At 37.9% G+C, this 144,179-nt stretch overlaps 10 protein-coding genes across 12 annotated transcripts in view; 5 read left to right on the top strand and 5 right to left on the bottom strand.

Moving 5' to 3' along the window:
• Positions 1-4,497, top strand: part of LOC105054748 (uncharacterized) — a 15,469-nt gene extending 10,972 nt beyond the window's left edge. Inside the window, exons 17-20 of the mRNA XM_010936338.4 lie at positions 1-28; positions 2,876-2,967; positions 3,090-3,156; positions 4,083-4,497. The exon at positions 1-28 is cut by the window's left edge and continues 109 nt beyond it. Of these exons, the coding sequence (XP_010934640.1) occupies positions 1-28; positions 2,876-2,967; positions 3,090-3,156; positions 4,083-4,247 (352 nt within the window). The 3' untranslated portion in view covers positions 4,248-4,497. The remainder of the gene's footprint in view (positions 29-2,875; positions 2,968-3,089; positions 3,157-4,082) is intronic.
• A 5,542-nt stretch (positions 4,498-10,039) lies between these two features.
• LOC105054764 (ethylene-responsive transcription factor ERN1) lies at positions 10,040-11,096 on the top strand. The gene has a single exon (XM_010936357.4). It carries the CDS (start codon positions 10,076-10,078, stop codon positions 10,886-10,888), a length of 813 nt encoding a protein of 270 aa, XP_010934659.1. The 5' UTR covers positions 10,040-10,075; the 3' UTR covers positions 10,889-11,096.
• A 7,593-nt stretch (positions 11,097-18,689) lies between these two features.
• Positions 18,690-22,294, bottom strand: LOC105054774 (tubulin alpha-3 chain). The gene is made up of 5 exons (XM_010936368.4): positions 22,018-22,294; positions 21,092-21,306; positions 20,785-20,984; positions 19,301-19,809; positions 18,690-19,201 (listed from the first exon to the last, which is right to left on the bottom strand). Exons 1-5 carry the CDS (start codon positions 22,128-22,130, stop codon positions 18,886-18,888), a joined length of 1,353 nt encoding a protein of 450 aa, XP_010934670.1. The 5' UTR covers positions 22,131-22,294; the 3' UTR covers positions 18,690-18,885.
• A 22,114-nt stretch (positions 22,295-44,408) lies between these two features.
• Positions 44,409-45,584, bottom strand: LOC105054785 (uncharacterized). The gene has a single exon (XM_010936379.4). The coding sequence runs from the start codon at positions 45,338-45,340 to the stop codon at positions 44,597-44,599; it is 744 nt and encodes a 247-aa protein (XP_010934681.1). The 5' UTR covers positions 45,341-45,584; the 3' UTR covers positions 44,409-44,596.
• A 1,850-nt stretch (positions 45,585-47,434) lies between these two features.
• On the bottom strand, positions 47,435-73,629 carry LOC105054792 (uncharacterized). 2 transcript variants are annotated; one of them, XM_073252076.1, is made up of 11 exons: positions 73,295-73,629; positions 72,539-72,569; positions 72,421-72,434; positions 72,258-72,308; positions 70,895-70,964; positions 68,011-68,077; positions 67,824-67,891; positions 64,733-64,856; positions 62,459-62,498; positions 54,041-54,108; positions 47,435-48,056 (listed from the first exon to the last, which is right to left on the bottom strand). In XM_073252076.1, exons 1-11 carry the CDS (start codon positions 73,493-73,495, stop codon positions 47,936-47,938), a joined length of 855 nt encoding a protein of 284 aa, XP_073108177.1. In that variant the 5' UTR covers positions 73,496-73,629; the 3' UTR covers positions 47,435-47,935. The 2 variants fall into 2 exon arrangements, with proteins under 2 accessions (XP_073108177.1, XP_010934691.1); XM_010936389.4 differs by lacking the exon at positions 47,435-48,056 and adding an exon at positions 48,639-48,971 and having other exon boundaries at positions 73,295-73,626.
• Positions 73,630-77,450: 3,821 nt separating this feature from the next.
• LOC105054810 (5'-adenylylsulfate reductase-like 5) lies at positions 77,451-95,900 on the top strand. The gene is made up of 4 exons (XM_010936405.3): positions 77,451-77,832; positions 93,304-93,485; positions 93,594-93,718; positions 95,184-95,900. Exons 1-4 carry the CDS (start codon positions 77,659-77,661, stop codon positions 95,609-95,611), a joined length of 909 nt encoding a protein of 302 aa, XP_010934707.1. The 5' UTR covers positions 77,451-77,658; the 3' UTR covers positions 95,612-95,900.
• A 7,911-nt stretch (positions 95,901-103,811) lies between these two features.
• On the top strand, positions 103,812-105,116 carry LOC105054819 (uncharacterized). The gene is made up of 2 exons (XM_073252075.1): positions 103,812-104,655; positions 104,788-105,116. The coding sequence occupies exons 1-2, from the start codon at positions 103,939-103,941 to the stop codon at positions 104,914-104,916; spliced, it is 846 nt and encodes a 281-aa protein (XP_073108176.1). The 5' UTR covers positions 103,812-103,938; the 3' UTR covers positions 104,917-105,116.
• A 7,138-nt stretch (positions 105,117-112,254) lies between these two features.
• LOC105055411 (probable leucine-rich repeat receptor-like protein kinase At1g68400) lies at positions 112,255-114,636 on the bottom strand. The gene is made up of 2 exons (XM_010937215.4): positions 113,335-114,636; positions 112,255-113,127 (listed from the first exon to the last, which is right to left on the bottom strand). Exons 1-2 carry the CDS (start codon positions 114,530-114,532, stop codon positions 112,622-112,624), a joined length of 1,704 nt encoding a protein of 567 aa, XP_010935517.1. The 5' UTR covers positions 114,533-114,636; the 3' UTR covers positions 112,255-112,621.
• A 6,019-nt stretch (positions 114,637-120,655) lies between these two features.
• LOC105054831 (arabinogalactan protein 13) lies at positions 120,656-121,221 on the bottom strand. Its single transcript, XM_010936439.4, has one exon. The coding sequence runs from the start codon at positions 121,122-121,124 to the stop codon at positions 120,933-120,935; it is 192 nt and encodes a 63-aa protein (XP_010934741.1). The 5' UTR covers positions 121,125-121,221; the 3' UTR covers positions 120,656-120,932.
• A 19,468-nt stretch (positions 121,222-140,689) lies between these two features.
• The window catches only part of LOC140855687 (uncharacterized), a 4,377-nt gene continuing 887 nt past the window's right edge, over positions 140,690-144,179 (top strand). Inside the window, exons 1-6 of one of the 2 annotated variants that reach the window (XM_073252073.1) lie at positions 140,699-140,948; positions 141,062-141,131; positions 141,247-141,482; positions 141,583-141,856; positions 141,996-142,073; positions 142,319-142,479. In XM_073252073.1, coding sequence (XP_073108174.1) covers positions 141,247-141,482; positions 141,583-141,856; positions 141,996-142,073; positions 142,319-142,366 — 636 coding nt within the window. In that variant the 5' untranslated portion in view covers positions 140,699-140,948; positions 141,062-141,131 and the 3' untranslated portion in view covers positions 142,367-142,479. Of the gene's footprint in view, positions 140,949-141,061; positions 141,132-141,246; positions 141,483-141,582; positions 141,857-141,995; positions 142,074-142,318; positions 142,480-144,179 lie in introns of those variants that run through there. The other variant, XM_073252074.1, reaches the window with a different exon arrangement.

Here is a 144,179-nt window from a genome sequence, read left to right as displayed (position 1 = left end):
CCACAGGGATAGTATTGATGCAGCTCAGGTATTTAATATTCAGTTAGTCTCCCTTCCCTTTCTTTCTCTATAATTGAAAAGCTCATTGTCTCAAAGGATGTAGCCATTGATCAGAATGAATGACAATGAGTGATATAAATAAGACCATCTTGCATGTTTGGATAAGGCCTGGTATTTGTCGCTTAAACAAGCCAGTGAGATTTTATTTTATTTTTTTAATCAAAATCAATAATGCCGTGATAGTAATGGCTAAATAAGATCTGACTCTTTAGCATCTTCTCTCTAAAATTTTCTTTTCAAGGCTCCTGGCCATCTGTTGTTTGTCTTAGATATTTAGACTTGTTCTGTCTTAATTCTTTCTATGAAATAAATTTTCTTTTAGAGTTTTAGAGATGGATCCTTTTCACAAGGCTTTGATGTTTTGATCAGTAATAGATGTTTTGATCTGTATTGCTATTACTGCCGCCGCCACTGCTGCTGCTGCTTAAGATTTAAAACATTGTTGGTTTGTAAAATTGTTTGTAAAATTTTATCAAAGATGTAGAAGTGTTGGCATTGTTGCTTGATATGTTGAAATTTGTTATGGATGTGATAATTTTATTGAATGTTGCTATCAGTAAATTGACTAAGAGTCAATTTAAGACTACATGTAAAGTTCGGTAGCTAGCCTGTAAAGTAAATTGACCAAGACTATATGTAAAGTTAAGCACATAGCCTAGAAAAAAACAGTCTAATTAGGTCTTTGTCTAAGTGATTTCAGAGTTGTATAAGCATCATTTCTATGAGGTACCATGTTTGTGGTATGGCTATCACACCCAGATGCTAGAAAACTGATATATAATCCATTGTCATAATACTTGCCTTCATATTGTGCAACTTCTCAACTTCTGAATGTTCTGTGCATGTGCCTTGATAATCTTTATTTCCCTGCATGTATAAGAGGATAGTTGTGATCTCTATAGCTGCAATGTGTTTCTCATTCCACAATCTCTGGTTTTGGCTGCACATGGATAAGGTCAGGTCAGCTCAGTTTCAGGCCTGAGTTACTCCAGACCTGTTTTGAACTGTCTGCCACTCTGCTTGCCCACAATTTAGACCCAAATAAAAACCAGTCACTAGTTTCGTTGTGTCAAGTCCAGTTTCAGGTGAAGTCCGAGTCACATGTGACTTGATGGACTAGAGTTTTTCTTTTTTATTTTGCCATTCTAGTCCTGTTAGCTAGGTTAATTCTGCATGATCCAAATCTAATATAAAAGAGGTTGTATATATCTTCTTTAGGACCGCACTCAATGCAAAGGTCTGAAATTTGTTCGTGATCAGGGCCTGGATCAGTGTACGTCCAGGCTAGCTGACCCATTTTCAAACAGTAGGCATCTTTCTTGGGTTCTCTTTTACTTTTGTTATGAGTAGTCCCATACTCCTCTATCCATGCCTTCATTTTCCTTTCAAACTGTGCTCTTTTTTTCTCCAGCTAATTCTCACTTTTTCCAGCATACTGGGACACTGGCTTACACTGTGTTATCATGCTATATATTGTCACTGTCATTTACTCTTGAACTTTCTTCACTAAAGTTTATCTATTCCAGATACCTCTGATATCTTTGAATGCTGATGAGGAAATCTTAGATTTCAAACTGTTTTATGTTTCCTTTATCCCATCAAGCTCCTTTTTCTTTTTCCCTTGGTCCAACCTGAAGAAAGTATATAATAAGGTACCTGGAAGGGGGGCATCAAGGGAGAACAGTGGCACAAACTAGTACATTAAAATTATTGGAGGTATGTATGCTTGGGCAATGACAAGTGTTGTGAGAAGTGATGGAGAGGTGAATTTCTAGTTGTAAGAGGTTTACGCTAAGATTCATATCAAAAAGAGATGTGTATATTCTTTTTTAATGTGTTGAGTAGTAAAAGGGGTCCAAAAGAACTAGATGGGTTTGGTAGAAATAAGAATGTTGAGATAGCTGTGGTGTAAAGTTAGGATGGATAGATGAGGACCAAGTAAATTAGAGGAGTTAAAGCGCCACCACGCCAGTTGAGGATGAAGTGGTGGAGGACTGGTTGAGATGGTAAAAACATCTACAATGAAGATTTGATAAAACTGTGTTTAGGAAAGGAGCTTGAATGTGTTTAAGGGCCTAGGAGGATGACCTGAGATGCATGGACAGGAGCTCTGAGGATATTGGTAAATAGTTATTCATAGAGTCGACACCAGATAGTTAAGAAATGGCTTGATGTCAGTGGCTGAGCTTGTAGTCTTGTTTGTAAATGTAAGAAAATGCATGCTTAGTTGTGCTTCAATTTTCTTGATAGCAAGGTTCGCTGAAATATGAAGTTGATCAGACCATTACTCCTACTTTACAACCATATAGATCAAGATTTACTATACCGATCGGTGCCATATCATACCATACCATACCATACCGGGTATATATCCATACCGTACTATTACCGAATCGGTACGCAGTCTTATATGATAACGACACTTTGTATGCCTCGCTATCTCATACCGTACCACATAAAGACATTGTAATAGGATGGTATTGGTACAAAGTTCGATACCGACGAACCTTTGTAAACAATAACATGTGCAAATAGTTCTGCTTGTTTGCACACATTTTGTGGCCAAGATTGAGTGTTCTTAAGGGCAAAATTGACTAGTGTGGTTGTTTGCAGGGTAGGATTCTCAGCCTCCAATCAATATTTCACTCACATTATTCTGGTGTCAGTATTTCCTTTTATCAGAACCTTTTATCCATGGGATGGTTCACTAGTTTTTCCCAACAATTGTTTGTTGGAATACAAAGTAGACAATACCATTGTAGTTGTTGTTATCATCATCATCATTATCATCAATGTTAACCTTCATGCTTGCCAGGTTGTTCCAGCTTGGCTCAGTTGCTTGCCGATAAAAGGTGATTTGATTGAGGCCAAAGTTGTACATGATCAGCTTTGTTCAATGGTTGAAAGGTCCGTGCAGGTCTTTGCTTTATTCATTTGTCACATAATTAGGGTTTTATATAATAGATTTATCTGTCATTTATTTTCTTGTGATGGGCTCTATTGATTGATTGGCCATGTCTTGTTCACAGGTCGGATAGGGAACTTTTGGGTCCTAACAATCAGTATCTTCCCAAAATCATTTCCGTGTTTGCTGAGGTAATCTCCTTCCTTTGTTCCGGTGTAAATCCTTGTGTTTCTCTGCTATTGTTTATGAAGTTGATTAAATCCATGGTATATCCTTTGTTAACTTTGCTGATGGCCTGATTTTGTTCACAGCTCATTTTTTATTAGTATCAATTACATTGCACATGCAAATGCGTGTGGCTGTCAAAGATTTTTAGATCTAGGATTATTATCAAAATCTAAATTTTAGAAAGATCTGTAAATAATTAACTCATAATCAACTCTTTTTTAATGTTTTCTAAGGCATTTTATTTCATTTTTGCCTCTTGGTTCAGAAATATCTGTCCTCCCTCGGCAGTTCTTAAAGTCCAAATATACCAAGATGTCTCTTTGTCACGTTTTTGGAGTTGTGGGTAAACCTTGGCACAATAGTAAGGTTGCTTCATTGTGATATAGGTGTCATGGGTATGAAACACGGAACAACCTCTCTGTATGCAGGGGCAAGGCTGCATATATTACTACATTTGGCCCTCACTAGATGCCACAATGGTGGGACCCTCATGCATTGAGCTGTCCCTTTACTTTTGGAGTTCCCTTTGCTATAGAAATCTAGCAGGTTTTAAGCCTTTAGAATCCAATCAGGTTTATTCTTGGAATCAAACATTTGGAAATTAAATTGTTTCTATTCAGTTTTAAGGGTTTACATATGCAATAAAGGATGAAACACTAATTAGTTTTTGGTCTACAACAACCACTGGTAAAGGTAGTAAATAATTCGCTGAAGAGTGAGGCTTTTTTTTAATCATCCCAACAAACACATGAATGCATGCACACACAAAAAGAAAAAAAAATTTCTTAGATGCAATGGAAAATATTATGTGGGTGGGTATACATACATTTTGTCCTTTGCTTCGTCAGCAATGTTCCCTCACCCTGAATTTGGCTGTTCTGCTGTGTAGGTCTTATGTGCAGGCAAGGATCTTGCCACAGAACAAACTGCTGGCAGGATGATTAATCTTCTGAGGCAGCTCCAACAAACGCTGCCACCATCTGTCCTTGCCTCAACCTGGTCTTCCTTACAGCCTCAGCAGCAGCTTGCACTGCAGTCAGTCTTGTCATCATAGTTTTTCCTTTTGAGTCAGTTTTGTCTGGTTGTATCTTTTACTATTACTACCCATTCTTTGTATGTCCTTAAGTTTGTTATGTCACCCATGAGGTGTTGTCTGGTTGCGGTGGATATATTATTGTTTGGTGAGAGATTGTGATTTTGGTGGAGGGTGTATATTATTGACGGTCAAATGCATGTTTATAATCTGTGCTACAGTGGTAAAAGTGAAAGGCTATAAAATTTTGCTGGTGGAAGATGGTTTGACACATTTTTGTGTTTGATCTGTTATTTCTCTTTAAAAATGAGAATAATCTGTATGTAATTGTAAGTTGTTCCACAAACTTTCTGATATTTGTGGGATTTGTATGTAAAGTCTTGGAAGCGTACATTCTCTGTAAAGGAGGAATCGGTTGGTCATACAGAACACTGCATTACACAATGTTTTGCATTCAGGTGCACATAGCCTGATATTGGATTTGGTATGGATGCTAAAGCATCCGAAAGGATGATTGGTGTTCATAACGGATATGATAGATGGAAAATGGGCTTATATTTGACATGGAGAGTTCAAATGATGCCTCTTATCATGCTTAGTTCACTCTGGTTTATATGAACAATGTTGCGCAAGCCTCATCATCTATCTCAAGGTAAAAAGCAGATGTTTGCTTTTTGCTTTCCGATTTTATATTTGTTTAAACTGTCTTCTACTTTCCAAAGCTTTTATCGTTGCAGGGAGTGGAAACAGATGCTGAAGATTGATGGCTTTGAACTGCAACAGGAGATTAATTTCAGACTACCGTGAATGGCATCTATGTAATTAGAACATGGAAGGTGCCAACTTGGATCGTTATGGATCTACAAGATATCTGGATCTGATTCGTGATTTCATCAGACTTGGGTTTATGCAAAGAAGTGGGGCAGGGCTGAGGGTAAGGGTTATTTCGGAAGGCAGCATCTCCGTCTTCTATGGTTCTACAAAATGAGGGTAATCAGAAAATTGTTGTCCTCGACTTACCAGGAAAAAACAGAATGATTTGCAAAATTTTGAAGTTGCATCTCTAAATGCTCAATTTGCTAAACTTCGAAGCACTTGCAAGTCGTCAGGCCACTTGTGGACTTCACATTTGTTACTAGGCTCCCAGAATTAATGAAGATTTTATTCTAGAATGCTGGTCGTGCATGAATGTAAGCAACTGCTGCTCAACAAGCGAGACCCAGCCTTGTGCTTGCTTCTAGTTTTGGAGTATATTAGAACTAACAAGCAGATAATCTGCCGAAACATGGGGACTAGTGCGAGTACCGCAAGGGAGGATTTAAGGTCATCAAGGACGTTATCTTGCTGACTTGTTAGCATTTTCGAAACGTTGAAGTTATTGAGCATGCTTGATGAACTTGGTGGCCCCCGAGTAGCTCACAATCGTATGGTTGGTAAATGGTGCAGATGACCAGAACAAATTAATCACTATTTTTTTGAAAAAAAAAATTTGAGATTGGAGCCTTGAATGCTTAAACCATTGTGGCATTCCTCAACTATGACAAGTATTCATTATGATTATTTATTGGATGATGCTATTCTATTTTTTTATGGTGAAAGATGCTATTCTAGTTATAGGCCAGGTATAATTCTTGTTAATAACGTGAATTGTCTTCAGTTGGTTGCTTCCTGAAGTTCTAAAATCAATCACCAATTTGTCATGTAATAAAGCAACATGGGTGAGTAGAATGTAAAAAAGAAAAAACAATTATTTTAGATGTCATGTATCTTGATTTATGTGGATCTTTTAGTGCCGTTGGGAGATTGTGTTTACCGTGGTTGTCTCAGTTTACCCTGGAAAAATGGTGCTATGTTCAGAACATTAACTAATAAGGCAACTATAAAATTAGAAATTTAGAGTTGACAACAAATCCTCCTACATTTATGTATAAGCATTTTCAATTATTGATTCATCATCATAAATGGCCCATCACTAATAGTTTATTATCTAATGGATCTTTCCTTCCTAATCCTCTATCTAGAGGTATCATTGTTTATGAAATTTCTTCTTATCCAATGGAATGCTATTTGATTAAATAACAAAACTATTGTTGAAAAAGAGATGAACTTTTTTTTTGGATGAAATGAAAGATTTGATTCATGTAACAGGAGAGAGATTTTTTTCATTCCTTAGCCATAAAGATATGCAGCCATAAAAAAGAACTAGCCGAGTGGTAAGAGCCGTAGAAATATTTATTTATTCCATATTTTAGATCTTAGCTCTATGAAAAAGTATGCCATTATTGAAATATGGAAGAATCGAAACCTTAGAGTGTAATTTAAGGGATTAGTTTCCAAACATGAGGGTTGGTTTGATTCAAAGCTGCCAAATCGGCAATGTGGACCTGACAAATTTTTGATGTGAACATATGGGTATTTTACCAAATAAATAATAAGTGTTGATAGAACCTATAATTCAATCCATGGCGCCGTTAAAGACAATACATTTATGGGGTCCACTAGGACAAAATTGGAAAAAACATAGTAATGAGAAATGGTCTCCAGCCTGCTAATCAAGAGGAATCTCTTTTGTTCTATTCACGTGAGTCTACAAATAGAGTAAGAATATCAATGCGTGGTGAAAGGGAAACATACGGCGGTATCCTTCTCTTAGTCCATGCCTTACCAGTTACCAAGACCAAGTGGAAAGCACCTCACCCTAAACATCATTACAATTAGATTAAACTATACCTAAGTATGATTATTATAATATAACAAAGCTAATAGGCAATTAGAAAATGGCCCCACATGATGAAGGGAGAGGGGGGCAGGTTCTAACAAATGACGTGGGCACGATGGATTTTGCAACAACAGCCGCGAGTTGCATGACAGTGACGTCCCACCGCCCCATTGGGCGTCACCGTATCATGCGTTGGGGTGTGCATAGAAATGTATCAGAAATTAAGCTGATTTAAGTTAATTTTTTAATATTAAAATTGAAACCTAATCGATCATTTGCAAAATCACTTTAGACAATCCAAGAAATTTGGTTCGATCTAGATTAGTTTATCAGATTGATGTTCAATAGATTGGATTAAATGAGTAGGATTAAATTTAAATATAAAAATTTTATTTTAAATATAAAAAATTTGAAAACTTAAAAAAAAAACACATATCTACATATGGGGTGGGATGGGTCTAAGTTCGGTCAGATCTGAATAGTTTGAATTATTTTTTTTAAAAATTTAAATTAAAATTAAATTTAATTTTTGATTCAATTTTTTTTTTAAATCAGCATCAATAAATTTTTTTAAACAAAATATAAAAACCAAACCACGAACACCAGTTTGGATTGGGTTTAGATTCAGCTGATTTTTTGTACACATCTAGCTATGAGTAATATCTATTATGATATATGGGATCAAGTTCTGATTTCTCCCATTTATATTTTCAAAAGATTAGTTTTTGAAGTTGTGACCAATATTATACCTTTTTTTGAATCATCAAAATTTTTTTTGATTATTGCCAATTTTATACTAAGCAAAAGCTTCTATAAATTTATCTTGAAAAAAATAAATTACCAACAACAATCTTATATTTTATCGTTAAGAAAATAACTATATGCAAAATATAAAACCTTATCTTTATGTTTTTTTTTTTTTTTTTTTTTTTTCTTATTTTATGATGCAAAAGCTAAAGCCTACGCATACTAAGTTACTTCTTTGGAAATATCAACAATTATCGGACACAAAACTATCTCTTTTATATATGCACACATGTTTATGTGTGTGTGTATATATATATATATATGTATGTATGTATGTATATATATATATATGTATTTCTGTTATTGCACATATTATGGGTGGTACTCTCACCTGTAACCAACCATACTCATGTTATATATTTTATCTTGAGCATGCTCTACCCATTATCATAAAGAAAAAGGGGGAGGAATTTCTAACCCCCCTTTTTTTTTTCTCTTCTTTCGATATGAATGAGTGCCATTGAACAGTACATAAATTTTTTTTTATTAAATATATGAAAGAATAACCTCCCAGGATTGGACTGTTGAGTACCAATCGTCCTTATCAAAGAACATAATACTATTTTGATGAAAAGTAAATCAATATTATTCTTCCATATTATAATTTATAATATTAATGAAAAAATATATAAAAAAAATAGTTATATCTTATAATTTTATTTGAAATTGTTCATTTTTTATACAAAATTTTCAATATGCTGACCATACCTAGCGGCAACGCAGGGCTATTGGTGCGAGTTATTCTAAAAGGCAATGGCTGTTGTTATCTTACCTACTCGAATCGAAGATGATCATGGACAAAAATCTTTGTCCCTTTCTTCTTATAGAATTAATGTAGACCCCCCCATCTTGTCCCAAACATCCCTTGGGTGCATCCATTCGTCGGGTAGCGTGGAGGAGCTCTACATGTCGCCAAATGGCAATTAGTCGTGCCTCCATGACTTGGCTCGCGTTAGGGTTGACCAGTCAAAGCACTGGGAGAAGCAAGACCAGGTCCTACAAAACCAACGGGACCTGCCCAGTCTCAAATGCCTTTGTCTCTTCTCCAAATTGTTCTTGTGTTCTTTCCAAATGTCAAGCATGTCCTTTTAAAGCATTTTTTTTTTTTGGTTTTAATCAAGAGGAAAAGATGCGAAAATCAAATTCATTGAGATACTTTTTAAACAACATCTTTGCTGAGGCCAAGAGCCATAATACTATTTTCTTTGCTTATGTTCATGTAAAACAAAGGCAAGAGGGAAAAAGATTTTGTTTAATTTGCATTATAGATCACATATTTGATTAGATATCGAATGATTGTAGGTTTTGAAGTTATCTGTGGAGTGTAGATTTTTCTTAAGATCAAGTACCATAGTCAACAAGCTCTTTACCATCAAGTGCCATAGTTAACAAGCTCTTTACTTGCTTTTTATCTAGATTTTCCACCTTCATTTTGGTTAGAAATTTAGAAAATACAAAACATCAGTAGCTATAATATAGGTTATGGCGAAGGTTATATATAACTTCATTCAATTGAAACTGATCATCAATTACTAGCAAGCATAATAGCTTGATGTAATTTTGGTGCATTAATTTTTAATATTTGATTTTAGCTCAACCACTTATTCTTATTTCAAGTAATAAAAGAAAGCATACATGGAAAAGTGATTTGAGAAATTTAGAGAGGGAAAAACTATCATGGGAAAAGAGTTAGATCATCCAAAAAAATATTGAAATGCTGATGGAGAAGCTATTAAGTGGGACTACAACGTGCGCCATCTTATAAAACAAATTACTCCAACAATTATACAAATCATTCTCACATGGACCATCAAAAATATGATTTACTTGACTTGCCATGCTCCTACTTAGATCTTTGAGCTTTCTTGTTTATGAGGCAATAGAGCATCAAAAATGCAATGTGCATTGCTTGTTTTGTTTCTGCAAAGGTGCTTTGTATTGCATGTGATAACACTAATTAGACCTTAAAATTTTTCATATCTACTAAGATTTTTTAAAAAACTTGCTTGGTTGGGTTAGGGGCCAAGCTGACCAAGGGCAATTTGGTCATTCTACCTGCAGTCAAGGACTAGGGACATGTTTATCACAGCTGACAAACATTGAAAGAAACTCCTCCAAATGACTAAATGCATCATATCCTCATTGGAAACCCAGTCATTCGAGAGCTCCACAACTTCCAAATTGCTACCAGACAACAAGGTCAGGACAATCTCTCCACCATCCCTCCTTTCCTCTCCTCCCCTTAAATCCTTCCCCTCCCCTCCCTCCCACCCCCACCCCCACCCCCACCCACAGCCAATCTCTTCTACCAACCACTCCACTCATGGAGCTCCAATTCCAGCAACAAAGGCACCAGCAGCACCGAGTCCCAATCTCCAAGCCTACCAAGTTCAAAGGGAGGACCAAGAGCAGCAGCACCAAATTTGTTGGTGTGAGGCAAAGGCCATCAGGTAGATGGGTAGCAGAGATCAAGGATACCACACAAAAGATTAGGATGTGGCTTGGTACCTTCGAGACCGCCGAGGAGGCAGCCCGAGCGTACGATGAGGCCGCCTGTCTCCTCCGAGGATCCAACACCCGCACCAACTTCATCACCCATGTCTCCACGGACTCCCCGATAGCATCGAGGATTCGCAAACTCCTCGATCACAAGAAGCTCAGCAAAATTGGATCTCAACCTCAACATACAACCAGCAATTCTCAAAGCTATTGCGCCTCTACTCCTGCCACTAGTCTTAGTACTAGCACTAGTTCAAGCACTATCACAACTGAAAGCAGCGGTAGTACTAGTACTGCTGCTCTTGTTCATGATAAGAAACAAGACATACCAATAACTAATGAAGTCTACAGACCATGTTTCAGCAATGGTGCAGAAGAACTCGAATGGAGGTCTTCACCATCAGATAATAATTCATGGTTATTTGAATCTGGATTCGACCGTTGGTTTGATGGATTTGAATTGCCTGATGCAAGTTCAGAGCTGTCAGAGTTTGATAGAATGAAGGTGGAAAGGCAGATATCGGCGTCGCTCTATGCGATGAATGGAGTTCAGGAGTACTTGGAGACAGTGCGTGATCCCTCTGATTCTTTATGGGACCTTCCCTCTATATGTCACTTGTCCTGCAGGACTTGGTAGTTTGGTCTTCTACTCCTCTTCTTCTTCTCTCTCTACTTTTTTCTTTCTTTCTTCCCTGAAAACACTTTGTGGTTCACTTGTGTGGAGATATCTTGATGAGTAGGGGTTGTAATTCAGAGAAGAGTAGTTTTTAAAGTAGTGGAATGTATGAATTCATTTTCATCTGTCAATGAAGAAAGAATATCCAATTTCATTTTTTGGTGTTGCATTTCTGTTGTGCACGGATCTTCTTTTTACTTACATCTCATGGATTTAGTGAGGAATTTAGGTATTAGTGTGAGTCAGCAAATTAGTTCTTTCTATCTCTTTATTCATTTGTTTATTGGTGATTGTTGCGGTTGATGTCAGGTTGAGAGCTGATAAAATGTCATTTTAGAACTTAGATCATACTTGTGAAGCTGACAATATGGATTGTAGGTAACTGGTTTTTCAAAATTCAAATGATTGAGATCAAATTAATTCTGGCTAATGGTGTCTATTAACTTGGCTGTGACTTTGGTGCAGCCAGGCTAAGATTTTGTTCAATAAGATCCAGTTCAGTTTATAAGCTGAATGTGCTCCGCTTTTGGTCCTTGTTACATAGTGTCAACCCACATATGAACTTCAGCTGGGATAAGATGGATCCCAAAGAGCTTCTATTTGATGTAGTAGTTGAGGCATGCCACAAAAAGACCTGGATGATCTGTTCTAAATTGTCTTAAGGTGTAGTTGCTGATAAAAATGCTGAAGCATGCACTTGAAATCCTACTCACGGTCAACAAGGGGACTATAGAGCTACATCATTCTGATTGCTAACCAAAGATGATGCGTTTATGTGGGAAAGGAGGAAATAATTGTCAACCTAAGGATTCTCTCAAGACATGATCAAACCAAGAATGTGTCTTTGTCCATTGTTTTAGATAAAAGCTTAATCAGGAGGAATTCTCCAAATTACTTCAAAGCACAAATTAACAGTGAGCAGTACTCAAATTTCTAGGTTTTTCTTTCCCCCACTCTTCAAAGCAAAAGTTTTTGAACATCAAGCAGTCCAATAGTCCTCAACTTCAAGTATGAAATATCAAATTGTAGCTTGATATTTGAAGCAGTCATCATTTACCTCAAGGAAACGATTTTCCTTGACTTGACGCAAGAATACGTGTTCTTTCTTTGTAAAATTCTTTGAAAAAAAAAAATCTTTGAATGACGTGCAAATTAGGCATCCATTTGCAGCTCTCATCATAATTCCAGAACCAATCGAAATACAAGCAATCTGATAAATAAAAAAGCCCTAGTATCCACAATACAAGAAGTGTCAATTTACTCAAGCTCCTTTTAAAAAATATTTGGTATAAAATAATGTGAAAATGTTCTGTGATAAACTATGGATAAGGAAAAAAAAAGGTTCTGTCATCCAATAAATTAATCTGATTAGAGTCCTCTGAATACTTGGCATGTAAGCCTCCCCCAAAAGGCTGGTCCTCCTTTTGGCTCTCTTTATATGAGTGCAAGACAAGAAAATCATGAAACAATGTTCCATTGCCCTTTAACTAAATTGGATTGGCACCAAGATACACTACCATGTAATGCTTGCCTACCATGCGGCATCCAATATAACGTGCTGGATTCCCCTGCTCTTCCATTTAAACTGCCTATGTTGTTTGAGTCTTCAATAGCCATCTGCTGATTTATGTCCTTCCACTTCTAAGTAAATAAAATAAGCCTTAGGGGCCCCGAACTGGATTCCAGAAGCCCGTGAGCTACAAAGGGTACCTCCATGAGCTCACTTTTATAATAAGTGTCCTTTATCTATTTATTTATTTTGATTAGTGGGCCTTTATCATTGTGGTCCAATCGGTCATCCCCTCCGTCGGACTTCTCTAAGCTTCGAGCCTCTTTGCTGCCAATTTTTTCTCCACGATATTTCATTAGCAACTTATGACTATAGAAATAAATCATGCAGTGATATTTTTTTTTTTTTGATACAGATGGATGATCACGTGACTCCGAGTATATTCTAACATATCAAAATATAAAATATCCTACAGACTTGTGGGTAGTTCTGACTATATCACCAAATCAAATCTTTGGAATGCTCAACGACAAAAGAAGCAAACTAGTTTGTCATACTGTTTGGCTCTCGAAGGACATGACAAATTGATATCTCGATAAACTTTCAGACGGATGTCCAGATGTCACGGAGTAATGGATAGACCTCCAATTGTCTCGTGTCATCCCAAATTCAACTGATGACGGTCGTCGAATCGCCCTCAATACAAATTTTCTCCACTCTCAGCTCGTGTCTGGCGCACAGTCCAAAACTCCACACCTGAGAAAGAGGGCTCAAACAGATATGAATGCCCCACTGTCAACAATCTGGTATTTGAACTCCAAATAATGAAGCTAGCGCCACCCCTGCCATCCTTGACACTGCCATTAAAATTGATCTTGACAAACCCCGAGGGTGGAGGCTCTTAGGAAATGAAGATAATCCTCTGGCTCGTTGCAAGAGCAGCATGAGGGTCCCAGGACTCGAAAATGTCACAGGATAACATAGCAGCATCGAAACAGCAACACTCCTCGACCAGACCCATAGCTCTCTCTAACACCCAATGTATAGGCACCACCTCAGCATCGAAAAATAAATTATTCCTGAAAAGTCATATCTGATAGACAACATATGCCATAATCCCCCCAGGTCTCGATCTGCCTTCCGATCGTATTCTGATGAATCAAATCCAAGAAGAGGCCCATCCAAGAGCCACCAGTCGCCTCCTAAGGGTGATCTCGCACCTTCCTCCAGATCAGTCTCACTCTCGGGCAGCTCAGGATAGCATGTTCTGTCGACTCTTCCAGATCGCAAATTGGGCAGGCAGCCGAAAGATCCATACCCCTGTCTCTAAGCAGTATGTGGGTCGGAAGCCGGTTCCAAGCAACCTTCTAAATGAATAGCCTCATTTTGGGATGAGCAGTCACTCTCCAAATCCAAGCAGCCTCGATCCTCCTATATGGCATAGTCCCACTAATTATGAAAATATCCCTCACAGGGGCCTTGGAAAAGCATGAACTATCCCACACCCTCAGATCTTATGTCTGATGGACAGACACTGGGATGGCAAGAATCTGATCAGCAAGTAGGCCACCAAAGAGACGGATGATGTCTTGAACTCTCCAAGTCCTACTATCGATGATGAGTTACTCGTAGACCCGTAGATGGTCCTTCACCTTCATGTTGATATATGTCGGCCATCTGAAAAGAGGGAAGCTAGAGATCCAGGCATCCTGGCTCACCTCAACTGATGCTCCATCCCCAATCAGCCATCTGACCTGGGCAAGCACAGTAAGGACACGGGTGCAGATCTTCCTCCATATGAAAGAGCATTCACGAACAGTTCGGATCTGGGACCTCTGACTTTACACCCCATACTTAGCCCTCATCGTCCTACTCCACAGACAATCAGGCTGAAGAAGAAATCTAGCAACATGTCTGGCAATCATAGCCTCTCTCCTATCTAGTAGCAATTGAATTCTGAGTCCCACATCTCACATGGGCTGACAGACCGCCTCCCAAGACACTAGATGAACTCTCCGACTATCATGCCTAAAGCTCCACAAAAAGTTGCAAAAAAGCTGCTCCAACCTCCTAAGACAAGAAACAGGAACTACTATATTCATCAGAAGATAGATTGGAATGGAGTTCAAGACAAATCTGATGAGGGTCGCCTGCCCATCATAAAGAGGGCATTGTCTTGCCAACTGTCCAGGCGATTCTGGATCCGCTGCTCCATATGCCTGCAGTCAACCCTCTAAAGATGCCGTCCCATGATAGGAACCCCAAGATAAACTAGGATTCCAATCTGCTCTTGGATCCCCAGCCTATCTCGGATAGTCTGCTTCATCTAGACCTTCGTCTTAGGATTGAAGATGATCGTGGACTTTTGCAAGTTCACAAGTTAGCCTGATGCATGGCAATAGGCCTCAATGATGGAAACAAAACACCTCGCATTCTGGATGGAGGCCTAGCCAATCAAAAGATAGTCATCAGCAAAAAGAAGGTATGAGAGTGACTCAGTCTCAAGGGCAAGTCTATAAAACTCCAGCTTCGACCCCTGGGTTGCCGCTCTCAATGCCCGAGACAAAGTATTAGCACATAAGATAAATAAATAGGAGGAGAGAGGGCAACATTGGCAAAGTCCGACTGTCGAGTGAAAAAAATCTGTCGGTGCGTCATGGATCAGAATTACAAAGCTCAGAATCTCCATGCAATCCATGATCCAATTGGTCCACCTGTCCTAAAAGTCAAGCTCTTGCATCGTCCGTCGCAAAAAGTGCCAGCTCATCCAATCATAAGCATGCTCCATGTCTAGCTTGATCACCATCAGGCTACGGTAGACAGATGCCCACCGCAGATCATGCATGAACTCCTGAGCAAAGAGGATGTTGTCGGTGATGCTGTGGTCACTGATAAAGGCATCCTACTTAGGACTGATCAATCGAGGTACAATTGGCTTCAGTCATCCGATCAGGATCTTGGCACACACCTTGTAGAGGATGGTACAGAGGTTGATTGATCTGAAGTGCTCCGGGATAGATGCATCAAGCCGCTTTGGGATGAGGATAACCAACATCTTCTTCCACTCCTTCGATATGCCTCTAGAGTCGAAGACCCTTTGCACTGCCTCCACCATCTTACCTCCAACTATGGGCCAGTAACGACGGAAGAAAAAAGCGAAAATCCATCTGACCCTGAGGTCTTGTCCTCCCCTAGGATCAGAGAGAACTACACACCTCCTCAACGAATACCAGACGAGTCAAGGCCTCATTCTCCTGATCGGAGACACAAATCACAGGCTGGGCCCCCAGAAGTGGAGAATCCTTGTCAAGTGTCGTCATCCAGTGCGATCTGAAGAACTAGGTGATCAACCCTCTGACATCCCCGTTGTCCACCACCACGCCATCACTTCCCCTCAGCTGCCTGATCTAGTTGGCAGATCTCTGGATCATCATCGATTGGTGGAAAAATCTAGTATTGCGGTCATCCTCTTTGATCCATTGGATCTTGAATTTCTGCCTCCACATCATCTCCTACTGTCTCAGCAAAGAATGGTGCATTGAGAGCTTGCGATGAAGCTCCCTCAAACCAGACTCCTGAAGCCCCCCTCTTGATCCTCTCTCATCTGTAGGGCCGCAATGTCAGCCACCACCCCCTAGATCCCGTAGTAAGATCACCAATCTGGAGACAGTTGCACCGGACGAGCCTATGTCTCGCCAACTCCAGCCTTCGAGTCACCCAATATCTCATGTCTCCATGAATCGACATCCTCCACACCTCACTGATCAGCTCTTATGACCTAGGGTAGAAGGTTCAGAACCTTTCGAATCTGAAAGGAGCCTTTGGCATACGTGGGCCATCAATGGTGACCAAAAGTGGACAATGGTCGGAGGCAATCCTTAGCAAATGCTGAACCTAGTGCCCAAGAAAATGCTGGAGCCAGTTGGCAGTGGCAAGGGCACGATCAATCCTCTTTCAAACTTTGGCTGCCCTCTAACAGTTGTTGCATCAGATAAATCTGGGTCCAAAGTAATCCAGATCAATCAGGCCCTCATCACGAATAAACTATCTAAATTTTCTGGAATCAATGCTGTCCACATGCTGTCTGCCATCCATCTTCTCATAAGGTCCCATAATGTAATTGAAGTCTCCAGTGATAAGGGACGGCAAGCCCTGCAACATCATCCTAAAAATCTCAGACTAGAGCACCCTCTGCTTCCTATACTTGGTGCTCGCACATATGCCAGATAGTAGCCACGGGCCTTTGGTCTGCTCCAAGATAACTAAGGCCACCTACCGTTGATCCGAACGTAAGTCGGAGGGGTAATCGCCACCGTGCAATCTTCGCTGGCTTGATCCAGCCGTTGGTTCCATCCAACGAGTTGACACGATCCGAGTCCAACTAAGTAGGCGCCTTCCCGCATTGACCCGGCTCAGGACCTGTCTCAGTGTGCCAAGTCGACTCAGCCTTCTTCTTCCCCCGCTAGGCCAATATCTCCGGCCCAGGTAGCTGCTGGTGAAAGGCCACCAACCAGGGCCCCAGTCCCGGCCCACCATTCACAGCTACCGCCTCCTCCCCTCCTTCCCGGGTCACATTCTCCGGGCCCAACTCGCCGCCTTTCCCCTCTGCCGAACAAGATGTCGCGGGATCATGGAAACACCTACAACAAAGGCACATCTCGCTGAGATTCTTGAAAATGAATCTCTGCCAGAAAGGCCCCTCCAGCCCCTCGATCAACACCCTCGATCATAGCGGCTGGGAGAGATCGATTCTGATGCTGGCCCATGCAAAGCCTAGTCGTTGCCACTCCACCATCCACTCGTCCACTGCCACCAACTCCCTTGCAAGGCTGAAGATCTCTTGGTGTGCCTCCACCCCCCAGAACTTCATTGGGAGCCACGACAGCTTGACCCACACCAGGGCTGACCAGACGGCCCCCTCTATCAAAAAAAGTCAAGCTGCCAGGGCTCCATGGCCAACGCCTGATCGGCCATAACCCACAGTCGGCCAAGAACCAGCTCTTTCTCCCCAGCCACCTTAAACCAGAGAAGTAAATGGTCCAACTCCAGACCGTAGGCTATAACATCCCCTTTCACCCCCACCCAAGATCAGAAATCACGAGCCACCATCTTCGATGCCACCCTTCGACCCAGGGTTCTCACCACAACTGCTGAAGCCGTCCAAGCTTTCGATTCTTCCCTTACGACCTCCTTGCAGAGCTTGATCACCTCTGAAAATCGTCTAACAAGCTCCACCTCCACCGACGATGGATCTGGTGAAACCTAGACAGTGCATCTTTGCATCGCCTGCTTCCGACTGCTTTCCAGCTAAACTACTGCCGATGAGGTCTCAGGATGATTCCCCGGGTTGCTCGCCATCCGCACCAGCACCGACACCCACTGATCAGAGGCTGGCTGCTGGCGATCAAAAAGGAAGGGGAATGGGCACAAATCTCAATGCACAGATGGAATGGGTTCGCAATGGCCACTATTCAAACTCATGCAGTGATATTTCAATAACCAGACTGCATGGGCTATGGGACCAAACTCACCTGGTTTTCCAGTTATCTCGCTTCAAGTAGAAATTAACCAGAGAGCTGTTTGAACTGAGTTGTCTGCTCACCGTTTTTTCTAAACCATATATCCGTTACAGACCTGATATCCCATGGTTCGCATCCGTCTGGTCGTGATCAAAATCAAGCTCTCAAACTACAAATACTTGAACTAAAGTTGTTTACCAACCAGTCCTCCATCAAAATCAAGGTGTCAAAACATAACTGCTTGAATTAAGAGTGGTTTCTCAATGTTTTTCTTAACCATATATCGGATTTAGACTTATCAATCCTCTGGTTCGCAACCTTCTAATCCTAGATCAAAACCGAAGTGTCAGCATAATTGGCTTCTTGATCCCACCACCCTACAATCGATGTGGAACTACACACATACAGATCTTTACATAGTCTCCCATTTAAACACCGACAATCTTATCAGGCTAAAATTCTAAATCCAATTAAATTTAACCACATACATTACAATTAATCCACGATCAAATCCCAAAAAAAAAACCTATGCTCCATTATCTCCTGACCACATATGGCCCAGATCTGCTTTGATATCATTTACATCCAAAAGACTAACCACAAAGTGTTAATTTAAATTTCTTTCAACCGCATAAATATCCAAGATCTCCTTAACGTACAACTAATGTTGAACTAAATACATACCTAGATGAATTCCCAGACAAACAAACCATAGAATATCTGATACCTCAGATGAATATGAAATAACTGAGCAATATTAATAGCCATGGGTAATTTCAACAATAACAAGAGAGAGAGAGAGCAATACAACAGCAAGACACCATCTTACACCATATGAATGGCGCATAACAAGAGTAACGCACAAACAGCAAATGGGAGAGGGAGAGAGAAACCACAACCAACACTGACTAATTAATTATTCCAGCAACTCAATAATCTTCTCCCTCGTCCACATCATCATCTGCACCCTCTGCTCCAACTTCCTCATAGTCCTTCTCAAGGGCAGCCAAATCCTCTCGGGCTTCAGAAAACTCCCCTTCTTCCATCCCTTCTCCAACGTACCAGTGAACAAATGCACGCTTCGCATACATGAGGTCAAATTTGTGATCAATCCGTGAAAACACTTCAGCCACAGCAGTGTTATTGCTGATCATGCAAACAGCCCGCTGCACCCTGGCCAAATCACCTCCTGGGACCACTGTTGGTGGCTGATAGTTGATTCCACACTTGAAACCAGTTGGGCACCTGGACAACATAAAAAATGCAGTCAATTCCCTACTATTAGTAGTTCGGTCTTGCAACACAGATCAACGAGAGGAAAGGGATTGTGATAGTGGAACTCACCAATCGACAAATTGGACTGTTCTCTTGGTTTTAATAGTTGCTACAGCAGCATTGACATCCTTGGGAACGACATCTCCACGGTACATCAAGCAACAAGCCATGTACTTTCCATGCCTTGGGTCACATTTTGCCATCATGCTTGAAGGTTCAAAAACTGCATTTGTGATCTCGGGCACTGAAAGCTGCTCATGGTATGCTTTCTCAGCAGAGATAACAGGGGCATATGACGAGAGCATGAAATGGATTCGGGGATAGGGTACGAGATTGGTCTGGAACTCGGTAACATCAACATTAATAGCTCCATCAAACCTCAGAGAAGTTGTCAATGAGGATATGATCTGTGATATCAACCGGTTCAAGTTGGTGTAAGTTGGCCTCTCAATGTCCAGTGACCTTCGGCAGATATCATAAATGGCTTCATTGTCCAAAAGAACTGCAACATCTGTGTGTTCAAGCAAGGAATGAGTAGAAAGGACACTGTTATATGGCTCCACAACTGCTGTAGAAACCTGCAGCAAAAAAGGACTCTAGTAAGATGAGTCCACTTTACAAAAACAGGCAAAAAGACACTGTTATATGGCTCGACAACTGCTGTAGAAACCTGCAGCAAAAAACGGACTCCAGTAAGATGAGTCCACTTTACAAAAACAGGCAAAAAGACAATAATAGCAACAACCACCAAGCCAATGAAACAGTATCAACTGCCATCATCATCCTACCCACCAAACTTGCATGTCCTCATGCATAAGTGCACACTGATGAAGGGCCCCCAGTGGCAGATATGCACATGTCCACAGGCATAAATTATGAAGTAAAATAATAAATATAGTAATTTTTAAGGTCTGCCACTGGCATATACCAAAGCGGATCCAATGAACCCAGAATCTGAAGGATTTAGTTTGGCAGCATGTTTTTCCAGATACCAAAGCTCGGAGAGATAAACTCTGAAAAGATATAGGTACAGTACTAGCTGATGAAATGGTTCTAAGTTATTTGTTGTACCTCTTAATCTACAATATGTTATAATTGAAACTCTTACTTCTCTGGAGAGTTTATTAATGAAAAAAAAAAATCATGGCCGGTATGTTTCAGTTTTGGTAATATGAATTGATGATTAAATTTTTTTAAGTAGTACATTTCTAGAAGGAAAAATTACATATCTCAAAGAATGCTACACATATTTGACATCTTGTTGTGTCGGGAAATCTGTTTCCTAATTTGCTCATACTTTAACTGCTCATGATAAGTGACTAACTAACATGTCAGTTAACGAGTTCTCCTCAAGCTAGTCTTTCACTGCCAGAGACTTGGGATTATGGAATTACAGAGTAAAGCCTCAAAGGATGAATAATAAATCACCAATGAAAAAGAACATCACCATCAACAACACATGCTTGTTGATCACGTCATAAAGAAGCTCACATAACAGTTCAAACATTCGATAAGAAATCAAATGTTAGAGAGTTCAGACTACCTATTCTTACCTGTGGGGATGGATAGATGGTGAAACCAAGCTTTGATTTCTTCCCATAATCTACAGACAAACGTTCCAACAGCAAGGAACCCAAACCAGACCCAGTGCCACCACCCACAGCATTGAAAACCAGAAAACCTTGCAAGCCCGTGCAGTTGTCTGCCAACTTCCTCACACGATCGAGGCAGAGATCTACAATTTCCTTCCCCACTGCAGCTCAAAAACACAAACCAATTAAAGCCAGAATTAAGGACATAACCAACTTTCTTCTAGTAGTAATAAAAAGACTACCAAGAACATATAGTAAGGTATTCTACCTGTGTAGTGCCCTCGAGCAAAGTTATTAGCAGCATCCTCCTTTCCAGAAATGAGCTGCTCTGGATGGAAGAGTTGACGATAAGGCCCGGTTCTAACCTCATCGATCACAGTGGGCTCCAGATCCACAAATATGGCCCTGGGCACATGCTTGCCAGCACCAGTCTCACTGAAGAAGGTGTTGAAGGCATCATGGGCAACACCTACCGAAGTATCACTACAGAAAATATCAGATATCAGGGCATCAGCCAAACCATGCAGTACACAAAGAAAACAGAAGAAGATTCTAAAACTCTCTGCTAAATTTTGAAATAATTAAGAACTAAGAAGGAATACGGAAGACACTGAAAGTATCTTCAATTCATCTACCAAGCTCTGCTAAAGTATTTAGCTTTTTTTTCCCCCCCTCCAATGATGGCGAAATTTTTGTACCTATAAGTGCGACTAATTAATCTAAAAACACCCACCTTTGGACATTAAATCATAATAATCTTTAAATATCCCATCCAGAACCAAATTCTCATTAGCCCCCAGTAGAGTAAATCAATAATAACCGCTAAAAAAAGGCAGAATGGCATCTTAATCCATTCAGAAAATGAAAAAGATTGTCCATATGCTAACGTAGATGAATCAACAGCAAATCAAGGGAAAACATAATTTCTAGGTTACCTTCAAGCACTTTAAGGATCCCTCGTAATCCAACTGCTAAATAAAAAAAAAGAAAAAGGCCTGAAATTGATGGTAAAGGATAAAAAAAAAAATTAACAAAAGAAGCAACTTTTTGGCCTCAAAACCATCCGAAATTGGACAATCGCCGCTTCCCAACTCTTCAATAGATCCAACAGAGAAGACCGAGATTAAAGCAAATTCAACACAACCAAAAGCACCATAAAGAAGATTATTTAAAATATACAAAATTTCGACGAACCTGGGCATCATGCCATCAGGGTGGATGCCATGCTCGAGACAGTAGAGCTCCCAGCAAGAATTCCCCACCTGAATCCCTGCCTGCCCTATATGGATGCTTATAATCTCCCTCATCTCTCCCCTCCTTCTCTCGAGATCTCAAAAACCCTAACCCTAAATTCCTGTCTCTCTCTAGAGCTCTTTCCTCTTGCTCTCTCCCCCTTTCCACGCAATAGAGATGAAAAAGAAGAAGATGAAGGACAGAGTGGACCGACGTAAATTTTGTTTCGGTCGCAGGCAGGATTTTTAAAGAAGGATACAGCGATGAGGAGAAGAACCCAGCCGACTTTACCAACCCCATTCCATTATTGCTTTCGAGTCCGCAACTTGGCCCATCCTTTATCGTGGGCCCTGCCGAGTTCGGACAGCTGTCCTTCTCCACTGGGCCGGCCCACCGTTGATTCTTAAAAGACTAAAATACCCTTTATACCTCAGTTTGTTTTGAGTAAAATTTGAATAATTATTCTGTTGTTTGAGAGTATTATAGGACCATAGTTTTTTTTTTGAGGCGTTGCCGTGCTGGCGGGGAATGGATCAGAGCACGTGAACAGCGTTGATTGCTGAGCTGTCACCAGCCATCTTTCTAGGCATCCGCCCGGAGCTTGACGGAGAATTATGAGAATGCCACTCCTGTGGGGATGTCGCCCGTATATCTGATCAGAGCCGTAGGATTGTGGACCTCCAGACTTCGGAAAATACATGGACCATGTCCAGTGGACCGATCCAAATGCCAAAGCATACATACGGTGGAAAACAGGCTCATTTGCTCTTGAGTTATTTAATTATAAAAGGGTAGAGAAAATCTTTATGCAACACGTCCAGTATAATAAATTTGACATAAAATATATCATCTAATTATCTTAAAATATATGATAATACTTAATGATATAATATATATTTAATATTATTTAATTTTTTTTAATTTTTAATAATAAAAATATTATTTTTTTATATATAATAAAAAAAAAATAGTATTATTACTTTCTAATATCTTGTATGGCTTTTTATGAATATATATGACATTCTAAATTATATATATTATTTTTTATATATATTTATAACATCTTAAATAATATATATGGTTTTCTGATGTCTTGTATAATTTTTTATAAATATATATAACATCCCGAACAATATATATAACATCATGTGAATATATATGACCTTTTGTGAGTATATATGATATCCCGAACAATATATATAACTTTCTTCGAATATATATGACGTTCTGAATAATATATATAGCTTCCTAATGCCTTATATGATTTCTTGTAAATATATATAAGACGTCCTGAACAATATATATATGACTTCTTGATATTATATAAAATATTAAGAAGTTATATATATATATATATATATATATATATATATATATATATATATATTCACAGAAAGTATATATATTGTTCGAAATGTCATATATATTCATAAGAAGTCATATAAGATGTTGGAAGCCACATATATTGTTTAGGATGTCATATATATTCATAGAAAGTCATATATATTATTCGGGATATCATATATACTCATAGGAAGTCATATAAATCATTAGAAAGTCATATATTGTTGTTCAGAATGTCATATATATTCACAGAATGTTAAATATATTATTTAAGATGTCATATATTCTCACAGAAAGATATATATGGTGTTAGAAAGCTATATATATTGTTCAGAATATCATATATATTCGTAGGAAGTCATACAAGACATCAGAAAGCTATATATATTATTTAGAATGTCATAAATATATAAAAAGTCATATATGGTTCAGGACGCCATATATATTCATGAAAAGTCATACAATGCATTAGGAAGTAATAATACTATTCTTTTTTTGTTGTATAGAAAAAATAATATTTTCATCACTAAAAATTAGAGGAAAAAAAAAAGCTAAATGGAATTTAATGTCTGACCCATCTAAATGCGCTACGTGCCCTATTATGGTGCAAAGAGAACCTCTTTAGTCCCACATAGGTTATGAGTCCAAAGGGATCAGTATGACTTATATGGATTAGAACATTCTCTCCTCCGTGAGATATCTTTTAAAGGGTAAAATCGTAAGGCCTCATACGACAACGTCAGAGGCCAAAGCAAATAATACTTCATGCATGCGAGCGTGGAGTTATAAGTCAATCATCCGAGCTATCCAACCCTTTGACCTATGACCGCAATATTGGCATCGTCTATGGGAACACCACCTGCTCACATATACTCTCTCTTGACTGGGATGTCTATGTTGTGGTGTAAAGAGGGCCTCTTTAGTTTGTGAGGCTTCGTGCGACAGTGCCTAAGGTCAAAACAGATAATACCTCACGCATGCGGATACGGAGGCATAAATCAACCATCTGAGTTATCCGACCTCTTGATCCATAACCGCAACATGCCCCAATATTATTGTGGCATCGTTTGTGGGAATACCTCCTGCTCATATATACTCTCTCTTGACTGGAGCATCTATGTTGTGGTGTAGAGAGGGCCTCTTTAGTCCGTGAGGCTCCGTGCGACAGCACCAAAGATTAAAGTGGACAATACCTCACGCATGCGGATGTAGAATCATAAGCTAACCATCTGAGTTATCCGTTCTTTTGACCCATAATCGCAACATGCCCCAATATTATTGGGCGATGCGGTGCACAAAGAATTACTAAGGGGGTGATATAATGAATGACTATTGGACTATACCGCAGCTGGATGTTAGGTCGCGGGTCCATCATGATGGATCGATCTGGACCATTTGTTAGGATATTATATTAGGGGGACGCCATCAAGGTGGGGACCCAACGCCGTTTGATGTGAGCCCCCGCGTGATAAAGAGGTTATGTTACAAGATGATCCACGGCTCATCCACCTAATGATGGTGGAAGGTGGCCCGTCAACACTCGACAGCCCGCAAGCCTAGCACGTCCATCGGTTATTACTTACTAAATCAAAAAAAAAATTGTTAGATTTTGTTTCCTTCTGACCTTAAATATTTAAGAAATAAAGTTTTAGGTGGTTAAATTTCATGCTGATAAATCTGGTTTTCAGATTCTTTTTGGTCATTGCAGGAAAAAAGATAAATACTTCTTTAATCATGCATGTGCATGCATATTATTCAAAATAATTTTTTAAATTTATATAATATATGTGTGTATAAATAATTATATGCATATGTAGTAAATAACTTGATACATTCAAATGGATCTCTATTCATATCCGGTTAAATGTAGATCATATGATGGAGGTCCTATATCAACCATCCGTATCATTGGATGTAACCTATTACATCTAAATTGCTTATATATCAACAATCAAGTAGTGTGGAAATTCCTAACCAATGTATCTAGTTTTTAAAATATATACTTTTCATATTATTTAAACTAGTAAATTTTTTAATATTTGATAGATAGACTATAAATCTCGAAATCATATAATTTTTTTATATATAAGTAATTAAAGTATGCTTGTATCGCTGATATGGGACCTCCATCTTTCAATTAAGATATGATTAGATTTGAGTGAAGATCTACGTAAAAGTAACTATCTATAAATAGTATAGAGAAGGAGAATTAGAATATCCCCGATAGGGATACAAATATAGGACTTCGAAATCTTTTGATATTTATTCTCCTAATGTAAATTTTGATTTTATATCAATAACTCTACCAACAATCCAATCTATCACTCTTTCCTTTCTCTATAGATATGTGGTGCTTCAAAGTCAGCTCGGCCTAACTTGACCCTAGCTTGAAGCCCAAGCTCAATTTGATCCTTTCAAATTCATTATTAAGATTTTCAATCATGAATCTGTGCATCGGGCCAAACATTTTAGACCAATCTGATCAAGAATTTTGAACCAATTTGGGTTGATCCCAGCCCTCCAATCCAAATATCATGTTTGGATTGGGCCCAAATGGTTTTGAGCCAAGTCCGAGCATGAGCTTATATCTGAATTTGCAAGGAATTTCAAATCTAAACCCAACTCAAAGCATTAAAAAAAAAAAAATCCAATCACACTTGAGCTGGCAAGTGGCCTCATTAAAAATTCTTGGTGCACCGCCCGCAATTTATAAAATCTGACATGGAACGCACCGTTTTGTCTTATTGGACTATGTAGCCTTCACTTTCCAACGCACATTTAATGTCCACAGTTCTATTTTTTTCGTTTGAAATTTTGAATGATGAAAATATTTTTTTTAAAAATTATGACATTCCTTCTCAAAAATTATAACACTCCATAAAAATTATGGCACTCTTACCTTTTAGAAAAATTATGATATCTCTTCACAGAATTATAATATCCTTTCTTAAAAATTATGATACCCCTTCACAAAAATTATGATATCCTGGTACTAAACAAAAAATCGAAGACATATGTCATAATTTTTTTAAAGAGATGTCATAATTTTTAAGAAGAGTCATAATTTTTTGAAGGAGTGTTATAATTTTTAAGAAAGGATGTTATAATTTTTTTTCAAAAGGCAGGGAGTGTCATAATTTTTTTGAATGGGTGTTATAATTTTTGTGAAGAGATGTCATAATCAAAGAGTAGGAGTATTTTTGTCATATAAAATTTTTAAATAAAAAAAATAATCTACAAGCATTAAATATGCGTTGGAAAGTGATAACTATGTAGATCAATCGAATAAGACGATGCACGTCAGATTTTCTACGGTGCATAAAATTTTTTTTGTGGCCTCACTATGTTCCATCCTGAACTGAAGCTCTAAAATAGTAGCCTTTAAACCTTGCCAAGACCCCTTAATTCTGCCAATCGCATGGTACACGTATGGAAAACAAAACCAGCAACTAGAGGACTTTGTCTGCGTGATCTCTGGTCGAACGCCGAGCTCTAATTTTATCTTACGTTAACCTTCTATCAAAATTTACCTTCAGAACATCATATTGTCTTGGCGACGCCAAGCAACAAGAAGAGAAGGTGGTGAAGAAGGAGAACATAAGCTCTCCAACGGTGACCGGTGATTTTATTATGAAGGAGAAAGCTTATAAATTTATATTATTAAAGAAGAATATATATTTCATATCATTAGCATTATTGGTTTATGATTCCATGGGTTTTGATTGTCTTTTTCTAAAGTCTTCAAATACCATGAGATTTTGAAACATCAAGGAAAGAACTATTTGCACATTTGCTTAGATGTTAGTCTCAATTTCCATACAAGAGATGGAACTTTGATTACTAGACATCAGTAATTGCATTATTAATTTCCTTGACATGTCAAAGTGGTTTAAACTAATGCTATTGAATCTAGGTTTCAAACTTGCAAAATTTAATTAGTTAGAACAATCATGCCCACAAGCTAGAATTTGAATGAAGAGTAGAGTCCAAATTACCTAAAGTTGTCCTGAAGACATTTATACTAGAAGTACATAAGTTGCAACATTAGTACTATGGACGTAATTAAGGGATTAGGCGTACACCATTGCACGTCCTGTCCCTCGCGGCATTACACAATTCCCTCGTATGATAGGTATATGTACTAATAAAGTTAGGCGTACAAGATTTGCAAAAGTAGCACCACCTGTTGAGAGGATCGGGACCTAATTAAAAAAATATTTAATTAAAAATTTTTGAATATTATTTTTAGATATATTTTTATTATTTCTTACCTATATTTGGACCTACATATCTGTATTTATAAGTATTTTGTATACCCTCTTAAAATATAAAAAAATAAAAAAAAATCTTTTCTTTCTCATATTCACCATAGTATCAGAGCACTCAGGTTCTGATCCATTTTTTCATTCCTCCTGATCGTATTTTTTTCCGTTTCTCTTCCAGTTTTTTTTTCTATGCATTTTTTCTCTTTCCGTGCCCCTCCGACGCCGACGCCGCCTTCGCCTGTCATCACGCTGAGCATCCCCTCCACATCATGCTGAGCATCCCCTCCACCCTTCTCCTCCTCTCGTTTCCCTCTTTGAACCCCTGCCGGACCTCCTCTCCGTCGCCGCCGATCTTGGCTTCTTCCTCCTCACATCCGCCCTCCGCATCATGCTGAGTATCCCCTCCACCCTTCTCCTCCTCTCTTTTCCCTCCTTGAACCCCTGCTGAACCTCCTCTCCGTCATCGTCGATCTCGCCTTCTTCCTCCTCGCATTCGCCCTCCTCGACCGTCGCCCTCTCCTGCGACCACGACGCCCTCTCCTATCCCGACCACGATGCCCACCCACCACCAGCTGCCGCTTCTCCGCATCCTCCGATAATCCCGTGGTTCACGGGTGACTATGGTCGGTAAGAAAGGAAACGTAAGCCCCTTCCTTTAACTTATTTTTCTTTCTTTAATTTATTTTCTTTTCTTTTTCAAAAAAAGAGACAAAAAAAAGATTAAAAAAAAAATGGAGAAATTTTATGGCTAGATGCTTGAAAGTCTGTAGTTAAGGAGTATCCAGTAATTGATTGATAATGTGTCGGTGAGATTATCGTACTCTATTTTTGAAAATGGCCAATCTACTTACTATGCAAGATCTTGAAAGTCTACTGGATCGGTTTATTACAGTTGCCACTCAATCAGATAGTTCGTCAAGAGATAGTGGATCGCTGAATGCTCTTCAAGTGGCTATAAAATTTGATGGCCCAGTGACATATTTGCAATGGGAGAGGAGCACTCGTCTGCTTATTCAATGACGAGGTTTGGAAAGATATCTCACCGGCACAAAGAGGAAACTTGCTAATAGTGAGCAGGATATACCTCAATGGAGAATGGAGAACTCTGTTGTTCTGACGTTTCTTCTCAATACTATGATACAGAGTGTGGCCAGAAGTGTGCAGCTGCTGGAGACTGCACAGGAAGTCTAAGAGACGGTGGCCTAAATGTTCTCACAGAAGCAGAATTCTGCTTAAGCATTTGAGATCCGTTCTCAATTACGTCAGCTTCGCCAGGAAAATTTATCTGTCACTGAATATGCCATCAAGTTGAAGCGTCTCTAGTCTGAGGCTGATCATTATAGAACTTTTATTCCACAATGCTCTATTGATGTTGATGGATTTCAAAAGGTACGATCATGCTGTATCGGATTGCTTACAATTTCAATTGCCGTCTTGCTGTCACAATACAACCGAAGAGAAAACTTGTTCAGAAGTTGTAACTCCTGAAGTAGCTTCTGAAGCCAAAAAAGTGCACATATGCCAGGGCCATTGCTCTATATTTAGCTTCTGTCGATGATCTAGCTACCACCGACTGTTTCTTGCTTCTCCAAATAACTAAATTACCCCCTACATATGTATAATACTCAGAGGTAGATCGTCTATCATCCAGTGACCTAGTCCAATCTGCATCAGTAAATTCCTCTACCTAGAAGGTGTTGTGTCGTGAGAACAACAAACCACGATCAGAACATCCTTTCAAGTCGCGCAATATTCTGAAAACTCCCTGTATGTGAGATTCTTATGGATCATACATGTACCGACTGATGACACTGACAGCATAGGCTATGTCGGGTCTCGTATGTGAAAGATATATCAACCTTCCAACCAATCGCTGGTACCTTTCTCGATCAACAGGAGCTCCACCATCTGTCACTGTCCGATAATTCTGGTTTATCGGGATAGCAGCAGGCTTACATCCCGACATTTCAGTTTCAGAAAGCAAATCTAGTATATACTTTCGTTGTGACAGAAAAATTCCTCTGGATGATCGCCCAACTTCTATGCCCAAAAAATATCTTAATGGACCCAGGTCTTTCATCTCAAATGCTTGCTTCAGTTTTTCTTTGAGTTGCTTAATCTCATGATGGTCATCTCCTGTTATTACAATATCATCAATATAAACTAAGAGTATAGTTTTTTTCCTTTGAAATGCCTATAGAACAGAGTATCATCTGCATTACTCTGTCTATATCCCATTCCTTTCACAGTTCGACTGAATCGATCAAACCAAATCTGAGGAGACTGTTTAAGGCCATAGAGTGAGCATTTTAGCTTGCAGACTTTTTCAGTAGTTGCTCTGGTCTCAAATTCTGATGGTATCTGTATGTATACCTCCTCCTGAAGGTCCCCATGAAAAAATTTATTCTTCACATCTAATTGATGTAAATTCCAGCCAAAGTTAGCAGCACACGATATCAATGTTCAAATAGAGTTCATCTTGGCCACTGGAGCAAAGGTTTCATCATAGTCTATCTCATATATTTGAGTGTAGCCCTTTGCTACTAGCCGTGCTTTATATCTTTCCACCTTGCCTTCTGGAGTCTGCTTTACGGTGTACACCCCCTTAGACTTCACAGGATGCTTACCAGCTGGCAGTGTGACCAGATCCCACGTATGATTTTTGGATAAAGCAGTCATCTCTTCTAACATTGCTTCCTTCCACTTAGGTTCTGCCATAGCCTTTTGTCAGGTACTAGAAATACAGATGGAGTCTAATGCAGCTACAAAACTTTGATAAGATAGAGACACATACTTATATGAAACATAGTTAGCTATATCGTAATGGTAACGAGCAGGAGGAATAATTGGGTGAGTACCCTTCCATTTTGCAATAGGAATATCAAGATCAGAATTGGAAGGAGTAGCAGAAATAATGTTACCGTTACAGTTAGAGGACTCTGGAAAAGAAGATTCTGGAGAAGAAGCTTCAAGTGGTGGAGGTACCTGGATAGTTGGTGGATGCACACTAGACTCTTCTCGTGGATACACACTGGACTCTTCAGCTATACCAGGCTCCCCCTGGACATCATTACTATGATTCTCTCCTTGGGCACCAGAATATCCAGGCGTATATAGAGAGTCACCCAAAAGAAGTAATTCTGGTGTTCTATTATCAGATGGACGATTTTCATAGTAGGCTTCAGTTTCTCAAAAAATAACATCTATAGTAACAAGCATTCGCCTCTCAGGGGGTAATAACACTTGTATCCCTTCTGAGTAGCAGGATAATTGACAAAGACACATTTTAATGCTCGTGGATCTAGTTTTTCTACTGAGGGTCTATGATCTCGAGCAAAACAAACACACCCAAAAACCCTAGGAGGCCCACATAATCAGTAGACCCCTTCAAGCACTGTATTGGAGATTTAAATCCAAGTATCCTTGGAGGCATACGATTGATCAAGTATGCAGTGGTCAAGACAACCTCACCCCACAAAAACTTAGGAACTTGTATGGTAAAGAGTAAGGACCGGGCTACTTCCAATAAGTGTCTATTTTTTCGTTCGGCAACTCCATTTTAAGCAGGAGTATTAACACAAGTGGTTTGATGAAGAATTCTGTGAGTATGAAGATACGTACGGAACTCTCGATTAATATATTCGGTGCCATTATCAGATCACAGAATTTTAATTTGGACACCGAACTGAGTACCCATAAGTTTATGAAACTCTTTAAAATAGTTTAAAACTTCAGTCTTTTCCTTTAACAAATAGATCCAAATTACTCGACTAAAACAATCAATAAAAGTAACAAACCACCTATGGCCCATAAGAATAGTAGTACTACATGGTCTACGAAAATCTTATATGGAGGGAGCTTTCAGAGTATTGCGCTACTTGAAAGGATATCCTGGTCGTAGTTTGTTGTTCTCACGATACAACACCTTCTAGGTAGAGAGATTTACTGATGCAGATTGGACTGGATCACTGGATGATAAGCGATCTACCTTTGGGTATTGTACATATGTAGGGGATAATTTAGTTACCTGGAGAAGCAAGAAACAATCAGTGGTGGCTAGATCATCGGCAGAAGCTGAATATAAAGCAATGGCCTTAGGCATATGTGAACTTTTTTGGCTTCAAAAGCTGCTTCAAGAGTTACAACTTCTGAACAAATTTTCTCTTTGATTGTATTATGACAGCAAGGTGGCAATTGAAATTGTAAGTAATCCGGTACAGCATGATCGTACCAAACACATCGAGATTGACCGTCATTTTATCAAGAAAAAGATTGATTAGAGACAGATCTGCATTACCTTCATTCGGTCTTCTGATCAGGTGGTGGATATTCTGATCAAAGGACTTAGCTCATCATTTTTTTCTGGATTGATTGACAAAATGGAGCTTCAAGATATCTTCGCGTCATCTTGAGGGGAGTGTTGGAAGGATTAGGACCTAATTAGAAAGATGTCTAATTAAGGATTCTTGAATATTATTTCTTAGCATATTCTTGTTATTTCTTGTCTATATTTGAGTCTACATATCTATATTTATAGGCCTCTTGTATATCCTCTAAAAATATATAAAAAAAAAAAAAAATTCTTTCTCATATTCATCAGCAACTCTATGCTTCAAACAGCATCCACCATATTTTTCTAAAATTAAAAAATCTATTATATGATCTTGCAACTTTTCAAAGTGATCTTTAAAGCTAAACTAGGACTAATGGTCGGTACATATGCAATAGTATTATAATAATGACAATCTCTAGTAATCATGATGACATTAACATCATTGTCAATGTATAATTTATTTTCTTACAGTAATATTTCTTAGATATATCTCTTATATATGTAATAATAGTGTTAGTTTATATGTACAAAGTGATTATTTATATTCAAAAATTGCAATGATTGTGTTGTATAATATTGATCTTTTAGCCGAGTTATAGGGCTTAAATTAACAACACAAGTAATTAAGAAACTTCTAACTCAAGCATGCTTTTGATATTTATCATATATGATTACATGAAAAATTCTGCAGTATCTCAAGTAACTTTACCCTGGGGAAGTTGTGAGGAGGTTTCTTTGTGCACATCAAGGCTCAAAAGAAGATCGTCTACATAAATTAATTGCACTTTCTTTTTCAAAGGAAGCTTATTGGAGGATTCTTTTATCAGTACAAAATAATCACATTCATATTACCAATATGACTTTAGTTAACACGGACCAACTCGTCAAATTAGAAACAGGGAAGTGGATTTGACGTCCACCAGTGGGAATAGCATTAATTCCCTCTTGGCTGCAGATGTTGTATATCCACATTCAAAAATGTCCAATATATTTTGAGTCACATACTGTCTTTTTTTGGCAGAAGCATACTATCTTTTTTATATGGATTATGTAACATACAATGCAATGAAGGCATGTGATACATCCATGGCCTAGAGAACTAATTATCTCAGTAACCTTTTTTTTTTTTTTTTTTTTGACACAAGTAACATTATCTCAGTAACATTGTAATTAGGTGCCCAAAAAATGAAATCTTGTAACACTTGTAACGGCTCTGTATCGTTACAACACGTAACCATTATATGCTCATGTCTCAACGGATTACCAAGTTCAAAGTAGCACCTGGTTGGCAGGAAATAGTGGATATATGAGGCACCTTAGTGGGGCTCTCGAACGTGGGCATTGTACCCTCTGGTTCGTTGCATTGTATCAGCCATCATGATCCACCTGATCTTACCTTCACTTATCTCTTTTACAACTGGCATGAAATAGAACTGGCCTTTCTATTAAATCTCGTACCTTGTCAGCTTTATATTAGGAACTTTGACTATGATTTGGATGCACCTTTTTCTCATTGCTACCCTTGAAACTTCCATGCCAACGCAAACCCTACATGTGTGCAAGCTCTCATCACTGGATTCCTTAGGAGTTGCGTGAAGATCCATTAATCTTTTCTAACTTGAAATGGAAGTAATTAATCTTTTATTCGCACTGGAAAGCAAAGTTGAAGGTCTGGTGACATGAACGACAATCATAACTCGGTGGCAGGGAATCTGCTCACATGATCATGAAGCGAGCTGCTTGGTCCAGGAGAGCTCATCATCTCTCATGACTGCATCTTTATGTGCTTGCTCTGGAATGATGTGTCCCTTCTGGAGACTGTTGATCAGCTGTACTTCGTTTAGAGCATGCATGGAATCACTGAAAGTACAGTGTAGTTCAACTAGATATTCTGGAGTTGGCTGGCCGTCGTATGCCTCAGAACAGTGTCTAATAATAAAAGATTTAGATGGGCTCGTGAATTCTTTCCTGGGAATCCCATGCAGGTAGGACGTCGTAATCATCTTGTGCAGCGTATCCATCTCACGTCCATTTTGTTGATGCTTGCAGTCCATATGAAACATGTTTACGTTTGTAATTATATGGCATTCATACAGTAATAGCTATCTGCCAACAATGATGTTGCTTAGCGTCTTAGCATTCTCTGTTTTCATATTTGCATTTAAAGTATCTCGTGTAGAAGATAATCGAACTTGTGAAATCTCATTCTAAAAGGTTGTCATTGAGACTCATATTCAAATCCAGAGAAAAGTGCTTCTCTTGTTATATATAGCCTCTACATCTAGAATCACCATCTTTAAAATTAAGGAGAGGCAGAAGCTTTATGGTACTAGAAGATATTGGAGCCTCGAATGCATACGTTATAGCGAACAAATCTCGTCCATCTTTGTGCATCCATCACGTAATCTTAGACTGGCCTCCTCAATAAATCTTCATATATTAATATAAACTACACCGTCCACGTTTGCCAAAACAATCTTATGTATCACTCGTCCTTTCATTTGGAATTACGGAATAAATGCTTGAATTTATAGAATTTATTTATAGAGAAACTTGGAATAATATTTGATGCGTTCCTAAATTGAAAGACTTGGAAAATGAGAATCCATAAAATCGACTCCAAGTAGTTGAAAAAGCATATACTAATGAACGTAACTTGTTTTGATAGCTTGGTGAAATAATATAAACTCTATTGGATGGGCCTGTTATTATATCCTGCATTACCATTTCTTTCTTGCTTGATAATCTAAAGAAAGGGCATTATTAAAGTTCATATTATAAAGATCCTTTGACTGTTATGGCGCTCTTATATCTTGTTGTGTATTTCGAGACTTAGAAAAAAGAAAAGAAAGATAACCATTCTTACGGTGGATAGAAGATTTTTCAACTATTACGTTGCCTTTGGGAAGAAGAGAGGAAATGAAGATGGGGGCCAGTGGGCTGGGCCGTGAGGATGCTGTGGGCCATAATGGTATGGTGGCCGAATTGAAAGCTGTCTTGGAGGAGGGAGGATCCGAATTTGAGACCCCACTCAAAGGGATGCTGATCTAGCTGGGGATGAGTGTGCCGGGGGTAACGGAGAATGGACTCCCCACCATTGACTTATTTTTCCTTGAAGATTTTGACGCGGAGGGGGGGAGGTGTGGGCAAGCCTTCTTTTATGTCGATGTTCAGAAGACTGATGTATAACTTGGAGTTGTGTTCTTCTTGAGATCTGTCTATTAGGAGATAGTCTAACTCGTGCCAGGCGCAGATTCCGGCGACATGAGCATTTTATCTAATTGAATCCCATGGGCTTGCTGGGGATTATTTTTGTAATCTGGAGGGACAGAGTAGTTAATGTGGATGTCTTTCATAATTGTAACTAGCATAAAGTCATTGTAATCTGGGAGAGCAATTGATCTCCTTAACTTTTATCTGGCATTTATGCAGGCACAAAGTACCAAGAGAGACGAGTGGTGTGAAGCCAGATGATGAGGTTGGTTGGGCAAGATGTATCCTCCTTAATGGTCGGAGACTTTAATTGTATCGACAGTGCTCAAGAGAAGAGAAGGAAGATTCGTCACCAACAGCATTAAGACCAGAGAGTTCTAAGACTTTATTTGGGTGAGTGGGCTGGTTTATCTTGTGTAACAACTAGCAAGATGGTGTGAGAGTTTGGGAGTGGATTGATAGAGCTTTCTCCATGACTAGCTGCATTCAAATGTTTCCAAGCTATCAAGTGCGCCACCTCCCTAGGATCACATTGGATCACTATTTGGTTCTGATCTCTATCAATGCTGACATCTCGTATTGGAACCCCTTCTAATTTGAGAAGTTTTGGCTCTCCAATCCACGATCCTGGGATATTATACGGGAGGTTTGGAGGATGCCAGTCCATAACGATGCGAAATATCGGATCACTCATAGGTTGGAGTTGATGAGGCACAGACTCTGATGTGGAATCGAGTGAAAGTTGGAGATATTTTCAAAAGATTGGAGGACACTGAGACAGCTATTATTGAGCTCCAATGAAGAGAGGATTAGGAGGAGGTTTGGCAAATGTAGATCTCGCAGAGCTCTGAGGCAATTAAGCTCACCATGCATCATTCCCTATTGCATCGGCAAGAGGTCTTATAGAGGTAGAAATTCAAGATCCAGTAGATCAAAGAGGAGGGGTTTGAAATACTGGATTCTTCCACTAGTCTACCATCATCAAGAGGTAGAGGAATCAGATTCAGATGCTGTGACATGCGGAGAGACTCTGGATTGAGGGCGAGGAGGAGATTAAATAAGAGATTCTTCACTTCTTTCAGAGAATATAGGGCTGACAGATTGGGTAGTGGTGAGTTCTATGCTCCCCCTCTTCCTTCTGACCAAGTCTCTGCCCATGATGGGAACCCCTAGGTGAGTGCTTTGCAATGGAGGAGTCAATCCGAGGGCGACTAGAGGGTTAGCAAGCCAAATGCCTTTTCATGATGGGCAAAGTCATTTTGGTGAGATCAGTGTTAAGCTCGATTCTTATCTACATGATGTCCAATACCATATTGCCAAAAATCATGCTGATAAAACTTGAGCAGTACTTCGGGATTTTCTTATGAAGATCTCATCAAGATAGTAGCAAAGTTCATCTTTTGGTTGGGATGCAATCTGTTAGTCGATTAGCGATAGAGGATTAGGCATTCAACCCCTCGTGGTGAGGTATGAGGCTCTAATTGTCTGACATGCAACATGATTCCTACTTTAGACAAATTGTATCTGGAGTGCGACGATGAGGACCAAGTATGGCTCATGGATAGTTGGCACTGGCACCCAACCCTATTGGAGGAGTTCCTTCGTGTGGAAGGAAATCTACTCCTGTGCCTAGGTGGCCTTGGCTCGGGTCAAATGGATTGTGGGTGACGAGCAGACTATTAACCTCACTTGAGACCCGTGGATCACTAAGCTACCTTTGGGAAGATGGGCAACCTTCGTCGGCATGGAGATTGTGAACTTGATGCAAGTTTGTGACATATTCTAATCTAAGGGAGGAGTTTGGAGTGTTGATCTGGTGTCCCACCTATTTGGAGCTGTCTTGGCAGTGAGGGTACTTGCTATTGTTTTCCTATATATGGTAGCCAGAATATGAGAATATGGGGTCGGCATGTACATCGAGGTTGGTGATAAGAGACCTCTATAAGGTGTACAGAGAGGAGAAATTCAGGAGATTAGATGAGACTTGGATTTGGAGGTTTCGTGTCCACCTGAAAGTTAGTCTATTCTTGTAGGTGGTTTGGCGCCATTTTTCGATCAGAGTTCTGCTACATGCTAGGGGCATGGACCTCTCATTGAGTTGCCCCTACTATGGTTGAGATGAGGAAACTGTGGATCACATCATATTTCTCTATCTTAGAGCTCGACAGGTTTGGAGGATGGGAGGACTCCCCTCGATAGCCACCACCTCCATGGAGCTAGCTCAGGTCTTCTTAGAGGCTCTTCGGAGGTGTATGGAGTCTGATTCATCTAGGACTATCTGCATTAGATCAACTTATGTTGTATATCATATCTGGATGGCTAGGAATAAGGATTTTTTTTTAAGTATTTTGGCAACTGACAAGATTTATCCTAAAGAGGGTGATGATGTAGGCTAGAGAGGTCATGCGATGGTTGTTGACTAGTTTGATCTTGATCACTTGGGACACCCAGGACTCCTTAGTTGCTTGTACAGTGACTCACGTGGTATTTATTATCTAGGAATTCTCATTTCTGAGTTATCTCAAGATCAATTTCGATGGCAGTATGAGTGGCGCTAGAGGTGATACGAGATTCATAATTCACGACGGGAGCCACCTCGTTAACAACACTATTTTGGTAGTGGAGTTGCAGACAACCTGGTGGGTGTCTTCTTCGTGAGGTTGAGGTTGAGAGTGGAGATGTGTGATTGAGAGGGACTCAACCACTGTAATCGACTAGTCATGGGGGTAGTCAATGGATGCAACAATGCACCCACATTTTTATGATATTTAACGATTAATTTGAAGCTACTTCTCGATTGATATCAGACATATGTATCGTGAGACCAATATTGCTGCTGACTGAATGGTCTCATTTATGATAGATCATATCAGAGGGATCGTTTGGACTGAGACGATGGATCTACCACCGATATTTCATGATATTATTCTTTTTGATCTTTTTAGTTGTATTTATACTAGACATATATAAGTGCTCCGTCCAATCCAAAAAAAAAAAAAATTGAGTATTCTTATACAGCACGTGCATCAGACGTATTAGATTCCAAAGTATATTCCAGTCTAACAAACCCTCCAAACTAACCCTTAATTAATTACATGAGATTCTCAGTACAGGTCGGTAGCTAACTGGGCTCGTCAGCAGGCGGAGCCCGTTTGGAACGAAAAATGAGTCTACCGGCAACCGGCAACCGGCAACCGGCAACCACGTGACGGGAGTTCGCTCGCTGCCGGTAGTCGTAGGCCGCGTGCTTGGTTTCGTCCGCAAGTGCCGGCGCCCGCTGCGCGCAGTCCCCTCCCGTACATCCGGCGTGCCTCCCAATCCCAATCCTAAAGGACTCGGCAACTGACTCGCCGACTATCTAACGGCCGAGAGCGAACCAACCATTGGCTCGATGATTCCTCGTTTCTTTACCTTCGTTTCTCTCCACTTCACTGCCGAGGTTCTTCTGTTTTCTTGGGCTCGACGGCGGAGGCGGAGGCGGAGGCGGAGGCGGAGGCAAAGGCGAAGGGCCAATCGGGGTTTTGGAGCACCGTGAAGCCGTTCGTCAACGGCGGGGGCTTCATGGATGCTCGGCATTTTGTGCCATCCAGCCTATTGATATGGTCAAGGTAAGAATCTTTCCATCTTTTTCTTCTTCTTTTTGTTGCATTCGGATCTTTCTCTTCTTACTTTTTGTGAGATTTTGTTTCTTGGGTTTTGTCTTGTAGATCACTGATGTCTCTTCTCTACTTCCTTTCTTTTCCTTAGTTTACCTTCATTTGTGGTTCAAAACAGAATATGTTCTCCAATATTTACTGCTTCAGGTTAACAAAAGAAAAAAAAAAGCCGTTTTCTTGCTTGGGATCTGGCAATTCTTCACCAGTGGGTTCTCTCGCTTTCCTTTTTTTTTTAATATCTCCATTCCAAGAAAAGGACTTCTTTCTGTTCCCTAAACAACAACAACAAGAGCCTGCAGTGCCTGTTGGATTTTAATCGTTTGACGATCTGTATCTGTTTTCAGGGTTAGTCTTATCTGATTTTTGTTTTACAAGTTAGGAGATATAGGATTGTGATTGGTTGGTGGTTCATTTTTCTGGTTTACCAGGTGAGGATTCAGCTGGGCCAGGGATCCTTTCATATATTTCGATCCTTGTGTCACCGAAAATTTGCTCTTATTCCTTTCTTTTCTTATTTCTTGCAAAATGCTTTCTAGGGTTATTGTTTCTCCATATGGGTTTCGTCACTAGTTGGATGATTAATCTTCCGCTTTTATTGCAAGCTTTTACAAGTCCTTTCTTGCAACTTCTGCCCATGTTAACTAATTCTAAATCTTCTAACTTGGATCCAATATCCTTGCGGCGAGCCACCTTGATTTGCGATTGAAAAATTGATGTCACATTGATCTAAATAGAACTTATATACACATGCTTTGAGTTATATAAAAAAATAAACATGAGTTCAAATTATTAAACTAGTTTAACTGTAGATACCACAAAGAAAGTTTGCAATAATTCAAATATTAAGTAATTGTAACTGTAGATACCTCAAAGAAGACTTGGTTAAGAAATTTTGAACATTAGTTTACAAGAACATGGGATACCGAGAACTCTTTAGTGTTAGCAAGAGATAGAATTTTTGCATACTTATTTTTTGGCAAATAAAAACTATGGTGCACTGGAAACCTCAAAACCTTCTATATATGTAGTGTAAATAAAATATCATTCTTTCAATGAAGATTTTCCATCCGACTGTTATAATTTTTATGCTGCACTAAGTAGTACAGTTAGACAGTTAAAAACCTTGAAGTTGGGCAATTCTTTATTTTATGTGATCTATGTAAACTTTCTTTGCACAAATTGTCTTTGTTATAATTGTATTACTCGAACTGAAAAAACATTTTCTATTCATAATGAATTTACTGGCTTTGTAAGATTTTCCTTCATTTCCTGCTAGAAGTTTCATATTTCTCTTTATGAAGTAATTTTCTGATGCAGGGAGTATCAGCTGGTTTACTGGGACAAAGCTACTTACACATCAGCACGACTTGGATATCCTTTAGGAAAGGATAATATTCTCGAATATTATTCGATATGCATTGGCTGGTAAACTCTTTGACTCTCTGAAAAGGTTTGGCATGTTTTCTTTGATTCATGCATGTGTTTAGAGATAGATCTTAATTTTGACATATACATGTTACTGTTTATTCTCTCATGAAAAGCAAAACTGCAGCTTGGGGAATTTTTAAGCCAATGATACAGTCCAATGAACATGAGAAGGTAAATTTGTAGACATTAAGTGTTAGGAACTAGGGCTTGGTCCTACGCATAGCGAGATGCAAAAAATAGCGGAAGAAAGAAGGAAGAGAGCAAATTGCACGCATACAAGAATACACAGGAATTTATGTAATTCGAAGTCTCTTGCTTCTACGTCCACGGCCGCACAGAAATATGTATTTCTTTTATAATCTCAGAAAGTTTATAGAGTAAAAGAAATAGGAAGAAACTCTCTCTCTTGCCCTCTCTTCTACACAGCATAGCCGTCTTTGGATGCCCAATGTTATCTATTTATACTCTGGATTAGGGTTGCCACTGGTAGGGATTTTTTTTCGAATTTGCCCTTCATTCCAATCGAGGTTACTCCTCTTATCCTTTATTTGTGCCACCCCCTGAACTCCTCCAAGCCCTTTAGATAAATACATGTTTTTGCAGACCCATATCCTCCAAAAGCACAATCCATATTTCTAGCTTTGCATTCAACCATGTGGGCACCACAAGTTTACAGTCAGTTCAAAGAGCCAAATAGACTATAATATATGATGTTACATGATGCAACAAGACGAAACCTCCAATCATTAAAAATATCTTTATCACCCTCCCCTCTAGAAGGCCCTAATATTTTGTTTTGGAAGAAACAGTTGGCTGCAAACCAGTAATCAGGTTGCCTTCAAAAAGATAGGAAGCACATAGGTTAAAGGTGCAAGTGCAAGATTTTGAAGAAATTGCCCAGCAGATTTTGCACTACTTCTATTGTATTACGAGCGTTACTGTTCATACTATTGTCACTACTATGATTGCTGCTCCTGCTAAGGATGCTATCAGGTCAGCTTGGGTGTAAGTACCATCTAACCCAGACCCAGATCCATTGGGGGGTTTAACTGTAGGTTCTAATGCCGGAGCTAAGTCTGGATAGCCAAATTGTAAACGAATCAAGACCATGGGTCAATTAAGGATCAAGCCCAGGTCAGATCCAGAACCACATGCCAAACAGGACCAAGTACAACAAGGAAAAGGAAATAACAAAGAGATGATAACGCCCCATGGCAGGAGGCTCGAGGAAAGTGATAGAGGCTTTAAGTGGGAGGTGACACAAGGGGCCAAGGTGATAGCGGTGGGAGGCAAATTTCAAAGTCATAGATATATTTTACAAGAAAATCTAAAAAAAAAGAATAAAAATATACAATTTATATTGCATTAAAAAAAAATCAGGTAAATTAGTGGACCAGGATCAGGTCTAGGTTGGATCAAATATGTTTCTACTAGATCAAACATGGATCCAAAATGTATGTGGCCTGTCTTCCTTTGGAGCCATTTAAGATCCCAAAGCCTAGGAGTTTGGACTGTGTCTGGATTAGGTCTAAGCGATAGAACTACCTCCTACCAAAACTGTTGCTGCTGCTAATGTCATTTCTGATGTCCCTAGTATTCTTGCTCCTACTACTACCACTCATGTGGCTACTGCTGCCATCATGGTTTCAACTACTGTCAGAATGGGATGGTATCATCAGTACTGCATTGTTTTAATATGCAACCACTACTGCTATGGGTGTCAGGATGTCCCAATAGGCTGTACTGGTACATACTGACTGTACCTACCATATCAGTCACACCAATGGTAAAATACCGGTGTGTACTGGTCGGTACCCACGGTTTATTTTTTCTTAAATTCTTGTTGATGTTTTTAGTTTCAGTACGCACCTTTGATATGCTAAGAGAAAATGGTACAGGTTTTGGTGCCAGCATTTAAAACCTTAGCTACCATTAATATTGCTATTCCTACTACTCTTACTCTTCAATCCCGCTGTTTCTGTTGCTACTCATGATATTTGGTCAAGGTTTTCATCTCAACTGGTATCTCAGCTGAGATATCAATTCGTATCAGCATCAGACAGTCTCAGGTATAATCAAACCAACATTTCAGCCTGTACTATATTGACTGATATAGACCAATCAACAAAATATTTCAATGTATAAGCAGAAATAATATCTAAATATCTGTCACAATTTCCTAATATGCCTTTTTGGAATTGTAAATTAATATTTTTGAGCTATCAGTTATTCAATCATTGTCTTAGAATATAAGCTAATCAGGGTTTACTACACTAACCAAGAGCTTGAAAATCTCAATTCCCATAATATTAACTGGGATCCAGAATTATTGTCATTTCCCTTATCTTGCTGAAGTTCCTGTCCTAGCCAAGTTAAACTAAAATCTCAGCCCATCTTAATATAGGAAACCCTATAAGACAGTTGAGATCTTGGTGATAATAAACCTTGTATTGGATTCAACTAACAGCTATCAGTGCCCCTACTGCATCTACCTATTGTTCCTACTACAACCATTGATGCTCCTATTGCTAATGCTACTGCCGCCACTCCTACTCCAGCAGCTACTACTATTGCTTGAATCATAATTTTTACATAGCTAAGATCCAATGCAAATTCATTCACTATGGGCAGAGGACAGAACTAGTCCATGCATTCCATTCATAAGCCAAAATTACTTGATAAAATATAAGCAAAAATTCCTAAACGCTACCAGTCTGCAACATCGAACATTACAGCGACTGCAACTTCCCCTTAAGGGTTTTCCATCTTCCTTGTGCATGTAATAACTAGAACCATCTTACCAAGTACTACAACTTCCTAGTAAGGGAATCTCTTTGTTGAGTTCTAGGTTTCTTACATGCCACTTTAAATAATACTTTACAAGTTTAGAATGCAAGAAAAATTCAGCCCGCAATAAATTCGCTACCTGGAGAATTATCCAGAAAATTCAGAAAGAACTTAAAATGTTAAAAACTAACAAAAAGTATAACCGAAAAAAGTTAGATTGCAGGAATAAATCAATGTAGCAAAAGAAGAAGAAGAAGAAGCAGCAGCACGGGAGGGACGACAACAACGTATAATAGCATTAACAACAACAGCAATAACATTGACAGCAAACAACATCATTAATTTTATAAGTACATGAAGTATCTGTATATGAAAAATTACTGAAACTAGGAAAATGGATGAATGATCTGTTAGGAATTTGTTCAGAAAATCATTCAGTCATGAACTATTTGAAAAATGGCCATTCTCTGAAGCTGATACAGCAGTTTTCAAGGTGAAATTTCTTTTATTAGAGAAAAGGTGACAATAAACTTCTTTTATTCACATGGAATGTGAAGGAAACAAAAGAAAAATTACCAAATATTATTCATTAGAAACAAATTTGTCTAGATATATGGGTAAGGAAGTTGAGTAAAATTATGCACTCAATCACAGTCAACTACTTTGATGAAGTGGGAAAAATAAGCTTCAAAATCTTGAGGCACTTGGGCTCTTAATGCATCAAAGCATAAACCTCATGGAGTAAAGCAAAAGCAATATACAATAAACAGTACATTGAAAAAGATATAAAACAGTCCAATTGGGTTACATTGTCTAACTCTGGTACAACAGTCCAATTGCAAATGAAGTTCAAGCATAGGAATAAGTTAGCCAATTTAATTCCATATTATCACAATGTTTTTGTCAATCTTTAAGTGAATGACGACAAACAACCATATCTAAATTTGGCAATTTTGTGTACAAAAAGCATTATGAAAAATATATACAAGAAAATTTCTTCCACTCCATTAAAGGGTGGAAATCACAAAGCTTAGAAGGATTAAAAATAAAACACAAGGCAGCACCGCACACCAATCTTTCTGTGCAATGTGATGCCACGCTTTATGTAGCACATAACGAGCTTTAAGATGCTTTTGGAAAGCCTCACCTCACAACAAGGCAAGGTGTGCCTCAAATAAATCATTTTAAATGATGGATTCCTTCCTCTTGACCATGAGCAAACCCACCAAATTCAGTAAGCACAACTTTTATGTGAACAAATATTTTCTTTTTCTCGAGCTCCCATGCAATGCTCAAATCATAACAAATGCATGCAGACACAGCCTATTATCTCAAACATTAAATTGAACTCAAACTATCCACAACCAATTATTGACAACTCTACAAATACCAACAGAAAAAGAGAGAGAGAGAGAGAGAGAAGAAAATTCTGTCTTTACCTATCTTGGAAAAATTCTCTCTTGAACAAACCAAAACCCAAATCCTACCGATCAACCAAAACCCAGCCATCAGTATCACTCCAACCTCCCTTCATCAGCAGCATCCAATTGTCTCAGTTCCTCCTCTCCACCCTCCGGCTGCCCGACCTCGTCGCTCGAATTTGCCCTCGCCTCCTCGCTCGCGTCCGACCTCAACCGCTCGTCAGCATCCCGCCTCTCCGCCGCCTCACCGGCATCCGCCCTCGCCTCCTCGCCGCCAGCGTCCGGCCTGGCGAACTTCCCGTCGACCCGGGGCCTCAGGTCCGCGTACATCTTCCGGGTCTCGTACCTGACCGTCTTATCGAACTTACGGCTCTTCCGCTTCTCCTTGTACCTCATCACGCTCGCCACCCGCCCGCCGGGAGCAGCTCCACCCGCCGACCGCCGCCTCCGCTTCCCCCCGCCACCGGTGCCGTCATCAGGATCCACAGCAGAAGGGGCCTCCTCGTCGGACGACAGCTGCACGATCTGGTTGGGGTCTCCGCCGGCGTTAGGGTTAGGGTTCAGGTTAGGGTTGGGGACGGGGTACGGGTAGGCGTAGGGGTAGGGATACGGGCTAGCGTTAGGGTTAGGGTTAGGGTTAGGGTTCGGGGGGACGGCGACGATCCAGTTGTGGCCGTGGACGACGGCGGCGCAGCCGGTGCAGAGGAAGGACCATTCCACGCGGCAGAAAGGGATGCCGGGGGCGGATCGGCACGACTCGCACTCCCTCGCGGCGATCCGGCCACCAAGCTCCGGCCGGATTCCTCCTCCTCTGCCGCCGCTGCCGCTGGCCGCCATGGACTTCGCTCCACCCCGCGGCTCTTCTTCCGGTCGGCGCAGTGGGATTTAGGCGACGGCAAATGGTAAACCGCATTAGCCCACACGCATACGTGGAGGCTTATTTGGCCACAGAAGGGGCGAGAGGGGAATGGGCGTTTCCTGTTGTGAGTGCACCGCATTTGGCCTCCGTGAGGGAGAGGAGACAGGCCTTCATGGCAAGGAGGACCCACATGGGCTTGGCCATTTCGCCTGTTCGGGTTTTAAAATTTGTTCCTTTCGTGGGTGCGATGAGGTTTAGTGCACCCATGCATCAGGTCGCAGAGATTCAAGTCATCTCTGTATTATGATATCACTGTACAGTTCCCTAAGTTGAAAGCTACATGAAAGGGACTGACTAGCTTATGCCATATTTGTATTCTGCTTGAATAAGGTCACGGAGATTGAAATCTTCCATATGCGTATCTTTTCTGCCAGTATAGGTCCATTTCACCTGAGAATATCCATCCCTAATTCTTTTGGGATCAACTTGGATGGTAGAAGAGCAGAGATCAATGTGGTGGAGTTAACTCTGTTATTTGTGACCCCAGAACATCCCTGGTGATAGTTGGTGGATCCTCATTATATGACATGGCCGTATGGTACGCTGAGTTGAGAGCTGTGTGGGAGGGACTGGTTTATGCCATCTTCGTATTTTGAGTGAACACTATAATTTTGGAAGAAGATTCCAAGACAATGGATTGACTGCAGAATGGAGCACCATGAGCATTAATCTCCTTTTGCTGGTTGATGTTCAGAGGCTTATATCCAACTTCATCTTATGTGTGGTTAGATATATTTATAGGGATGACAATAGTGTGGTTGATTGGGTAGCATCCTATATAATCGGGGGCACAGTGGCACTATGGTATGGGAGTTTTTGCCAATGTTAACCCAATGACTCTATAAATTAAACAATCACTTTTGAGAGAGAGAGAGAGAGAGAGAGAGGGAGAATTTACTGCCATACAAGGTGCATAAAAGCTATTTTCTCCCTCAAGCTATAATTGATTCGCAAAAGGGAGAGGTGGCATCAATTGGACCTGAATCACTCGGTTCGTCTCTTTTTGATTTAATGATCACCCATTTAATATTGTTCATTCGGCGGGCATCACAAGTCACACTTATTTGAAGTTGTTCACTTAGCGATGACCTTAACTTGCATGCTAGCAATAATTGGGTGCATGATATGCCGAATTAGTTTTTGTTGTTGATTAACAAATATTGATTATCAAATTAGTTTTTCCAACGTCAATAAAAAGGGTTTCAAATTTTCAATAAAGGTGGGATGATTTCAAAAATGATATATAAAATGTGTTTAAGGTATAGAATAACATCTTTGTTCCATTTGGTTTCTTAAGTCAGATGAAAATATAAAAATACAAAGGTAAATGTCCTTCAGTAGAAGTGCTTTGAAAGGAAATTATATGAATGAAAGATAAAGCTTGCATGAACTCGAACTTCGCCGCAAGTATTTGCCCTTAATGGATGGCGATGGTGTTTAAGAGTGTGTCAATTACTATTCTACCCCATACGTTTCCTACCACATCTTGATCAACAGTACAGTTAATTTTCAAAGTGAACAAAAATATAGTGTAGTACCCTAAAGCACTTGATTAGTACACATAAAAAATATCTTAGACAAAATCAAGGCTCATTATTTTGGTATTGAATCTCATATCAATACCATTCTATTACAGTATTAATATAAGATTCAATATGATACGATACTATGAATATGATATGATACACCATACTGATACAATATAATACATTCCGTATTGAACGGCATGGATGGTATGATAAATCATGGATTCAATTATCCTCTATATATCACACCAATTCCTGTGGATCAAGGATACCGCAGTAATTATCATACTTACAAAACAGGAGCCACTTATTATTTTGGAACTTGCAAACATTTTAGCAATCAATATTGCTTATGAGCTTCCATTTAATGATTACCCATATGGCTAGCTCGACAAAAGCACCTACATAGTTCAATTTGAATGAGTTGAAAAGTGCCAAATCAATTAAGGTTTCCTTATTACAATAGCATTATGGAAAGAAAATACCTTTATACTCTTCTTTCTCTTTTCTTGTTTCCCTTTCCTTCTTAACAAGAACTCCGAATACAAACACCATCATATCAAAAACTTTTACCAGATAGTCTTCGCTTAAGAGGGACTAAAGATCAAATGGAAGACACAAATACATATGCTGAATACAGCAATGACTGTTCTCTTAGCTGCATTAGTTGGTCAATCTGCAGGCTTGTTGAGAACATTCCTCTTATACAACAAATGATGTCTCCACAAATTGGTCTTGCAAATGCTTAATATCTTATCACGGTGGTATAGATCAATCCACAAAATTTGAGTGAAACACAGTTCAATTCAATCTGCAACTACCCAACTTTTCCTGCGCAATTTGTCAAGCTCGATGTACAGGTGTAGCTTCACCTGCCAATACATCTTTTCCATAATTGCTTCTGAACATGGAAACAATGCTTTGCCTGTTTCCGCTCAATCTATGCCTCCAATTCCAGCTCTAGAAGATGATGAACTGAAGGGGCCATCACGTGCTATCCCAATACCCATTTCCAAGGGATATCCAACTAAGAAATTGTTGGATGCTGAATCCTCTGCACTTTGTAGCTAAAGAAGAATTCTTGGCATCATATGCTGTGTCAATTACTCTGGTGCAAGATGGGGCCAATTAATTTTTCTGCTGTTTGAGAAATTGTAAAGATATATAATCTTACAGAGCATCCGGCACAAATGAGCACGCATTAGCCAGCCAAAACTTTTGGCAACCCCTTTGATATTAGACTTCGGAAGAATCATGATCAACTACCCAAATTTCAGATGTGTCCAGATGCTCAACCATTATATGGATACAGTACCTCTCACCTTAATCAAAGTTTTGTGCATAAATAGCTTATTATATAGGGATCCAATTAAAAGACGACGTCAACTTTATGACAAATTTCAGGACAATGAAGTTATGCCTTCTGTCACAAATTTCAGACAAAATTTTAGCTCAGGAATAATTGACAGTGAAAGCCTAAACAGCCTAGTAGCTGTACTAATCCAAACTCAATCTATAGTTTAAGACCAACCCTAGTTATCATCTAGAACCATCACCCAAGGAAATCAAAAATAAAGCCCCTTAATAGTTTGCCTCACCTAAAAGTTTGAATTGGACACTAGACCGGTTATCAGAACCCAATTAACTAATGCCATCACATCCTAAAAAGCATAATCTTAAGATCATACCCTTTAAAAAAATTAAAAAATAAATATATTAATATAACATCAATACACGACCAATTGAAATGCAATTCCAAAATATTAACCTTCTAGCTCTTTCCATAGAAATCAGTTATATGGAAAGCGAGCCTAATTATGAATACTGATACAATACCGTATACGGTTTTTCCACAACTAAAAGTCCATTCCCTGTGCAATGATTCGGCATTAAAATTGCACAATCTCCTTCCATCTATGTAAGAATGAAACTTTCTCGGAAACTTGTGTCCCCCTGCCGTGGAGTTGCAACAAAGTAAATTTGAAGTGCAGATGGATTACCTCATAGATACTAATCTTAAGCCCTGAAAATGAAAATAAGAAAACTATGTTTATAAAAAAAATAGTTATGCAATGATTTGATTAAAAAAAGTAGCATCAAAATTGCAAATAAATAGCTTAGCTTGTTTTATAAAAAAAATCAATCATTTTAGCTGTTATGCAGGTTTTTTGTTTATTTTCTCAGTAAAAAGAAATTGCACAGTCCAGAATTTGGGCATAATGCATCAAGGACCTCTCATCAACTAACAGATCTTCAATTCTCTAGGATGTTAATCATCAAATCACTTCATAGGTTTGCAACTCACAAGTAGATGTAGGATCTTAATCTTAGGTGAACTTGTCATTTTCTGATTCTAAACTAGTCTATAATAGCCCATATTAGAAAAAAATTTCTATAGTATTGACTATGCTTTAGCCACTTAGATCATTCCTTAAATTGAATTTTCTCTAACCTATATTAGAAAAGAAGTTAATGCTTGACACAATATGATGGCAAAATCTATACAATACATGAAAAGAGAGCCCTGGCCTCTCCCAGCATGAGAGCACGACGCATGGCAGGCGACCAGGCCTTCTTCCGTGTTTTTTTTTTTTTTTTTTTTTGCTCGGCGCGCAAGAAGGCTCTTTTTTTCCCTCTCCGCTGTCCTCACCAACCTCCCTCCCCTCCCCTCCGTTCCCCTCCCCCGGCTCTGCCGCCACTAACCCCCATCACCTCCCCTCCCTAGCAGCCACCTCCCCTCCGACCTCGCTGGGCTCGCCGGTCTTCCCCTTCCTCCCATCAAAAAAAAAGCCAACGGTTCCCACCGCCGTGCCCTTCTCCTCCTCCCATGCTGCCACCGCTGGCAGCTGTCCAGATAGGGAGCACCGCGATTTGGGCAGTTGGCGGTGCTGGATGTGGCTCACCGGCGGCCCAATCAACCAAACAAAAAAAAAGGGGGGAAGAGGGATCATCGGATCCCGCCTTAACCGATGGTTTCCCCTTGCTTCCCAGGGGCTACTAGCGGCTGGCGTCAAGAAGACGGCAACAGCCCGCCGACTTGGCCAGTTTTCAGCCCCCATCGATTGGAGTTTGTGGTGGAAGAGGCGCTGGATGCGGCTCGCCGGCGGCCCGGTTAACCAAACAAAAAAAAAAGGAAAGGGGGAAGAGGGGTCGTCGGATCCCGCCTTGACCGGCGGTTTTCCCTTGCTTCCCGAGGGCTACCGGCAGCTGGCATCAGGGAGGCGACGGCGGCCCACCGACTTCGCCAGTTTTCGGCCCCCATCGAATGGAGTTTGTGGTGGATGCGGCTCGCTGGTCCTCCTCCCCATTGTCACCAAGTCGGGTTCCATAAATTCATCCAGTCCCTTGACCCCGACGCCATCTGCATCCAGGTCCCTACCGTCCCCCCCCCCCTCGCTCTATTATTATTGTAGATTGCTGTGGGTTTAAGGGTTTTGTTTTTCTTCTTGAGTTTTTTCTTGGATTTTAGGGTGGGTTTTGGTGTACATTGTGTTTTCTTTGATGGGTTTGTGGTTGTTGATTCTTTGATTGACTTGAAACGACTTGCAATTTGTGTGGAGAGGTTTTTGTTGCTGGAAATTAGATATCTTGATCGATTTTTGATGTAGTGTTAATGTTGGTGTTGCTGTTAGAGTTTGTTTAGATTTTTGGGATGGGTTTTTTTGTTCCATGACTTTGTGTTTGTTTCTTCTTTTATTAACTTAAACAGCTTGAAATTGATGCCACAAAAGCTTTCATTGTTAGAAAATCAAAAAATTTGACCAATTTTTTGTTGTAATGTTAATGAGAGGGGTCCTGGCTCTCTTTTCCCAGGGTTGCGCTATGGATCCCTTCCCAAGCCCTCTCGAGACTTCCGAGGGTGCGTGCGACGGAGGTGATGAGGGGAGTTGGAGGAGATGGAGATGATGGCAGAGGGCGGCCACTGGCAGCGACGAAGGAGAGGGGCGAGGAGAACAAGGGATTTACCGATTTAAAGGGAAGGTGGGGTTCTAGGGTTGGGGACAGTGGATCAAGCAGCAGATGCGACGTTACCTCCGTCGACTTTCTCACCATCATCACCTCCATCGATCCGATCCGATCCTCACCGACGTTGGGTCCCCAAATCTCCCGCAGGTGCTTTCCTTCCCCAAGATCTCTATTTTTTTTTCTTTTTTTTTCATCTAAAAAAGATTGGAGGGGGTGGGGGAGGTGTGGGAGGCGCCCGGGGCCGAGAAGGGGAGGTGAGGGGGGTTCGTGGTGCCGGAGCTGGAGGAGGGGAGGGGAGGGGAGGAGAGGGGGTTTGGTGGTCATGCGGAGCCTGATGCGGCGCGGATGGCAGGTGCGACATCAGGGACGCGGCGGGGGTGGCGTGGACGGCCACAACCTGGGCCTCATGCGGTGGGGGCAGGGGGAGGGGGGAGGCATCGCGAGGAAAAGGGAAAGGGGAAAAGGGAAAGAAAAAAAAAATATTTGGAGAGGGGGCAGAAAAAAAAAAAAATATATATATATATATATATTATTATTTTATTATTAATAATAATTTAAAATATTATTTTTAAATAATAATAAAGTAGTATTTTAAAAAAATAAAAAAATAATATTTTAAAAAATAAAAGTAGGGGAGGGATAAGAGATGAAAACAAAATATTTTAAAAAATATTTTAAAAAATATGATTATTTTATTATAAATAATAATTTAAAATACTATTTTTAAATAATAATAAAGTAGTATTTTAAAAAATTAGAAAAAATAATATTTTAAAAAATAAAAGTGGGGAAGAATAAGAGACGAAAACAATATTTTTAAAAAAAATATTATTTTTTTAAAAATAAAATATTATAAAAAGAATAATAATATTTTTAAAAATATTAATTTATTATTATTTAAAAATAATAATGTATTATTTTCTAATCTTAAAAGTAATAACATACTAATTTATTTTTTTAAAGATTATTTTTATTATTTTTTTAAAAATAATATGTTTCGAGATCTGAATCAATTCATTGGATCAGATCAAACAGTATTGTCTTATTTTATATTGATTGTTATTGTAATTATCTTTTTATATTTTATAGTATAATGAATAATTTCATTGTCTTATTGTTGGTATTTTTATTAAGATTTTTTCTAAATTTAACTAATAATATCATCTTATTTTATATTGATTATTATTGTAATTATCTTTTATATTTTATAGCTACACTTATTTTGTTATTTATTCCATGTTGTTGGTATTTAATTATAAATTTTTTGATAAGCAAGATTTAAGACGTTTCATACAGACTGATAAGAATCATATTAATATTAATTTTTGTTTGAGATTTTTTTATTTTCATGGACATGATGGATGGCTGCTAAATTCTAGCAGCAACCTCTATCCAAGTTCATGGGCACTGGAAGGCTGCTGCACTACAGCGACAACTGTGCTTCAAAATTTCTTTTCGGGACAGTAAGGCTACTGCATCGCGCCACCAACTGTGTTCGGATCCTCTGACCACCCCTCCCCCCAAATGATGTTATAAAACAAGGAGCGGAAGGCTGTTGTTACTAAAACAGCAATTCTCTTATATAGCTGATGAAAAATCGAATTAGATTTCTCATATGATACTAAAAACTACATGATACTGATGGGGAACAAAAAAATTTACCTGATCCTGCTTTGGCTACAGACTCTCTCACTCAAATCAAGGTATGGTTAGTGGTATTATTTCTTACTGATTGTGCTTTTCTTTTTTCTAATTATTATTTTTTTATCATTTCATCAGTTTGCTCGAGAAGAAACTTAGAGAATTGAGCCATGAAAGGTGAGTTGCATATCTCTTTCTTTTTCGTTAGTTTGTTTGATCATTCATTATGCTTTGTATTCCTTCATTAGCTTAATAAAATGATGTCGATGCGAATCTGACAGCTTTTAGATTCTGAGAGGGGAGTTCAATACAGCATAACGAAGTTGAGGTTTAATATACAAACTTGAGGTTCGATACAATGTAATGAAGTTATCGACTGCACTTAGCAGATAAGACTGTGAATCTCATTGTCATTTTTTTACCGACTAATCAAGATATTTTAACATTATATTTTTCATTTCTTTCATAATAAAATCTTTATAATTTGATCATACTTTTAATAATGTTCTATAATATTTATACAATTTGGTCGAACATACAAGAGACACTGAAGATCAAAAAAAAAAAATTTTAAAATCATGCTGTGTTTTATTAAAGCCCACTGCGTAGCGCAGGTCCCATACTAGTAATCCACTCTACTCCTGCTTTCTCAACATGGAATAGCAACTGATTCTGTATTATTGTATATATCATCTGTTATATATAGTAGTGCCTGGAAAGTTTGAATCAAGCTTGAGTGGAATTTTGTATTATTAGCTGTTTTCAAATGCTTTTCTGCCATTCTACATATGTAGAGTTCAAGATCATCTGTTGTTATGGGTCTAGGGCATACCCCATCTAGAGTTTGTTTCATCTTAATTCCCACAAACATCCTAGTTTATCATGACACACATATACACACCCACACACATACATATGTGTGTATGTATATAGGTATGTGTGTGTACGAATTCATGTCGACGTATGCACTGCATGCATGTATATAGTGCATGTTCCTTCAAGGCTTTCTTTCCTCTTATTTGCACAAAACATTCTAGATTCATCACATGGTGATGACTATAAATCATTTGAGATCCTTTTTAATCTGAAAAACTGTATCCTTCTCTAGGTTTGCTCCTCTACTTTCTAGCATCTCTTCTTGTTCGCAGAAAGATTATCAAGGTATGATACGCATGAGACATGGAATGTGCTAACAACTAAGGAAAACCACAATTTAAGGAAAACACATCATGTTAAATCATGTCTGCACATAAAACTATAATATTATACTGCAATAAAGTTGTAATGTCCACAGCCGAGCATGGTGGCTACTCTATGCAGAAGAAAATAGCAGTTGGCCTCTATATCAATGGTAATGGCATGCATAAAATGTCACTATTGCACTATAAATCAAAATACAATAAGTAAAAACTTGAGAAAGAGTAAAAGATTAGTGCAACATTAACAGTAACAAAAGAGAGGACTCAGTGATGCAGAATTACCAACCTAGTCATGTACGAGTCATCTGTAGTATTGATCACGACCTTATCACCAGCTTCAACAAATGGAGGTACCTAGGAATTTCAATAGCACATAAGAGAACTACAACAAGATAACTTCAACAACCTTTTCACAAACACATGAATAAAAATATTTGCTGCTCTACACCTACTGTCAAAAATTCAACACAAAAACAAACTTAATTTAAACTGCAAGCAACCATATAATACATGATACTGTTTATTTAGTACTCAGTAAATGAAGATCAAGTGATGACAAAATGTGGAAACCTAAATGTTAGCCCTGCCACCATACCCCTAATGTACATAAGAAATCTGCAGACATGGAATTTTGAAACTCAAGGAGCAAGTGTTGAATCAGTATAAATATGTCATAATCCACCAATTAACTTAGTGTACATGCTAACAGCTACAACCCTGACCATGCATCATATGTAGGACTATAGCACTTCTAAATATTTCATATAAGGAGTGTAACTAATTGTAAACCCTCAACCCACAATATGCATACTAAAAAAAGAGAGAGGAAAGATTTTAGATACTTGACAAACTAAAGGTAAGAATGCAAAGTAGTAGCTCATAGCTAGTCAAACAACTTGGCAAAGTGACAATGTATGTTGATGCCGCTAGTCAGGTCGCAAAGGATGCTGTGCTTCACCAATGCTTGGCATGCATTGGCACTATATTGTTCCAACAAGCACTGGCATGCAGCTAGCACCATGCTATTGTCATCTGCCCGTCTGTGCCAACCAGCAAAGGCAACATTTTAACCCATGATAGAGAGTCTTCCCATTTATAAGCCATTGGCAAAGGATCCTGTCGCCCTTGTGATTGTCTGCCACAAATCCTGCAACCATGGTCGGCTGTACCATCCCGAACCATCCAGTTTGGGACATAGAAATCAAACTGACAGTACAGAGATGGTTTGCTCCACCAGCTTGGAAAATAGGCTGAACCACTCGGTTTGATCCCGAACCAAGTGGCTCATGACTGAACTGAGGTAAATCAAGTGGTTCATCTCAGTTTGGACATTCTGAGCCCATTTGGAGCCGGTTCAGGGCTTTAATAATTGAGGGGAAGCTAAGAAGGCCTCCCACGCCTTCTCAACATCTCTATCTCCCTTTTTTTTGTTAACTTGCAGGAAAAGAAGAAGAAGGCTCATTTTTATGGATCTCAGCCACATTAATGCTAGAAATTGGGAAGCGCACTCTCCCCATCATTCTTCCTTCCTCTTTTTCTTCTTAACGCTGAAAATCAACAAAAAATTAAGCAAGTAAGAAAGATCATGCCAAAAATTTTGGATTTTAATATAATTTTATGATATATTGTAGATTCTACAGATGATCTACATGACATAGCTGAAGTCATAATTTTTCATTAACTGAAAAATATATGGACGATCTAGTTTGTCAACTCGCGTAAATAATTGAAAATATCAAATTGACATCATATTCTGTGTCCTCTCCATAGACAAAAATGTTTAGGGAGGGCTCCTACGCCTCTGGCGACAAGCCAGCTGTGGTAAGCAAAAGCTGGTGATTCAGATTTTGTCGCAGATGGTTTTCTGTAATGGCTGTGAGCGTAACTAGTCTACCTTTGCTCTAATCCATAACAAATAGAGAAACCATCTCACGCAGAAGCCCCTAAGATTAGAGTGCAATGAAGATGAAGTGGAGTTAAAGTACAGTGATGCACTTCACAACAACTTTGTGTATGATGGCGAGGGTCCAATGATTGGTTAGCTTAACGGTTAGTAGCAGCGTGAGAGCTAAATGAATTAGGATCGCCTCCTCGACCGGCCAATTTTATAGCAAGGGAGGCTAGGTTGGATGCAAAATAGTGGGTATAGTAACACATGACGCACTTACATCCAGCCAACCAGCCACATGAGTTAAGGGGGAATCAATCATTAGAAGACTCCATGTTCGAGACATCCTCCAAATTATTTGATCTAAAGAATGCTGAGAAAAGACTATGACAGCACCCACTCTAGGCAGGATGGACGTTACAGTTAATCCTCCCAACAAAGCTAGAAATCGAGGGGCATCCAAGGAAAGAAAACAATTAGCTTAGCAAGAAAGGGAAAGGAAAAGCAGCTGCACATTCATTGTAAGAGAGTCAAGGTCAAATTCTGAGACCAAGTTATCCTACGATAGCAATGTGATGACAACTCAAGGATTGATACATCTAGCGGTCAGGATGATACAATAGTTTATGACCCATAGTCTCATGATTGTCTTCGACTCATCGGTGAGTTTCAGTTCCTCATGCCACACATTACAGGGACCACGGTGCATGACCTCGTAAAGCCTATGAGGATCCTATTGCATACAAGAGATAGACCTCTCAAGATGATTCGAGACATGATGCTGCTACTACAGATGACGTCGCACATGAAGTGTTAGGATTTGACGTCTCGAGATTCAATCCACACTGAGCCTACAATGAGGTCTGCGACGACGAACAAAGTCTAATGAGCCTAAGATCAGCCAAAACGGAGTCCAGATGGTGAAGTTACGTGCAAAAAAAGCTAGCACAGGTCACAGAGCGGTGGAGGCCTGCGGCAAGCCCGACGGACGCGCGGGTTGGGCCAGCCGCGGGCACCGACCCAGCACGAACACGTGTGGACGCGTGCAGGCGGGCCCAACGCGGGCACATGCGCATGCGCAGGGTGCGGCCCGCAGCTCTTCACACAGTCCATCATGGACCGCTGGTCCACGTGAGGAGACGTGGACCGCTACCTGGTTTCCCATGCGTTTCGTGCGGTCTACCGTGGATCGGAGCCATTTCCTGAACTGTTTCTCGCGGTCTACGCATTGTTTCGCTCTGATTGTTGAGTGGGTGCACGATCCAGTGGCTGTGGGAGTTTGCGGTAGTGATCAGATGGCTCAGAGCGTCCTGGAGTTCTGATAGGAGATGGAATTTGCATTGGACTCGTTTTGAAACTCCTGTGCAAACAATCTGAGGTCTTTAAAAAGCCTGTGGCAGTGAACAGAGGGTACGGCATGGTGTGTTCGACCGAGAACGCAGAGCAGCAGCAGACCAAGAGGAGCCATCAGAGAGTAGAGGCATGGATGCTTCAGACAGACTACCAGGCAGCAGACAGCGGTCACTTCAGGAATTCAGGAGATCCTCTTAGAGAGAGAGCTTTTGTGAAGAAGAGCTTCTTGTGAGAGAGAGATTGGATGTACAAGGGTTGAGGGTGTGATCTCCTCTTGTAATTCTCTTTTTCATAGTGAAGCTTGCATGCCCCATGGAGACGAGCTTTTTGGCTGATCCACGTATTTGATTATTTTTTTTTCTTCCTGCTGCGATACGTGGTATCGAAAAGGTCCTGTGAAGGTGGTGTCCTGACCAGACATTCCCAACAAGTGGTATCAGAGCGAGACGATACCAGAATGCGAGTTGCAGCGATGGTGATCAAGATTGAAGATGGAGAAGACAGGCTCAATCAAAGTGGAGATCAACAGATTTGATGGAAAGAGCAATTTCTCCTTGTGGCAAGCGAGGGTGAAGAACATGCTCATCCAGCAAGGATTAATCGATGCTCTCTTGTGTGAGAAAAAGCCGACTACCATGGAGGTGCTGAATTAAAGGCGGCTCCAGATACAGACAGTGAGTACGATCCACTTGTACCTAGTGGATAAGGTAGTGATCCATGTGCTTGGCGAGTCTTCCCCAACGGTGCTATGGTCGAAGTTTGAAGAGTTATACATGGCGAAGTCTCTCACCAATACTCTTCCTCTGAGTTCTACTAGCTGCAGATGACTGAAGAAAAAAGCGTGCAGGAGCATCTCAACTACCTCCAGAAGATTCTCACCGACCTCCTCAATATTGACGAGAAAGTTGAGGAGAAGACCAGGATGCTGGTCTTGCTAGCATCGTTTTTTCCTTCATATAAGTCCTTGATGACTAGTCTTCTAGTGGAGAAGAGCACCATCAAGATGGACGAAGTCACCGTAGCGATTCTCTAGAATGAGGTTCTCAGATGAGAGAATCCAGCTTCAAGCTCAAACGGCAACTCAGCTTTGACGGTTTCTGAAGGAGCAGGAGGCGGCAGACGGAGTGAGAGGAGATCGCGATGAGGACGATTTAAGTCCAGGACGAGGAATTTGAATAAGATCAGATATTATCGGTGTATCGAGTTGAAGCATCTAGCCAGAGATTGCCCTCAACTCAAGGATCGGACGAGGGCTACTGCAACAACGGCCAGTAGCGAGTCAGAAGATGATGTCCTGAAGATATCTGATGAGCTATCTACTTCTTTTTAGTAGTAGATTTTAGATTCTGCATGCACCTATCATGTATGTTACAAAGAGGAACAGTTTGACTCCCTAGAGAGCAATAAGGGCACTGTTTATCTGTCGGATAGATCGAGCTGTGCAAACAGAGACATCAGGATGGTCAGCTGGAGGACACATGATGATGCAGTGAAGAGTTTGGAGGAGGTCCGATACATATCCGATTTCAAGCGAAATCTTATCTCACTGTGCAGACTGGATTCAAGAGGCTACAGGACTGTAGCTAGTAGAGAAATCTTGAAGGTGTTGCGCAGCTATAGAATTATTCTGGATGAAAAGAAGAGGACGAGAGGATATTAGTATCTGATGGGGAGTCCAATGCGAGGTGAAGCTTCAGGAGTCAGGAAGAGTTCAGAGCGAGGTGGAGCTCCAGGTGGAGGTAGATCGGGCATGAGACGCGAGACTCGAAAAGATGAGAGGCGATATCTTAGAGTGAGATTTCTATTGCCGTATGAGGATACCCCGAGCAGGTCTCAAGTCAAAAGGAGCACAACATACGACAGAAATGGGATCGAGCAGTCTGGCTCGACTCCCATGTTTGCCCATCCATGATCCGCAGACGATTGCCCCATGATATGTGGATGAGGAGATCTAAAAGCTCTTAGAGTTAGGAGGAGGTCGAATATCGAGTCGAGATGGAGATTGTTAGAATTTGAAATCTCGAGATTCGATCCATACTGAGCCCATAATGAGATCCACAATGACAAACGGAGTCCAACGAGCCCAAGATCAGCCTAAATGAAATCTAGACGATGAAGTTACGCACGAGAGAAGCTAGCACGGCCCACGAAGTGACGAAGGCCGGCGACGGCACAATCGGGCCCAACGGACGTGCGAGCTGGGCCTGTCGTGGGCGCGCGGCCCAGCACGAACGTGCACAGGCAAGCCCAGCATAGGCACGCGCACAAAGCGTGGCCCGCAACTCTTCATATGATCCATTGTGGACCGTCAGTCCGCACGAGGAGGCGTGGACCGCTACCTAGTTTCCCGCACGTTTCATGCGATCTATCGTGGACTAGGGTCATTTCCTGACCCATTTCTTGCGATCTACCATGGTCCACGCCCTGTTTCGCTCTGATTTTCATGCAGGTGCGCAATCCAATGGCTATGGGAGTTTGCGGTAGTGATCAGATGGCTCAGAGGGTCTTGAAGTTCTGATAGGAGATGGAATTCGTGTTGGACTCATTTTGAAACTCCTGTGCAGATGATCTGAGGTTTTTAAAAAGCCTGTGGCAGCGAACATAGGGCACAACATGGTGTATTCGGCTGAGGATCCAGAGCAGTAGTAGACCGAGAGGAGCCATTAGAGAGCAAAGGCAGGGGTGCTTCAGACAGACTGTCAGGCAGCAGACAGCAATTGCTTCAGGGGTTCAGAAGATCTTCTTAGAGAGAGAGGTTTTGTAAGGGAGAGCTTCTTGTGAGAGAGAGATTGGGTGTACAAGGATTAAAGGTGTGATCTCCTCTTTGTAATTTTTTTTTCTTATAGTGAAGCTTGCATGCCTCGTGAAGACAAGCTTTTTGGCTGATCCACGTATTTGATTATTTTCTGTTTTGTTTTTTCTTTCTTTCTTTCTGTTGCGGTGCGTGGTATCGAAAAGATTCTGTGAAGGTAGTATCCTGACCAGACATTCCCATCAGTAAGGTCCTTGGACTGTTGGACATATCTGAATCCAAGCAACACATCGAATCCTATTCCACACAAACAAGCTATGACCCATATGGATATGGTTCGTCTAAGGCATCACATTCGAGCAAGAATTATCCTACACAAACTCAAGCATGGTTGGATTTCACTATTGAGATCTTCGAATGGCCAATCCAGTATCAGACAAATGACTCCTCTTAAGATAACTATCCAACAAAGATAAATTATGAAAGAATATAGATGCAGGACTATGCCATAATGCTCGTGGAGTCTTCATCCGTTGTATCAAGCCTAGATTACGATCGTGATCCCAACATCTATGGGGGACATGGACACTCCACAAGATTTTAGATATATATATATATATATATATATATATATATATATATATATATATTTTTGTACTTTAAATATAGTAAAGCAACTCCATTTGTTGTATTGTATATATATGTACTTATAGGTACAGTAATTGGTCCACTTCAATTCCATTTCATGGTGAACATGACATCAAAATAAGGATAAAGTTACAAATTAGATAACCATAATTATCAAAATTATAAGTGGAAACAAAAAAAATGAGAAAATTAAAAATTGAAAAGATTAAGAAAACGGTGTATCAATCAGCTGACCAACATGCCAGCCAGTATCGTGTGTTGGTACGGGACCGAACCAGTACCATACCAGTGATTGACTAGTACAGGTCTCTATATAGGTATGGTGAGCATTGGTTGCAACTCCAAGCGATGCCTAGCTATATGTGTCAATAGGATACATGATGGGTGTATGGAATCATTGCTTCTTAAAACTATCAAAATTTTGACAACTTTAGTCAATTTCAACCAAAGATCTCTTATTTCAATCCAGTTTCAGCAATTTCAACAACCACAGTGGACAATAAAAGGCTAAAAGTCTTATTTTGGGTTTTTTTTTTCTATTTTAACTTCAGCTAGTACATCTACAAAAAAAATTTTGAAGACTAAATTCCATTTTATAAGCAAATGAGACATGTAGCATTAACTCACAAAAAGTTTAAACCCCAACAATATTTAAATTCTAAGCTAGATCTTGTATACCTTACTTGCATCGTATACAACCTTACAAGATATATGAAAATTTACCAATGAGGATATATATGTTTGTATATAAAGTAAACAATGATTGCCAAACCAACTCAAACCACTTGGTATGAACCAGTGTGGAACTCAGTTTGTTTGCATGTTTAGGCTGAGACTCAATGTGAACTGGCCCAAACCACTCCAAACAAAGTAGAACCGCTCGACTCCGCTTTGTTTGACTAGCACTAGGTGAACTAATTAGGATTTATAAAACCCTTCTAGTTCTCCATTGAAATCCTCGATTCCTAACTTCTCTCTCTTGCTCACCCACTTGCCCTCACCACCATGTGGGGCATCATCACCATCTGCTATCTCTAAGACTCCCCCCCCCCCCACAACTTGTCATCATGCAAAACCTCGCTGATGCCCATTGTGGCCATGGGCTCCACCAAAGCTACCACCACCATCATCTGCAAGACTAGCTGTCTCTGGTAAGAAGCTAAACCCCCTTTCCTCCCTCCCTCTCTCTAAATCTAGGTCAAAAACCTAGATTGAGTGAACCAGCATATGATCGATACAGTACGATGCCATACCCACCTAATAGCTGACCAGTATCACAATGCCAAATTTGCAAAACCTTAGTAAAAATGTTCTATCATATCAAAATGAATGCATATATCTGGTGTCTAAATATTCATCAAATAATATGTATAAAATGATGTCTACTCCATATCTATAACTAGCAATATGTCTCACTTATGGCCTACCATCACCTATATGGTTGTGTAAATCAGATCCATTATGAAAGTTGCAAGGTTTGGAATACTAGACATACCATACCGACAGTCCGTATGCCGAACCTTACCATACCACATACGGAGTGTAATAGAAAGGGACCAGTACAAAGTCCGATATCCAGAAAGGGAACCTTGGTTGCAGGCTTCCAGTTCTTATGATTTTTGTCTTTGTTGATTAAAAATCATAAAGTTGTTTGGTTTAGTCATACTGCTCTAGCATGAAGCTTGGACTAGAATTCAAGCTTTTTTTGGCAGGTGGAGGGAGTTAAAATTCAACCAATTCTTAAGCTTATATAAACTAACAAAGCCAACCAATTCTTAAAATAAACTAACAAAGCCAGTTCATTTGAAGTTCCTTGTCAATCTGCAGTGATGGATCTTCAGCTCCCATATTATTGTAAGTTAAATTAATTCCAGTGATATAAGTTGCTGTGCAGCATTAGTGAATTGGAGGATCCTCCATATAGAGAAATCTTGATTGTAGTCCCAATACCTTCCCAGCTATTCTTTTTATACATATAAATAAGAGAACCATATCAACATAGAAACATATGCCTGAAGGAATGGTAGCTCAAGTAAAAGTGAAACATAAAATGATCCACTTACATGCACAGTGAGCCCATTATCTAGTACAACTCTTTTATACCTGCATTGCAAGAAAGGTGCAGTCAAGAAATTCCTCAACGGTCACAAAAACTTCAACCAACTGAAAGAAATGTGTCAAAATTCACATACTATGATTTATTAAATAAAATGAGAGTTCAGTAAAACAGCAAAAATATGCCAATAGAACCACCAGAAAAAGCTGCAGAAGATAAATATCTTAGTCAAAGTCAACATACGGACATGCACATACTAGGAATCATAACTTGGTTAATGCAAGCATTTGCCATTGAATTGTAATGGATGACCCCTTATTCAAGTGCTTATAGGGTTCCCATACTGAAAAATTGACAAGAGTTCGCCAATAGGAATCCTAGTCAGTTACAATGCTTTCCTCGACAACAATAGGACATTCTTGATGACCTCATAACCATGCAAAGCTTTAGCAAAAGGACGTAATAGCATCTTCGCAGCAGACTAATGTGTCTATTTATGACATTTGTCAAAAGAACCACCATAACAGTCTGGAAGTTAAACTTTGGAAAGGCACATGATAAGAGTGTTTTGGAACTTTCACTTTGATGAGAACAAAAATCTTGGTTTACTTGCTCTTTCCTGATTCTGTATATTATGGTTCCTACTGAGGTCTAAGGACAAACACTGAATAATGTCGGGCCATATTTGTAACTCTCATGAAAACAAGCATGCCTTTATCACTGCCACTAACTCAAAAAGGCTTCACCTAAGTAAATGTAGCTTATGTAGTTACAAGCATGTCTAGATATAAAAAGGTTACATAAGGTCGAGAACTTCCCAAGGATAGGTGCAAATAAAAAAAATGCAGATAATGTACATGCTATATGAGTTAAGTTGATCCAGAAAGGAAGAAAATCTGCAAATTGAACAGAATTCAAAATTCAATCTCTGTGACGCAACGTGTTTCTGCATTGTAATTCTACTCTAAGATGTAGGGACAAAAGAACAGTTGTTGAATGACCTGTTCTACACAATAGGCTTTGGAAACATAGAAGTAAGGTCTCCAAAACTAGAGTTGCAACAAAACTTGAACTGTGTCGAATAATGCTTAGTAAAGGTATGTTTCTTAGAATAAATTGAAATTGATAGTTAAGACCATTGATGAAAGAATGCAAAGACAAGTGCTGAAATGGACAGAACATGAAGCAAGACATTGAACAAAATCAGTCTGTAAAGCTTCAGGAACTAAACTTGTCTCCTTAGCGAGTGGAAAAGGAGGTTGAGCTTGTCCCAATTGACAACCAGAACAAATATAGTACCATAAAGCTTTACTATGGTTTGCAGTCTTATGGATAAGTAGTAGTTACTAAAATTTTAAAACTGGCATAAGCATGTCTAAGACAGAAAAATGCCAAATAATAATCTGATAAATAGAATTAGAGAGGTAATATGGATATTTTTGGCCAAGATGACAGATGATTAGCCAGATATCCTAAACATAACATATAACTAGAATTGGTCACAGAATTGTGCAGTTTGATTCATTTCTTGTTGAAGATGAGGAACCAAAAAACAAACAGATATTTGATAGAAAAGGTTATTTACCGAAAACAATATAAAGAGTCCTGATAAAGAACTGATGGAGACAGGTTCCCTATGTTGGAAATATGACTTACTACAACATCTATCGGTCAGTAAGTGATAGATCATCGAGACCACAGACAATGCGCAATAAAAAGTGCCATTAGCTTATTCTGTGCAAGTGCCTTCAACAAATCAATAATTACAGGGCAAAAACAATGACTACCTAATGAACTTATGCATCATTGTTCTAGAAGCATGATGAGAGATCTTTACTTGATATTGGAAGAAAACTGATCAAGCATGTTGCTTGAGAAAATCTCAGTGGTGCAAGGTAATGCAGTCTAGAAATTTCTAAAATGCATACACCTTGGAAGAATACATTCTACTTCACTTCCATAAAAATGCTTTTAGTCGATCAGTCAACTTCGATAAACATTCGAGAAAGATGCTTGATCAACCATGACAGCAAGAAACACTCAGTTGCCTTGCGAATGTTAGGCAGTTACTAGCACATCATCAAATACCAATATATATCTGTAGTGGAGAAAATAAACCGAAGTTCATGCTAGCAGAATATATAGCCGCAATAGATGAAGGATTCGGGATACTAAGAAATCTACAAGGCATCTTTAAGAAACAAGCTTCCACTAATTGGTGCACATGATGGAAAAGGGAAAGTACAGTTGAAATACTTCAACAACAAGACTCATAACTTACTGAGGAGCAGCTGTTAGCCCTTTGGTATAAGGCTGTGCTTCAACCACAGTACACGTTACGCGTTGAGGAACTGATGCAGACATTGGTTTACCATCATAATACTGTAATGTCACTGTCATGTCATCTGTTTGCCATGATGAACAGAGCTTTAGCCTCAAAAGTTCCAAAGAATTATGCCATTGAATGGAACTTATATCATGTGGTAAAGATTGTAAATACTTCTTAATATAAACAGCTTGGTTATTTGCTACCAAAAAATTCAATAAATAATAAAAACCTATATCTCTGAACTACTAGAAGTAAACTTGTCGAAACAGTTCTTTTAAATTATAGAAAATTATGAGTTTCATAAGAAGAAAAGGTAAAGAACAAAGTCATAGTCTAGAGCTTCTGTGTTTGCAAGAAATAAATCATAGACAAAGATATAATGAAACTAGCCATCTCAAAATTTACAGCTGATTCCAAAGGTAAATCTTTCTTTATGGGATATATTGACTGAACAATGGGAGAAACTATGAAAAAGGGAATGGGTTTAAAGAGCACCCTCCAGCTCTTTACATTATACTTACCACCAAATCCTCATAGCTGGATGTTAAAGGAGTGTTGCATCCTCATAACTGGATGTTGGAGTAGTGCGACTAAGGTATACATGAGCTTACTGAATTGTTGTGAGAAAAGATTGACAGTGTTATGACAACCATATAGCAAGATGATGGATTGCCAATTGTGCTCAATAACATGAACTTATTATTTTTCAATAATCAAAACACAGAGATCAAATCAGAAAACTAACTGGTAAGGTTCAGATTTTGTCAGATTCAATGTAATATCCAAGTCAGATTTATTTATCATATAATAGTGTATATAAACCAGTACCATGTTTTATATCATTTTTATCTTATCTCAAGATCTTTTATAACTTTAAATGGATCTTTTAAATCTTTATAATAGTTTATATAAACCAGTACCAGATATCTCAATTGTTGTCCAAAGTTTTAACTTTAAGTTTGCGGGCTATCATTTCAAGCTTATTGACAAAATATCTAGCTGCATGTGCTTACACCACAGAATTACTAAATGCTTTTAACTCATATGAAAAGATAATGTCATTTGAAATAACGTTTAAACTGTGCAAATATGTGAACTGTACATTCATACTTCCTGATTGATTATGTCATCTACAGGCAGGAATTGTATTATGTTGTTCCTACACATCTCACAAACCATGGAATTCAAAAAACAGGTTCATAACAGCAGCCATGTGGTAGCAAATTTCATTCTGATCAAAGGAGGTAAATTGTTCTGTTTGTTTCCAGTGCATCTTCCTTGCTTTACAAATAAATAAAAAGCGGTCTCGTTGCGTCACTTCATCAGCCTATTGTGAAAATATGTTATCCAGTATCAATATTATGTTTATCAGGCTCCAGTCATAGTGCTAGAGTTGATGCCCTAATGAAAATGGCTTTGTATGCGAGAGATTTTCTGTTGTACATTACAAAAGTATACGGTCTCAGATAGTTTATTTCTAGCACTTTTCGTTTATTATATAAAATAAGGTTTCAAATACCATGGGACGGCCATCCAGGGCCAACCCAACATAGAATGGGATGCCCCATGTCCCAACACTTGGGATGGTGAATGTCCCATCCCGTACTACTCCATCTCTTCGCTCATTCTGTCCCGACACACAGGACAGTACGACGCCCAGCTGTTCCATGGGAACTTAAAACCTTGATATAAAAATAAAAGTATACTGTATGAGATAGTTTATTTCTTTATCCATGTGTTTTGGGTTTGTCTAGATATTAGCATGAGATGCTTGATGTGGTATAACGTACCTAAGATCCATAGGACATGTTTTCCAAAAATAAAGATTGTTAAGTGCAAATATAGGAGAGCAAAAGCTCCAGCTCCTCTATAAAATCTGACAGCTAAGGGTAAGTTTGAGAAAGGCACTCAAATGGCTGCTCATAGTATAAATGACCATAAAATAATGACGATTGTTCCAAATTCAGAGACTCCACATGGACACAGAGGTATATTGTTACATGTTAGCTGGCTGGCTTGAAAAAGGATTAGACTAAAACAACAATATGAAGATAGCATGTTCTCATATATGACAACTGTATATCCCCAAAACTAAAGGACAACATATACTAACTTAAGTCATGAACAATTTTGATAGCCAGGCTGTGTTTCCAAGAAAAGATATTATCTCAGTGATCATCGGATTTTCATGATTTTCACTAAGCATATCAACTATCAATTACAAGCGAACATCTAGATTAAACTTAAAGAATTGGTTAGATTACGAACTTCAGCACTACAGGTAATATCAGAGCATGGACCAACTGCCAGTTGGCAATACATGGTACAGCATGATACATGTGTATGTGCTAGTTCCCTACTAGCTCCAGCATTGGTACAATATCAGTTGGATGCCACTGCTTGGCATACTGCCATGCCAATGCCCACCAAGCATTAACATGGCAAATCCTGGTACATACAATGCTAGTGCCACAAATGATGCAATACTTCAATTATTGTGTCAAATAACTTTTCACAAAACAATTGCAGAAGGAAAGAAAAAAATGAGTTCTTTATGGAAGTTTTTCCTTAAGGTTGAATTTCTCGACACGATGATAACTATACATATTGGTAATGAGTGAGGGCGAGGCAACCAATGCAGTATACTTTCCAAGGACCAAAATGAGATATTGTTACAGTGGAAGGACTTAACTGCCAATTTTAAAATGTCATGTGCAGAGAATATCACATAATATTTCTGATAATATTTTTTGGATACAAGAAGTTAATTGTAGAACCATTTTCCCTTACCAGAGTTTAGGCAAGCTTTCACTGGATCATATATTATTACTTGTAGCAAATTGGACCATATTTGTTATATATCTGTATGATATATGAACCACAGAAAGTTGTTTATTGGACATATGTTACACAATTATGCTGCGCATGATAGGAGTGCAATATTATGGAATACAACAAAAACCCTCTGCTGCAGTACATGAATGACAAGATCAAAGCTGGTTTCAATGTGCAGCAGAATTTGCAATAATAGTATGAGTATTACCTATCAGATAACCTGCAGCCTTGCCAAACAATTCCCTGGGCACTTCCAGTTGTTCAAATGTGCTGGGCCTGATAAACAAGAAATTGTGGTTAAATTCAGCCTAACATTTCTGTACATAAAAAACATTAAGGATAATCATATTAATAAACTGTGATTAGTTTAAAGAAATGCTACTGAGATTACTCACTCCATTAATGCTACAGAATCACCTTCCTGGTACAGATATGTGAATGACTTCTCCTCAACAAAAACCCCTGTATGACATGGAAAAACATTGAGTAAACCTATCATCCTTTCTATCAGGCATCATGGATTTTTCTTTCATTTTTTTAAACCTCTGCCAAAAATTGGTAAGCCTCTACATATTTTTTTCAAAAAAACACAAACATTAAATTCATTCAGTCTTCCAGATATCAATAAATGTAGTCCTAAAAATCACTAGTGCAGCCTAACAATAAGCACATGTATGTTAGTTTACACGAATTAGTAAAAGGATGAGCTCCAACTGCAGCAGCCATAAAATTTGGTAACCTCTTGAAGTTGAACAATCCTAAACATCATAACAGTTAGAACATTGGTAGGTTCCAGTTCTGAGGTTCTTCTTCCTTATTTTTCCCCTCAATGAACAGCTATCTATGACTCCTTTAGCCAAGGATTTAATTCCGGCACCAAGGCTCATCCAATCATTTCAGTGTAAGGTCAGGTAGATATATTATGGGGATGGTACGGCAACAGGATGGACAGGAACGACCATTGAAAAAAGAACAAAGTGAAAAAAAAAAAAAAAGACAAAAGAAAAAAGAAGAAATTAGTGTCCCAAGATGCCAAGTTGTTACAAGTGTCAAGATAGAACTGCACCAGCCTATTCTAACCAGGATGGATCAGGAGAAGCCAATCAAGAGAGACCCAAGGTCTTGGATGCATCCCAGAGACAAGTCTTTCTCCTAGGTAGTACATTACTGCCAAGAGTGACCATGTCCTTAGGCTGTGTTTAGATGCTCAATAGCTAACCACCCCTTGAATAGCTTTAACCATAGGTATTCACCCCCTAACCAGCTAACTAGTGAATAATTCTAGTCATTTTTTGGTTGGTGCCTCCATGGTTAGTGGGATAAAGTAGTGCAGAAAGTAAAAAAGCTTTGGATGGTCAAAGACTCAAAGTTATTTCACCCTTGTGCTCGAAATAAACTTACCCAGGTTATAAGTACCTTTTACCTTTGACCAAAAAAGTTTATCCACCACTTTTTGGATCATTTGGATGATTAACAAGATAACTTTATGTTATTTGCCCAGTTCTAGTTTAACTGAAGTAGGTACGGCTGGTCAAGAAATGGTCTCCTGTTGCCTATTAGTAAGCAAATCTTTGATTCCACCTAGGTCTTACTGTCTCTAAGAGGAGGGAGAACTACCTAATTAAAGAAGAATAGCATTGTTTCATTCTTCAGAGTCATTTGAGCAAAATCAATCACCGCCACTTCCAAAAGGACAGCTGTTACTGTGGAGATTCCATTCCATCGCTATTTATGTCATTTCGAGATACAAAAGATGGCTTCTGAGAGTTGGATATACGATCAAAGAAGTTAAAAAAGACCTTCCAGACACAGCTTAAAGCTTGGTTTTAACTATTCAATAATAGGCTGTAAGCGTAAAACCAATTGCTACAACATGTTGTAACAGTTGGCTAGGATTACACACCAACTTTTTCTTTTTTTGGAAAAAAAAAAGGGACCACAGAAAAATAATTAAAAGAACAAAGATCTATACTGCCTTGCTCAGCTTCTCCCATCAATAACAGAGCAAGATGCCAATACGCCTTTTATCAGTTAGTTCTCACGGACAAAGACATTATACTTGCTCCCATCATGAATACCTCAAGTTGATTTATATGTTATATACCACACAATAGTTAAGCTTTCCAATAGATTAATAACAAACATATTAAACATTTTAAGTCATGAATATGGACATTATAATAGCCAGTTTTGCACTCAATTGACTGAACAATGAATTTGCTTACTATGCTGTTCCAATGTAATCAACAGACAATGTAGTAGAGCATTCAACAAAACCTTCCGAAAATCATTTTAAAACCAGGCTCATAATAAAGGTAAGATTTAAGATCTCTTTAATAACCATCCAAACCTCACCTACTTCACGAGGAGGGAAGTTAGATTTTACAAACCCTTAACAACAAAGAACCAGAGATGTGACTTGAATTGGGATCAGCAGATTACCGAAAAAGGAGGAAGACTAGAAAGAGTCGTCAAAAATAACTTATCCTTAAGCATATCTTTTAATAGTGCCTTGTCTTGCCATTCTGGTTCATCACAGTCATATACATGTTCCGTACCAGCACAATTACAATGCAGGAGGATACTTCGGTCCTTGGCCATAGTTACACGTCCTTTAATAAATTCACAAGTCAGATCAACTCCTCTGAAAAGCCACAATTTGTGGTTAACATATATGAAGAAAAAAGCAAGAAATCCAAGATAAGTTCAGACCGGTGGATAAAATAACCTCAACATCTTAAACTCCAGATGGTAACTCATTATATGTAATGTTGACAAAAAGAAAGTAGAAGCTGCCAATTTACTAGAAATAGTCTTTGAGAAAAGAACATTTACCATCAGCAACGATCACATGGCTCAAAAGTGTAACCTTTCATCCAATCACCAGCTTTTTGACAGCAAATGTATTAGACAAACAAAGTTTTCTTCTTGTTATGGTTTGGATGGTATTTATCTTGTGTTGTTCAATATCTATAAACATCTAGTCTAAGATGAGGAGTTCATAATTATGGTTTAGTTAGCAATTGTAAACCAATTATCTTCTAGTGAATTCAGTGGAACTCATTGTAATTGAATTATGAATTATTTATTCAACATACAGTAAACAGTTCAAAACTCTGTCAGTATCATTAAATACATAGAACATCAAGAATATGTAACCTCAACATCCACCACCAAGTAGATAGAACATTAACATGAGCATTTAACTAGTAATTAGATTTAGATGGTAAATTGGAGATCTAGTATTCAGAAAAAGATTATAGTTTCCTTGGTACATACTCTCAATAGCCTCATCAGTACGAAATCTTTCAATTACTTTGTTTCCATTATCAACATCCCGAAGTTCCACCTGTCACAGCAAGTAAAATGAGGTTATAGGTCCAGTTGATTTAAAAGCAATAACTAATTCATAAAAAAATATGTGCCATTGGGTTTAGAAACTCAAACGAATTTCATGCTGAAAATGCTGAAATAAGTTACACCAATCTTTCCATGATATATCAATTTAAAGAAGTAAATATTAGTCAACAATTTTACTGTGTGATGCAATAACTTCTCAAGATTCTACATATCTCGACCTTCAAATCATCAATTATTACAAAAAACCAAAACTCTCTTCAATATATACTAGGGCTGTCGGGGTTAGGTCGACCTTGTCAGCCAAAGGCCAGTGCCAAAGTTTGAGGATGAAGTCTTGCTGCCTTATGAACCAACAGTAGCTCCTTTGGCTTCGCCATATAAAAGCAAAATAATAACTGTCCCAGCACTTTATTACCGCCATCATCCCTTATCATGTTTGATCTACTTGCATCATGAATTAACATTACTGCATTAATTACTAACAATTCATCTTCATAACCAGTTGGACAGTCACCAGATACCAAACCTTATCAAATATCAACAGTGTGAATGCTGAAAAGCATGTTGAATGTGGAAATCTCACACTTAAAGCAAACTAAAAATTCAAGTGGAACTACAATATGTATGTTGGACAAGTATCGGTGGCATATGATTATTTTTTATACTATGACAAAGAAAATCATCCCAGGTGATAAAGATTAGGTGGCATACTCTTAAACAATTCTTCGATTACACTTATTCACAAAACCTTCATTTGCCCAAATAATCAACTCAAGTCATTAAAGCTCATTATGAAGTCCACATAAGTGTTATGTAAGAAAGGATAGTAAGATTTGAAGAATGGAAAGATACAACATCACGAGCATATAATTAATATAATAAATAATGTTCCTATAATATGGATGAACTACCTGAAGGATATTTAGGAACTAGGACTTGATAGTTGATACCATTTACCAAATGCTCAATTTAAGCACAAAAAATTAAAAGAAACAAGTACATGAAATTTAAAAATATATATAATTATAAGCAAATCAACTAGATTAAAGAATGAAGAGAACAGAAATTAAATAGAGAAAGGCAATTGGCTAAGAAATTATTGCATCACTAAGCCAAAAAAAAAAAAACAATTAAATGACTTCAGAAAATGGTGAAAACTACATGCACTGCAAGAGTAACATCAGCATTTAAACAGTTTGCACAGCAAATACCAAATAAATGGAATACATGTTGCAGCGGTATCAACTTTTAAACATGATGAAGTAAATGGATGATGGCTAACCTGTATGGTGGCTCCTCCCCTTCCATGCTGTGTGTGTTGTGCTTTAAGTACCTATACAAGTCAAAATAAACCAAAATGGAGACAACAATCAATTGCAAAAGAAACAAATGAAACAGCTCCTACGAATTTATGATTGCACAAACCTAGCCTTTGATGATGATACCTGATAAATACGCCCTTTATCAAAGGAGTCCACCCAAACCAGTCAGTTGTGAACTTTATTAGTGATTCATAACTGAAAATTTTGAAGCGTGATAAAAGATGTGAATATCATGGCAGACCTTTTCTTTGTATTACATTTCCAAGTCTCACCTGCACCATGACAAGCTAATGTTACAAAGCAGTACAGCTATAGTAAGACACATTTAAAAATATAGTAGTGTTTGCCCGTCATGTAAAACATAGTTTTGCAAAAAATATATATACACACATTAAAAAAGAAAATTAAAATATATACATACAGACCTTTAAAATATTTTCATAAAATATATACACACACATTAAATATTTTTATATCTTAAAATATACACATCCCACACACCAAACAAAAAAATTAAAAAATAAAATAAAATATTTATTTATTTATTTATTTATTTTAAGAATAATATATTAACATATTTTTAATCCATGAATGTCTTTGATTATAGAACTTAGATCTAATCAAAAAGAGTTTTAGGTAAGTGATACATCTAATTAAAGATGGTATACCAAACTTTTATTTCGATAGAATTCTAGAAAAAATATATTGAAGAGTCCGTTTTACGATTCACGACATGGCACGCTCGATTTTTTTGCGATTTTTCGAGAACTTTTCTGAATTTTGGAGAGGGTAGAAAAAAATCCAAGAAAATAAAAAGAACAGAGCGATCAATAATTTAAAAAAGAATACGAGACAGAGACCCCGACCAAGAATTCGTCAAGAATGAGAGCCCTTGTCTCTATAGTAATTATCAAGAAAACAAAAGAAACCCAATGAAGAACTCAAGAAACGAGAAAAAAAGGGTTTCAGGAAGACGGGGAGAGAACGGAAGCATTACATCGGAACCAAGTACTTTGGCGCCTCGAGTTTGGATGGCCGCCCACGGCGCGCCGAAGGTAGCGCGGGGAAGAGACCCATCAAGTGCTCGATTTAAAGGCTCCGAGGCTCCGCGAGCGAGTGTCCTTATCGACGAAGAGGAGGAAGGAGGAGGGCGGAGGGAGAGGAGAGCCCGCAGCAGTCGCCTCCTCGCTGTCTGCATCGGAGCGGGGGCGGCGTCCGAACTCCAACACCCCAAGATTTGAACCCAGACGGCCAGACCCTTCCCTTTTGCGCCTTTCGCCGCTACTCTGTCCCGGCCCTCCCCTGGTGCGAACCCCGGTATGGATGCGGCGTACCGCGGCGTCGGACTATGATTGAGGGGAAGGATTGACGGTTGTGATCTTTCCATTTGATTGATACTTTTTTTTATTACAAACGGATGCTCGTACCAATCTAAAACGGATAAATCTTGTAAAATTAAAAAATAAATTTTTTTATAAAATTTATGAATAAATTTGATCCTGATATCAGATCTAATCATCGATATGCTTTGTACATATAAAATGATTCAATTGATGGTGTTGTTCATCTTTTGATAGGTATATATTATATTGATGTTCATAAAATATTTTATGTCAATAAAATTTGTTTAAACTTCGTTTGAGTTTCGAAAGAAAAAAAATAAAAAAATAATTTTTTTTTTTTAAAAAATTAAAAAGTGAATTTAAACATGCCACTCTCAGTAACGTAGAGTCGTGATGTTTATCAGTTGGATACCTTTGTTCTGGGACTATTGTCATTGATAATTTGATACGGTCTTATCAAAGAAAATCAATTCAAGAATAAAAAAAAATGTCATTGATGCATTGCTTTCTTTTTAATATTGCTCTTATTTTTGATTGGTTGTGGGCAAACCAAAGGTAAAGATTTGCACAGATTAATTGATATTTTTTATGAGATTTAGCGTTTGTATTTACTTGATTCCATTCCATCTACATCAGCACATGATTAATTACTCTTTTATCTCTTTTTATTGAATCTATCTATCTAATATTACTATTTCATGTCAATACACTTTTGAAATTAGTGAAATCAGATGCTGGTAATTTTATTATCCGCATATGAATCTATGAACAAGAGAATATTTTTCTTCCTTATTTCTTTGCAACCTAAGTAAAATCATATATATTTTGATATTAATTTGCAAAATAAAACCTTATTATAGACTATATTATTGGTTAGCACTTTTACTTGGATTTATATTAATGCTTTATTTTATAGCAGAGTTAATTCATACCAGCCTCAATCACAATATATGCCAACATGATCGTCATTTTTGATTCATTTAAAATCTAAATTTGAATTCTTAAAAATCTACATGATTACCATTCTTAGTGTATTTTAGATTTGAATTTGAATTTTAAATATCATTGATAATAAGTTTGCCAACATGATTACCATTTTTACTATAATTTAAATTTAAATTTTAAATACATTAGAAATAGCAATCATGTTGGTATATGTTATGATTGAGACTAATATAAATTAAGAATGCTATCATTATTCTTATAAATTATATCATTTTTATGTGAGTCAAATCCTCCACCCCATTTATTCTTACTATGGAAAAAATTATAGTTACGAGTTGACAAACTAAAACTTGTTCTCTCTCTTTTTTTTTTCATTCATATATATATATATATATATATATATATATATATATATATATATATAATTTATTTATTTATTTTGGAACTTAGAGTGGAAAGACTCCATCTAGAACTAAGGTGGGGCAAGGTGTAAATTCATATTCTTGGTGCTGACTTCAAAAACTTTATCAACCATAGTAGTTGACATTTTCGATGAATCAAATATTTTTTGATAAAAATTGTATGCTATAAAAATTAATTTAAGTTAGAACCATCCCATCTATTTGAAATTACCATATTTTAACCAAAGCGAAATTCTTTGTACACTGCCCGCAGTGTAGAAAATTTAATGTGAAGCACACTGCTTTATCTGATTGGGTCATATAGTGATCATTTTCTAATGTACATTTAATATCCATAATTTTATTTTTTTTATTTAAAATTTTAAATGACGAAAATATCTCTTTTTTCTGAATAAATTATGTCATTCTGTGCAATATTATGACATCCTACGTTGAAATTATGACTTTCTGTACAAGATATCATAATTTTTTTATAGGATGTCATAATTTTTTCATAAAATACCATAAAAAGAGAAGGATATTTTCGTCATTAAAAAATTTATAAAATTTTTAAATGATGAAAATATTCCTACCAAAATCATGATATCCTATAAAAAAATTGTGATATCCTGTGTATAAAGTTATAATTTCAATACAGGAATCATAATATCGGCATAGGATGTCATAATTTTTTTAAAAAGAAAGAAATATTTTCGTCATTCAAAATTTCAAATAAAAAAGTAGAACTGTAAACATTAAATGCATATTAGAAGGTGGTGGCTATGTAGCCCAATCGAACAAGACAGTGTGCTCCATGTCTGATTTTTTACATCACAGGTAGTGTACAAAGAATTTCTCTGTAACCAAAAGGCCCCTATCCTACTCTCCTTACAAAACAAATGACCAATACCAGCCCCAACAATTTAGAGTAACCTTTTTAGAAAAATGATTTTATCAAGGATTTGTGCTCCATAATGCTTACTCGTTAATGCCCTCTCAATTGCATGACTTGTTGTATTCAGATGCTAAGGATTGTATCTATACTAAAGCTATATAAGTATGTTATCTTGCTAAAAAAAAATTATTTTAATAAGTACTCCTCCATATTTTCATTAATTCTTAACCAGCTAATTACATCCTACATCTTTTTCTTTCGTGCACCATACTCTTTGTTTCCTTGTTGGGTTCCTTAACATTGCTTTTTTCCATAGCATGGTTTTTGGTCATCACTCATGTGTGACATCAGTATAAATCTATGATATACATTTGCCTCTTATATTCTTTCTTACTGCTATAAAAGGTCAACTTTATTGCATAGTTTTTTCTTTTCTTTTTTTTTATTTTTCTAAAACCACCAATAGTCCTTTTATAAAATTTAGATTTCACAAATGAAATTCTCTTTTTGATCACTAAATATACACTTAAACAAATAATACTACTAACTACAATCTCACATGTGCTTTGTATGTGAGGTAGGGGTGAAAGTGGATCAAATGATATCCATCTGGATTTATTATATCCAAATCTATTTAGATATAGAAATCTGAGCGTATAACTGATATTTGTATCTATATCAATATCTGAAAGAAAAATAAATATAGATATCGAGAGACAACTATCCGATCTATCTGTGAATATCTGATTCTATTTATAATTATATTTAATTTTATATAGCACTCATAAATTTTTATAAGAAAAATTAAATGACCCCATTAATATGCTATTAACTTGATCTATCGTTCGCTTAGTAATATTTTTAATTTTATAACTATAAAATCTAGTCATTCGATTTATATTTATATTTATAATCATATTTTTAATATATAATTTGTATCTATATTTATTTAAAATAAATATGAATATAAATTTTTACATCTGATTAATATCCATATCTGTATTTATATTCATTAAATAAAATAAATATAGATATGGATACGTTAGTATCCGATCTATTTTCAATTGAGGGACTCTTTAGAAGTTTGGCCACACTAGACTCCTAAGTTTGCATGGTGGGGCATCTGGTGCTTAGTAAAAATATTAAAGAACTGGAGTTGAAACAAGGTAAAAGATTGAAATTCATGAGTTTCACTTATAATGATAAGGTAATAGATGTCCTTTGCTCATTAGCCCTTCAATTCTCATCATTTGACATCAAATAAAAATAAGATACATGATGAAGAAGAAACATCTAAATTATTTAAGACTTGCAGAAGAAAAATAGTAAATGGTATGCCCATTGGAGGTTGATATCAAGAAGAAATTTTTCATAAAATGTTTTACGCTCTTTCAGCACGGGAGGCATTTTTTTATTTTTTTTAATTTTTTTTTGAAGTAAAGCTCGAAAGATACGTATAAATTAATTTTGGCAAGAATATTTACCAAGAACTTATATGTAATTATTAGAAAGTAAGGGGCTTATCTATGTACACATGCCTGACCTTCGACAAAATCGCAGGGAGCGTTTGGCGAGAGGTCCGGATTGGCGAAGGAGAGGGAGAATAAAACGGCGGTAGAAGAAGTGATGACCCATAATAAGACCGGAGCAATCCATCCGCGAAAAAGAGGGGCGGCGAGCCAAGAGGATAGAGAGAGAAAAAGATCCCACCTTTCCCGCTCTCGGCTTCCCATCTCCACCTCCATCCCTTCGCCTTCTCCCTTGTTCCCTTCCTTCCATGGCCGTCTACCCTCTCCCTCTCCTCCTCGTTCTCTCCGTCGCCTCCGTCTCCTTTTCCCGATCCTCCGCCGCGGCGATGGCGGCGCCTCTCTGTCTTCGATCGGACATCGCCTTCCTCGACGTCGTCAAATCGCAATGCCCTCTTTGGATCGAGCCGTCGTCGCCTCTGGAGGTAGGGTTTTGTTTTCCTCCATGGTATTTGCTTCTTTGTATGCGCATAGTCCTTGTTTTTCGTGGATCTCTTTCGATTCTCTCTATGTGGGATTAGAAAATTCTCTTAAAACTCGCGTCTTGGTCATGCTATTTTGGTTTCATCGTTCGTAGCCATTGAAAGGTGGGAGCTTTTTGGAGATTCTCTGGGATTTGCCCATATGATTTTGGGGCTTCTAATAACTTTGCATCATGAGATTTCTTGGATTGAGGTTTTGATTTTCTCACGGCCAGATTCTATATGTTCTAACTTTATTGGAGTGAAACGGTGAAAGAATCCTAATACTGGCTTGTGCTCGTACATGTGTGATTTTGTTGTCTTCACATTTTGCAGCGGGCAACATGCAAACTTGTTTGCCGGAAAAATATGATATGCATGCATTGCTTTTAAGTATTGCTGTTAGAGAGGTGCCGAGGTTGCCGGTGGACTCGTCAAGGCCTTTTCAATTCTCATCACTATAAAAGAGTTTATTTGATTTCTCCTTGAGTTGCTCTTTTCAGGGAAATAACTCTGTCAATAACCCTTGTTTTCTGGATTATCTGACTGAATTCTGATGGTCTTTTCGCATCCTTATTCTGTAGTACGTGTTATTCCCATGCATTCAAGGGAAAATTGAACATTTTGCATGCAGTTTCATGCTTGACGCTGTCCTTTGAAGCATGTGTAGTTAGGAAAATTTAAGGGGTTTGGATACTAGTACTTGATATAAAGATAAATGCTAAAATATTTAATGTTAAAGTGGGAAATTAACTGGCAACATGTTCTAGTATAATCGATAAATGAAGATCTAGGAAGGAAAGTAAGAAGACCTGGAGATAAAAATAACAATCTAGATTTCATGTCTCACAGTTATTGAGGTACAAACAACCAGAGATGTCTTGGCAACATACTTACGTGCTGTTCTTTTGTAAGCTATAATAGTATCCTTATATTGCAGGTTGCAACACCGGAACACATCCAAATAGTCAACATGCATATGCTGTTGACAAAATGATTGAAAGTTTCTTAAATCTTTTCCAAAATGTATGCCGATATGCACATTATATATATAATTATTCTTTTTCTGCTGTAATTAAGCTGCTTATGCACCACGTGCATGTGTAGTGTTTCACTAGCCTGGCCAAATTCAGATTTATCATTATTAATAGTGATATCACACATTTATGACTTTAGTCTTTTGAGTTTTTTTGGGAAACATCTCTCAGTGAATGAAAGTCTTGAGGAGGATTGAAGCACTGTGCTTAAGCCTCATCCAATGTGATTTTAAGGCAGAAGCATTGGAGGGTTCTACAAACCACCAGTTGCTTCTGCAGAGGGCTATCTAGCTGGAGTCAAGCTAGGGTCAAAGTATTCAAACATCAAACTCGTAAGAGCATAGAGAAAAAAGAGAGGAATTTCATTGGTCAATATTTTTAAACAATACATATTTTTCATTTTTTTAGTGCTTAATTTAGTTAGTAGTGATTATTTCTTAGCTTTTTAAGCGAAACTGTACACTACCATGTTAGGTAAATGGTGTATCAGAAATAAATACGAGGTTTACATTTTGCTTTACAAAAGTCTTAACACTATGAAAGGGTTGTGAAAGATATTGAGATTTTTTAAATGATTGTTTTGAGAAAACCATATATTTTTGTTGCATATTTTATGTTATGCTTGATATATATATATATATATAGAGAGAGAGAGACTTGGGTAAGGTCGATCGGATTTAGGCTCAGATTTTGTTAGGTCAAAATTGGACAATGGGGGTCCTACATTGATGATCCAAGTTGTTGGATATGATTTACTATCTCAAAATTGCTTGAACATAAAAAATCATATGATTTGAGAACCCCTAGCCTATACATCAACTGATCAAAAAATACATTTAATTCAATTTTATTTAGGCTGTCCAATTTTTGGCTACTTGATGTATAGATTAGGGGTCTCCAAATCATATGATTTTTTGTGTACAAGTAATTTTGAGGTAGTAGATCATATTCAATGGTTTGGATCATTGATGTAGAACTCTAATTATAAAGTTTTGACCTGACCAAATTTGAGTCCAAATCTGGTCAACTTGATTCCGGCCTGACTGTCTCTCTCTATGTATATGTGTGTGTATATATATATTTGTTTATGTACACCTATAGTAGCCATACAAATGATTTCCATGAATTCCCTAATTTAGATAAGGTTAATGTGCTAAAACATTTAGTCCTTAATTGGAAACAATTGGCAATATGTTCGTCTAGGTGGATAGCGGATTTGGACATAAAAATAGTATATTTGATTTGGTATCCCATAAATGTTATATTGCCATTTTACTTGTCCTCTTTATTTTTAGTTTTTGGAGGGGAATTTTCTTTGCCCTCTTTAATATGTAAATTTGCGGAATTCAATTCCATATAAGTTATTACCATCCCCAAACAACCAAAATTTTCCCCTCAAAAAGTCTAAATGGGAGCTGTAATAGGTCTTTCCTTGAAGTCTGACATCTAAGCATCCCTAAATGGTCAAAATGCCTCATGCCACATTGACTTAAAGATGCTTGGTATCCACCAAAATTTATTGGAAGCATGATCATCAGCATATTTTGACATTGTGTCAGAAGTCGGTTTAATGGCCCATGATCTTATGCAAAAGGCTATCTAGAAGGTATTATTTGAGTTTTTTAGCTTGTATAAGTAACTAAGATCTCTCTAGCGCATACTTCATGTGATACTAAGCATATACCCGCGTGAATCCTCACATACTCTCCTTGTTTAAGGTTTGGTATCCCTGCCATGTTATGGGTCTAAATGTAATCAAATCCAATCGCAAATACTATGATTGTCCCATGGTTAGTCTTAGATGGGCTCAACTTGCAATGCCCTTGTCTACATGGGCCATGTGAAGGTTTGATATCCCGGTGGAACGAGGGGCATCCTGGCCATCTCATCTCGTTCTTGTAAGAAAACAGGACCGAAAGGGGATTATGACTCTGAAATCCATCTATTGGGGAAAGAAGAAGAATGAGGAAAGAAAGAAAGGATGGAAAGATGGTGAAAAGGAAAAAGTGAAAGAAAAAAGAAGAAGAAAAAAAGAAAGAAAGAAAGAGAGAAGAAAAGAAAAGAAGGAAGAAAGGAAAGAGAGAAGAGGGAAAAAAGGGAAAAAAGAAAAGAAAGAAAGGGATAAGAAGAGAAAGTAAAAGGAAAGGAATGAAGGGAAGGAATAAGCAAAGAAAGAAAAGAAAGAAAGAAATGAAAGAAGAAGGGGAGAGAGATAGAGGACATCTATCCGGATGCATGACCCGAACCATTGGCGGGACAGGATGGGACAGGACTGTAGGATGTTGCGTTCCATGGAGAAACCAGGACATCTACGTTCCACGAGATCTAAAACCTTGGGCCATATTGCTCTGATACCATTTGTAATGACTCGGCATGTAACAATGGAGGACAACTTGGTTTCCTGATTTTTGTATAAGTACCCAAGTTCTAATCAGCACATAACTGATATGGGACTAAACACATGCTCGTATGGTCTCTCACATACTTTTCCCACTTAAGCCCTGGCCTCCTTAATAGGCTAAGGATCCAAACATAATCAAATCAAATCACAAATACCATGATTGCCGGTAGTCTGGTTTTGTTACATAGTGACATGTTGGGGATGGATCATGGTAGAGCTTATAATGATTCTTTTCTAGCTAATAAACAGTAAGGATATTCTTGCTTTGTGTGTACATGGGTTTCCATTTTTTTTAAATTTTTGCAAGATGTCCTTATAGTATTCTTGCACCCTGCCCATTCTCATAGAGTATTCAGGTGTTATATGTCTGTATGTACATATATTGATGCAGTTTTCTTTTGAGTATTCAGGTGTTATATGTCTGTCTGTATCTATATTGATGCAGTTTTCTTTCAACTAGGAAAATGTTAACTATTATCATGCATAGGGGTTCAGACGAGCTGAGCCGAGTAGTAGGCTGCTGGAGCATGGCCCACCATGTACATGAGCTGCTCGAACTTGGTTCACTATATACATGAGCTGCACAAACTCGGCTTGTGCTTGAGCTGAGTTTGACTTCTGCTATTCAAGCCGAGCTCGTTTAAGCGTTAAACTGAGCTTTTACTGAGCTGAGCTGAAGTTACGCATTATTTTTGCAACTGGCTTATGTTCAAGCTCCACTCATTTATAAGTCAAACTCCAAAAACTCTTTGAGGTTGACTTGTTTTCTAGTTGATCTGAGCCTGAATTGAGCCTGGGTCGATCCGATCCCGTGCTGCTCATGTTTGCAGTCCTAAATTCTTGTGAACATCCATTTGACTGGAGTGTAAGATTGTTGTTGTAGTTGCTCAAGTTGATGGGATGGGTCTTGATAGGTTAAGGTTTATAGTACCATTACTGAATTATTATATATTCGGTGTACTTTTTTCCATAAATTCTTAGTTTTAACTATTTTTGGCTTATTCTAGCTAATGCCCTTCACAGTTGCTATTGTTTGTTGCTATTTTCAGTCTTGATTTGTTGAAGTGTACGGTAGACAGCTAGCCACAACTGTTGTACTTCTTGAGTTCGTCAACATCAGACAGTGCTTTTTGATGCTTTGACCTGTGCTTAGATGTTTGTTGCAATTTTCTGCTCATTTAATTTGGAAGATGCTTTTTGTGCATGGAACTTATCATCTTTTGCCTATGCCATTTTTCTTCCTGTAATTTGTTTGTTTCGGTTTTATTTTCCTTCTATAAGTAATCTTGTTTGTTTTTGTGATGACAAATCTTATGATTTGAGACATCTTTGGGTAGACCAACCACCTGCCGCATGTACGGGTTAGGTTAAGTCTAAACCTGCTATTCATAAAAATCCATCTGTCAAAGGTTGGATGGCCTTCAGGCAAATCAGTTTTAGAGTTAAGCTAAAAGCATAAACTATTTTTTGCCCAATCCACAGGTTTCCTTAAATGGAAAGCTATAGCTTTCCTTCGTGCAGCCGCCTGATCCTTGAGTTCATCGCTGGACTCTGGAAGAAGGAAAATGGGAGAAGGGCAGTGGGAGGAAGTCACCAGAAAGATCTCATCAAATAGCAGTCACTAGGAAGAGTTTGTAAGCCACCAATCTTTTCATCTTCATGATCCCGCAGTCGTGCTCGGCCAACAATTTCCCGGCATCATCTTGGGAAAATATTTTTCCCATCATTGTTTTCCAGCAATTTCCTCTTGCATTGAATTTTTCCCCTTGTGAACATGATAATAATCATGAAACTGCTTGGCACTTGTGTTTGTTGGTATAAGTACAGATTCATTGACAGAGGTTCTATGAGAAAGTAGGTTGGGGTTCTGGAGTCCTATTCAAACTTTTTTCAAAAAAAGATGAGTGCTAATTTATACATAGGAGTAAATGTGGTCCTATTTAACCAGATGTGGACTTGCATTGATGCTTAATTCGTGATCTTGTTATCTGGTTGTCTTGTGATTCTGTTGCTGACTATTTGGTCCAGTAATTTACCAGTTTTAAATTTTTACTGATGATTCCTGAAGTGGAAAGTGTCATGCTCTTGTTTATTATCTGGGGACTAAAGCCACCAATGGCTTGACTTTGCCATATGGTGCATAGATTGAAGTATTAAGGGATCCATATCAATTGTAATACAGAGATGTCTGAGCAGAAACTAAATCGATAAAGATGATGGCATGAGTATTTATCTGTTTTTATAATATTTTTTCAAATATTTTTTATTTTTGATAATTTATAATTTTATAGTTTTTAGGTTTGATATCATGGGTCAACTGACGGTTCATGGTTGAACTTGTCATTAGCCAGCTGTCAAAATGGATTGCTCTGGTCCCTGTTTTCAGAACACTTTTCATCAACCCGTAACCTTGATCTCTGTGTTCTGGCATTATTGGCTTTTCCTATTATGGTATGATAAAAAACTTCCGTAACTGAGTCTGAGCTTCAGGGCAGTCTGCCTATCTTGATGATGAATTTACATCCTGGCAACATCTCACCAAAGAAGTACTTGCTGTGAAACAAGAAAGGCAGTTTGGCAGGAGGGTATGTAATTTAAACACGTATGCTACTAAGGAGCAACTAACTCATTAAGATCTTGTAGCCATGGAATAGATTTAGGGAAAGAGGGAAAAATGAAGATTCAAATTGTGGTGGTAATTAGGTGTGTGTCCAATTGTTCATTTAATAGCATCCATGAAGTTCATTGTCAAGCATAGATCATTTTGAACCTAGTGATTTGTAAGTGCAATGCCTTGCTTTTCTTTCTCTTGAATTGTTTATTGGGTTGGATTTCAAGCAATTGCACCTGTCATTCAATTAATAATGGAGGGTTTTAACCAACTTAGGTAAACCCAAAAATGAAGGGTTTCAATCATGTTCTGTCTTGCATCATGCTGAGAAGTGGCCTTTTTGTGGTCCAAAATGCCAAGATAGTAACTTTGCAGAAAGTTTGGCTCTGACGACTCCTGGATTAAACCTGCATTAAATCGTAGATTTGTGCACCAGTATTATAACAAACTCATGCATATTGCATGCCCATACACGAGGTTCATTTTTATAAGCTAGAGATAACATATTAAATGTAAGTTGTCGAGGCTTTAAATCATCACTTTAAAGATTAAATTCAAATTTGAGTAAGGTTGCAAATGGGTCAGATTAACCCGTGACCCGACCTACATAGATCCGACTTGAACCATTTTAAAGGACCCGTGGATCTGGGTCGGGTTCTAAAATTGGATCTGTTCTATTTTTGGGATCGGGTTTGGATTTATTGAATTTTGATCCGACCCAACCTGATTCATAGAGACTTTTGGGTTGATTTGGATCTTGAGATAAATGACCCGATCCGATCCGCTCCGAATCCAATATAAGACCCAAATTAACTTATTACAAGATCCGGCCATGATTACCTTCCTTGGTTTCATTCTCGTCTATTTATTGAAGTTCAAAGCTCTACTCTTTTTTGTTTCTTTTATTTCTTCGTTTGTGTTTATAGTACAATCCTTCGATTCTTTGGAAGATGGTCCTTTTAGACTCATTTCTGCTGCTCCATCAACCTCATTCAAGATTTTAAATATATGTCAAAAGAAGCATAATGGAAGTAGAATTATAATATTTATTCATCTAACATTATAGAAGTGATAGAAGTATACTGATTGGAAAATAGATAAAATAGAACTTCTTGACTTCCTCCTATCTTCATTTGCCCAGACTTTACAGGCAGGTTGGCAAAGAACCAAGATTCTATAGATCAAAGGTTGTTGGTTGTCATCACTAGCTTTTCAAATTACATCAAATATCTTGGTACTTATTTTTACATGCTCTCATTAGTTGGGTTTTGGTACTTTAGCTTCATAGACTTCAGTTGAAACATCAACAAGAATAAGAACATAAGTAGAACTAGATATGGGTTAAAAACAGGCAATAGATTCAACATCTGCTTGACAGTTTGAAAATTGGTATATAAGCCAACAATAAAAAGCACACATTGAAGAAAAGCAAATCTTCAGGTAGTGTTGCTGCACAAAATAGTGCCATGATAGCCGTTATTTAGTACTTACTGATCTTGTTATTAATAACCCAGACCGGAACCTATCCGGATTCGGATCCGAATTGAACCCGTATTTCATGGATCAGGATCAGGTTTGAAATACGGGTTCAGGTCATACATAGATCCGACCCGATCTAAATGATCCATTGGGTCAAGAAATTTGATCATGGATATGATCCGACTTGACCCGATCTTCTATTGGGCTGAGTTTGGGTCTAATATTTAGATCCGATTAGGATCACTTATGATCCAATCCGATCCGATCTGACCCATTTGCATCCCGAAATTTGAGAGAATTGCCAATGGCAGGCCCAAGTCCCAGTAGTCTTAAGAGTTATTAAAAGAGTTAAGCTTGATGATTTCATTTATCTACATCAAAGGGAAAGGCTTTGTGTTTTCCTGGTTCTTTGAGTCCATGGAGGCCAGCATGCTCTACCTTTTCTCTTCTTTTTACTCAGCTCTCCTTCTTCCTATTTTCCTCAAATTTTACCATTTTTAATGGTATGGACTAATAAAATGAGCTCATATTTATTACCAATCTATTTTATTCATGATTTGCTGGAGATTTGGATGAAGTGTTGATCTAATTAAATCATTGTAGAAGCCCATCATTTGATTGCATCATTGATAATTTACCCTAAAATAAGAAACCTCATGCATTGGTATCTTAGCCATAGAAAATGTCACGCCCCAAATTCAGGACATAATACGGTCATGCTATCGGGAAATGCTGCCCTTGATAACACGAAGCCTGACAAATATAATTAGCTAAAATTCATCATAAATAAAATATAATAAAAGATTCAATTCGATTATTCATCAAGTACATAAATCAAAATTGGTTTAGAGCAACTAAATCCGAAATAGAATGCCAAACCCATGCCTCAAAATTCATCAATAGTTGACTACAAGACCATGATTATCCTATAAATTAAGTTTCAGCTGCAAAATCTTCATGCTCATTGGCGTAGATCCTCAAGCCTAGATCATCCTTTATTCTTACCTTTATTTATTTGGACAGAAAAAGAAAAAAGAAAAAGATGTGAGCTACACCAGCTTAGTAAGTAAATCTTACATTATCTTATCTGGATCAAGCATAAGTTTATACATGTATCAATAAATCATTTAGGGAAGATGATTATCATTGGAACATAAAATCTTCATAATAACACTATATCATAAATAAATCATGCTCTTGCATATGCATAAATTATGAAATTTATATAAACATAGATTTCAATGTATAGAATAAATAAATTCATAAATCATGTTAACTTCATATATGAAGTCATAAGTCATCTGTCATTTTGCCATATCATAATTCTGAATAATTCTTTTAGACTAAATGCTAAGATCACTATTATACCTGCGTCAGTGCCATAATCATGTACCAACTATTACTCATTGGCAGGATTGTATATCAACTACTATTATTCATTGGTAGGGTCGTATACTAACTATTATTATCTATCGGCAAGGTCATATGTCAATTATTATTATCCATCGGTAAGGTCATATGCCAATTACTATTATCCATTGGTAGGGTCGTACATAGCTATCTGAGAGCCCATAGTTGTGCTTCTTAAATCATATTTTCTTAAAGCAAGCACTCTTAAATCATAATTCATCGAATTCAATTTTTTTAAATCATGCATAAATAAGATACTAAATAATTTCATAAAGTTCATGATCTATAAATAAATTTTAGTAGTAACACAATCGTGAAATCATTCTTTTTATGACAAAACATAAATTTCATAACTATGGAGTTCATATTTCATAAAAAATTATTTATATTAAAATATTCATAAAATTACTATGATGCGATAAATCATGAATTTCATAGTGCACATGCTCGATCCTTATTTTATGAAAATACAGAATAATCTTTTTTATGATAAAACAATCAATAATTCAAAAACAAGTAAGAAGTGTCGGAGTTACTTATCTCTTCCGTCCTAGCCCTTCAAGCTTCACTCGATGAATTTATCAAAACTATTTAATATATTAAAAATATAATTAATTTTTATTCGATAAATTCAATTATAAGAAAAGGCGACAGACTGTTCGGACATCGGAGCAATTCAGGATCTTTTAGTTAAGGATCAAATCTAAGCGACTTGATTAAGAATATGTCAAGCATAGATTGGAATCAAGATTAAGATCAATCAACAGGATTTATTAATAATGGATTTCAAAGGTATTTGACATGGTCAGGATGGGGTTCGTCATCTTGCACGGATATCAAAGCGACTTTGGATCATCATGTTTTCATCTTAGATTCATATTGGGGTTCATTGATCAGACAGAGAGAGAGGAGTAGAGGGAGAAAAATCCTAAAGAGAAGAGGAGAGAGAAATTAGAGAGAGAATTTTCTTTCTTTTTTTTTCATTTCATTTCTTTTTCTATCTTTCTTTTTGTTCTGCCTTTTTTTTGGCCGAATAGGGGAGAGTGTTGGTGCTGGTGGCTCGTGCTTCGACGAAGTGCGACGGCACGGTCGGAGGTCCAGTGACGGGCGGTCGATGGTTGATGAAGCAACGGACGGCCAGTGGGAGGGCCGAACGGCGGGAAATCATAGAAAAAGGCCCAAAAATAGGAGATTTCATTTTTATGATTTTTTAACGAACTCAACAGTCGGAGATTGTGCGCAAGGGCATGGGAAGAAGGGGAATAGAGAGAGGAGGTGGGATCGGGGCTTACCTCGCGCTCTGGCGATGCCTTGGCTTCGTTTTCTGGTGGGCATAAGCAAGGGAGGCTGCGGCTTCAATGGGAGGAAAGAGGGAGAAAAAGACTCGATCTTCATCGATGGAGGGCCTTAGGGAGGGGGAGGGGTTTATTTATAGAGAGCCTTAGGGTCCCGGTGGCCCTAGGACTCCCGTTCTTCTCGGATTCACCAGAGAAGAAGACTCCCGATGGGAGTCTTCTTCTCCCCCCTTTTTTGTTTTTTTCATGCCTCACGATTCGTGTGGGGAAAAGTTTTGGGCTGGGTATCACATTCTATTCCTCTTAAAAAAAGTTTCATCCTCGAAACTTGGCTTATCTTTATTTTCAAATAAGTGAGGATACTATCTTTATATCATCTTTACCATACTTTGACTAATTTTCATCAACCTTAGCTCTCTCATTTAAAATGATGCAATTCTTAAACAAGACATTGGTGAGAATAACTTTTCTTAAGAAAAGAAATAACATGTAATAACTTATTCAATTCTATAAATATATAGTTAAACTTGGAAGATATAAAGGAATGTGAAAAATTTGTAATCAAATAGCATATGAGCATCTAATGGGGTGACTAGAATGGTATCTGTAACTACTTGATCACTTGCATCGGCATCCTATTCAGTTAAAGTAAATACTTGTGCATTTCCTTTTCGGTTCAGATCAGTGAGTTAATCGGACTTATCGTCATTCTTTTTGTTAAGATAATTCCATGCCAAATGTCCCTTCTTGCCGCACTCAAAGCACATTTCGAGCTTCTTATAGCAAGGCCTACTATGATTTCTATCACCATACTCATAAGTCTCTGCTCCTTTTTTCTTATTAGAGTTATTCTCTAAGTTGTCATACTGGTCACTCTAAGTTTCTATTGGTCTAGACCTCTTTCTATTTTCTCTTTCTTGTTTCGATTTTTTAATATCTGATTCGACTTTTAAAGCTCATTCTAATACATTCTCGTAATCATTGAAAATATGAAAAGACAGACGAGACCGAATTCTATATCTTAGATCTTGTTCAAATCTGTTAGCTTTTCTCTTTTCGAACTCCATAAGCTGGGGGTAAAAGCAGTATAGCTTGTTAAATTTATTCGCATACCTCAGTATTGTGATGTCGTCTTTTTGCCTTAAAGTCAAGAACTCATTCTCTTTTACTAATCTGACTCAGAAAAATACTGATCATAAAATATCTTTTTGAACTCCTCTCATATCAGCTGAGTATCATTATTTTCATATACAATATTTATTGTAGTCTGCCAAAACTCGACATTTTCTTTAAGCATAGGTATGGCTGGCCTAACCTTCATATCCTCAGAATACTGTAGTACATCAAACATCTTTTTCATTTTTTGAATCTAGGTCTTTGCAATCAAAAGATCAGATCCACCCTCAAATGATGGTGGGTTAAGCCTTTTAAATCTCTCGTGATATGACTCTAAAGATGGTGTAAATCGAGGACCGGCTTGAGTCTGCTTTTATTACTGAATAAGCTGAGCCACCATTTGGCATACTCCAGCAATATCTGTTTGAGTGGCTGGTGCATTAGGGGCCTGCTCAATTGGTTGGTTGGCATCTCCTCCATAATCCTTCTTGCTCCTGTCCTTTTAATAGCAGGTTCGCTAAGACTTCATCCCTCCCGTTGCTCATCGTCATCTATCAAAAATACTAGTATTAATTAGCTTCTTTAAATGAGCAACATGAAGTCTAAAAAAACTTATCTACTCTTATTCAATTAAACGTGATCTAGCTAAATGAGATCTAATTATCCATTGCTAAAATTTTAAATTCTATCCATGATCAATTCTATTGCTTCGATACCATAAAATGTCATGCCTCAAATTTGGGATATAACACGATCATACTACTGAGGGATGTTGCTCTTGATAACATGAAGTCTGACAATCATAATCAGCTAAAACTCATCATAAGTAAAATATAATAAAAGATTCAATTATGTCATTCATCAAGTACATTAATCAAAATTGGTTCAGAGCGACTAAATCCAAAATATAGTACCAAATCCATGTCTCAAAATTCATCAATAGTTGACTAAAGATCATGGTTATCCTATAAATTGAGTTTCAGCTGTAAAATCTCTATGCTTACTGGCGTAGACCCTCAAGCCTAGATCATCCTTTATTCTTAACTTTATTCGTCTGGATAGAAAAAGAAAAAAGAAAAAGATAGGAGCTACACCAGTTCAGTAAGTAAATCTTACATTTTTATCCGGATTAAGCATAAGTTTATACGTGCATCAATAAATTATTTAGAGAAGATTATCATTGGAACATAAAATCTTTATAATAACAGTATATCATAAATAAATCATGCTTTTGCATATGCATAAATCATGAAATTTATATAAACATAGCTTTCAATGCATAGAATAAACAAATTCATAAATCATGTTAATTTCGTATATGAAGTCATAAGTCATCTATCATTTTGTCATATCATAATTCTCTCAGATTAAATGCTAAGATCACTATTATATCCGTGATAGGGTCATGATTATGTACCAACTACTATTATCCATTGGTAGGATCGTATACCAACTATTATTATTCATTGGTAGGATCGTGTACCAACTATTATTATTCAATGGTAGGATCGTATGCCAATTATTATTATCCACTGGTAAGGTCATATACCAATTACTATTATTCATTGGCAGGGTCATACATAGTATCTGAGAGCCCATAGTCGTGCTTTTTAAATCATGTTTTCTTAAAGCAAGCACTCTTAAATCATACATCATCGAATCCAATTTTCTTAAATCATGCATAAATAAGATACTAGATAATTTCATAAAGTTCATGATTTATAAATAAGTTTTAGCAGTAACACAATTATGAAATTTCTTTTCATGACAAAACATAAATTTCATAAATATGGAGTTTATATTTCATAAAAAATTATCTGTTTTAAAATATTCATAAAATCACTATGTTGCGATAAATCATGAATTTCATAGTGCATATGCTCGATCCTTATTTATGAAAACATAGAATAATCCTTTTTATGATAAAATAATCGATAGTTCAAAAATAAATAAGAAGTGTTGGAGTTATTTACCTCTTCCATCCTAGCCCTTCAAGCTTTACTCGATGCATTTATCAAACCTATTTTACATATTAAAAATATAATTAATTCTTATTTGATAAATTCAATCATAAGAAAAAGGGACTGTAGATTGGGTGGTTGGTTCGACTGGCTGTTCGGACATCGGGACAATTCAGGATCTTCGAGTCGAGGATCAGATCTAAGTGATTTGATCAAAGAATCATGAAGCATAGATTGGAATCAAGGCTAAGATCAATCAACAGGATTCATTAATAGTGGATTTCAAAGGTATTTGATATGGTGGGGGTGGGGTCCGTCATCTTGCACGGATATTAAAGCGACTTTGGGTCATCATGTTTTTATCTTAGATTCATATTGGGGTTCATGGATCAGATGGAGAGAGAGGAGTAGAGGGAGAAAAACCCTAGGGAGAAGAGGAGAGAGAGAGAGAATTCTCTCTTTCTTTTTTCTTTTCTTTTCTTCTTTTTTCTTTCTTTCTTTTTGTTCTGCCTTTTTCTTTGGTCGAACAGGGGAGAGTGTTGGGGTTGGTGGCTCGTGCTCCGACGAGGTGTGGCAGTGCAGTCGGAGGTCCGGCAATGGACGACCGATGGTCGACGATGCAAAGGATGGCTGGCGGGAGGGCCGAACGGCGGGATATCATAGAAAAAGGCCCAAAAATCGGGGATTTCGTTTTCATGATTTTTCGACGAACTTAACAGCCGATGATCGTGCGCAAGGGCATGGGAAGAAGGGGAATAGAGAGAGAGGTGGGATCAGGGCTTACCTCGTGCTCTAGCGATGCCTTGGCTTCGTTTTCTGGTGGGCACAAGCAAGGGAGGCTGCGGCTTCAATGGGAGAAAAGAGGGTGAAAAAGATTCGATCTTTGCCGGTGGAGGGCTTGAGGGAGGGGGAGGAGTTTATTTATAGAGAGCCCTAGGATTCCGGTGGCTCTAGGACTCCTGTTCTTCCCGAGATTCACCGGAGAAGAAGACTCCTATCGGGAGTCTCCCCTGCCCCCATTTTTTCATGCGTCACAATTCGTGTGGGGAAAAGTTTTGGGCTGGGTATCACAGAAAATTTCTTGTGACATTGTTCACATAAGTAAAAGGAAATGGAATCTTGAAATTTCCCAAGCATGTTACTGTGGTTGGATGTGTAAAAAGTCCTTTCTACATCCACCTGATGGAGTAAGTATGTGTGAGGATGTTGACAATCCAACCAATCCAGCCACAGTAACATTCTTGGGAAATCCAACGTCCTTGCAAGATGTTTTTTTATTTATTTCTAGTGAATTTGTTATGGCTTGCAGATTTTCTGATATCTCTGTGGTAGCATTGCAAACGTTCTTTTTATTCTTTCTTAAGAGATCCTCACTCTTAAAGCTAGTTATCTCTGAAGTTGTAACTGTAGCCTGATTGGAGGTATAAAATGTAGTTGGTTGCAGTGCATTCAGAAAGTTCAGGTTATCTGTTGGGAGAATGTTTCGACTTCTCAACTGTCCAGGAAACACCTGAAAGACACTTTAGAGATACTTTTACATCCATATTTGTAGGTCAATGTTTTGCTTTTTGTCTTGTTTAATTGTTTCCAGAGAGAACTGCTCCACCCCATCTTGTGAGAATGTGCTTTATTTTTGAAATGGTTTGTTTGACTTGATTAAAAATGAGACTTTGGTTGTTTTTGAAGTGGTTTCTCCAAGTTCATGTCAAATGCTTGCTTTCCAGGGTCAGATCAATGATTAGTGTACTCATCTCTAAGGGTGTTATATATATATATATATATATATATATATATATATATATATATTTCAAATATATGAAATATCTTTATTTGAATAGTCTTTTTATGCTCATGAATCACTTAGAGTTGCCTTTCTCTTGATGCCATGATGCCAACAAAATGTAGTTGGCCTACGATCCATATTTTTTTCTCTTCTTTTTCCCTTTCAGATATTATTGTGTTGCTTTTGTGAGGCACCATTACCATGGTCTCTTTGTTGACATTAAGCCACATCTTCTCTATTTATGATTATGAGTTTATTTGCAAGTTTAATGTGAAAACTCTCTTGTTGGTTATGGTGGAGAGAAAGATCTAATGTTATTCTTTTTTTTTTTTTTTTTTGAAGGTGAGTGGTGAGACACTTGAGCAAGAGTTGAGTCGCAGCCAGAAAAGTGCATATTACTCTGTTTTCTTTTCTGCCTCGTGGTGTCCGTTCTCCAGCAATACTCGACCCGTTTTTAATGCCCTCAGCTCCATGTTTCCTCAAATAAAGCACTTAGCAGTTGAAGAATCTTCTTCGACGCCAAGGTATGTGACAAGTTATTGTACCCGTAACCTTCGTTGCGTTGAGGTACACATGATCTGTTTTCTGAGCATCAAATAGGCTTCTGTTTAATATCTTGTCATGCCATGCAGTGTTTTCTCAAGGTATGGGATTCACAGTTTTCCAGCTATACTACTAACCAATGGAACAATGATGGTTCGATACCGTGGCTCAAAAGACATCAAATCCCTTGTGAATTTCTACAAGAAAACTACAGGTGAGTCCCCTGAGCTTTTTTAGTTTTCTTCCAATTGTTTTTACTTAATCCACATAATGCACATTGGTTTCTACAACTCTCTGTCTTCAAAAGCTTGCTTGAAGGTAAAATCCTTGAGGGTGCCAACTGCCTCAGTTGGAAAAGTCACTGGGTGTAGGTACATGGGTTCGAACCATGGCCTAATTCTTAAACTTGCAGCAGCAAGAGCAATAGAAAGAAGCAAATTCTTGCATCTAGACGGTTTTTGTTGTCTTGTTTGGCTTAGGGTTCAACTGTGATTTGATTGGCTCGACACAAATGTTGTCGCATAGTTGAAATATTTGGCGAAACTTTACAAAATGCGTGAATAATTTGTAAAAGGAAACCGGCTTGAAACATTCTGCAACTTTTTCAGTGCTTCATGAAGTGCTCGTGAATTATCGCAAAACTTCACACTACTGAATCATTCATCGGTAGATTGAAACCCAGGTTTCTTTTCCCTGTGCCCTAAGGGCAGGATTGCTGCCAAAAGCAGGCCACACTGCATTCATTAATTAATTTCCATTCAAAGCCGGTCTCTTGAATCTTTCAAGAAAGGAATTGCATTTATGAAAAACAATAATAAAGAGTTTTAGAGCCATCTTCTCTCTTCCTTGGAAGTTTTTATTTTAGCTGAGATCTTTGTTTCTATTGGTATCATATATGCAAAAATCTCAGCTCTGTTATCTTGGCCACATATATTGATAAAATCCGAGATGTCGTTCGATATGATACTTCCATAAGGCTGATATTTTCAATCACTTTTTACTTAAACAGGTTTTTAATTAATAAATCTTGAAATTAATGTTCAAATATAGTTCTTTTTAACCATATTGGCCAAGATTTTGATATCTTGGTCCAAAAATATCAGTCGAGATCTTAGAAAATTTATATTCCCTCAAAATTTTACCATTTACCATATGGGCTCAGTTTATCTTGGTCTCAACCACTTATCAAGATAACTGATATAATCCAGAATTAAAAACCTTCCTTCCTTGCTTCCCAAAAATATCGGTCGAGATCTTGGAAAATTCGTGTTCCCTCAAAATTTTACCATTTACCATATGGGCTCAGTTTATCTTGGTCTCAACCACTTATCAAGATAACTGATATAATCCAGAATTAAAAACCTTCCTTCCTTGCTTCCCAATGTTCTACTTTGTGTATTCCCTCCCTTTTTTATCGTCACTTCTGATTGTGTACCCAATCATCTTTTCTCAAGAGATTGTTTGAGTTTAAATATCTAAATTTTACCTTATTATTGTTAGCATTCGAAACATAACTGTCTTTTCTTTGTACTATACCGATAAACTGACAAACATTCTGTGCTTACATGCATTGCAAGCATCAGCTGATGGAAGAGCGGTCATCAGATACTGTGGAAACTGCTGTTAAAATATAGCTCAGATCTTATTTACACTTACACTATCCTGCTTTTGTGATGCAGGTTTTGATCCAGTTTCATATTTTGCTGTTGACCAGCCCAGCAATTCAAGAAATGTGAGATCCCTTCGGGCATGGCATGGATCTTTGAAGGAACTGATAGCCCACGAACCTTACATAGCAATTAGTTTACTTTTTGTCTGTCTAAAGGCAATTGTGCGCTTCTTCTGTGTGATCTTTGCTTACCTCAGAGCCTTCTGGTTTTCACTTGCATGGCAACTGAACTTGGGGATCTTGGGCGAATGGAGCCAGCTTTTGGAGCGTGCACAGCATGTATTGGATATCAAGAAGCTGTGGAGCAAGCTTAGGCTCTGCAATAAGACGGGGAACTTTCGGAAGGGTGCGAACAATGCTCGTGCCTGGGCTTCCTCCCTTGCTTCTGTCTCACTGGGCGAGTCATCTGCCTCCAGAGTGGCCTCTCTCGACTCATGATTTGATCCTTGTTTACTCCATTTCTGACCATGGGGAGGAAAGCAGTGGGTGGTCTGGGTCTTCATGTGCTCAAGGAGTAAACCCGTCTCATCTATTTCGTTGTCATCATGTATCTATGTATTTTTTTTCTGTTTTGGGATTGGGGACATGGTAAGCATCTAGCATGTAAATTTTTGAGACCTGATCTTTTTGTATATTAATTTTATGGTAGTCTGCATTGCTAGTGCAATGCACAATCCATAATGGGTTTTCATTATAATTACCCTTCAGTCAAGGAATCTTTTTGATACATGGTTCGATTCTTGAGCATAATTATTTCCCTACTATTATTATCATCACTTCCTTTGCAATCGTTAGAAAGCTCTACACCTGCATGTACTTCAGATGTTTCTTTGAAATTTATGTTGTATGCGTTGATGACAGGCTTGACGCACCATTGCGATGCCCTGTAATCTCGTTGGCTGTGTGTTCTTCAGATCTAATTAGTAGGTTGATGCAACTTAGATGAAAGGATTCGGCTGACAGAGAACACTCTGGCTATGCTGCTTAAATTCAGGTTGTGCAAGTGGGTGATGTCAGCTTTAGCTATTATTGGTGAAATGCTACCTTTCTGTCTGGTCCTTCCGGTAGTTTGCAGCACGGTAGTTGCAAACAGTCCTTACGGTAGTTTGCAGCACGGTAGTTGCAAACGAGACGCTCCATGAAACGAAGTGACGGGAGGTTTCTTTTGGTTAAGCACCAGGATGTATTGGCGAAAAACAGACCTGATAATGGCCATGTAAAGCTAAAAGTGTAGTGTTCAATATCAATCGTCTCGTAAGACCGGTCTTGTTGCAACCATCACCATAACCTCAATAAACTCGAGCTAAGATTAGGCCGGCGGGCATCTTTTCCAGTCAGCCGTCGGCAAGTAGAGTGGGAGAGGAAAATGAAGGGCTGGTGGTAGGGATCTCGCGTGCCTCATTTGCTATGTTTACCGCAACGAGTAAATATTCATCGCAACGGTGATACCATGTCAATTTTGTAACAAATCAATGAGAACGTTTGTATTTCATCGATTGTCGTGTATTTCACCGATTCTCATGATGATATCCTATACTATTTCATTGATTTTCGATTTTTGATCGGCTTGTTACAAGATTGATGTGGTATCACCATTGCGATGAATATTTACTCACAACGGCACATGCATAGATCGGTACATGCATGCCGCCACGGCACCCTCATGACGACGAACACATCTCAGGGGGATAAATAAAACTAGTCTCTCTTATGGATATCTCCGGTTAGCAGCAGTCACCATGTCCAATTCTCCCATGGAAACGTGGGACATTTTGCGCACGAGATCTGCGAGAAGTGGTGGGTGGTTCTGTGCATATGCTTTGATGCATTTGATCATCCATGCAACACGGTGCATACATGCACCCTGCCAAGCCAAGGCTATGGATATGTACTGCACGTCTAGCTCATCCTAAGAATGAGTTATATGTTTATATGCAGTTAGGACCCCGATTGGATGATCAACCATACAATGCGCATGGATAACCCCTAGACCTGAGATTTGTATGCTGGATTCGCTGTTGGATATCTTCGTTTGAAAAACATTCGCCAAGAATGGAAGGATGGTCATCCCTTGCTCTTTTTCTTTGACTTTTTTGTTATTGTATACTAATACTACCGCTGCTACTACTGTTTTTTTTTAAGAACTAGAACTAGAATGCACGAAAGTTCGGCACAATAAGGGCCGGATCGAACCCAATGTGCTGATATCCAACATTCAATGATTTTTACCAATTCAACCAATTGTTGAAGTACCTCTGAGGATTATCTTCCCATTATTGTTTGCTCAGCTAAAAGAAAAAGCAGTGCAGTGGCTGATTTCTTCCACCGACACACGAGCTGGAAATTAGACCCTCTACTCATTCATCACAGCCAGATGAATCTCTTGAGGTCCTGCTGGCGCCAATAAACCTGACCCATGAGGATGATAAGATCGAATCGAAGCAGAGAAGTAGCAAGGAAAGCTTCACGACGGCATCTACATATCAGTTCATCAACTCTTAAGGTTGTGAGGTGCAGCTTTGCTTTGTCTCTGCCAAGTTTCAATCCAATTAGAATTTTGTTTTTTTGTTGGTTATTGGTTTTAACGACTTTAAGATTCTATTCTCAGTATTATTTCTTAATGTGTGAAAAATCATGTAAAGAATGATACAGAAATATTGGGGAATACCGACCGATCCCGCTCATGCTGACTTATAATCGGACATATCCGACCGACCGACCGGTCGTCGGGTGCTGTGACCGACCGATCGACGGCTCCCTATCCGATCGAGGATATGCCAGTCGGGCAGACCTTTTCTGCTCTCTCGATCGACTGCACCAGGGAGTCCGATGGCCGACTCCCGCAACGTGCCCGACTGACCGTCGGAGGAGTCCGAATCTCCATCCGATGCCACTCAGCCGGCCACCGACCTAAGGTCGGTCGACTCTTCTGATCGCCGTACTACTGCCAGAGGCTGTCAGTCCTGACAGCAGCATGCGGCACTGCCGCCTAAGGGCATCATCCCGCCTAGGGCATTGTCAACCCTAGTGATTTGACAGCCCCACGACGACGTGACACTTTCACGGCGACTCTGACAGTCTACAGTGAGTTGACAATTCCTCAATTGTCTGCGCCATTAATGACGGCGTCATACTACGCTCCACTATATATATCGGGGAAGGCTACAGTGCTGGGGGCCGAAAGAAAAACGGACATGCTTGCCCTCTCTCTCGTTGAGTTCTTTGCTTTCTTCTCACTGTTGCCTAGTCTCCTCTCTGACTTGACCGTCGGAGGGTCTCCGTCGGAGCCGTCTCCGGTCAGTGTGGACTTTCTTTTGCAGGTGCTCGTTCCCGACGATCAGGCGACGAGGGGATTGGCCGCAACAAGAAATATGTGAAAGATTTGAAAAAAAATGTATAAAAAAAAAAGATAAAAGATTATTTGTATGCGTAGAAATTTATGTTTTGATCTTTATTTTTTTTGAATAAATTATTTTTTTAATATTTTATTTTTTTATAATTTATATATTTTTTTATTTAATATTTATTTGAGATCTCAGGCAACACGATCGATCTACTACACGTATAGCATGCTATTCTACGTCAATGTCCGGCTCAAGATAAAGTGTTTTCTATAATTATGCTGGAAAGATAAGATCAACGCTCGATTTGCCATTGGTAGAAAAAATAGGGAACAATTTGGGAGGATGTGCGTCACGCCAAAACCCTATCGAAACTTTGGCTCATCCGTGTTCAGATTGCCCATTCTTTAGTACCATTTGGAGATCCATCTGCAATTTGTTGGGGTTCTACGGTCGGAATGGGCAAGACGGAACTTCTCCAAGTCTACCAAACCAGTGACTCTAATGCTCATCGGAGAGAACGCATGGAGTTGCTGGAAAGAGAGGAATGCTAGAATTTTCCTCAACAAACACGCATCTCTCCGGTCTCTGGCTTGTGAAGGTATCTACCTGTTCGACCTTTGGTCCGACTTATGTGAGGAGAGTTCATTGCGGGAGAACGGAAGAATATGGCACCAAGTCAACATGCCATCTGCCCTTCTTCAAGACCTCTTATACTCATCTTGCAGCTTACTTTAATTTCTTGTGGGGGTTTGTTTGCCAGGCTCCGAACTCGTAGTGCTTCGCTTGGTCCTCAAGCATCAGTATGTGCCGAGTCAGCCTCCATAAACTTGCTCTGTTTCCTGGTTTCCTTCTGTGCAGAACCTGTAAGCCTGTAAACAAAATTTATTAAAACCTGCCGTTGCCCTGTTTCTCTTTCCTGTTAATGTTTGTGAATACCCTCTTCTTCCACTCGATAAAAGCTGGGTGGCCTTCTGCCTCCCACATCCTTCGGGGAAAAAGGAAAAAAAAAAAAGCTAATGAGCTGTTTTGAAGGTGAAGCATATGATCTAGCTGAAACAAAGCTTGAGATTGGCAATTTATGTATTGTGTCGCAGATTTCTATGTTAGCATCGCTGTATGATAAAAATTTTCGAAGAACAAATTACGAGAGTTCAAAATCACAAGCATCCTCGCAATAAGGGAAATACTGCGGGTGTTACATCACTTTAACAATTGAAAGTTCCGTCCGGAACTAGATGACAAGATCTGCATAAATGCTGACAAGATCTGCATAAATGCTCACTTGTCCAAAATAATGACCAACCTCTACATGGTAACAATAAAAATCATCCATTTTCTCACCTCTATTAATATAATTTAAAATTAAAATTAAAAATAATAATTTCAATCCACCCATTGGGCAGCCAAACCGATACGATCCGAATAAAATTATTTTTATCAGATCCAATTAAAATTTAAAATAAATATAAATTTTTTAAAAATATTTAAAATAAATACAGACTGAATATAGATAATGATAAATTAGTTATAATTTTAATCTAAATTTTTATTTTAAAATTATAATTATTTTATAATATTTGCATGATAAATTTTTGATTCGATCCAACTTAATTCAATGTCTCTGATTTATTCGATCCGATCTAACCCACAGCTCTACTTAACCCAATTCAATCCGAAATGAATACAGAATGAATATCGATATAGAATTTTTAATCACAAGATAAATATGGATATTGGATGATCTAATCCATATTTGAGCCGTTGTCATCCTTAATTGAGCCACTATCTTTTTTTCATATGGAAAAGGATGAAACTATCCAAACAAGTATTTGGTGGTAAACAGGCAACTTTTACTCTTACATGTTCATATATAATTTTGTTTTTTGATTTAATTTTTATTTTTTTGAAAAAAAAAGATATAGTAAACATAAAATACTTGATTTATCATCAATAAAGTTGCATAAAAGAGAGAAGTATAACGCTATCAATTTGAAGATCATAGATATCCACATCTTTCTTGCATGTATCTTACTTGTTTAACAATAATTATTTATAAATCCATTATGCTCCCAATGCTATCATATATAAAATTCTATAATCTATCATGCATGCTTCTAACTTGTAATTGTATCTCCTCAATTTTCCTTTCTATTCTTTTTGTTGAGAGAGTGGTGATAATCCCAAGTTGGATAATGAAAGGGTATTATTGGTACTCAATGTACTCATGGTCCCATCCACCTACAACCTTTAGTTTTTCGATTGGATTATGACACCCTTTGCCAAATCAGTTTAGATAAATCCCATCCTATTTTGTGCTAACAAATAATTAGCCTGTTGCATTTCCATAGTGAATGTCTTTCATTTTCATATCATGTAGGTAGACTGTCTTCTTCCAAACCCCATATTTAAATCATTCTTCTTGTTATCACTAAACTTGATTTGATTTCTCTAACACCAAGCTTTAACTTTTATGCCCCTCATTGAGACAATAATCCATCCATCAATCATAAACCTCCTTTTCCATCCAAAAAAAAAAAAAAAAAAGATCATGAATTTAACTTACAAATCTAGGCTTCATGGCCAATATGATCTATTAATTTAGCACCTCATACTTACCTTTCAACTTCCAATATCATTCTTCCACCTGTTTCTCTAGATGTCAGTCTTATGAACATTAGCCAAGCCTCCTTATACTTAAAAAAGCAGGAGGCATGCACTCAGTTGCACTCAACTAGTCAGATTTTCCGGTAAGATGTCTCATTCCATATCTTATCAAGTCAGTGGGTCAGATGTCTGGCAGGTTCTACTCAGAGAACTAAGGCTTCTAACTCAAGTTAACTGCTACTTTCTGAATACGATATGAATGACAATTAACCTTTTTATGACACAAAACGTCAGGGAGAATCTCCATTCTTCATTTGAAGGTCAATTCATTAAACAACGTGCGTGAGGTTTACCAATTGATGTTGCCCTGCAAGCAGTGCTAGCCCTGAAATTGGATGCAATATTGGCTAGGAATTGCTGCTCAAAGGACTAGATGAAGATAAACTTTGATGGATTAGAGATTAGGTCTTTTTGTTATGTGGACGGCAAATGAGTCAAAATCTTGCAAACACAATAAACATTCTCTTCTCAAGAATACGATTTCCATCTTATATCATCAAATTATGAAAAATAAAAGAGAAGGATAGGAGTTGCTAGGTCAATTCAGGCGAGATTACGCACGCTTCACCAAGCTACTATGGGTGGAATGAAAAGGCCTAATGTAACATGAAGGTTCATTGCTTGCTATACCTAGTTTGCCGGTCATTTTCTTCTTCAATTTCAACAAATTTTCGAGCAGATTTGCTGATTGTCGTTTGGTATTTTAAATTATAATTTGCAAGCCTACTCTTGTTCCTTGGGGAAGAAAGGCTTTCATGAATTCTGGCCTTCATGGGATCATGAAATGCAGAACTCTTGTATAGCATTTGAAAGAATTAAAAATGCAAATAGATTTTACTTATATAATGTTCTTTATTTGCAGCTTGCTCAAAATTTTATTTAGTCAGAAATTTGGATCGTCTTTTTTATTTTTTTAATGTTTTTGCAAAAAAGAGAAACTTTTAAGGCCTTATATCTCTTACAATACCTAATAATTTGTCACATCCAATACGAGGGGAATCTTCTAGGAAGAAAGAATGGGGAATTGTGGATTTGCAGTTTTTGGAGTTCCTTATATCTTTTTTGCAAAATAGCAACAAATGTTCATGTTTTATAATAACTCTCTGAATTGAACTTTTCCTAACAGTAATAGAAAAAAAAGGTCAAATTAGTTTTATAGCTGTGTTTTCTTCTAGTAGGATATTTCACTTTCATTATGATTGTAATGTCATTCATAATGTGAATCATGTGGAGAAGGAAAATTACAATTAAATAATAAAAGAAGGTGCTTTCAGTGCCAAAAGTTTGATGAGTGTCAAATAAGTGGATGATTGATGCAAAACACACTACCATAATGAGACCTCCAAATGTTTCATTTATTGTTTCACCATAATTTTTCGGTGACCTCGCTATAGACGAACCCATGGCAGTATTACCAAAATGAAGCTTTCTTTGGCAAATTTTTATTCACTCGAAAAGTAAATTTTTGGGTTAATTAAGTAAAACATATATCTGGAGAGGCTTTTAATTGATGACCGGTAGCAATCTTAGCTATTGTGTTAGCTGATCACTTAATTCCAAAGCTCGAATTTTTAAGGAATGGATTAGCAAGATATATGAGGCTTAACACATATGATGGCAATCAAGTGACCTGCAACATAACAACCTCTTTGCACCATCTCTTGATGAAAGAGGAAATGTTAGGACTTTTTTTAGGAGATGGAGATTTTAATAACTTGAACATTTCATTGAAGACTTTTCTTTTCCCCTTTGCAGACTTACAAGCGTCTTACACAAGCTGTGTGAACCACTAGATGGTTTGCTTATTTTACAAGCATTCGTCCTTCCACTTTCCACTTTTCTTCCATATCCCATCTCCATCAAACTTGATTCCAACCCAAACCTCAAGCGACCCCACACTCTTCTTCTCCTAAGAAGAGAATCTCTTTGCAGGAGAAAGCCAAATTAATGTATGCATATTTGTTGCAAGCCTATATATTGAATCAACCAACTCAACCTTTCCCTATTCCACAAAACCTGCAAGATTAAAATATACAAACTACCCCAAACTCATGCAGGACCTGTGATCTGAATGGTAGATGGCTAACCTACATCAAAGGTGACACGTGTGGCTTAGATGGCACCATGTTTCCTAAAGAAAGGATCTCTAGAAGGCCCTTCCATTCATCTATCTCATGATTTCCTGATACATCAACGGAGGCATTTCATAGAGCAGAAGCACCTTAAACTTTTAATCTAGAAGGAAAAAGTAATCCAAATGTCAATATCATCATAATGGGATAATATGAGTGGCGCGAACCCATCCAAGACATGCTCTTGGATGATTTTAAAAGAGATTTCTGCACTCCAAGTGGACCAAAACTAATTTTTGTATGCAGTAATTGTTTCAGAAGCTACATCTTATCATGTCTATTAAATACAGGGCACTCATTAAAAAAAAAAAAAAAGGAGGTAGAGATAAATGTTGGTGGGTCCCAATGGGTCCTTATCCCATTTGTCGCTAGATGGAAGGATAAGCCCCCATCAACCTCCCTTACGCCTCCCCAAACCGTTTCCCTCCCCTGGAGCAAGAAGACATGCCAGGGGCTGCCACTGCTTTCCCACAAATATCGCATAACCCCCCAACACATCATGGAAAGCTGCCTTCTTTGATCCCTCACTGATTCCATACCCCCTCTCTCTCTCTCTCTCTCTCTCTCTCTCTCTCTTCCAAGTCTTCCACTTTATAACACTATAACCCCCTCTTTCCTTTTTCCCATGGAGAAAACTTCCATAGAGATGGATCTGGGGGAGTGGGAGTTCCTCCCTGAGAGCAAGAGTTTCCTGGGATTTGGCCATGAGGGTGGCAAGGACTTATTCCCCAAGGAGATCCGCATCGATACCAAAGGAATCGTCGACATGAACTACTTCATCTGCCCCTCCCCCACCTCTCCCTGCATCCGCGCAGAGGAGGAGAAGTCGAACACCGCAACCGAAACCAAAAAAGCTCTCCCCCCTCCAATCGTCCCGGAACCGGTAGCAAACAAGAAGCCGGATGATGAGGTGGCCAGAGAGTTCAAAGACATCGGCGTCGTGCCTCCGGTGATCGTAGCCAGCCATGACGCTGCTGCTGTGTCTCAAGTCTTCTTCAAAGTGAAGGAGAACGAATTCGTCGACATGAAGATGAACTCTCCCAAGTCCAACACCAAGGGGATCATCCCTCATATCGAACCCGACCCGATTCGATTCGATGAGCAAGGGGAGGAGGAAATGGAGAAAGATGAGGACCATCTGGAGTCCGAGGTCAAAGGTAAGCCTTGCTGGGAGAGCTTTGGTTTTAATATCTGGAGGTGGAGATTGGCTGGTATTGGAGCTCTGTGCTCCATTGGAGTGGCTGCCGCCACCATCTGTATCTTTATTTTGGGTGGCCGGCAGCGGCAGAAGCAGCAGCACCAGAACCAGAGGATCCAGTTCCAGATCTACGCCGATGACCAGGTTTGGAGTTGACCTTCTTTCTATAATTGATTCAAATTCTCCGAATTCCCGTAGATTTTTTTTTTTTTTTTTCAAATTTTTTGGAACTATTATTTTTTTCGATTCACTGATTGGTTTGTTATGGGATTGTAGAGGATTAAGCAGATGGTGCAGCAGGCTACGAGGCTGAACCATGCGCTTTCGGCGGCGAGGGGAGGTCCAATGACGAGGGCGCAAAATGTGGCACACATATCATTTGGGGGATACTATAATGGGCTCTGATCGATTCTAAGGCCTATGGAATATTTACGTGGAAGAAATGTTTGTGATGGAATTGGGTGCTGTGGGCTTTGGAAGAAATATGTTGTACAGACTCTTCCGGGATGTAAGTGGGAAGGGGGAATAGTATACTGCGATGTATATTGGAGGAGAATAGTTTCTAAGAGATGTTATTTAATGATTAATTATGAGTATTTTAATAATTTGAGGGGTTCTATTGGTTTGTCCTGATGGGCACTGGTCCCAAAAAAAAAGCTATTCTTGGTGCGTAGCACAATTATTTTGGCCTGCTGAGATAGGATGGAATGATTGCAGTGATATGAACTTGTGATGGCCTGCGCGCACTGCACTGCTCAGAAATTAGTGGATGCTGAAGTGGTGTATTCATTATGAATCTGAAACAAGTTTTGGGAACCATGTGATAAAATGTTGGGAGGGTAGAGTCCAGAGTAATAGTGGCTGAGTCACTATGCAAAACTATTTGAGGCTGAATCAAACCTGGGGCTATGCAAACCATATCTTTGGGTCTGGATCCAACTATGAAATGTCCTGTCACGAATATCATTTTTCAGTTCATTGGATTCGGATTTTGTCACTTTTAAATATGTAGCTGGGCTTGGGCCCCTATATTTTCTATTAAAAAAAAAAAACCATATGTAGCATAAAATAGGAATTTTCAGCTTCCAACCGAGTTATCTTGGGATACCGGAAAGGGGCATCATTTCATGTATTGGGATATGATCATCTCGCTAGCGTTTTAGTATCTTGATTGGAACGTCTAGAAATATCCTCTATCTCAAATATCGGGATGAGATGGGACGACGATGTGTTCTATTTCATAAAAAAATTGAGATAACTTTGTTTCACGAAATTTAAAATCTTGGACTATAAAATTTTGTTTCATTATTTAAATTTTAAAATATCTATCTTGTGTCCAGTTCAGAGTAAAATAAATTCATAATGTTACTGCTTGGAGTCAGTCCAATCAAAATGTTGAATTATTATTGATTGATCAGTTAGAGATGTCGTAGCGTGTTCTTATTGGCCGGTCCGCCACGTCAATGGTGGTTGATTTCAAGATATATCGTATGATCATATTCAAATCCTATTAAATTTATATAAAAAAAGGTTTAGATGCAAATCACGGAGCTTCATATTTGGTTTAAATTTGGTTCCATCCTACAAGTTGCTTTCTTTCTCATTATTCAAAAAACAATTAACAAAAGAATGGTCAACTCTATGCAAATAAAATATCTACAGTCTTCTATTATCACTCTCCTTCCTATTAGTCTACTCCCCTGAATGAATCAAAGCTTCACTTGAGAACAACTTGAATAATTATTGGCAATGAAGGGAGAAGATTATCACATATTGGGAATGAATTTATAATGTCCTTGCATAAAAATATTTTCCCCGGTCACCATGTTAGAAATAAGTAGCATCAAACTTTGAATTTTGATGTGGCCTTCGAGAAGGCAACAAAGAGATGGATGGTTCGTTGCTTGTCGCATGCCCCCATGAGGTAGCAGTGCGTTGATTCTGACCATGAGGGAGGCTTGGAATCGGAGTGCGGGGACGGCACTGTGAGTGCTTCTTTATCCACCATTCGGTGTGGGATTGGTTTGCATGTCCTTTTCACCCTCGCTTTCCTACTCGTGTCCTTCAAACGCAAGCAATGCTTTATCGTTAAACTATTGCTTGTTTGTCGGTAAATGCACGAAGCTTCAGAACTATTTATTTGATTAGGAACATGATCGCACATTATTTTGTATCTTTTCAATCTTTTTATATGTCATTTTGAAAGATTTATAGAGGCATGTATCGGCTATATACTAAATAAATTTTAAATATTTATATAAAATTAAAAAATTTAAATAATATCTTTTGATTATTTTTTTTTTGTAAATGATATCTTGCCGATAGTTTTGTGAATTAGAAGATACTATAACATGGATCCACAGATTTATTTAATTTAATTATTGATTGTTATAGTATTTATGATCGGATTTGAATAGATTTAGATCTTTAATTTGATAGATATGTTTTTAAAATTTTTGAAATGATTTAAACAAGGTGCTGTCCTCTAACTTGAGTTCATGATTTATTAAAATGATCAAGGATGTTTAAGAACAACATCCTTTTCTTTAGGGCGGTGCACATGAATGTCCAAGGAGGGCCCGAGATGCTCGGCCAACGCAGTTGTTTACGTGATTGCCTGTGGCCGAGTGGAATAAATTGGTTAATTCCGTGGGTGTCGCGCACAGAAAGTAAATAGGTGTTGTGACATTTGTTCTTTTCGTGCTGTCCTTATTTGGAAATCAGTCGGATAGGATTGCCAGCTGTTTTTTTAACTTCTTGAATAAAAATTTTATTATGATGGAGAGTTGATACGATGCAACCAATGAGCAATTGGCCATGTGGATAGTGGATTGGTAATCGTAGAGTTTGTTTTAAGTTTAAATTTTAAAAAAAAAATTCTCATTATTCTTCTTATTATTATTATTAGTTTGCTAGTCCCTTCCTTGTGTTTCCATGTGCCTCAGCAGTCAAACCTCGTCAGACCATTTTTTTTTTTTTTTTTTATGTTATCCTCTGATTTTCTTTCCATTGCTATTTATATTATTTTATTAAAAAAAAATAAATTATTAATTATATATATATATATATTTATATTAGATAAATTTTATGAAGTAGATCAGATTTGTGTCCAATTTAATTAGATCAAAATTAGATAATGAAAATTCTATATTGATGAATCAAATCGTTGAATGTGATTTACTATCTCAAAATAATTATACATAAAAAATCATATGATTTGAAGATCCATAATCTATATGTCAAGTATTTAAAAAATACATCTAATTTAAATTTATTTAAATTATTTAATTTTTGATTATATAATAGATTTACGGTTTCTAACTATATGAGTTTTTGTATGTAAGCAGTTTTGAGATGGTAAATCAAACCCAACATTTTGGATCATTGGCGTAAAATTTTTATTATAGTATTTTGATTTGGTTGGTCTTAAATTTAAACCCAATCAATTTATAGTGTTTTGATTTGATTGAATTTAAATTTAAATTTAATCGGTTTGATTATATAGAGGGAGGGGGGCGCACCGCTGGATTCTCCAGCAGAAAAGGTTAAGATCTGGGATTTCATGTAATATTTGATTTTTACTTTTTTATTCTTCTTTCGTTCCGGTGTTTATCATTGGTTATTAGTGTTTTGGGATTTTTTTTTTAAATTTTTGTTATCTTTATATGCAGATGTCTCTAGTCTACTCAATGTAGTACTGCTTTTATTGTTGCTTTCCACCATGAGTTTTTTTGTTTTTTTCGGTAAGAAAAGTCGTTGAGTTTAAATGCAGTAGTTGTAACATATATACCCATAATCATGTCCGTCGATGTTAATGTGTTTTCGCACGTTGTGTTAAGTTCCATGAAAGTATAGAACTTATCTATGTGTGGTTCATTTGTTTATTTGGTCACACTGAGTAGAGTTTGTTCTGCTTCGGTTCGCTTAGGTTAATTTGGTTCGATTTCAGTCTCCGGTGCATAATTCTGATGCTAGATTTTTTTTTCTTCTCATAATATAGGATATTGGTGCTTATTTTTTCTACTGTATCACAGGCTATCTCTATGCTCCTCCGTTAGCTATAGTATTTGTATAGGTTATTTCTGTTCTCTTTGTTTTAATTTATTAGTATCCAGTTAAATAAAGGACTCCTGCTTTTGTAATTCTAAATTAGACCTATTTCAGCCTGGTCCGTATGGGAGCCTTGGGTTTAAATCCAGGTGATGGCATTGCAATTATATTTTTTAGAGAGAGATTAGTTTCTATCATCTGTCCGATAACTTTGCTAAATGTAGTTGTAGCTGTCTGTATACTTGATAATCTTAATTTTCAGTGGTTCGACATCTGATTTCAGAGTCCAATTACTTGTAACTGATTCAATAAATTGTTGATTGGCATTTAGTAGTTGCTTCAATAGAGATGCAACTTGGTCAACCTGATGGTTGGACAACAAACTAATAATATAATCTTCGCTTCTCTCTCTCTCTCTTTTTCTTTGTTGTTCTATCATATTTCTGCTAATTTGATATATTTTGTTACAATTCCTTTACATCCTTTTGCGAATCTTGTAAGGTGATGACTGAAAACATAGGGACCTCTCTGCTCTATAAAGTCCCACTGCGTTCTTGTAACCTTACTTGGGTTTGAAGTCTTGGAAATGAACTGCACATTTGCATGACTAGCATTAGTTTAGCTATCTCCTTCTATTTGATGGCTCCATAGAACAAATCATCTAATTATCTGTGTTCTAGAGGAAGGGCAAAGGCCGCTGAAATAATTTGTTATTTCCTGCTGCCCTTGGAATTTTGCAGGTACATGGATGGGATGGCCAGCAATATCTTCTCCCCTTTTTTTATTTGAAATTGGCTGACTGCTCTGACATGAGATGGTCATTTCATTGGATGGCTAATTGGGATAAATTACCTAATTTCGTATGACAGATTGGTTGATGCTAACATAGTCTCGTTCAATCTCCTTTAATCAATTATAGTTGTTTAGCTTCCTTACACCTACAAATTTGATGGCTTGCAATTCCTGGAGGCATTCATTAGAGTATCTTAAATTCTATATCAAAATTCATCATCTTGGTATCAAATCTCATATCGATAAAATTTTATTTAATGTTGATACATGGTTCGATACAGTACGTTAATATCGGTATATTCTGAAACGACATATCGGTATGAGACCGATACGATATGGTACGGACAGTATGGTATTTCATATTCTATATGATGATATAGATTATTCTACATAGCTGAATGTCAAAATGCAATCTATAGTCTCTTATTTAAAAGTTTCCTAAATGCGGTCTCTCCAACAAATTGTCTAGAATAAATTTATTTATTTGTCCATGGATCTGATTTTATCTATCTAATTTCAGATTGGATCCAATCATATGATATTGAAAGATAGGAGTTTTAAATTAATGATTTAAGTTATTGAATATCATCTATTACTTCTGGACTATTCGATGTCGAAAAATTACATGATTGGAAGATCCCTCTAATATATACATATATATATATATATATATATCAAGGAGTTAAAATATATAATATAAATAACACAATGTAATACTTGTATTGATCACTTGATGCATAGTATAGGAGGTCTTCAATTAACAAATCTTTGGGATTGTAAGTAGTTCAAAAGTACTAAATTTGATGATTCAAACTATCCGTTTTGATTGTTGCTTTCCAATTTCATATTGTTGTACTTGACCTGAAAGTCAATTGGTCAAATCGGATATGGAAGGTCCTAAGCAAAAAGTTTCATTATTAAATAAATCTATTAAATTATATAAAGATATCCTTCCCTCAAAACTTAGGGCTTGTTAGGATATTTGCATAGAACTGGACGGAAACTCCTGTAAGATTCATAAATTGGGCTATTGATTTAAGGACAGCCCATATAAACTAAATATGATTCGGTCTAAATTCCATAGGGAGGAAAAAAAATCTCTATAGATCTATTTTCTTCCAACCATCTAAAGGTGAAAATTTAGACTGGATTTAGGCAGACTCCCAGAAAATGCAAGTTAGATGGATCAACAGGCTCAATTTCTATAGAATTTTCTGCCTAATGCTTTAGGAATATCCATATAGACTCTCAAAAAGATTTAGAGGATGCTTGGTTGGGGGAGTGGGATTTTGGAATCGGAATCGAAATAGATGACTCTCATTCCAACCATTTAGTTGAAAGGAGTCCCATTTTCATTCCGTTTCTGATTTGGAAGTGGAATGGAGATGATCCAATTTATATAGAACTCAATCCCTACTCTCCTTTATGGATTCAAATTTTCATTCCAATTCTGATTTCGATCATGAATCAAGCACTTCAGAAGATTTGACCATTCTAATTTCGATTTCCATTCCGGCCGTGAACCAAGCACTCCCTTAGGTCACTACAAGTCTTTCTCGAGCTGGAAACAGACCAGTGTTGTAGAGATTCTCCTCCTTTCTTACAAAAGAAAATTTAGGCATAAAACAAAATTAAAACAAAGCAAACTGTCCCAATTTTTTTTTTTTTTAAATAGAGTTAGAATCTTAGATCTAAAACAAAAATAGAATTAAATGAAACGAGGAATTTTTTGCAAGAAAAATGAAAGATGACGTCTAAGGCTGCTTTGGAGCACACCATATGGGAATGGAAATGGAGTCCCCTCCAAGAGGCCTGAAATGAATGATTGTAATCCTATTATCACGAGCCTCCTAACTAAGCCATATGATACGATTCTTGAGATGCCAAACAGGTCCTGGAGATCACCATAAGGCTACTCCAAGGAGAGTTGAGAGCATTTGTTGTCGATTTTTATGATCGTATGTATCAATTGTGTATGCATGTGAGAATAACGGATGGTGCTTTAGTGAGATTCTTTGCACGAAATAATGTGATATGTTCCTGTATCTTAGGGGAAAAAGACCTTTTCCCATGAAATTTCCCCTCAAAATAGGAGTTTTTAAAGTTTCCCTTCTAATTCATTTCTCTGTTTCAAAAATTACTAGGCCTATTCTATTGCCCTTGCAGCATAAAATTTTTCTTGACATTTCTTTTCCAGACATTTCGAAGGCTACGAGGCATTATCAACTTTTTTAATTCTTATTTGGGCCCATTGGTCTGCAAAACATCTCTAAGTTCTCGTGAAATTTTTTGTGTGCCGTAGGCGGTGTAGAAAATCCGATATAGAGTGCACCGTCTCATCCGATTAGTGCACATAGACATCATTTTTCAATGCGCATCTAATATCTGCAGGTCAGCTTTTTCGCTTAAAAATTTTGTGTGACGAAAATACTTCTATTTTTTGAAAAAATTATGATATTCTATGCCCATATTATGACATCCTGCATCCGCACAGGATGTCATAATTTTTTCTAAAGAACAGAAATATTTTAGTTATTCATAATGTTTAAACGAAAAAGCTGGTGTGCAAACATTAAATGTGCGTTGGAAAATAGGTGGACAAAAATACACGTCTCATATTATGATATCTTAAACCATCTTATGACATTCTGAATTATATTATGCCAGAGGATGTCATAATTTTTTTCAAAAAATAAAGATATTTTCATTATATAAAATTTTTAAACGAAAAAATCGATCTACAGGCATTAAAGGAATGTTGGAAAGTGATGACTACATGGGTCAATCGGATAAGATGAAAAAATATTCGTTGCAATGATGATACCATGTCAAATTTATAACAAACTAATGAAAATTTTTATATTTCATCGATTATCGTATATTACATTAATTTTCGTAGATAATACCCCATACTATTCCCATGTATTTCATCCATTCCTAATTTTTCATTATTTTGTTACAACGGTGATGTGGTATCACTGTTGCAATGAATATTTTCTCCAAATGAAATGGTACATTCTACTTCGAATTTTCTGCGCCGCCTGCGGTGCACAAAGAATTTCTCCTAAGTTCTCTTGGCAAAATTTTGATTTAAAGCCGCTCTGGTCTGAACTGCCAGGAACTAGTAGTTTTGGATTAAAAATTGCATATATCCAAACAGAATCTGAGGGCTCATTGATGACATTGTTTGGCAAGCACTCCTCCATGCAATAAGAAATTTCGGCTCCAGAGTTGGAATTCAGAGAACATGATAGACAATTACTACTCCCTACAAAAATTCACCCATCATGCTCAAAACCCGACTCATCTTCGGCCGTTCATCAGGGCATTCTGCAGTGCACATCATTCCAATCTTCACCATCCCCATCATCTCCCCTTCACATTCCCCATCATCAATCTCTTTATCTGTCACCACTTCCAGAAGCACCATCCCAAAACTATAGACATCCGATTCCTGGGTAACCTTCCCCTTGCCCACAGTGAGCTCAGGAGCTCTATAACCATGCCAAGTTGATGTGGCTGCAGAATTCCTTCTTTCAGGGAAAAGGGTGGAAGCATGAGGAAGCAGCAAAGATTGGTGAAAGTTGGCAGCAAAGCACATTATACTGCATTCTGTGATGCATGCATTGCCCTGTTCGTCGATGAGGATGTTCGATGGTTTGATGTTAGCATGGACCAGTGGTGGCCGTGCAGGGAAGGTGTGGATGAAGTTGAGGCCATGGGCTACTCCCATTAGTATCTGTTTCCTACTCCTCCAGTCCAAGTTTCTTCCTCCTGAAATAGAACCAAATAAAATTTAGATCATATTCAAATTTGAACTTACCAGCTCCTTTGTTGCACTAAGTTGTTAATGCTGCCCTTCAAAAAACTAATCTGTTAATGCTTGATATTATAATGTCATTGCTTCCTTCATAGATGAAATCTGGATCAAGTTTAGTCAGTGAAGATTACTTTTAGAAAGTAAGTGTTTAGAAGAGTTACTGTTGCTTTGCAAGAGGGAGTATAGGCTTCCATTGGGCATGTAGTCATAGACAAGAAGCTTCTCCTCATGGGCATTGCAATATGCCCGCAAGCTCACCACATGGGAATGCCTCAGCCTTCCGATCAGATGCATGCGCTGATTGAAAGCCTTGCTGTGGGAAGGAAACTGCACTGCGCTAAGCCTCTTGACTGCAACCATTATTCCATCTTCAAGCACTGCTTTGTATGTGCTCCCTGACATTCCTTTCCCCAGCACCTCAGCTGAAGCTTTTAAAAGGGAATCCAGCCTAAGATCCTCCCCTCCTTCAAAGCAAACCAATCTCCTACCCATCTCCTTCTCTTCAACAAATCCATGATCCAATTCAAGCCCCCGAGCACCGGTGGTAGCATTTGGAGGCATCGAAAACCTCCTCTGAAACCATGTATACATTCCTATGACAATAGCCAGAGCCATTGCTATCACCACTATGTCACCTATACCAATGGACAGGAGTGTGGTTATACCAAGTTTAGACGAGCTTCTACTGGAGCAGGTACTAACAATTATAGGAGCTGGAGATGGACTACTAGTATTGGTAGCATTAGACAAATGTGAGATCTTGCTGCAGCTTGGAAGAGGTGAACCACAAAGAGTAGGATTCCCATGGAAAGCTGAACTTGGAAATTTCGAAAGACCACCGGAGATCTCTCCAGCTAGGCGGTTCACCGATACATTGAAGTCCGCCACAGATGGCAGGTGCAATCCTTCCAGCCTACCAGAGAAATCGTTGTGCTCGATCCGAAGAGAAAGCAAAGAAGGCAGTGAAATGTTGAGAGTTCCATCCAATTGATTGTGGGAGAGGAAGAGGTGCCTCAGTCTTGGGTTTGTGAGGTTGGTCAGATGGGGTAGAGAGCCACTGAGAGCATTCCTTCTAAGGCTGAGGACTCTGATCTGGCTGAGACCAAACAGTGGAGTTGCACTTCCAACCAGCGAAGCATCATCGAGAAAGATGCTTACAACCCTTCCTTGGTAGCATTTAACCCCAACCCATAAGCCAGAGCATGGATTGGAACCCTCCCAAGTGTCCAACAAACTATTTAGGGGATCAACAGAAGCCTTAAAGGAGAGAAGGGAGAGCAGGTCTTGGCTGTGGAGAGCTAGTCCAAGTTCAGAAGAAATGGTTAAGAAGGAGAGGAGAAAGTAATGGAGCAATGCCATTTGGGCTTATTCAGTTTGATAGTAGCACAGTGGGATGGCAATGGGCTTTATAACAAGAGGTTGAGTGAAGAGATGGTGAGACTGTAGAAGAGATTGGCGGGATGGTTTAGAGGTTCTGTCTTTGAAAAAAGCTTAAAAGAGTATAAGAGGCACAGAGACGATTCCAAGAGGAAAAGGAAGCTAGTTTTTAGACTAATGCGAAAGTGTGCATAAAGGACAGAGAACGGGAACCAAAAGAAAGAAAAAGATGTTGACTACTGGGGAGGAAATGGATGGGTGTGTTTGGAGCTCTGCAAGCCATTGTGGATTTCTAGATATTCTTCTTTATCGGATGAACCAAAAAAAAAAAAAAAATCTCTTTGTTCCACACGAGTCAAGATTTGTTATACGCTAGCACGCTGCTTGAGATCATCAAGTAAATTGATCTTTTTGATTTAATGGCATCAGTACCCTGGGAACGCAATCGGGACGATTTGATCATGATATCATGCGTGTTGAGTTGTGCAAGTTAATTATTATGGGGAGATTTAAGGTTTTTTTTATGCTTCCATATGGCACGGAACGTGACACTCCACTCATTTCCTCGTAACTTTTCTTTGTAAGAAGTATTCTTGCCTGGCATGCATTAATTCCTGGAATCTAACAGATGATGAAAAATAATGCATGCACTTCTGACACTCCTACGTAAATGTATCTTAGAGACATCATTGGGAAAATTTAAAGCAAATGGAAGCTCTCTCAATATTGTTGTTCTCACTTTCTCTTGATCATCAAGACTTCCCCTGCTCTCGGTCAGAAACTCAAAATCCATCCACAATGTAGTGAAATAATTAGCTCGATATCGAAGTGGATGTCTAGTTCAGAAATCAAAATCCATCAACAATAAAGTTGATGTTGATTGGTAATCCTCCTCTTACTTGGTTGGGCATTTTGTCACCAATTCAATGTAAAGGTGATTCCATAAGTATATCCATGCTTTCCAAATAATAGTAATTGAGTGAGGGCTTTGTTCCATTTATGATATAGAATAAGCTCTCCAGCAAACAGACAGCTAAATCTTGGCTTCATAAGTTTGCTTTCGAGAAAATTGGCCTCATAACTAAATTTAATCGGCTCTTCATGAACCAGTCAAGAGGAGATCATTCTGCATTCCATCTCCCATCTTCTGTTAACCAGCCATATCTTCACATCTTCTTCAAACCTGAACGTATCTGTAGCTGCCATAGCCTGCAGTTAAGAACTAAGAAATGAGGATCCGGAAGCACTGCTACATTCACATAAGCCAATGAAACCGAATTAATTCTGAAGATTGAGTTAAATGTGCACTTTGTTTGGTGATAACGATGAGATCTGTCCATTAAGTTCCCTGGGAGCTCCTGGTTTTTACCTGGTACCAAATATTCAGTGTGACCAAAGAGTGATTAATAAGTAGGAAAGAGAGGTAGCAGCACCATATATTATATGCAGAGGTTGCACTACTCTTTTGCATCTTCATTACTCGGAAACGCTCATTAGAGCTTTGCAATTGGCCGAAGGCTACACTGCACAAAGTTTTCGGAGAACCACGCAAACAAATTCGATCACCTTGGACACATTTACATTTACTTGCATAATTTTGATCCACAACTCTTTTTATTTTTGCTTTTTTTTTTTTTTTCTTTTTGTATGTCTTCTTGCTTGAATCCTTTATTTGTTCAATAGTTTGGATGCTGAGAACCCGGATATTAATAAAGGCTAAAGGCAAAGTATATCAAAGGGTATCTCCTCGAGTTCAATATGGAGAAACTAATGTATTAATAACTCTGTAATTGTGAAAGTATGCAAAAATTATCTCAAGGATTAACCAAGATTGCAGTAACTCCTGAGAAAAAAAAAAATGCAAGTAAACAAAATAATCTTGAAACTAGAAACAAATACCATGAACTGAATGTTTGTGACAATAAAACAAAGAGATCGGGAACAACCTCGATTCAGATCGAAATTCAACGTCTGCAAGAATACAAGCAGTGTAAAAACTTTGAGTCCGCGCAAATTATATTTAGGGGTATTTGGTTGGAGAGAGTGGGAGTCTGAAATCAGAATTAAAATAGATGATTTCTATTCGAACCATTCGGTTGGAAGGAGTTTCGTTCCGATTCCGATTCCGGAGTGGCATGAGAATGGCTCAATATATATAGAACTCAATCCTTACTCTCCTCTATGGATTCAAATTTCTATTCCAATTCCGATTTCGATTCTAATTTCGGTCACGAACCAAATGCTTGGGGGGATTTGGTCATTCCGATTTCGATTCCAAGCCATTCCGATTTCCATTCTCATTTTGATTTCGGTTACGAATCAAATATCCTAATCGAAATTGAAATAAAAATTTGAATCCATAGAAAAAAAGTAGGGATTGAGTTCTATATAGATTGAACCATTCTCATTCCATTCCGAAATGAGAATCGAAATCGAAATGAAATTCTTCCCAACCAAACGATTGGAATAGGAGTAATTCATTCCGATTTTGATTTCAGACCTTCACTCTCCTTAATCAAACATCCCTTTAAATATAAAAAATCACAGAAAATAGAGAGCATCTGGTTGATTCCACTTAGATTGATTCGGAACTGACTTTCGACCCTTAGTAAATCCTATTTTAGCTTTCCTAAATTTGCAACGTTCTTGTTTCATCTGGGCACTTGATGGGTTCTTAAAATAGTTAAACAAGTTTTTTTTTTTTAAAAAAAGCATTCTAATATATGTATACATATTTTCTTTAAAAAATATTCATACATTATAAACCTATTATTTATGACGTATAAATTCGGCATCATACTTTGTTCTTAAAAAAAAAAAAAGCGAAGCTTGGACAGAGTCCAAATGGATTCATTAAAACACCGCATCTCATTTGTTTGTTTAATATTTGTTGCACATTGCTAAAATGTCATTGTCAAGCTTAGGTTTGGAAGCTTCTTTCCCTCAATCGTGATGCACATTCTATTGACGAAAGAAAGTCCTCACTAGCCTCTTTTGTATCTTTCGTGATAGCTACTAATCACTCACTGGGTGAGAAAATCAAATTACTCTATGGGCCGGTTTGATTGAAGGTAATCTAGTATGAGCAAATAAATTTGATATCAAATTATTATATTTGATATGAAAAATAAAAAAAAGATAATAAAAAAATTAGTAGGCTCCATATTTATTTTTCAAAGAAAGAAGATAAAACAAATATTATGATGGATTGGTATTTGATAATTTTTTGAATGATAATAATCCATACTTGATAAAAATATCTTCAATAAAATTGTATTAATAATCATTGAATTTGTTATAATATCTTTTCAAATTTATTTAATAAAAATATTTTATAAAAAAATTAAGATGAAAATGATATTATATAAAGGACTATGCGCTTGTAGCCATTATATAAAAATTAATTGGAGATGATAATACTATTTTAGTATTAAAAAATTATTTTATATTCAAAGATATATTTGTAAGTTTGGTCATAGTCCTATATAAATTTATCTTCAACCAAATATAGTCATTTTTTTTAGTGTAATTTTTTAAAATAATTTTTTCACTAATCAAATATAGTAAAAATTATTTTTTTTATAATTATTTTTTAAGCTAAATAATTTTCAGAAATTATTAGATTATTTCGTAATCTAATATACCCCAAATCAAATGGATCCTGTAGCAAATAAAAATCTGCAAGTGGTAAATCGATAGGACTTTATCAAGCTAGCTTATCAATTTCTAATTTTTTATGTATATTTATATTGTTGCAAGGAGAATGCTAAAAGTTCAGCTTACTTGTCTAATATGAAAAATCTATGAATAGCTGAAGAATAGATGGAGCTGGATGGACGTCACCAATATTGCATATCCATATAATAATTAGTAGTCTAAGGCTTATTCAAAATTATTAACTAAAAAATATTATTTAAATTTTTTTAATTTTATATAAATATCCAATGCCTATCTAATGCATAGCCCGTGTGAAACAAAACACAAGGCCACATGGATCCTTACAAATAAGTTGGTGATGATTTAATAGATAATTACCAACAGTATTTTTATTGAAATTAAATTAAAAAATATTTAATAAAATTGTCCAAATTTTTACATCAAACAATTGAAGGGCTTTATAAAATTTTACAGGATGTTTGATTGGGGGGAGTGGAGATCTAGAATCGGAATCGAAATCGGTGACTCCCATTCCAACCATTTGGTTGGAAGGAGTCCCATTCCTATTCCGATTTCGAGATGGAATGAGAATGGGTCAATTTATATAGAACTCAATCCCTACTCTCCTCTATGAATTCAATTTTTCATTTCCATTTCGATTTCGATTCTGATCATGAACTAAACGCTTCAGGAGATTTGGCCAATCTGATTTCGATTCCAAGTAATTTCGATTCCCATTCTGATTTCGGTTACGGACTAAATATCCCCTTAGAGTTTCAGAGAGTATTTGGTTGGGGAGATTAGGGATCTGGAATCGGAATCGAAATGGATGACTCCCATTCTAACCATTTGGTTGGGAGGAATCCTATTCCCATTCCGGATGGAATGGGAATGGTTCAATCTATATAGAACTCAATCCTTACTCTTTTCTATAGATTCAAATTTTCATTCTAATTCTGATTTCGATTTCGATTCCAGTTACAAACCAAACGCTTCGGGAGATTTGGCCATTCCGATTCCCATTCTCATTTCGATTTCGGTTGCGAACCAAACACCCCCTCAGATACTTGTTACACTGGGAGGTGCTTGGTTCGCAACCAAAATCAGAATGGCTTGAAATCGGAATTGGAATAGCCAAATTCTCTGAAGCGTTTGGTTCGTGATCAGAATCGAAATCGGAATTGGAATAAAAATTTGAATCCATAGAGGAGAGTAGGAACTGTGTTCTATATAGATTGAATCATTCTCATTCCATTCTGAAATCGAAATCAGAATAGGACTCCTCCCAACTAAATAGTTAGAATGAAAGTCATCTATTTCGATTTCAATTTCAGACTCCACTCCTCCCAACCAAATACTTCTCGAAAGTATAATAGCCTATGATTTGCTTGAAACATCCTACAAATCTGATTTCAGAAAGTACTTATGTATCACACATTTCTCGTGAAATCAGCGGACATGCAGATCGGGCAGCTCACATGAGAATGATTGTGTTCGCCCTCCCACATGGTGCGCCAAGGCATCCCTCACATAATGGAGGAGTGTACCAAAAGAGAGAAAGGGGTGGTACCGAAGCAAGCTAAAACTCGTGTTTCCAGCGATGCAAGGAAGAATGCCAGCGATTGGGACACTTGCATGCTCATCGCCCATGTGAACAGCTAAGACCAGCCGGCTACTTTGTTCCCACCCACTTGATTCGCTTGTTGTGTCTTTGAGAATAAAACGCTCGTATCCATGTCCTTTTTATATATCTAATAAACTAACTGGTAAATGACTTAGCTGCTAGAAAAATATTTGTTGGATGATGTACATTAACCTAATATCAAACAAAAAAGGATGGTCGATGGTATGAGACGTTGAGTCCTGAGTTTTATCCTCTGAAAAAACTTCACTTAATTAAGTTTTAGCATAAATAAATTATAAAGGATACATCTTTTATGATGCAATTGGATGGAAAAAAGTCAAGATTAATGCCATTTTAATAACAACGATCGACTAACCTAAACAAATTTAAAGTATAGATCGCACAATTCAAATACAATCCATGTTATTTAAAAAAAAAAAAATTGAAAGGGAGGTGTCAACCGCCCGGCTTTTATCAATCGAGGACAAAGAAATACAAGCATGAAGGATACTAACAGACCAACGTCAAGGCTTGTGGATTGTGTTAATATTGGATTAGACACCAATGCTCTAGGGCTGCAAGGTTTTAAGGCATTCATTCTTTGTGATTTCTTTACAAGAAAATGCTACTTTTTTCCAAGATGTGAATAACTTGAAACAACCATAAACAACAATTCAAACTTTGAAGCCCTAAAGAATGCAACTTTTGTCTTACAATGTGCGTGATAAAATAAAAATATAATCAAGATAAGATAGTTAAAAAAAAAAAAAAAATTGCAAAGCACTGCAAACACAAAAGATTTTTGATCACGCCAACAACAATGCTAGCAAAATACACCGTTTTATTTCTCTAACTCAAATGAATGAAATAAATCACATAACCATCCACACCATGATACAATGCACAGAGCCACCACATACATACATATACATATACAAACACCCACACACGTACATTACATCCCTCACCGGATCAATCGTCCTTCTCCACCCAACCACACCACCCCGAAATGAAACCCAACCAACCGTCACGAAACAAAATTAGATGAACAAATTACAGCAGAAGAGAGGCATCTGCATCCGAAGACGACGCTCTCTTCGTTCAACAGAAGAGGTAACCGAAGGCGAGGGTGGCGAGGGAGGCGAGGGCGGCGGCGGGGGCGGCGACGGAGGCGCCGGAGGTGGGGCTGGGGGCTGGGGCGTCGGCGGCGGCCGCCTTCTCCACGAGGGAGGAGGCCATCACGACGGCCAGCATGGCCACGGCGAAGAACCTCAGCTTCAGACCAGCCTCCATTGGGATCGGAGAAGAAGAATTGACAAAGCGAACAGGGAGAGTAATGGGGATCGCTAGATGTTTGCAAGAATTCCGTAGAGAGCTACGAGAGAGTGGAGGGGATTTATAGAGGGAAAGGTGGGGAGGTGTTTCGGGCAGGCTGACCGGGCTGCCCGGGGAGAGAAGTCCTGCTGGCGCCTCGCTCGCTTTTGGCGTGTGGTTGGTGGTTTTAGCGTTTATTGAGGGCTAAAAAAAAAAGGGGTCGGTTTCGTATGGTTTGGTATGGAGGGCGGAGACGGCGACGAAGAGGTGGAGAGTTGATGATGAATCGTGGGCGCATGTTGTCGACAGGTTGTCCGCCGAGCGGTGCCATACAGCTGGCCTCAGCCCGTTATGGGGCCCACCCTTGTAGCTGTCCCCCTTTTTTTTTTCCCTCTCCTTTCCTCTACCTTAGGTGCCGAGAGCCTCAGTTTTGTTTCCTCTTTCTCGCCAGCTGTTACTTCCGTTACAAATTGCTGTTTCTTGCCGTTCAAAGCCCGCCTTCGTATTATCTTTGTTTTTTCAAAAATTTTTTTTTTTAAAAAATTAAAAAAGTGAACCCAAACACTAGATATAAATTTAAATACATATATATATTTATAAAATCTTTAGAGTTTTTTTTGGGTAAGATATCTTTAGAGTTTTTGAAAGCAAGGATTTTTGTTACCAAAAAAAAAAAAAAAGGGAGCAAGGATTTATTGTTTTCAAAAAAAATAAAATTAAACATAATAAAAATTTTGTGCCAATACTATCATTGCCGCTAAGATTTGATTCATTCTACACATCAAGCTGATCAAATCATTAGAAAGATCGACTTACTTGTTGTTCCGATTAGAGAAGATGGCTTGAAAGTCGTTACGTATGTCCAAGATAAAAAAGATCAATCAAAAAAACTATAATAAGACAGTGGCTTCGAAAAAAATAAAATTAAAAAATAATAGATATTTTGTGCCAATACTATCATTGATGCTAAGATCTGATTCGCTCTACACAACGAGCTGATCAATCATTGGAGAGATCGACTTGCTTGTTGTCCTAATTAAAGAAGTTGGCTTGAAAGTCGCTACATATATCCAAAGTAAAAGGAATCAATCAAGAAAGCTGTGATAAGACAATGGCTTCAAAAAAATAAAATTAAAAAATGATAGAAATGTTGTGCCAATACTATCCATTGTCATGGAGATCTAGTCTACTTCAAACGTTAAGCTGATTAAACCACTGGAGAGATCGACATACCTATTATTCCAATTAGAAAAGTTGGTTTGAAAGTTGCTACACATCTTCTAGGTGAAAAGGATCAAGAAGGCAATGATAAGATGGTGGCTTCAATGCTAGAATTGACATAAAATAACACAGATAAAAAAGTTTATTTTTTAAAAAATATACAATGAGAAATTCTCTGATGCTTAAGTCAAATTCAACTCCAAAGAAATAATGAAGACGTTATAGGAGCAGTAGAATAGAAGTGTAATGGGTCGAAAAAGTACTTAGGGCACTTATGTGAAGGGTCCTTGAGAGTGATTTATATTGGCAAGGGTTAATGCCTTTCATCGGGCAAATTAGGCGCGTGTACTAATAGTTTTGGTAACAAATTTTATGTCTTGTCCAAGGATCAACCAATATATTTTGCTTATGCAAATCGCTCACATATTGCATAGTTAAAAGAGTTGTTCGTGATCATGGCCAAACTAGTGCCAACCAAGAAGAGAGCTTGAAATTTGAAAAATTCTCTGTACACTTCTAAGATTGGCCATGCGATGGGCTCTTATTTTTCAGCTTGTGGCTATGTGATGAGCTCCTATCGATCGGTATAATATATCAGTTGTATCGGTTTAGAAGCATATCACTATCCTCAATATTAATCTTTATTTAATATTCCACTGATTTGTAGAGAAACAAAAACATGAAAATAATAATAATGCCAAACAAGCCCAGCTTACTTTTTGGTGCCGGTATTCCTAGGATTAGCATACATGGGATTATAGCCGGAAATCAAACAAACATACTAAACATGCGTCTTTTTTGCAATGGAAAACTATCATTTGAGCTGGTTGATATTCTTAATTTGAACTACAAGTTCCAGTAATCTCAAGCTGTCCTCGCTATCTTTAAATTGTTTACCTAGAAGATGACTATCCCAATAATATGTATTATTTAGTTGCTGTTTTGCTTGTTTTATTATTCATTATAAAATATAGATTTTCAGATTAAATTAACATATCCAGGTTAAGCCTAAAATTGGCTTATAAATAGATTTTCACACCCAAAACACATCTCCACATAATGTAAAAACCTGAAATATGGTAGGTGTTCACTCCAAATTCTATATGCACTTTGGCCTAAAAAACATGGAGACATGGGGTAGGGAAATAAGAATGCTTTTGGACATGCTTCAGGAGCAAGTTTAGGGAGTTTGTGTTATATAGCAGAACAGATCCACATATTTTCTTTATAGTGGTCAGCAAGACATGCCCAACTGAAAGTTGTCAACAAGACATGCCTAACTAAGAGGAAGCAACCAAGCTTGAGTCATTTTAGGCCTGCTTGCCATGCAAACTAACAATCCCAGTGCCCAAATTGAAACAACCACTAACAAGCTGGACAGCTGGACTCTTCTGGGGCCACTAAGAGCCCTAATCATGCCAAATTTGGTTTCTAACTATAATTGTTCACCAACTTTGATTAATAAACCTGCTTCCACAGGTCCAGCATATGGCACAACACTAATAGGTGCTAATTGTTCAACAGCCATTCTGAACTTCCCTCTGAGAGGTCGCTACTAGCCAGGAAACATCCAAAGACTTGTTCACAAAAATAACACAGAGGATTTTTGAATCATATGGGAATTATTTTTGGACAGAGCCCTGTGTTACCTTATATTATTATTATTATTATTTTGATAAAAAGCCATGTGTTACTTCAAATCTTACTTGCGATAAGCCTCACAGTTTGGTGACAAGGTAGCAAGCCATTTTACAGGATAGAAGGATGCTTTCACTCTGATGTGACATCCTTTGATATAAAGACCCTTCCTTATGATAACCAGAAGGGGCATAACATCATGTAGAACTTGTTATAGAAGACAGCTTATAACAGAAGTCACCTGATAAGATTAGGGCAGCAAATTAATAGGAGGGTTGTCCCTTAACCTGATACAGTCTCAACCTGATTAAAACTGATCTGATCCGGTTTTTAACTTTTAAGACATGTGGATCAAGCTAGAGTTAAAATACTACGTTTGCTTTGAAAACAAGATCGAGTATGGGTTTTGTATTTCCAACTTGGCCTGAGCCGCCCTGATTTAGTAATCTAGTCTATTTGGATCAATTGAAATGTATCGAATCTGTTCGGATAAAAACTCGAATATATAGAAAAACCACTCTCCTTATTTTCGAATGCCTTTCTCGATTTGTTGAATAAACCTAATCTAGATTAACCCTTCTCATTTCATTCTAGCAACCTGCCTCCTAAGGGGGCAATCGGGTTGGATTGGGTTGAACAATATACGGGTTGGATCAAACATATGATAGATCAAAATCCAACAATTTTAATTCGATTTGTTTATCAAACAAGTTGAAAATTCAGATCAAACCGGACAATTTTATTAAACTAGTAATCTAACTCGATCTACAGTAGATTGAAACAGGCTAAATAGGTTAAACTGTTAAGAATTACAACCCCTACCATCTCCTCTCACTTGATTACTGTCTAATCATTCACTATTTACTTCAATAAATTCTTATTTGCGATATTTTTTGAGCATCTCATTTATTTATTTTTTGATATCCTTTTTTGCAAACTTGTATGTTAATAATATTCATTTTTGGAGATCGCATTAAAAGTTTTATTGGAATAAAAAAATCAAATTTAAATTATCATCTCTTTACTTTTAATTGAAATTAATAAGTATCATTTAATTTCTAATTATCACATTTTAATAAAATGATTGATTGGATGGTCCATTCAAATTGTGAACATGACTATATTTGTCCTCAAACCAGATTAAAATTCTTTTTATGAGTTGCAATTTATGTTTCGTGAGCTCCACCCAATCCAACTTGATAAGCTAGTGGGTAGGATCTAGATTTTGGATTAAGCACGCCGCCCACGGCCTATTTGCAGCCCTTTAAAATATAGGTCCTGAGATGCATGTTCTATCCGAACGGAAACTATTGATGCATATGCGTAGCATACTTGGCTTCAACTTTGCCTCAAAAGAACAATTATGGACAGCATGTTCTACCTTGCAATGCAATTCGGGGGTTGCATCCATGGCACGAAAGAAGGGCTTGCTTGCGAGGACCACATGAATATGTATTTAGCCTTGCATGAACTATATACTACTGGATAGATTTTAGATATTTATATAGGATAATAAGAAACTCAAATAATAATTTTTTTTTGATGATAACTCAAATAATAATTTTTAGCTGGTTTTTTTTAATAGTATCATAGATCGTTACAAAATGGTATCAAAGTGGATCGGAACTATAGTCCATATGGATTAAGAACATTGTAGCATGGGATTGTGAAGACCCGATCACAGGTCAACCGTGGTGTTCATGATTAGATTTTAATGGATTGAGATCCTTAACTTGGTGAGAATGCAATCGACGAACTCAAATAATAATTTTTGACTAATCTTTTTAGATGAGATCTTAAATTATTACGCTACCTTTCTTCACATAAATCCGCCATTGGCTCAGATAAACACTCTCATATTTCAAGCATATTGTATATTTTTTTTAAAAAAAATTGCATGGCTCATACGTACCTAGTATGAATACATCCTACATAATTTAAAAAATAGTATATCTTTAAATTGAATACGTATACCAGAGTAGAATATCTATAAGATTCTACGAAAGTGGTCAACAACAAAAGCAACCACTAGTTTGTGGCTCTGTTCACCTTCTTGTAGACATGAGTAGCGACAAATGAGGTAAAATTCTCTGATAGTCTCTAATTATCCATCAATAAGGGGTGTTCATTAGAAAATCCAAAATTTTTGAAATCCATATAGTCTTAGTAGCAAAGTCATCTTTCAAAAGAACATGATTCGCTTTCAAGGATATAATAGCATGTTGCAATTCTTCCGAAACAGCTCGTAACTCTGCCTCCAAAATTGAAGGGTCAAAAAGCTGCCTCCCACCTGCTGCAAGTAACTAAGAATTTGGGCTTTTAATGACAAAACTCGCTTGCCTGCTAGCTCTATCATTAATATTGTCATCAAAGTTAATCCTCGTGAACCTTGGAGGTGGGAGCTCATAGATAACAAATATTGCCCACCATTTTGGATCATTTGGCTTACAAACTTGTTTTCTCCAAATTGTATTTAGTCGAACAATGTGTGTATTAAAAAATACGAGTATTCCTGTCGTGCCAAATCTGATATACTATATATGCAGAATAGATATGATCTTTCTTACTTTCTAGTCTATTGCCATGCAATTTCAGATACTGTAAAAAGGTCTCAAGTAGGGGTGGTGATGCACATAAGACCATCTAAATATTAGATAATCACTATACCTATAGCATCTTTGGGCACTGAAAGGGAGCATGAATCCACAATCAAACAAAAATTATAATTAGAGGCAATATTCAACCATTTGTCACTCCACGCTTCATGGCACGGTAACTTCCAAAAATTAGGGCGCGCTCCTAGCTTCCATACGCACGCGCTATCCTTCTTGTTAAAGAGAGAGCAATCTTAAATAATTTATAAAGATCGTTGGGCCTGATCATACCCCATATCTATCTATCTGATATATTACTGCTTAAAATTCTTTCCGACAAATCCTCCCCGAAGATGTGTAACATCATTCCAACCCTTTCCCATCTGTACTAAGCAAATCTCTGACCCTCAAATTCATCATAGTTTCATGATTGAACATGAGAGAAGTAGAGAAAATCCAAGCATCATGTAGAACATCAACCCGACAGCCATCCCCAATCACCCATCGAACATTAGATAATATCAATGGGGCGGGCATGAGTACATACTTCTGTTCAGGTAAAGGACAGATGGGATAGGCTTGACAAGCATAGTCCAATATCCACACTTAGCCCTCGTCAAACCCCACGTTGATAGTCGTGCGGCATTGTTAGCGACGCGGGATTTTGACAAAGTTTTTCATCGATACGATGTGAAGTGAACACTCTGCGTGTATATACGAAGCATTAAAAGAATATCCCGGAGCATGGAAGGTTTTCTTCCATTCTTCGTTCGTCATAAAAGTTCATCCTAGAAATTTTTTTGGACTTTCATGGTTGCTGCTATCGGGGTCGAATGCAAGGGATTGAACAGCATAGCCCAAAGGCATCCAAATCAGGTCCTACCCAACTTGATACAAAACAAACACCGACCAAACCTAACCACTAATATATCAATTTTATAAAAAATTATTGATTAGAACCATTCTACCACGTGTATCTTATATCATCCGATAAAAAACTATCATATCATCTTAAAAAAATATTTTTTTTTTTTATTCAAAACAACTAAAGTTGTCGGCTGCCCAATGGTGAAACTTTTTTCATTCAAAATTTTTAATCAAACTTGGATAATAATATACCATTTTCCAACAATGAATAATACGAAGACTTCTTATTGGATAATACACGCGACAGAATAATTTTGATCAATAATTTAATATAATTTTTTTTTTAAATATCAAATTCACCCTCAATCTATCGATGCCAACCTTGCGTACCTGATGATCCAATCATTTGTCACGAAATTGCAGCCGTCCTAGATGCCATGTCTAATAACGCCTGCAGCTATCCTGGTGAATTGTGTCAAAAAATGGTATATCTGAGGAAAAGAAAAAAATGCTCCTACTCTCTTGTTGAACAATTCTACAAAAATAGCTTAAGAAGCCACTGTCGTTAAAGCAAGCGCTTTCTGCAAGATGGATAGAACCTTCGCTTATGAATACAAGGAATGAAAGAACACGTGTAGATAAGAGCTAGAAAATATACTTTTTCATTCCTGATCAAAATTAAAATCGAAATCGAAATCAAAATGAATTTGAATAGGAATTGGAATGCAATATCCCCCAAATTGAAAGTCAAATCGAAATCAGAATGATATTTAAATACTAAAAAAGAATAAAAAAATAGATTTTGGGGATTGGAGCATTCATATTTCTCACGAAATCAAAATAAGAATATAACTTCCTTTAATCAAATGGTTGAGATGGAAGTCACTCGTTTCTATTCTCATTCCATAATCCATCACTCTCGAACCAAACATACCCTAATATCTTGAATTTCTAATAGATTTGAGAGCACTAAAGCGGGGACTCGATGCTCAAATGTATTCATTAAAAAAAATCTTGATTCCTTTCAAAAAAATTTTTGAGTGCATTTAGTCTAAGATCAGAATCGAAATAAATTGAAACAAAAATCGAAATAGCTACATCCTCCATTCCCATTCCATAGTCCATCTCTCGTGAGCCAAATATGCCCCAATGTCTTGAATTTCCAATAGGTTTGAGAGCATTAAATCAAGAGCCTGGTGCTTAGATTTATTCATTAAAAAAAAATTTTGATTCCCTTCAAAGAAAATTTTGAGTGCATTTGATTTACGATAAGAATGGAAATAAATTGGAATAGAAATCAAAATAGCTACGTCTTTCAAAATATTTGATTCGTGATCAAAATTAGAATTGCATTTAAATATTAAGGAAGAATAGGAATTGAACTTGGGAGATTGGGGCATTCTTATTTCTTCCTGAAATTGGAATGGGCTTGAGATTCCCCCAAACCAAACCAAACCAAACCAAATGGCTAAAGTGAAAACCACTAGTTTTCGTTCCTATTTCAGAGTTTAACTCCTAATCTAATATGCCCTTTATTTTTATCCTTCCACGGATGAAGTCCAAAGGATATTGGCAAAAATAGAAGAAATTATTTGTGCATCGCCGGTGGTGTAGAAAATTCGATATGGAGTGCATCGTCTTATTTCATTAGTCCATGTAGCTACTACTTTCTAATATGTATTTAATATTTATAATTTTATTTTATTTAAAATTTTGGATGACGAAAACATCTTTGCTCTTTAAAAAAAATTATGACATCTTATATCCATATTATGACATCCTACATGCAGGAAGTCATAATTGGATAAGTAAAATATCATAATTTGACGCAAGATATCATAATATGCCACAAGATGTCAAAATTTTTTTCAAAGAGCAGGGGTATTTTCATCATTCAATATTTTCAAACGAAAAAATGAAACTACAGCCATTAAATACGCGTTGAACAATGGTTGGACAAAAATATCCCTCATATTTTATGACATCTTATGCTATATTATGACATTCTGCATGTAGAAAGTCATAATTTGACATAGGACATCATAAATTTTTGAGCCATATTATGACATCCTACGTGTAGAATGTCATAATTTAATGTAGAATATCATAATATGCCACAGGATGTCATAATTTTTTTCAAAGAGAATGGACATTTTCGTCATTCAAAATTTTAAACAAAAAAACAGAACTGCAAATATTAAATGCACATTGAAAAGTAATGGCTACGTAGATCAATCGGATAAGATGGTGCACTTCACATCGAATTTTCTACACCACCCGTGATGCACAAAGAATTTCCTGCAAAAATAGATAGAGCCCACTATTTTGATAGCTACCATCAATTGCATCATTCAAGACTTGGAAATTTTTTTGTGCACCACCAGCAGTATAAAAAATTTGACATGGAGCGCACCATCTTGTCTTATTGGTCACATAGTCACTACTTTTCAATGTGCATTTAATATCTGTAGATCATCCTTTTCATTTAAAAATTTTATACGATGAAAATATCTCTATCATTTGGTTATGACAATCCTTTATAAAAATTATGACACCTCTGCCTTTTAGAAAAAAATAATGACATCCCTTTTTAAAAATTATGACACATCTTTTTAAAAATTATGACACTCTTTCACAAAAATTATGACATCCTTTCACAAAAATTATGACATTTAAGTGAAGGAGGGGTGTCATAATTTTTATAAAAAGATGTCATAATTATTGTGAAGAAGTGTCATAATTTTGTGAAGGAGAGGTGTTATAATTTTTATGAAGGGGTATCATAATTCTTGTGAAGAGATGTCATAATTTTTTCGGAGAGGAAGGATGTCATAATTTTTGTGAAAGGGTGCCATAATTTTTAAGAAAAAATATTATAATTTTTAAAAAAAATATTTTTATCATTCAAAATTTTAAACAAAAAAATAAAATTATAAATATTAAATATATATTAAAAAATAATGACTATATATTTGAATAAGATGCAGCGCACTGCGCTTCGCATTGTGCACAAAGAGTTTCTCTTCAAGACTTACCCAAAAAAAAAAAAAAATTGCGTCATTCAAGCAGGCTGGGGTCCAAGTTTGGTCCAGACCAAGTCCCAAGCCCGGAGGGCTCTCCTGTAGCCAAGGAATATATGGTTAACCCAACCAAGAATAAGTAGCAAACCTGACAAAGAAGATCCGGATTGAGACGTATGTTCTGTAAAAAAGTAGTTTCCACCCCCCCACCCCCCCCAAAAAAAAAAAAAGGTTTTACCTCCAGGGGGCCCACACATGATTTCCAAATCATCTTCCACCCCACTTTTCCATGTGATGACTAATCAGCATCCAAATGAGAGGAAGTAGAAAGGGAGTGAATTGATTTGGCCACCTTAGCATCAGCCATGTACCCCAGCCCAAACCCACCTGCGGAAGCCGGAATCTTCAAAATCCTCCCGACCAATAGCAATACCAAGTGCAAATTAGGAAAAAAATAAGAAGTGTTGTGACCAATCTTGAAAAGAGCTGGGACCACCAAAGTATTGCCTTACCTGCATTGTCATATATCTGTGCAGAAGCTAAAAGTGGAGTCGTCGATGGCTTATTATATAGCCAACCATACTAGGACTATATTGTAGGACTCTACATCAGATATTTTAGCTTAATTTTTGAACATTTTGTTTGCTGATTTTTATGAATGTACTTATACTTGATTAGTTTAATTCGATTGAATCTAACATTTTTTTTTAAAAAAATTGTCTTTGGCTTGCTATTTGTTCCGCAACCTAAATTAGATTTTATAACCTATGTCTAAATTATTTCTAAACTTCAGAGTATTTTGCTAACAAAAGTCGATATGCAGTTTATCTTTATTGAGTTAGTGCATGATGATGCTTGGACACAAATATTGGACCATCTAGTCATATATAAGTGAAATACATATTTGAGTTTCAAGATCAGCACTAGAATTACATACGCATGCATCGTACGGGCCCTCCTCCTTTGCCATGTTTTTTTCTAATTTTTCTATCCATATTTTTCTAAGATACTAAGTACTAGTACTATTATAATGCAAACTCTTTTAGGACACATTTGATTCGAGGAAGAAATTTTTTTTTACTCCAATGTTTCTCCTAGAAAGTTGATTCTTGAAAATATGATGTCGAAGAAAGTAGTTTTGACATGTTTGTTTAACTATAGAAATGTGGTATATTACAACTTTATATTTGATTGAGTATCTACCTTCTTTAAAAAGCTATATAAAATATTTATTATATCTTTAATTAAAAAAAATCTAATCTTTTTCTAATCATAGCTTTAAAGGTATTTTTGGAAAAAAAATTTTAATTTCCTATTCGAAGGAAAGCTAAAACCCATATCCCATATGGATCTTTTTCTCATGAAACATGAGAAATTTTTTTCCACAGGAATGTCACTTTTTAAGCTCTCTCCTTTAAAAACTGCAATCAAATAAAAAGAATTTCTTCATTTTTCAATTGACTATATTTTTTTTCTATTATTCACATCAACCAAACAAGTCCTTAGTTCTCCATTGCGAAGGAAATTCATCTCTTAAATCAAACTTTAACAGATTTTTGTCTATAAAAAGGCAAATATATCATAGTTACAGTTACACTTTTTTTTTTTTATAAGACGGAGAATTCACACAAATCTAGTATGAATACAAACAAAAGAGTCAGAAAAAAAAAAGATATCTTGGAAGGGCACAGGCAAAATCACTGCATCAGTCCAAAAAATCTCTTATAAAGTTGCGTTTGGTAGCTGGCAATTTAATATGGTAATGTAGATTACTGCATTTGGTATGCTTTTTGGATGATAATCCAGATTACCTTGGCAATACAGATTGCCCTATAAGAGTTAATCTGGATTGTCTTAGGGAGGGATGGCTATCCAAATTACAACTTCTTTGGCTATATTGTAATAAAAATTTTAGACAAAATTATCTCTCAAAAAAATCACATAAAATCCATTGCCTAACCCTCCTCCCTCCCCCTTACTCCCCTCCATGTGTGCCCTCGGTCCGCAACTCCTCCATCTCCCTTTGCCTGCCCGCAGCTCCTTCACCCTTGTCTCTCTCGTGGCTCCTCCACACCCGTCCCCACCACTCCCACAGCTCTACATGCGCCCACCCTCTTCCCACCTCCTAGTGTCTGCAGTTCCCATACACCTCGACCTGCCACTTCTCTACGTTACTACCACTCCCATTACTTCTAACCAGAAACAAAGAAGAGCATTCGAACAAAATTATTGGAAATATTTTGAGAATTTGATTTCACATTATCGATAATCTGATTGTCGTATAAAATATGTCAATTAAGATTTTCAGTAATTTTACTGCAACATTATTTGTGTGTACCAAATACAGCAATCAATATTACTAATAATTTAATAGTGGCAATCTATCCTAAAGGCTATCCACATTTCTTTCCAAGATTGCCTAGTAATGCACCAAACGTAACTAAGGCTGCAAATGGGTCGGGTTGATCCATGATCCGACCTGATCTCACCTAGTTAGACCCGATCCAAATCTATTTAAAAGACCAATAGAGCTGGGTCAGATTCAAAAATTGGATCCGTTCTTTTTTTCGATTCGAAATTTGGACCTGATCTGACTCGACCCATGGAGACTTTTGAGTTAATTTAGATTTTAAGATATATGATCCGACCCGATCCGACCCAATCTAGACCCAAATATAGGACCTGAACCCAGTTAGAGTAACTCATCCAAATAGAAGTTTGGGTTTGGGTCAAAAATTTTCAAATCCTTCGATCTTCTCTATCCGATTCCCAAACTAAAAGTCTCCAAAACTAAAAATTTTCTTCACTTCTTCTCGACTCTTCCGATCTTTCCCATCCGATTTCCAAAACTAAAAATCTCTATCTCTCTCACAGGCTTTCGTCTCGACTCCCAATTGATCCTCCTCGCCATCTCAGGTATAAACTCCTCCTCCCCAGCATCCTCCTCCTCTGACTCCATCGTGGAGCCATCCTCCTCCCCACCATCCTTCTCTTCCGATTTCGCCGTCGAGCCGTACAGTCGGTTTGCCACAATCGATCTGCTGTGCCTGCAGTGGCCCCATCACCTCCGTGGCCTCCCTATCGTCATGGGCCGATACATCCCCGCCGCCGACCTATCGCCCGATCCACGCGCCAGCGATCAACACCCCTCCCAGACCAATGCCGTCAGCAATGATCAAGAAAAGCATGGTCTCCTTTTAGTTTCAGGTGCTCTGTTTTCCAACCTGGATTATATCTACCTCTTGGTTGTTAGCTGTTTTGCTCTTGTCACGCCCCCAGCCCGAGATCGCGAGTAGGAGGTCACGGCAACCGCCGCATACTTATGAAGAACTCTCTCCATAAGCATGCAAGGCATCTCATCACAATATCAATGCATCATAGCAGAATAAATTCAAATAATTATTATTCAACTTTAATTCAAGTAATTAAAATAAATATCTTACATCCGATAAAATTTTACTAAAAATAAAATAATAGATCTAAGTTCAATGAAGTTGACAATGCTAAATTTTGCCTCTAAAAGCTCTGTCCTAATATTTCTTCCCACGTTCGAAATTAATTATCTGAATCTGAAAAATAGAAAGAAAGGTAATGAGCTAGACAGTCCAGTAAGTAACAAATATCTCAACTAGATAATTCAGATATTATCAAATTTTCAAGAACAATATTGTAATTAAACATAAAAATATATTTCATGCTGATTTAATACAAATCCAATATTTTCAAATATTCACATATAATATAATTATAAATCCGATTCGATTCCAAACACTCGTAACTCAACAGCCTCGACTAAGACCAACGTTTAACCCCCGTTGGCGGGGTCAACAGAATACCAGTGCACAACCTCCACTGGCGGGGTCCACAAACACCAGCGTACAACCTCCACTGATAGGGTCCACTGAGTACCAACGTATATCCCCATTGGCGGGGCCCACTGAAACATAGTTAGGCTAAGAGCATAAATCCGATTTTGTATCAAACACTTTGTATCATAATATATCATAATTTTTCACTAAACGTGTGCATAATCGACATACCATAATATTTCAAAATTACTTTTCTTTCAAAACATAATTTCACAAATCATACATAATTTCAAAGAATAATTATTTATTTTCAGAATAAATATGAAATATCTCGAGAAGATGATTCATTACTTATCTTTCACGGAGCACTGAATGAACAGATCGACTAACTTCTAGGAGATTCTTCCGTGCCTATTATCCAAAATTATATTTTTACATTAATTTTAATTCAAAATTAAATCTAAACAAGTCCCAAATCAAAACCTCACTTAAAATCAGACTCTTCCCTAAACTCGATCAAAATCATCAAATGAAGCCTTACACTATGCTAATCCTAGAGGAATAACTTTAGAGAGAGAGAAATCCATCAAGAGAGAGAAACAATCTAGAGAAAAAAAATTCTAGAGAGAGAAAGTAGAGAGAGAAAGTTTAATTCCAGAGAGAGAAAGTAAGGGTCCAGACTGAAAGAAGAGAGAGAAACTCTCTCTCTCTCATTATTTATTTATTTATTTATTGTATATATATATATATATTATTATTATTTATTTTTTATCTTTTTCTTATTTTTTTTTCTTTTTTTTCTTTTCTTTTCTTTTCTTTTTCTCTTTTTCTTCTTTTTCTTTTCTTTTTTTTTCTTTTCTTTTTTTTTCTTCTTCTTCTCTCGGGCTCTTTCCAAGCCGAACAGGGGACCGGCAGTCCCCTCCTTTGCCGGGCCGTTCAGGCCGCGGCCGCCACGGCGGAGGCCGGCGGCAGAGGGGGGCCACTCCCCCGATCACGGAGAGGCATGGCCGGCGGTCGATTGCGATCGCCGGCACCAAAAAATCCAAGGAAAAGAGGCCAAAACAGGGGTCTCTTTTCCGACCAAGAATCGACGACTCCCGTCGCCGGCAGCCGAGCACAAGGGCATGGGAGGAAGGGGAAGGAAGAGAGGAAGAGAAGGGGAACTCACCTCGGCCTTCGGTGACCCCACCGGCGAGCAATCACGGCGAGAACAAGAGGAGTGTCCGCGGCTCCAAATCAGAAAATAGGAAGAAAGAGAGAGGAAGAGGGCCGATGTTCGGTTTCTAGGGAAATGGGGGTCTTCTTATAGAGGGCCCTAGGACTTCGAGATGTCCTAGGACTCCCAATTTGCCCGGGTCTCGCCGGAGAAGAAGACTCCTATCGGGAGTCTTCTTCTTGATTTTTTCTCTATTTTTTTTTTTTGGGCTTGGGTCTTGCTGGATTGGGCTTGGGTTTGGACTATGACATTCTTCACCCCTAAAAAAAAATTTCGTCCTCGAAATTTTTTATACCTGTCACCATTGTATTGGAAGCATGTGCATTCTGTTGAGTAAGCGTATAAACTCTTTCCTGGATTTTAGAAATCTGTCCACCACCCCTATGTTGTCCTTCATAAGTTCTTTGGCCAACTTAATTTTCTGTATTTAACAGACAGCTAGCAATTTTATGATCCATCTGACCATATTTGAAACAAGCACCTGTATTCCAATAGCAATCCTTGTCTGCATGATTTTTGCCACATCTGGAGCACTGCTCACCATCAATCTGTTGCGTCTTATTATCTATTGCTCCCTTAGCTGATCTTTTGATGTTTTTATTATTCTACCCTTGTGTATCATTTGATTTTGCTCTCTTTCTTTACTTTCTTTCCCTTTCCATGCGTTCTTCATTGACTTCTCTTTCAATTATCAGTGCTTTGTTTACCACATCTGCATAAGTTGTCAATTCATATGGAACCACTTATTTTCGAATCTCAGTTCTCAGTCCCATCTCAAACTTGTGAACACGTTCTTGCTCACCATCCACTAATCTCGGAGCAAATTTTGCTAACTCTATAAATTTTACTTCATATTCAGTCACACTCATACCCTTTTGCTTTAAATAAATAAACTCTTGTTCTTTCTGGATCCTTGTACTCCGAGGAAAATACTGATCATAGAATGCAATCCGAAATCTTTCCCAGGTAAGTATTTCGCCGTCTTGTTCATACTTGCGCTGTAGTCGTTGACACCAGTTGTATGCTTCTTTTTGTAGTAAATAAGTTGTATATCGAATCTTTTCTTCATCAAGATACTCTTGGACAGCGAAGACCTTCTCCATCTCCATTATCCAGTTATCAGCCTCCAGAGGTTCAGTAGTCCCCTTGAAAGCTGGAGGAGCAAGCTTTGTAAATTCTGAAATATTGTTTCGTTGTACTGGTTGCTCTCCATGTTGTGGTGGTGGATGCTGATATTGTTGTGTATCTCGTTGTATCTGTTGTTGTTCAAGCATTTGCTGTTGTATTTGTTGTTGTGCTTGTACCATTCTGATTAGGGTCTGCATTAATTGAGCCATATCTGGTTCTTGACGTGCTCTCGAAGTACTCCCATTAGGATCTATGACTCCCTCCTCCTGAGGGGTGCCACTGATCAGATGGGGGGTGCTACCATCCCGTGGTTGTGATGTCTCTCTTGCAATTCTTTGAGTAGTTCTTGTCATTCTACGGGGAGGCATGGTAACCTTGTAGTAGTAAAACCTTATTAGATTCATTTATCTATTTGTTAGGATAGATTTATTATGATGCTCATACTTTAACGTCCCAATATTCCTAATGTTTACCCACCTACACTCATACTATGTCAAATTCTATGTGTCATAATTTATCCACTTATGCTCTGATACTATATTAATTGTCGCTCTCCCAGTTCGAGATCGCGAGCAGGAGGTCGCGACAACCGCCGCATACTTATGAAGAACTCTCTCCATAAGCATACAAGGCATCTCATCACGATATCAATGCATCACAGCAGAATAAATTCAAATAATTATTATTTAACTTTAATTTAAGTAATTAAAATAAATATCTTACATCTGATAAAATTTTACTAAAAATAAAACAATAGATCTAAGTTCAATGAAGTTGACAATGCTAAATCTCGCCTCTAAAAGTTCTGTCCCAATATTTCTTCCCACGCTCGAAATTAATTATCTGAATCTGAAAAATAGAAAGAAAGGTAATGAGCTTGACAGTCCAGTAAGTAACAAATATCTCAACTAGATAATTCAGATATTATCAAATTTTCAAGAACAATATTGTAATTAAATATAAAAATATATTTCATGCTGATTTAATGCAAATCCAATATTTTTAAATATTCACATATAATATAATCATAAATCCGATTCGATTCAAAACACTCGTAACTCAACAGCCTCGACTAAGACCAACGTTTAACCCCCATTGGCGGGGTCCACAGAATACCAGCGCACAACCCCTACTGGCGGGATCCACAAATACCAGCGTACAACCCCCACTGATAGGGTCCACTGAGTACCAACGTATAATCTCCATTGGCGGGGTCCACTGAAACATAGTTAGGCTAAGAGCATAAATCCGATTTTGTATCAAACACTTTGTATCATAATATATCATAATTTTTCACTGAACGTGTGCATAATCGACATACCATAATATTTCAAAATCACTTTTCTTTCAAAACATAATTTCACAAATCATGCATAATTTTAGAGAATAATTATTTATTTTCAGAATAAATATGAAATATCTCGAGAAGATGATTCATTACTTATCTTTCACGGAGCACTGAATGAATAGATCGACTAACTTCTAGGAGATTCTTCCGTGCCTATTATCCAAAATTATATTTTTACATTAATTTTAATTCAAAATTAAATCTAAACAAGTCCCAAATCAAAACCTCACTTAAAATCAGACTCTTCCCTAAACTCAATCAAAATCATCAAATGAAGCCTTACACTATATTAATCCTGGAGGAATAACTTTAGAGAGAGAGAAATCCATCAAGAGAGAGAAACAACATAGAGAGAGAAAATTTTAGAGAGAGAAAGTTCAATTCCAGAGAGAGAAAGTAAGGGTTCAGACTGAAAGAAGAGAGAGAAGAGAGAGAAACTCTCTCTCTCATTTATTTATTTATTTATTATATATATATATATTTTATTATTATTTTTATTTTTATTTTTTTATTTTTTCTTTTTTTCTTTTCTTTTCTTTTTCTCTTTTTCTTCTTTTTCTTTTCTTTTCTTTTCTTTTCTTTTTCTCTTTTTCTTCTTTTTCTTTTTTTTTTCTTTTCTTTTCTTTTTTTTTTTCTTCTTCTTCTCTCGGGCTCCTTCCAGGCCGAACAGGGGATCGGCAGTTCCCTCCTTTGCCGGACCGTTCAGACCGTGGCTACCACGACGGAGGCCGGCGGCAGAGGGGGGCCACTCTCCCGGTCACGGAGAGGCATGGCCGGCGGTCGATTGCGATCACCGGTGCCGGAAAATTCAAGGAAAAGAGGTCAAAACATGGGTCTCTTTTCCGACCAAGAATCGACGACTCCCGTCGCCGGCAGCCGAGCACAAGGGCATGGGAGGAAGGGGAAGGAAGAGAGGAAGAGAGGAAGAGAAGGGGAACTCACCTCGGCCTTCGGTGACCCCACTGGCGAGCAATCACGGCGAGAACAAGAGGAGTGTCCGCGGCTCTAAATCGAAAAATAGGGAGAAAGAAAGAGGAAGATGGTCGATGTTCGGTTTCTAGAGAAAGGGGGGTCTTCTTATAGAGGGCCCTAGGACTTCGAGAGGTCTTAGGACTCCCAATTTGCCGGATCTCGCCGGAGAAGAAGACTCCTATCGGGAGTCTTCTTTCCAATTTTTTATTTATTTATTTTTTTTTTTTTTTGGGACTTGGATCTTGCTGGATTGGGTTTGGGTTTGAACTATGACAGCTCTGATATGTATGCATCGAGATCCGTTCTCTTTTGCTCTGCCTAACTGTTTGGAGGACATTAGTGTTCTGTGAGGCCTGCTTGGTGCATACTTTTATTGATCTGTATCAAGGGTGTAATATCTGATCTAGACATGCCTGGTTGCTATCTTGACCTAGTGGTTTAGGATGGTCCTGTACCTTTTTCTCTCTCACGCAATGACATCATTGTATCATTGTTTATCGAAAGAACTTGATGTCATATATCCCTTTAACTGGACTAATTTGATGAAATATTTCTGCTTAATTGTACCGAATATTTTCAGCGCAGCAGCAAGGGATGCATTATAGGTTAGCAGGTCTATTGAGAACTATAAATTACAGTGGTTTACTATTGCATTTTTCAGTTCGGTATCATCAATACTTCACTTAAACATGGTAGGATTAACTTTTGGATGCGGGATAATTATATTTCATATTTGATTTGAAGGGGCGTGTAACTTGGATCTATTGCCTAGGCATGATTCGATCTGATTCGAACCGGATCTAATCCGAACCTGCATTTTATGGATTGGGATCAGATTATATACGGATCCGACTCGAATGATCCAATGAATCAATATATTCTGCCATAGATCCGATCCGACTCAATTTGATTTTTTATCAGAATGGATATGGATCAATACCAAGATCCAATCAAGAAATCGAATCGAATTGAGATCACTCAGGACTCGATCCGATCCTACCTATTTGTAGGCCTAAATACAATTTAAGTACTTAATTACAAAACTGACTATCCAGCCTATAGCATTATTAGTCTTACTATAGAAATGCGAGATATCTACATAGATATACTCTCCATTTAATCTCCAAATATCATGTAAGAGCGAATGCATGATAAATGCTCTCATCTGATTTTACAACCAACCCACCATGATGATTGAGTCCCCCTCGACGATTAGAAGGATAGCCTATAGAGTCAGCTCTACACGCATGATACCCATCCAGACCGTCCATAACTCAACTTCCAGGATAGTAGTATCAAATAGATAGTTCCCATCTACTGCTATGAACTTCAAGTGTGGATCTTGGATTATAAACTTAACACTATCATTATTATTAATCATACAATCATCAAAGTTAAACTTAAAAAAAATCGAAGGCGGAGACAAAGATCGTAAAAGTCCATCGAGCCGATACAATTGCGCTATTGACCAACAAATATGTACACACGCATTTACTTTGAATAAATGACTATTGGAACACATCATGAGTATATCCAGATCTAGCCTAAAAAATAGTCATGAGTCCTTTGTGAATCTCAAGGACCACCTGACCGTGCCATGCGGTTCAACGCTCTCAGGGCTCACCCAGAGGCACAGGCCAGCGAATAAAATAGAATAAAGCTTAAAGGCCGAAACCCTTTCTTATTAGCCAGGAGGGCGCCATCCCACGGGAGGACAGGAGGCCAAGCACTTCGATGCCAAGGTCTTGAATCCGGCCGCCCACAGGAAATCCAACGGTTATCAGGATAATAGGGAAATTTCAGACGGGGAAAGAGTAAAGATATATCAGTGAAGACGGTGGTTGGTTTTTGGGCAGGGAAGCAAACGGGTGAGAAGAGTGGGTGGGAGAGAACCACGGTGAGAGAAGGAGAGAGGCCTCGCCGTTTCTTTGCTCCAAATCCAATCTCAAGAGAAAACCCTCTTCTTCTCTTCTCTTTAGCTGGATTCATCGTAAGTGTTCTGTTCTACACCTCCCCCCTTTCTCTCTCCCCTGTTCTCCATATCTCTGCTCTAAAAATCTCATCTTTTCCATCGATCTCTAATGGCTTTTTCTCAAACCGCAGGGGAATCGGAGTACAGTGGCATCGTTTCCGCGTTTTCCCTCTTTTTTCATCACAAAGATTAGATCTTGAGGTAAAAGGAGAGATTTTTATGGTTTTCTTTTTCTTTTTGCTTCCTTCAGTTTCTTCTGGAGGCTTGGGGGTTATATGGAGAAGGGGGTCTAATGGATGTCTTGCCATTGATTCAGATGGAGAAGGAGACGAAGAGCCAGAGGGCGCCAAGGGGACCTTCGGAGCCCGATTTCCTGTTGCAGTGGGGGAATCGGAAGCGCCTTCGCTGCGTCAAGGTTAGAGACGAGGGCTCCCTGGCCAAATCCGGCGGCCAGAAGAGGACCACCACTCGCGTCAGCCGCCGCGTCATCGGAGGGGAGAAAGACTTCCCGTCGCCGCCGCCCGTCCGTCACCCCACTCCTCTCCACCAGAGGTAAACGAAACGAAGAAAAAGCCAAAAGGGGGCGATTTTGACCTTATCTTGGGGTCTCTGGCTCGAAATCCGTGCCTCTTATGCCTCGATTTCTCGGCAGGAAGTCGGAATCGGCAGGGAGCGAGAACGGGAAGTCGCGGTCGCCGTCCTCCTCGCCGGAGAAGGAGGACCGGTTCTACACGACTAGGGGCTCGGCAGCGGGGTGCGAGGAGAACGGCGGGGCTGGAGGCGAGGAGAGAAAGGCGATGGTTTTGCCAAGGTTCTTCGTGTCCTTGTCCAACAAAGAGAAGGAGGAGGACTTCATGGCCATGAAGGGGTGCAAGCTTCCACAGAGACCCAAGAAGAGGTCTAAATTGATCCAAAAATGCTTGCTTGTAAGCCTTTCCTTCTTCCTTTCCAAGGAGAGTTTTTTTATTTTTTTATTTTGGTTGTAGATAAAAGACATGCTTTTGTTGATTTTTTGAGTTCACTAACACTGGACCCTTGTCTGATTTACTTGTCGGATGGGTGTAGTTGGTCAGCCCGGGGGCATGGCTATCGGATCTCTCTCAGGAGAGGTATGAGGTCAGGGAGAAGAAGAGTTCAAGAAAGGTGTAGTTTTCTTGTTTTCCTTCTACTTGGTTTTGCTTTCCTTTAATTTTTCTCTTAATCAAGTGCTAGTAGCATTAGCTCCAAAGTTTTGTTTATCTCTTGCTTATAACTGGATTTAGAATCATATAAGCAAGCTTATCAGAAATTTTATCCCTTTTTTTCCCCTTCTCTTGTACTGGGTTATCCATACGTAACTTGTTATTTCTAAATGCTTTGGTTTTTCATTTCTTTTTAATGTTTTGCAGAGAAGGAGAGGATTGAAGGCTATGTGTATGGAGAGTGATTCTGAATGATTCAAAGAGGATAAGGGGGGATTGGCTGTACTAGGTTTTAAAAGAGATTAGAAATCTCTCATCACGTCTATATTTTTTCTTTTCTCTGGCAAGTTAAAAATTCTTATCACGGATATGCTGTTCTTTTTTCTCCTCCTTCCCTGGTCTCCATTTTTCTTATTTTTTAGTACTCTCTCGCACGGTCACACTCAGACCTGAGGTAGTTTCTTTGTGGTCCTGATGCCGAATCCTAATTTTTAAGTAGGATGAGGTGAACACTGTACACGTGATGTTGCATGGATGATTTGGATTAGATTCGAGTTTTACTCTTTTTTAAAAAAAAAAAAAAATTGTTGTGATGAGTGTGAGGAGAGGATTTATATGTTTCTCTCTTAATTGAAAGGAAGTTTTCTCTCTCACTAGAGGGGAAAAACTAGGATAATTCTTGCATGACTATTGAGATGTATGTGGGGGACATGTATTGGAAAGCTCTAGTGAATGGATGCACAGCAAGCACAGGTGTTATTCACCATCAGCATTTATTTGTCTGCCACATTTTAGCCTTCATAGTCTATGAGACCATGTAGATCAATTGAACTCTTGCTTAAAGGTGAGAAACAAGAGGAGTGCACTGGATTAAAGTATAGTTGCGTTTATCATGGTATCGGATATTACGCAACCATGCATCCTGGAACATGATTGTAGCTAACTATGCTTATGTTCGTGTGGAAGTGGTTGCATCCACCAAGTTATGGATATAGGGATTCCAATGTGCTCTGGAATTTGAGCAGTGATTTCATGTGAAAAATTGTAGATCAAATAAAGCTTGATTTGTCATTATGTGAACATTGATCCATTCATTATCAGCTTGCATGAGGTATTTGTGCATGGTTGAAATAAATTTGTAGCTAAAGAAGTGGTATCCCTTGATCAAACAAATAACATAACACAATAGTCCATCATCTACATTATATTGGAGGAGATCTCTTCTTGCAGGTTTTGAAATGTTGCCTTGACAAATATAAGGGTATTAAAATTGTTTCTACCCAAAAAAAGGGCATTAACATTGATTGATCGAAAGCTACTGTATAATAAAGGTGGCATGTTTGTTAGGGGCATGTGTGATAAAGGTGGCATGATGATTGAATGTTTTCACTGACTTTTATTGTGTTAAAGAGAAAACAACATCTTTTATTGAAACTAGTTATGATATACATGTATATGCAAGTAGTGCTAAAGATTATAAATTTGGGATAACGTAACTAAAGTCTTAGGTCTATAAGAAGCAATTAAGGACTGATATCTTTTTTTTTTTTTTTTTAAAGTAGAATGTAGATTTAGAGGTATTTTTCTCTCTCTTCCTGCAAAGTTTGTAGAGCCAAGATTGTTAAAAATATCAATTTTAGTTGTTTTTCATCTTTCTTTTGGGCTAAATCTTGTTCTCTGTTAAAGTCCATCGATTTCGGAGCCCTTTTTTGAACGGGAAGTCTAGAAATATTTTAACCTTTAAAAAGAAATCAGATTGAAATTGATACAGAAATATTTAAAATATTTAATAGAACTATCTGAGTAGGTTACTTTTGAAAATAAGAAGGAATAATTAAGCCTCTTTTATGTATTTTGAGGTTTTTAAGATTGATTATTTTTGAAAGATGCCCTCATATATATATATATATATATATATATATATATATATATGGTAGAAAAAAGATGCTTTAATATGAACGATGCTATCCATGGAGGGCTCCATAAAAAATGATCACAGGAGACAGGTACATTTTAGAGCCTAGTGTTGCTTGGAAGCGTATGATCATTCGCTTTGCGTGGAGCAAAC

The sequence above is a fragment of the Elaeis guineensis genome, chromosome 2 (assembly GCF_000442705.2).
Source record: "Elaeis guineensis isolate ETL-2024a chromosome 2, EG11, whole genome shotgun sequence".
NCBI classification, from domain to species: Eukaryota; Viridiplantae; Streptophyta; class Magnoliopsida; order Arecales; family Arecaceae; genus Elaeis; species Elaeis guineensis.
Note: the sequence above shows the minus strand (reverse complement) of the source record. Positions and strands in the feature narration are given on the sequence as shown.

Bases quoted from the DNA above. Each gene is read 5' to 3' on its own strand.
- LOC105054819 (XM_073252075.1), top strand. From the start codon at position 103,939: ATGGAGAAAACTTCCATAGAGATGGATCTGGGGGAGTGGGAGTTCCTC. The intron at 104,656-104,787 runs GTTTGGAGTTGA...ATGGGATTGTAG, and splicing joins AGATCTACGCCGATGACCAG to AGGATTAAGCAGATGGTGCA.
- LOC105054785 (XM_010936379.4), bottom strand. From the start codon at position 45,340: ATGGCGGCCAGCGGCAGCGGCGGCAGAGGAGGAGGAATCCGGCCGGAG.
- LOC105054810 (XM_010936405.3), top strand. From the start codon at position 77,659: ATGGCCGTCTACCCTCTCCCTCTCCTCCTCGTTCTCTCCGTCGCCTCC. The intron at 77,833-93,303 runs GTAGGGTTTTGT...TTTTTTTTGAAG, and splicing joins AGCCGTCGTCGCCTCTGGAG to GTGAGTGGTGAGACACTTGA. The intron at 93,486-93,593 runs GTATGTGACAAG...CATGCCATGCAG, and splicing joins GAATCTTCTTCGACGCCAAG to TGTTTTCTCAAGGTATGGGA.
- LOC105054764 (XM_010936357.4), top strand. From the start codon at position 10,076: ATGGAGCTCCAATTCCAGCAACAAAGGCACCAGCAGCACCGAGTCCCA.
- LOC105054831 (XM_010936439.4), bottom strand. From the start codon at position 121,124: ATGGAGGCTGGTCTGAAGCTGAGGTTCTTCGCCGTGGCCATGCTGGCC.
- LOC105054792 (XM_073252076.1), bottom strand. From the start codon at position 73,495: ATGCAGACAGCGAGGAGGCGACTGCTGCGGGCTCTCCTCTCCCTCCGC. The intron at 67,892-68,010 runs GTGAGTAATCTC...CTTGTTTATCAG, and splicing joins GATTCTGTAGCATTAATGGA to GCCCAGCACATTTGAACAAC. The intron at 64,857-67,823 runs GTAATACTCATA...CATGGCAAACAG, and splicing joins GGCTGCAGGTTATCTGATAG to ATGACATGACAGTGACATTA.
- LOC105054774 (XM_010936368.4), bottom strand. From the start codon at position 22,130: ATGAGGGAGATTATAAGCATCCATATAGGGCAGGCAGGGATTCAGGTG. The intron at 21,307-22,017 runs GTTCGTCGAAAT...TATTTTCTGTAG, and splicing joins CCTGATGGCATGATGCCCAG to TGATACTTCGGTAGGTGTTG. The intron at 20,985-21,091 runs GTAGAATACCTT...TTTGAGCTGCAG, and splicing joins TGCTCGAGGGCACTACACAG to TGGGGAAGGAAATTGTAGAT.
- LOC105055411 (XM_010937215.4), bottom strand. From the start codon at position 114,532: ATGGCATTGCTCCATTACTTTCTCCTCTCCTTCTTAACCATTTCTTCT. The intron at 113,128-113,334 runs GTAACTCTTCTA...GTTCTATTTCAG, and splicing joins CTCCCTCTTGCAAAGCAACA to GAGGAAGAAACTTGGACTGG.